The following is a 144,179-nucleotide window of genomic DNA, read 5'->3' as shown; positions in this document are numbered from 1 at the left end:
GAGGGACTGGCTAAAAGACCAGAGTGAGGGAAGACCTAGCAGACAGGCAAGTGTGCTGGAGACTGCTGAGATGGAGCCAGTGAGGAAACAATGGAATTTTCTTTTCTTTTCAGACATTGAGATAGAGGAGGATGGATCAGTGTTTGATGCTTCCCAGTGTCTCCCGTCCTGGTGCCATAGGGTTCTGAATTTTTCTCATAGGATCCTGCTGGTGGGTGACCTGGAAGGGGGGAGTTGGAGCTTTGGGGAGATGAGGAAAGGAACAATTTGCTCCATTCTTCTCCACAAAGTGTCCCCTGAAACAAAAAAAAATAAAAATAAAAATAGGGAGGCTCCTCCTCCCCAATGGGAACATTTTCAAAATGTCTGTAGTTTAATTTGCGTGTTCCAACCCTGGCAGGACGGAAGTGGAGAGAAGTGTAACTTAGGTATTTGGAAAAAGTCAGACTTTTCCTGGTAACATTTGCAATAAAATTTTGTTACAGGAAAACTGACACACAGTGCAGCCTTGAGAGCTTGTGAGAGTGTCCCCCAGTGACCTCACAGCTTTGTGTATTGGGGTCACAACTGGCCCAGCTGAGGAAGCAGCCTCGTGAGAGACAGAACCTCACTCCCCAAAGCGCTGTGAGGCCTGCTCAGCCCTCTGGGCTTCGGCTAGCTTGTCTTTTGTGGTTGAGTTTCCTTCTAAAATTATCACTCTGCTCACTCACTAAAGGTTTCAAAAGCAGTGCTCCTGTGAGAAGCCAGGAAGACTGAGTTTTGTTGTTGTTGTCTACTTTTTCCCACATGACAGCTCACATAAAGGATGATCTTTGTACTGAATTCTGGGCCTCATGCATGAAACTACCTGGGGCAAGTGCACCAAGGAGCTTAAAGACCAATAAGTAATCTGTTTTAATTCCCTTCCCCAAGTAATTTATTTCCTCATTCATTCAGTGCATATCTCTGGAGAATTTCTTCGTGTGTGTGTGTGTGTGTGTGTGTGTGTGTGTGTGTGTGTGTGTGTGTTGTGCATGTGTATTGATACCAGGGCTTTGTGCTTTTTTTTTTTTTTTTGGCCAGTACCGAAACCTGAACTCAGGGTCATGGTACAGTCTCTTACTTTTGCTGCTCAAGGCTGGTGCTCTAGTACTTGAGCCACAGATCCATTTCCAGCTTTTGGTGGTCAATTGGAAATAGGAGTTTCATAGACTTTTCTATGGAACTGTGAACCTCCTGAATAGCTAGGATTACAGGAGTGAGCCACCAGCACCCAACTTGAACATTTCTTCATTTATCTATTAGTTATTTGTATTTTCTCTCCTAAGAGCAGTCTGTTCAATTCATTTGAGTATATTCTGGATATTAACCCTTTTTCCCACTGAATAACTGGCAAAGATTTTTTTTTCCCCTTTTGTGGGTTATTCTTGATTCTTTTAGGCATGTAGTACATTGGAATAAATAAATAAATGTAATCACCTCATAACTACCTGAGATTTTTTTTCTCAGTAAAAATGTTGCTTATCCCCAAAATGAAAAATAGACATTGGCTTGAAACAGAGCTCATGTAAATTACAAGCCAAACTTTAGACACAAGTTTTCTTTTTTTTCTTCAAAGTGGTTATTATTTATTTAAGTAAAAATTGAAGAGGTTTCCAATTTTCTACCCTAGAGCACCCAGATAGCCAGCTACCTTATAAAATCTTGCTGACTTTTTCTTACTGCTAATTGCAGGGTATTTTTAATAAACCAAAACAAGGAACTTGGCATTAGAAGTCTTAAAATATCTTTATTCCCCCATTTCTGACTCATAGGACTTTCTGGTCTTACCCTTAGTCAACAGAAGATTTCTCAAATTCAAAAGAGCTTTCATCAATCATACACAGCCAAGGTGAATATTAAATACCTGCACAAGGTGTTAAAACAGCAGACTGTATTCTTCAGAGCTCACTGTACAACAGGCTTCTTAGCCACAGAAGAATCAAGTCACCTCCCTTGTTCTTAACATTTTTATGTGTTTGTTATTTTTATGTGTTCAGGGGAGAGTACTAGGACTTGAACTCAGGGCCTGGGCTCTGTCTCTTAGCTTTTTTGCTCAAAGTTGGCACTCTACTACTTGAGTCACAGCTCTGTTACCAGTTTTTTGCTGGTGAATTGTAGATAAGAGTCTTGAGGACTATTTTCCCCCTGGGCTGGCTTTGAACCATGTTCCCCAAATCTTAGCCTCTGTGTTTACAGGCATGAGCCATGAGTGAGGGCATGTTTTGTGACTTTAAATGGCAGCAATGCTTCAAGTATTTTTTTTTGCCAGTCCTGGGGCTTGAACTCATGGCTTCAGGGCTGGGCACTGTCCCTGAGCTTCTTTTGCTCAACGCTAGCACTCTACCACTAAGCCACAGTGTCACTTCTAGCCTTTTCTGTTTATGTGGTGCTGAGGAATCGAACCTAGGGCTTCATGCATGCCAGGCAACCACTCTACCACTAAGCCACCTTCCCAGCCTAATGCTTCAAGTATTTAAGTGTCAGATATCCTGGGCTAGGCTGGAGAATGAGGAAAGTTTCTTTCCTGAAAACCAATTCTTTTTTTTTTTTTTTTGGTTGGTCGTGGGACTTGAACTCAGGGCCTGGGCACTGCTGTCCCTGAGTTTCTTTGGCTAGTGCTCCACCACTTGAGCCATAGAACCACTTCTGATTTTCTGGTGGTTAATTGGAGATAAAAGTCTCACAGACTTTCATGCCTGGGCTGGCTTGGAATGGCAATTTCAGATCTCAGCCTCCAAAGTACCTAGGATTATAGGCGCAAGCTTTTTTCTGTTTCTTAAAAACATAAAAATGTTTTAGGCTTTTTTCTATACATGAAAATGGGGTTAGGCAGCTGGAGCTAGCCTAGATGTTCATGTTGTATCTCCATGATATGCCCTACCCTGGAATGGAGGCTTGGCAGGAAATTGTGTTTCATTTGGCTTTGGTGTTTTACCTATTATCATACCTTCTTAAAGGTGTGAGGAGTTGGTATTTGTCCAGACATGATTCTGGTAGTCAAGATGCTACAAGTCATTTTGCTAAGCTCAGCTCCCTTAAATAAAAAAAAGATGAATTTGGTGAAATTTAGTGCTGGTAGTAAAATATACAAGGTTATGCTAGGCACCAGTGGCTCATGCCTATAATTTTAGTTACTCAGAAGACTTGGAGGATTGTGCTTCAAAGTCAAGTGAGGTAAGAAAGTCCATGAGACTTCATCTCCAATTACTAGCAAAATCCAGACTAGAGGTATGGTTCAAAAGGTAGAGTGTCATCTGTGAGTAAGAAAACCAAGGGAAAGCCCAATGAATGAATGAACCTGATATTCAGAATGAAATCTTTAGAAAGCAAAAGATGAGAAAGAGAAATTGTAACAGGATCATGGAAATTACTTGCCTAAGATGATGGTTAGTAAGTGACTATGATGTCACCGTCAGGTTAATGTAAAATGCCAGCTGTGTTTTTATAAAGGAAAAATGAGAATCATCTATTCTGATCCAAATGAGTGACCGTTGTTCCTGAACACTGATTTAAGTTACTCTGAGTGGCTTGCTCCATGTTGGAGAGGTTACTTGGGCTTTTATAACCACAGCACAAATGAAGGTTGTAAAGCACTGCATTTATTACTAAGCACTCTGATGAAGCCTAGGTGAGTTACAGCAGAGCAATGTGGGAAATCTCTCTTTTTTTTTGTCAGTCCTGGGTATTGAACTCTGGGCCTGGACATTGTCCCTGAGCTCTTCAGCTTAAGGCTAGCACTCTACCACTTGAGCAAGAGCTCCACTTCCAGTTTTCTGAGTGTTTTCCTGGAGATAAAAGTTTCTTGGACGTTCCTGCCCGGGCTGGCTTTGAACCATGATCCTCAGATCTCAACCTCTTGAGTAGCTAGGATTACAGGCTTGAGCCACCAGCACCCGGCTGGGGAATCTCTTTTTTTAGGATTAGTTGTTAATTGAATTCTTAGCTTCAGGGTGAATGGTGGTTAGCAAAGATCTGTCCAGCTTAGCAATATAGTATTTTCAAGTTCTGTCTAGTGGTCAAAAGGATGTTAGGTAGATACTCTGGTAGAGAGTAAACGCTAGTAAGAAAGCCTATAATAACTTTGGCTCTGTGTGTGTGTGTGTGTGTGTGTGTGTGTGTGTGTGTGTGTGTGTGTGTGTGTGTGCCCAGGTCCTAGGACCTCAGCACTATTCCTGAGCTTTTTTTGCTCAAGGTTAGTGTTCTACCACTTGAGTCACAGTTCCACTTCCAACTTTTGTTTTGTCTTTTTTTTTTTTTTTTTTGATGGTTAATTGGAGATAAGAGTGTTTGGACTTTCCAGCCCCTTGGCTTCAACTCCCAGATCTCAGCCTCCTGAATAGCTAGGATTACAGACAGGAGCCCCCTGCATCTCTGCGGTAACATTACATCTTTCCCCATTCATAATGCTCTGTTCAACCAAGGTCAAATAATTTGAACACAGGCTCTTCAGTCTTCAAAGAACTTGAGCTCACAGATAAGAACGTGCAGAGAGAACCAAAAGAGGCAGAATAAGAGGATAATCAAAGCCAAATTTGGTAGATCATTCCTGTAATCCCCCCAGGTTTGGAGACTGAGGCAGGAGGATTACAAATTTCAGACCATTCTGGGCTACATAGCAAAACCTTATCTCAAAACAGCAATAATAACATCTAGTCAGTCCTATCTAGTCACTAGTATTTAATAATAATAGTATTAAATTTAATAGTAAGAGCTAATAGTATTTACATGGTATTAGGTAATGTATAATCAAGAAATGATTTAAAGTTTGTGCAATATGTGGATAGTGTGTTTCAAAAACTGTGCCATTTTATGTAAATGTGCTCTTCTTTTGGGGATACTGGGTATAAAGTATTCTTAGATGAGAGACTTTGGTTGCCCTAGGGATCCTGGACCTCTGTGTTAATGGAGGCATGGCTGTCCCCTCCATTAATTGCTTGTATCTTTATTGCTCCATGTCCTTCTTTTTGCATGCAGAAATTTTAAATGCCGACCTGCTTTAGTTACCACTTCTCTTGTATCATGCACGGCCCTTTTCTGAGGAGATTGTAGCTTAGAATCATGCCCTAGGTTTGCTGTTCCTAAGTGGATAGAGTAGCCAGCCCTGCCTCGAGCCTCAACCAGCAGGGGCAAGTGTCAGAACAAGACACCCCCCCCCCCAGGAATGTGATGCCAGATCTCAGATAGCCTCTTTGCTCAGGGTGTTGGAGTCTATCCTAAAAGCAGCCTCTCTGTGGGATCTTAAGGTGTAGAGCATCAAGGTCAGATTTGCATTTTAGAAGAGTTATGCTGGCAGCTGTGTAAAGATGGCTTAGAGAAGGGAACAGTGATTTCTCAAAGCCCAATTTGGAAGCCAGCGTGATGGTCCAGGAGAGAAGGGTAAGGACTGCTGTAAGGCTGTAGTGATGGGATGGGTGGACGCGGGGCACTTCTTGGGGCAGGGAAAGTCATGCTGGGGGAAGAACATAAAGGGGTCAGCCACTCCATGGCTTTGGGCTGAAGACATGGTGGCACCTTGGGTCCAAATAGCAAGTCTTGGAGAAAGGAGCTTTTAACATGGAAAGCTTGAATATTGTCGAGACATGGGGGAAAAATAGCCACCAAGCAATTTACAACTTTGAGGTATGGAGAAAGTGGAGCTGGGGATTGGAGGTTTCGAGCAGGTGGTGTGAGTGTGAATGAGATGATTTAATCTGTCCACAGCACTGAGCTCCATGGATCTGGGCTCACCCCTCCATAGGGATAAGAGAGCTGCAGAGATACTCTAAGTGATCACTGTCAGGGAAATAGAGGCATTGAACAAGTAACAAACAAGAACTGTAACTTTGGCGGGAGGTCAAGAGGGGAAGGAGGGCAGAAAGATGGAGCAGGGGAAGAGGGGTGAATGCAGTTGTTACGTTCAAGGTAGATATGTGAATATGGAACCAAGTCACTTGAGGGGATGGGTGGAGTTGGAAAAAATGGAGTGATGTTGGTCAAGATGCATCATACTCATAAACTGACATGGTGAATTGAAACCCCTTTGTACAAGACCATTGTTGTTGGTCTTTTTTTTTTAATTTTAATTGTATCTTCAGTTGTTACCAAATGCTGTCACTGATAGGATGGGTAATCTTTTTGTGGAGAACACAGTGACATACAACTATCATCTTAGAACTCTGAGACAAAAAGATGGTCATGAGTTTGAGACCAGCTGGGGAACATAGTGAGATTTTGTCTCAAAAACCAAAAGAATGATAGAACCAGTCACCAAAAACAAAGCAACTTTACACTTACACATAATTGTTATGTGACACGTGTCTTTCACCATAGGAAGAAACCTAACAGTTCTAAAAATAAAAGAAAACCAATATTAGGAGAGCCTTTAAGATTAGATCAGCTCTTAGGAGGGACTAAATAAGTAGAAGAGGTAAAAGGAATAGATGGTGGTTTATGCCTGTAATCCCAACTGCTCAGAGGGCTGAGATCTGAAGATCAAAGTTCAAAGCCAGCCCAGGCAGAAAAGTCCCTGGGACTCTTATCTCCAATTGGACCAGCCAAAAAGCTGGAAATGGAGCTATGACTCAAGTGGTGGAGCATCAGCCTTGAACAACAAAGCTAAGGGAAAGCACCCAAGCCCTGAGTTCAAGCCACGGTACTGGCACAAGCCCAACAACAAAGGTAGAACATTAGAGATGTGGGGAAAGGCAAGTTGAGAAGTTCTTAATTTGATAGGGAAGACAGATGTGGGAACATGAGGACACTGTGCTGCTTTCTCTATGTAAATGTGTCCTTTAGGTTGTACATACAACTATTTGAGTGCCTGTGTGCCAGGCAAGGGAATCATGGCACTGTGCAGGACAGAGGTGGCTCCAGAGACAACATAAATGAATGATCCACAGAGTGCAGGAGATGTTGAAGATAGGTAGGGGTGACCCTCCTCACTTAAGGGGTCACCAGCCAGGGCTTCTAGGCCTATTTCCAGGTGATTCACGAAGTCAAGTGAAGCCAGAGGTGATCTTCAGAAAGCTGAGTTCACTGGTTAAAGTATTAAGTGAGTAGTCTTACAGCAAGCAGTTGTAAGTTCCCAGAGAAGGGTGCCAAAGAAGAGAGGAAGTTTGCTGGGGATGGCATAGTTATTATGTCATTTCATAACTACAGTCCTTGCAAGGGGAATGGGATCGCACATCAATGCCTGAAGCCACCCCTGCTCCCCACAAAGCCCCACACACAGAAAGGACCCAGGACCTGCTGAAGGTCACATGCTCATTTCGCCATGAGGTCCTTCCTCAGAGCAAACTGCTAAAATAGAATGAAGGAAGGGTGACCCACAGAAACTGCATCACACAGCAGCAAGCATGGTAAAATGGAGAGATGCTAGCTCCTGCTCGTTCCTCCTTACTTCCCCAGAATTAGAGGACCAGAGCAATCCATGGGAACAGACAATTGCAGGAACACCAGGGAATCATGGCCCAGGAAATGCAGGGAGGAGGAAAACCTCTGGTCTCTGCCCACAACAAGTACAAGTTCTGGGGCTGGGAAGATGGCTCAGTGGTAGAGCACTTGCCTTGCATGCATGAGGCCCTGGGTTTGATTCCCCAGCACCACATAAGCAAAAAGAAAAAAAACCAGAAGTGGCACTGTGGCTCAAGTGGTAGAGCGCTAGCCTTGAGCTGAAGAGCTGAGGGACAGCGCCCAGGCCCAGAGTTCAGGCCCCACAACCGGACCCCCCCCAAAAAAGTGCAAGTTCTCTTTTTCTAAAGCCCTGGTTTATTTTGTTCATTTGGTTTTTGTTTTGTGCTGGTACTTGGGCATGAACTCAAAGCCATGTACTCTCTTGGCTTTTTCACTCAAGGATGGCATTCTACTATTTGTGCCACACCTCTACTTCTGGCTTTTTGCTGGTTAATTGGAGATAAGAGTCTCATGGACTTTCCTGCCCAGGTGGGCCTCAACCTATGATCCTCAGATCTCAGCTTCCTGAGTAGCTAGGATTACAGGTATGAGCCACCAATCTCTGGTCAAAGTCCTGTTGATGGATGGTTATGTTCTGACAACCAGTTGGTGGTTTAGATGATTAGCTCTGGAATGTGAGTTTATAAGAGAAAACAGAATTTGAAAGGCTGGGCAGAGCTGATTAAAGGCAGATTGAAGCTTGCTTGGATCTGAGGATGATGAGATAGTACCTGTGCACTCTGTGGACCTCTTCACTAGGTGGGCAGCCTGTGATCTGACTGGCCCTGGGTCCAACCCCCAGTGTTTCATGATCAAAACTCTGGAGATTTGGACACCAGGCCTTAGGGTCTGTCTCATAGAGCCCAGCCAGTTTCAGGAGTTACTGAGTTACTGAAATATCTTTAAAGTATGCTTTTACTGGCAATTCCAGGGTGCCTAATTCTTTTTTTTTTTTCTCTTTTTCCTTTTATCTAGGCACTGGGAAACCATGAATTTGATAATGGTGTAGAAGGGCTGATCGATCCACTCCTCAAAAAGGCCAACTTCCCGATTCTGAGTGCAAATATTAAGGCAAAGGGGTCACTAGCATCTCAAATATCTGGACTATATTTGCCATACAAGATTCTTTATCTTGGTGGAGAAGCTGTGGGAATTGTAGGATATACCTCAAATGAAACCCCTTCTCTCTCTAATCCAGGTATATTTTGTTTTTTATAGCATTCATGACTTGAAAATAAATTCATTAGGTCAGGGTTTGGCATTATTTTTATGGTCTTAGGTAAAAGAGACAGCTAGGGAAATGGTGCACGTAGCACGACACTGATAAAAAACCAATCTGATAGATTCTGTGCTGTTCTAACTTACTGCTTAAAGACTTTACCTCTCTGCTCAGTGAATTTCTTTGTTGACATAAACAGTATGTTTTAATTCAGTGCATTCAAACTAGAGGTGTAGCCCATCTCAGTCTGTTCCTGTACATCTCAGCCCCTAACTTAGTCCAATTGTTCCAGTCTTTATGGTCTGTATAACATGTACTTCCAGCATTTAATTCATTACAGCTAGGTAATAAAATTCTTAAATATAGCACACTTGTTTGTTTGTTTCCACTCAAGGCTGGTGTTCTACCAGTTGAGCCATACGTGCATCTTCACCACTTCCTGTTGGTTAATTGAAGATGCTTTTCAGATTTGTCTGCCCAGGCTGGCTTTGAACTAGGATCCCCAGACCTCAGCCTTTTGAGTAGCTAGAATTAGACGTGTGATCTGGGTGTGAGTCCCAGGCTCATCTCATCTTTCCAACCCGTGGGTTTTTCTGATATATTAGGAGAATACACTCCTTTGTCCTCAATTTCTCTGAAGTTTTGTCCTCCTTCTCACCTGACTAAGAGGATAGTCTCCTTCTCTTCACTCATTTGTTCCCCTGAAGGCCTGTCTATAGGCTAGGCACTGTGTGTTTTTAATAGCCTTGCTGCTTTTTGGTCCAATTTCTTTTTTTTTTTTTTTTCCGGTCGTGGGCCTGAACTCTGGGCCTGGGTGCTGTCCCTCAGCTCTTCAGCTCAAGGCTAGTGCTCTACCACTTGAGCCACAGCGCCACTTCCAGCTTTTTTCTTTTTGCTTATGTGGTGCTGGGGAATCGAACCCAGGGCCTCATGCATTGCAAGGCAAGCGCTCTACCACTGAGCCACCTTCCCAGCCCCCTTGCTGCTTTTTGGAAAGAGAATTTTCAGACCGGAATTTGTAGGCTCTTGCATTTTAAAAGTGATTTATAAGGGTTTTGTATGTTTGGGTGGTTGGTTGGTTTGCTTGCTTGTTTTTGGCGTTTTCATCTTTTGTGTGGGTTCTCAGAAATTAGCCCAAGGGAGTTAAGGTGAAAGAGGACTGTTTGCTCTGTGACAGAGGCTGTGTGGCTTCCAAGTGGCGTTTCTATCACTTTCCTGACAGTTGAAGCTATAATATTTGTTAAGCCCATCATCCAAGGTCTGCTTGCTGACAGTTTTATTTTTGTTCTTGTTTTGTGTGCTGGTACTAGGGCTTCAACTCAAGACCTCATACTCTTGCTGGGCTTTTTTCACTCGAGGCTGATTACCACTTAAGCCACAGTTCCGCTCCCTGCTTGCTGGAAATTTTAGGTTGGAAGAATGATTGTCCCATGTGTCCAAACAAAGCCTTGAAGTTGGTAGTGCTGTTTGCACATCATGCATATAAACTGAGGCTTTTTCTGCAAGGGTATTATGGAAATCTAAATATAAAAAGAGACAAAAACAAGCCATATCTGAAGTCTTATAGTTTGGAATTGAGTCCAAGCAAAATGTTAACTGCAATCTAACCAGGCACTGGTGCCTGTAATCTTAGCTACTGAGGAGGCTAAGAGTTGCAGATCATGATTGAAGCCAGCCCAGGCAGACAAACACAAGAGACTTTTTTTTTTGCCAATCCTGGGGCTTGAACTCAGGGCCTGGGCATTATCCCTGAGCTTCTTTTGTTCAAGGCTAGAACTCTACCACTTGAGCCACAGTGCCACTTCCAGCTTTTTCTGATTATGTGATACTGAAGAATCAAACCCAGGGTTTCATGCATGCTAGGGAAGCATTGTACCACTAAGCTACATTCCCAGCCCTTCCAAGAGACTCTTATCTCCAGCTAACCTGCACAAAGCAGGAAGTTGAGTGTGACTCAAGTGGTAGAGCACCAGCATTGAATGAAAAAAGCAAAGCAAGAGTGAGAAGTCCTGAGTTCTAGCCAGGAAAGAAGGAAGGAAGGAAGGAAGGAAGGAAGGAAGGAAGGAAGGAAGGAAGGAAGGAAGGAAGGAAGGAAGGAAGGAAGGAAGGAAGGGAGAGAGGAAGGGAGGGAGGGAGGAGGGAGGGAGGGAAGGAAGGAAGGAAGGAAGGAAGGAAGGAAGGAAGTTACCTACAGTCTTCAACTAATTCAATATTAAGTAAATGTTTAAATTCTTTTTTACTTTGTAAGGATTTTGTATTGTGATGTATTTTTGATGTATTTGAAGAGCTCTAATAAGGTGTTTATTATGCTGATAAGTGATATAAAAAAATTAATGTTCCTGTCATTTTACTTATTTTGTACCTTAGGCCCAAGCTTGGTGTTTGAAGATGAAATCACTGCATTGCAACCTGAAGTAGATAAGCTAAAAACTCTAAATGTGAATAAAATTATCGCACTGGGACATTCTGGTTTTGAAATGGATAAACTCATCGCGCAGAAAGTGAAGGGTGTGGACATCGTGGTGGGAGGACATTCCAATACATTTCTTTACACAGGTAATTGCTTCGAGACAATGACACCAGCCAGGATGTGCACAGAGGTTACATTGTCTCTCCTGCTGTAATTTCCAGTGCTACCAAATGTTACAGTTTGTATCTATGTCATTCATATTGAATGGGAATGACTGTAATCTTACTTAGAGACATTACTAAGAACTTATTGATTTTAATCTTATAAGACGGTTCCACTTATATATGGAATACATATACAAAATGAAAAAGATTACTACGCCGTAATCAAGTTTGTTTATGACAGGTTCATATTGAAAAGCAGCATGTCATATTAAAAAAGAACTTTAAACATAAAATAATGTGAATAGGGTTATCAAAGTTCAAGATAATAGGACCTTTTGTTTGTATTTTCTGCCAGTACTGGGGCTGGTACTCAGGGCCTTTTCTAGCCTTTTCCATTCATGGTACTACGGTGCTCTACCACTGGAGTCACAACTCTGCTTCCTGGCTTTTGATAGTTGGAAATAAAAGTGTCCCCAACTTTCTTGCCTAGGCTGGCTTTAAACTTGGATCCTCATATCTCAGCCTCCTGAGGAGTTGGGATTACAGACATGAGCCTCTGTCACCGGACTTAAGGTGACAGGATTTGATCTGTAGCTTACACACATAGTAGAAGCTGGAATTTCTTAGATGGACTTAGAAGACTATTTGTGGGGGTTTTGTTTGTTTGTTGTTATTGTCATTGTTGTTTTGCCAGTTATGGGGCTTGAACTCAGGGTCTGGGCAGTGTCCCTGAGCTTCTTTTGCTCAAGGCTAGAGCCACATCACCAATTCTGGCTTCTTCTGAGTATTTATTAGAAATAAGAGTCTCAGGGACTTTTCTGCCCAGGCTGGCGTCAAACCACATTCCTCAGATCTCAGCCTCCTGAGTAGCTAGAATTACAAGCATGAGCCACCAGATGGCACGAGCCATCTGTTTTTATAAAACAAAGTTACGCTAAGTAATAGGGAATATCCAGAAATGTTAAAAAGCAATCTTCACTAAGAAAGTGATTTTTTTTTTTTTTTTTGTCCCAGGGCTTGAACTCTGGGCCTGGGTGCTATCCCTCAGCTCAAGGCGAGCATTCTACCACTTGAGCCACAGTGCCATTTCCAGTTTTCTGAGTGGTTTATTGGAGATAAGAGTCTCAGGGAGTTTCCTTCCTGGGCTGGCTTTGAACCGCGATCCTCAGATCTCAGCCTCCTGAGTAACTAGGATTACAGGCATGAGCCACCAAAGTCAGCTCAGAAAATATTTTTTTTTATTTTCTTCATAGCACTTTTTTTTTTTTTTTTGCCAGTCCTGGGACTTGAACTCAGGGCCTGGGCACTGTCCCTGAACTTCTTTTTTGTTCAAGGCTAGTACTCTACCACTTGAGCCACAGTGCCACCTCTGGCTTTTTTATGTAGTACTGAGGAATTGAACCCACTGCTTCATGCATGCTAGCAAGCACTCTACCGCTAAGCCACATTCTCAGCCCTCATAGTACTTTTTTAAAAATTAATTTACTTTCTTGTTATTATAGCTGTGATATACAGGGGATTATAATTACATGGTCAGGTAAAGAGTGCATTTCCTTTCATAGTGTCTTCTGTTCCCTCATGCTCTCCAGTCCTTCCATCCTATCTCCACACATAAGTGACATAGTTCACTTTCATCAGTGTCCAATGAGCTCCACTGCTACACTTTTGCACCCTTTTCCCCTTGAGTTCTGTGCTCCCCGCCCCCCGACCCTCCTGAAGATATACACATGTGAATACACCATACCTAAGGTAAAGAAGATAGAATCATCAAAAACTAAAAAAGAAAGAAAGAGGTCTCTTGTTTCCATATTTTGGAGTTTGCTTCAGTATGTATATTATTTTATATAAATATGAAGAAGCACCTTCGTGTTTCTCTCATGATTATCCTCTTTTGGTCTTACTGTGTTTGAGTATCTAAAATCCTGTATAATTTATCATATTCCAAGTGTATTTTAGATCTAATTTCCCCATACCAGAGAGAACACTCACCATTTGTCTCTCTGAGCTTGGCTTACCTCACTTTACATGATTTGTTCTAGGTCCATCCATTTCCTTGCAAATGACATTATTTTATTCCTTCTAATGACTGTGTGAAATTCCACTGTGTATAGGTAGCACATTTTTTGGATCCACTCATCTATTGTGGGGCATCTGGGTTGTTTCCTTATCCTATTGTGAATAGTGCAGCAGTGAATGTGGATGTTAAGGTGTCTTTATCATATCCTGGTTCATGAAGTTCAGGGTAGATGCCCAGGAGTGATATGTCTGGGTATACGGGAAGGTTTATGTTTCCTGTCGTCCAGATAGCTATCCCGAGTGGTTGTACTAGTTTACATTTCCTCTCACAGTGCAGTAAGGTTCCTTTTCCCCACACCCCACCTCCAGCTTTTGTTGTTGTTTGAATTAGCAATGTTGACAATCTGACTGGGGTGAGAAGAATGTTGTTTAGATTTGAATTTACTTTATGGCCAGGGATGATGAGCATTTTCTCACGCGTTTCTTTGTCATTCTCACCTCTTCATCTGAGAAGTTTCTCCTTAGCTCCCTTGTCCATTTAGTGATTGGTTTATTAGGTTTGGGAGGGGTTAGTTTTCTGAGTTCCTTGTATATATTGCCTATTAGGCCTTTGTCTGATATATTGCTGGTAAAGATCTTCTTCCAGTCTATTAGCTGTCTTTCTAGTTTAGTAACTATGTCCTTAGCTATGTAGAAACTGTTTATTTTGATGTAGTCATACTTCTCAAGTCACTTTCCTATCTGTTGTTCATCTGGGACTCTTTACAACAAGTTTCTACCTATAAGTGTATGTTCTTATGTTTCTCCTACTCTCTCTTGCAGTAGTTTTGGATCTGACTTTGATCCACTTTGAATTAATATTAGTGCATAGTGACAAACAGAGATCCACTTTTAGTTTTCTGCATCTTCATAGCACTTTTGAGCTTTTATCTTTACAATTAGAAGATGGGATACAACTTATAAAAAGAAAAGAAAATGCCCCTCAGTAGATGAATGGATCAAGAAAATGTGAAATATTTATACAATGGAACTCTATGCCTCCAGAAAGAATGGCATCGCCCCATTTGTTAGGAAATGGAAAGAATTGGAAAAATTATATTAAGTGAAGTAAGCCAAGCCCAAAAAAACATAGGTCCCATGGTTTCCCTTATTTGCAATAACTAGTATATGTCTAGGACAAGCAGACAAGGTCAAAAGCTATGTACATATGACCAGATAAGATGATATTTAGTGAAGTGAATCCCAAGATAGGGACACAAGTGGTATTTTCTTTCTTGCTATTGCTATGTGATTTTTTTTGTTTCTCTTGTATGTTCTTCCCCCATGGTATAACTCCTGTTTTCACTGTATTTTATGTCAGTGCCCTGCATCTTGTATATATATTTTTCTAATTTGGGGAGGGGAAGGGAAATAACAAAATGCTGAAATAAGGATACAGATTGACCCATTGTAACAATGAGATGTACATGACACTATGTTGAAAACGAACTTTACAACTTGCGGGGGCATGGGGGAAGGAGAGGGAAGAATTGAGGAGGTGGGGAGGGAAGGGATGGTAGGGTAAAAGCAAAGGAGGAGGCAGCAATGCTGGATAGGAAATGTACTCATTACCTTACTCATGTAACTGTAACCCCTCTGTATAGTATTTTTACAATTAAAAAACATGCAAAAAAAAGAGGAAAAAGAAAAAAAAAAAAAGAGGCTGGAAGTAGGCTTCAAATGCTAGAGTGCTGACCTACCAAGCACAAAGCCCTGAGTTCAAAACTCCATTGTCCTCCCGAAAGAAAGAAAGAGGAAATGGAAAAAAAAAAGGGAAAGGCAACATTGAGTCAGAAGTTGTCATTCTCAATTCACTTGAATGATCTTGAGTGGGTCACTTAACCTCTCTAAACCTGTTAGCTTAGCTCCAAAACAGGGATGCTCTCTTTCAAAGTATGGCATTGTATGGTGGCTGTGAGAACCCTATGTAAACCGCAAATAGCTATATCCTGCTCTATGTACATTGCTCAGTGGTAAAAATATGTTGCTCAACGTTGTGACTCACAAAGCTGTTCTTTCACCCAAGAAAATAATGCCAGTACTAATGTGTACTAATCAAATTCTCTCACAGGTATTTTAGCCATGGGTGGTTACAAGTTAAAGAATGATTCCAAACTTAGTTTAAACTCATTAGTGATTGTAAAATGAATCTGGTAGGCACTAACCAGTAGACCTTTTAAATTTTTTACAGAGTAGACTCGCTTCATCTTGCTTCATCTTGAGAATAAATATCGGTTCATGGGGGGAGGGGGGGGGAAGATGTATGTAAGCTGGTGAGAATGGTCCTGGCACATACAACCAACAAATGAATGTAATGAGGAGGAGGAGGATACATGATGAGTTGAATTGATTATTGTTGGTCATGGTGTAATCCAACATCTGAGAGCCTTATAGCAACTCTGGGAGCATTAAATTCACAGAGAGAGCCAAAATCAGGACGATCAGCAGTCAGCACCAGCACAAGTAAAGCTATGTGGTCCTTCTGACCCTACCACGAGCCAATAGTGGAATCATTTGCGTGCTTGAGTCCCCTTTCTGTAGAATAAGGGCAATAACACGAATATTTATTCTCTCCTGAGCCGCTCCTACCAACAAACAGCACATGCACACTGTCATGCCTCAACCTGAGGGGTAGAGCCGAGGTGATATGGAGGTTTCATGACACCAAATAACCTGCTCACAGTCCATAGGTGCAGTGTGGTAGGGAGGAGACTGTATCCAGACTGTCTGACCCCATAGGTCACCCTCTTGACTAAGTGCTGTACCGCTGGCCTATCAAATCTGGTTCTCAGAGGATCCAGTCATTTTTTTTGACACACCTGACACCTAGATGACTGTCTTCTCTGCCATCTTCTCTCTCCCTTCCATTTCTGCCCATCTTCCAAAATTGGTTTTCCAGACTTCGGTAGCTCATACCTATAATCCAGCTACTCAGGAGGCTGAAATCCGAGGCTCACAATTTGAAGGCAGCCCACTCAGGAAAGATCATGAGAGTCTTATTTCTAATTAACCACCAGAAAGCTAGAGGAGCACCTGTGGCTCAAGTGGCAGAATTCCAGCCTTGATCAAAAAAGCTAAATTCAGTGCCCAGGCTCTGCATTCAAGCGCCAAGTACCAGCACAAAAATAAGTAAATAAATAAATTTATAACTTAATATAGGTAATGGATGATGTATATAAATGTCCTTTGTCTTAGTCTTTTTTTTTGGTGTTGCCATTGCCATCACAAAGTAGTTAAAGCTGAGTAGTTTACGAATAAAAGAGGTTTATTTAGCTCACAGTTTGGCCTGCAAAAAAAGTGTCAGTGCTGGCTTCCTATTAACTGTAATGACTCTTGGTCCCATTATTGTCCCAACCAAAGAAGTTTTACAACACAGGATGAAAGAAATCGTTGAGGATATGGTCACAGTTTGGTTATCTGTAAATCTGGCAAGAGATAATTACACTCTCTTTAGAAAAGCATACTAAGTCTCACTCATTTACTTCACATTTCATAATGGCTTACCAAGGCTAAACTTGCACAGGAAAAGCTATTTTGGCAGTTGTTTTGAGAAATGAACTTAATAATTAAAGGTAATTATAGAACACTCTAAGGGCTGAGAGCCTACTTATCTATGTAAATTTTTTCAGCCTTTAAAATAAACACCAAATCATTTTATGGTGTTAGCATGAAATTAAAAATATAAATCTGCTCCACATGATTAGTTAATAATAAATTCCTGTATGTGTGTGTGCTTTTCTAAAGGAAATGCTTTTTAATAATGCTTTTTTATAATGCTTTCTCTAAATGAGTTAAAGCCTAGAATCACAAAGGAAAAATCACATTATTGCCCTTACAGAAAAGAGAATAAAGTGATGGCAGGTTGGGATCTGCAGCGAACATGTCAGGGGGCTCTGCACTCTTTCTAACTTTTCTTCTTCTTCTTCTTCTTCTTCTTCTTCTTCTTCTTCTTCTTCTTCTTCTTCTTCTTCTTCTTCTTCTTCTTCTTCTTCTCCTCCTCCTCCCTCCTCCCTCCTCCTCCTCCTCCTCCTCCTCCTCCTCCTCCTCCTCCTCCTCCTCCTCCTCCTCCTCCTCCTCCTCCTCTTCTTCTTCTTCTCTTCCTCTTCTTCTTCCTCCTCCTCCTCCTCCTCCTCCTCCTCCTCCTCCTCCTCCTCCTCCTCCTCCTCCTCTCCTCCTCCTCCTCCTCTTCTTCTTCTTCTTCTTCTTCTTCTTCTTCTTCTTCTTCTTCTTCTTCTTCTTCTTCTTCTTCTTCTTCCTCCTCCTCCTCCTCTTCTTCCTCCTCCTCACTCTTCTTCTTCCTCCTCCTCCTCCTCCTTCTCTTCCTCTTTTTCTCCTCCTCCTCCTCCTTCTTTCTTCTGCCATTTCTAAGGTTTTAGCTCAGGACTTGGGCACTGCTCAAGGCTAGCACACTGAAGCCACTGCTCAACTTCCAGCTTTTTTTGGTAGTTACTAGAGCTAAAAACTCAATGGACTTTTCTGCCCCAGATGGCATCAAACCACAATCCTCAGATCTCTCCTGGGTAGCTAGAATTACAAGCATGAGCCACCGGTACCTGGCTGTCTCTCTAATTCTTTTTTTTGGTGGGGGGGTCCGGGTCATGGGGCCTGAACTCTGGGTCTGGGTGCTGTCCCTCAGCTCTTCCGCTCAAGGCTAGCGCTCTACCACTTGAGCCACAGCACCACTTCTGGCTTTTTTCTTTTTGCTTATGTGGTGCTGAGGAATCGAACCCAGGGCCTCAGGCATGCAAGGCAAGCGCTCTACCACTGAGCCACCTTCCCAGGCCCCTCTCTCTCTAATTCTTGAAAGGACTCCAAGGATGCCTCCTGTTTTCCTTGCAGGATTTTTAACTGAAGTTTTGGTTTGGCACATCAGTCTGGTGAGCCTGTGGCCTTGGGTAGGATGAGACATCCATTTCTGTATCTGCATTTAAGGGTTACTATTATAAATTCTGTGGCTCTTCCATAGGTAGAGCCTGATTTATGAATTTGAGGAAATACATTTTTCTGGTAGAACAACCTACAATTTCCCTAGGCTCCTGAAGAGGCTTTAATGACCCCCTTCATCCTCAGAGGCTCCCCTTTACCACTTCCATGATGCCCCCCCCCCCCCAGGCGCCATTCCACATAGACTATGTTCAGCATCCAACTTCTTGTCTTCTTTGCTCCAGCTCTGGTCTGCATCCAGCAGGGTGTCTGTGGGAATGATTGATCCAGTGCTCAGCGTTCATTGTGCCTTCATCACCTCTCCCCATTGACTGTCACCTCCACTCCAGTTCAGCAATGTCACTTCTAGCCAAGAGCTGAGTCTCGGTCATCCTCAGATCAGATCACCCTAAGTCCCTGTTCCCCAGCTCTCAGCACAGACTTTGTGATATTCCTAGAGCTTTCCCAATCTGTATGTTTATCAGAGCTGGCCTTCAGCATGAGTGAAACCTCAGGTTAAAACCAGGATCTTAGACCCCCAGATCCAAAGTCCAGGAAGACCCAAGTTAGGTCCAGACACTTGCCTCCATATGCCAAATAAAAAGATATGGTGAAGGGCAGAAAGAGACCTATTGCATCGAGCCATGGGCAGGAAGCACTTCACTACATCTTCAGCTGTCTTCTAAGGTACAGAGGCTTCAGGTTAAATAGGGAGAATTGGGACCAGGGCAGGTATAGTTTTTTTAAAAAGTCCTAAATCTTGGCCTGGTTGACCATTAGCTTAGACCTTAGAGGGTTTCTGGAAAAGTTTCTTACTTAACAGAACAGGAACAAGATGGTCTCTTGATTGTGGATGATTGTTTTAAGATGGTAAGAGATGATAGGCCCTTGTTTGAGGGGCAGGGTGCCATCCACACAAGATGGTTATCTATCTGAATCTTCTTTCTTTTTCTGCAAACAAGATGATCACAAATGGAGGGCAGCAGATAATGGCTCAGATGAATGTACACCAATAGTTCTGGAAGTTTTAGTTAATTCATAGTACCCAGTCAAAGCATCTTTTTTGGGGGGGGGGGGGGAGGTCCGGTCATGGGGCTTGAACTCTGGGCCTGGGCGCTGTCCCTCAGCGCTTCAGCTCAAGGCTAGCGCTCTACCACTTGAGCCACAGCGCCACTTCCGGCTTTTTTCTTTTTGCTTATGTGGTGCTGAGGAATCGAACCCAGGGCCTCAGGCATGCAAGGCAAGCGCTCTACCACTGAGCCATCTTCCCAGCCCCTCAAAGCATTTTTAAGTTGCCTCTTACAAGATGATAGCCCAATAGCCTCCTCTCTCATAGCTTAGCATGCTCTTTCCCTAGGCAACACTAGGCCCATTTTGTGGAGGTAGTAAATAATTAGCCTCCACTTTAACCTTGAGAGAGCTCTTCTTTGGAGTACCTATAGCTATATAAGACAGCAAGATCCCCTGAACTCACAGGTCATATAGGTCACCTGGGATGGTACTCCTTTGGGGCAACTATAACCATATAAGGCACCAAGAATCTCCCAAGCCTTCAGGTTATAAAATGGTCATCCGAGACAATAGCCAGCCCTTCTCTCTTGTGAGAAGGGGTCTTGCCAGACGCTTTGCTGGCAATAAACCTTTTCTTTGTTCTTTGTACCTGTATATCTGTGTGGTTTTCTGGCAAGTCTAATATACTCTCACACAAGGTCTCTTGAGCCCTCTACTTCAGCAGCTTTGGCTGGATAAAATGCTACTCCATGTTGCTCCTTTAAAACAGTTTTTGTTGTTCATGGGGCTTGAACTCATGGCCTGAGTGCTGCCCCTGAGCTCTACAAGGCTAGTGCTCTACCACTTTGAGCTACAGCACCATTTCTGGGTTTTGAGTGGTTAATAGGAGATTAGAGTCTTACAGGACCTTATTCTGCCCCACTGGCTTTGAATTGCAATCCTTAGGTCTCAGCCTCCTGAGTGGCTAGGATTACAGGTATAAGCCACTCGCCTGGCTAAAACATTCTTTGACTTATCAGCGTTCTTTTTAATTAATTACCTCATTTTTATTAAGATTGCTTCTGAATTTAGGCACACATTTGGTTGGTTGGTTGGTTTTGTACCAGTACTGGGGCTTGAACTAGACACTAGCTTTTTTACTCCAGGCTGGCACTCTGCCACTTGAGCCACAGATCCATTTTTTTTTGGCTTTTTGCTGCTGAATTGGAGGTAAGAGTTTTACAGACATTTCTACCTTGGGCTGGCTTTGAACCATGATCATGAGATCATCAGATCTCAGCCTCCTAAGTAGCTGGGATTTCAGGCATGAGCCACTGGCATCTGGCTAGGCATACATTTGTTGAATATGGAATTTAAATGTTCAGTTATTTAAAGAGCAGTATTTTGTTTGGAAAGTTGCAGTGTAATTATCAATTCGACATTCTTTGACTGTGTCCCAGTTGCACTGGGATAAGTGAAGGAAGAAGGAAAAGGACTCAATTGTTGTTTGAAAATATTGTTCCACTCTCCTTTAATTCATAGCCTGGTAGCTTAGATAATGGGGACTAGGCAAGCAAGAAAACAATCTGTTTTTCCACATTCTCAGCACAGGGAAACATTCTCCAACAAAGAATGTGCCCTTGGCCATCAGGGTGGTTGATAAGGACTGATGACATCCTGGTTTACTGAGTAAATGGGAGAATCAGCCAAGGGGCAGAGGTGTGGCCCCAAAGATGATTTCCCTGTGAGTTTTTGAGTGGGGTAAGCATGGGGCTAACTTGTCCCCCCCCCCCACACACACACACTCACTTACCTTCTCAAGTCATTTATAAATGCCCAGTCCTGACCCAGACCCAGACCCAGCCTCTAATGGGAAAAAGCTTAAACGTGCAGACTTGTGTGTGACTTAGTGGCTAAATCATGCACATCAGTGTGGGCTACATTGTTTTCCAAGATAAACTGAGACTAACCAAAACCAAGATTGCAAAGGAAAATCCTTTGCAAGGAAGGCTGATAACCAACTTCTGGGAAATCCTGAGCCCTCTCTCTCTCTCTCTCTCTCTCTCTCTCTCTCTCTCTCTCTCTCTCTCTCTCTCTCTCTCTCTTCACCAGACACTATTACTCCACCAGGAGGAAGTTTGTGCTTCCTGGGACATGTCTTGTGATTGTTCTGGTTAACTTGGTTTGTTCCTTGGCTCAGTCACTGCTGGCTGGTTGACCTTAGACAAGTTATTAAACCACTCTGAACTTCAGCTTTTTGCATTTTATGTTTTCTTTTATAAATGGTGATCTCAGAGGAGCTACCTCCAAAATGCGCTGTAGGGATTAAGCATGGTAATATATGAGGGAATTGTGGCCTTAGGATATAATAAGGAAAAGACAAATAGGCCAATTCTCTACCCACTTTGGAGAACTCCAACTAATATTGGATTCACTAAACAAGTGTTTTTTTCCCTAAAATATATTTTGCCCCCAACTCCCTCCTCAAACGACTCATACATATATATTTTTAATATATATGATTTCAAAGAGGACAGGTCTTATGAATAATTGTTTCTTCTTTGCCAACTATTTTGCAAGGCCAATTTCATTTTTACAATAAAGCTCTCTAAATCCCATAAACTTAACCATCAATCTTAAATTTTAACCTAAGCCAGGCACCAGTGGCTCACACTTCTAATCCTAGCCCCTCAGGTGGTGTTGTGGCCTAGCTCCCTGGTTGTTGAGTGCACAGGTCTGGGATTACACTTAGGCAAGACTCAACTATGTGGACGAAGTGAAGACCTGTAAGAACAAGGCCTACTCTGAGTCATCTGACTCAGAGTCAAACAGGAAGTGCCTACAGCAAAGAGTTTATATCACTTAGTCCTAAATAGGTACAAAAATCAATCCTTGTCAGGCACCCGTGGCTCACACCTAGTTGCTTGGGAGTCTGAGATCTTAGGATTACACACAAAAGTCCATGAGACTTTCATCTCCAATTAACTAGCAAAAAAAAAAACTAAAAAAAACAAAAACAGAAATACAGGTGTGGCTCAAGTAAAGGCTAGCCTGGAGTGAAAAAGAGAGAGTTAAACCACTATTGATTTAAACCACTAATAAAAACTTAAATTTAGGAAACAAAATTAGGCCACAGAGGCTAAATGCTTCTCTACAAATCAAAAGACCAGATTGAAGTGGAGCTAGCCAGACTCGGCCCAAGAAGGAGAGTTTGATACAGAGTCTAGCAATGTAGCCTAATGTGGTCTTGTGTGTGTGTGTGTGTGTGTGTGTGTGTGTGTGTGTGTGTGTGTGTGTGTGTGTATTTTTTTTTTTTTTGCCAGTCCTGGGGCTTGAACACAGAGCCTCAGCACTGTCCCTGAGCTTCTTTTGCTCAAGGCTAGCACTCTACCACTTGAGCCACAGCGCCACTTCCAACCTTTTCTGTTTATGTGGTACTGAGACATCATACCCAGGGCTTCATGCATCCATCCTAGGCAAGCCACATTCCCAGCCCTATATATTTTTTATTGTTATTATAGAGGTGATGTACAGAGGAGTTAAAGTTACATAGTTAGGTAATGAGTACATTTCTTTTTGAACAATGTCACCCCTTCCCTTGCTCTCTCTCCATTTTCCCCTCACATCCTCACCCACAAGTGGTATTCTTCATTTTCAACTTCATATCTAATGAGTACCACTGCTGCATTTGTTCACCTTTTGTCCCTTCATTTCTGTGCCTCCATACCCTCCCAAAGACAAACAAGCAAGACAAAAGGAAAATAAAAACACCAGTGAGGAAAAAAAATCTTCTTTCTATTTCTTGGAGTTCATTTTGATAAATGTTATTTGAGATGATCAAATGCACATAGCTATCAAACCTTTGTGATCCTCTCTTCAGAATATCTTCCTTTGGACTCACAGTGTGAACACCAAGAGACCTGTATAATTTATCATCTCCCAGTGCATTTCTTTTCTTTCTATGATCCATTGCATTTCTAAGGTGGTCTTCATCATGCTACAGCAGCCTCTCAAATGCTGACATTATAAACAGGTGCCACCAGGCCCAGAATAATTACCAGTTTTTAAGGATCCCACATTGACGTTCTCAGACTTAATGCCATCTAGCAGTACAGATTGCCTCTGGCCACTAGAGAATGGAAGGCCAGAAGTGTTTAAGGTAAACAGAGGAAACTTATTTGAAAGTGAAAGGAAAACCATGAATGTAGAGACTATTTGGAGAGGGACTCCACCATGAAGCCTAATGAATCCTAGCATGGGGTTCCTCTGATACTGCCTTCCCTAGGCTTTGCGCTGAGTTCTTGATGCCTGCACATTCCCAGTTCTTTTCATTGGCTGACCAGGCACCTAGGGCATTGTGGGAAGAAGAAACATTTGAGCAGGAGCCCAAGGCATCATGGTCGGCCACATGGTATCTGACCCATGTGATGTCTGCCACTTTTTTTCCCCCTATCTGTCTAACAATTCTCAGGCCAGCACCAGTGGGTCATGCCTGCTATTCAGGAGGCTGAGATATGAAAGCAAAGCCAGCCATGGCAGGGAAGTCCGAGACTCATATCCAGTTAGCTATCAAAAAGGCTAGAAGTGAGGCTGGGAAGGTGGCTCAGTGGTAGAGTGCTTGCCTTGCATGCATGAGGCCCTGGGTTCAATTCCTCAGTACCACATAAGCAGAAAAAAACAGAAGTGGCACTGTGGCTCAAGTGGTAGAGTGCTAGCCCAGAGCTGAAGAGCTCAGGGACAGCACCCAGGTCCAGAGTTCTGGCCCCATGACTGACAAAAAAAAAAAAAGGCTGGAAGTGGAGCTCTTGCTCAACTTGTAGACTGCTAGCCTTGAAGGGGAAAAAATAAAAAGGCTTAGGACCAAGACCCAGACCCTAAGTTCAAGTTCCAGGACCAGCAGGAAAAAAAAAAAATCTTCAGATAGGCTACCTTAACACACTCAGCCAGTGGAAAGCCACCAAGGCCTACTCATTGGCACGCGTGTTACCATGTGACCCAGGAGGACAGCTGTCCAGACATGTACTTGGAATCACCGAATTCCTTGGCTCTGAGAAGAGTGCTTTAGAAGAATTCCTCAGGTACCTCCTGGCACTAAGAATCCTGGTTTCCCAACACCATATCAACCCACAGCACCATGCTCAGCCATGGTTCCTGGCTAGGTGACTGGAACAGAAAGACGGACAGTTTCTATCCTGCCCAGACGATGAATCTGGTTTCTAAAGACAAAGATGTGGCTAATGTGGAGAGAATATTTTGAGCATAAGAACCTTCGGCTGAGTAGCAAAGAGTGGTGTGGAAAATGTGAAATCTGGGTTGCCCTCCCTCCCAGTGGTTTTCTGGAATTGCCAAACGGAAGGGGAGGGCCGAGAGCAGAGAGGGCTCAGTCACCTGAGAGGCAGGAATTAGCTGAACAAGACCAGCTATTGCCCGAGCCATATCAGAAACCACCGCCTGCTCCTGATTCAGTTCATTTAAGATGCAAATGAGATATTTTTTATTATAGTAAAGGAGCAACAGGCTTTTCATCTTTCCTTCTTTCTTTCTTTCTCTTTCTTCCCTTCCTTCCTTCCATCTTTTTTTGTGTTGGTTCTGGGGCTTGAACTCAGGACCTCAGCACTGTCCCTGACCTTTTGTGCTCAAGGGTAGCTAGTAGCTCCACTTCTGGTTTGTTGGTGGTTGGAGATAAGAGTCTCACAAACTTTCCTGTCCAGGCTAGCTTTGAACCATGATCCTCATATCTTAGCCTCTGAGTACCTAGGATTATAGGCATGAGCCACTGATGCCCAGCTTAAGGCCTTTCTGATCTGGGAATTGTTCTGTCTGAACAAATTCTGTCTGAATTTGTTAAGTGCTCTTGTTTGCTGTGTACTGCTATTTTCAGAGTATATGCTGATTGACAATTGACTCAATTAATTGTCAGTGTCCTTTTTTTTTTTTTTTTGGTTTTGGTCTTGGGCTTGAACTCTGGGCCTGGGCACTGTCCCTGAGCTCTTCATCTCAAGGCAAGCTCTACCTCTTGAACCACAGTGCCACTTCCCTAACTTTATTTTCTATTCAAGCTCAGCTATTTCTATGATAGGCATAATAATTATAATAATAATAACGTAATAATAATAATAATGGGGTTGGTAGCTTATGCCTGTAATCCTAGCTACTCAGGAAGCAGAGATCTGAGGAAAGCAGTTTGAAGCCTGCACTGGCAGGAAAATCTGTGAGACTCTTATCTACAATTAACCACCAAAAAGCTAGAAGTGGAGTTCTGCTTCAAGTTGTAGCATGCTAGCCTTGAGCGAAAAAGGCTCAGGTACAGAACCCATGTCCTGAGTTCAAACCCAGGACTGGCACAAAAAAAGAAAAAAAGAAAAAAAAAAAGTACGGCTTGCCATTCTCTGGAAGTTTACAGGAAACTGCTAGACTACTTACTGACTTAGGCAAACTATTAGTGCTTTTTCCTCCTGCATAGGATGTTCGCCACCTAGTGGACATTTGTGGAACTGCCTCTGCCCAAACCTCTGCACTCAGAAGAGGAAATTAGAAGCTGGGGTAGGGGCTGCCCTAACTACCTGGTCAGCTGAAGTGAAGAGCAGGCTCTAGCATGGCCCAAAGGAGAAACACCAACCAGAATAGGGACAGTGAATTCATCTTTCCTGCTACTGTGCAGCACATCTGTCTTCCCGCTGCCTTGGATTGTCTGCTTGTCAATCTGTATTACTGCATGTGGAGATGGAACAAGGCTCTCACTGGATTTCAAATCTGCTGCTTTTGTAAAAATAAAAGGCCTCAGACTTTTGCTTTTCCTCCAGAAGAAGCATGAAAATGGGACTTTAAAGTTGGAAGCAGCTGTCTCCTACTTATGAAGTGCTGATGTTTGCAATTACCCTGTGGTTATTGTGCTCAAAGGAGCCGCCCTTAGCACAGGAGCATGGCAAGGCTGGTGAAGAGACAGGACCAGAAACAGCTTAGCACAATAACTTTGTGAGGGGCTTTGACAACCAGCTTATGGACTTTATGAGAATCGCACATGGTAAGGAGTCACTGGGTGGTAGGCAGAAAATAAGACTCAGTGTCTCACAGCTCTGGTTTTCAACCAGTTCCCCAACGCATGTCATTGTGAGACCTTGAGTATTTTGCATTTTACAAGTAGTCTTTTCATTTTTCTTGTCTGCTTGGTGTTGTGTGTGTGTGTGTGTGTGGTGTGTGTGTGTGTGTGTGTGTGTGTGTGCGCACCAGCACTGGGACCTGAACTCAGAGCCTCACATACTAGCTTGGCATTTTTTCTTTTCTTTTCTTTTCTCTTTTTGCCAGTTCTGACGCATGAACTCAGGGCCTGGGCACTGTCCTGAGCTTCTTTTGCTCAAGGCTAGCTCTCTACCACTTGAGCCACAGCTCTGCTTCCCACAGCTTGCTGCCCAGGCTGGCTTTGAACCATGATTCTCAGCCTCCTGGGTAGCTAGGATTTCAGATGTGTGCCACCAGTACCCTGCCCAGTCTTCTTATTTAAAGTATAGTTAAGGCCAGGTACCAGTGGTTCACACCTATAATCCTAGGTACTGAGGAGGCTGGGATCTGAGGATCACAGTTTGAAGCCAGCCCAGGCAGCAAAGTCCATGAGTCCAATTAATCACAGAATAAACTGGAAATGGTGCTGTGGCTCAGGTGATAGAGAGCTAGCCTTGAGCAAAAAAGGAACCAAGGGACAGCACCTAGGTTGAGTTCAAGCTCAAGACCAGCAATAAATAAATAAACAATAAACAAAGTGTGGTTAATAATAGGGCCTGCCACTTGGGAAGTTTAGAGAACTAAATGCAATACGGCACAGAGTCTGACTCAAGGTCAGCTCTTAGGATTGGTACCTGTGTGTAACCAGCATGTGCTGAAGTCTTCTGGACCTCTGTAAACATCTAACAGGAGTTCATACCTAATCATAAACAAGCATAGACGAGATGACAGAAAAACAGTGGTGAGTCTATGGGGATCGATTTCACAGTCTCTGGTTCCAAAGAGCCCAAACTATGTCATTATTCTCTACGGAGATAAGACATGGCTGGACAGGAGAGACTGCACAGGAGGACAGCTAGTTTGAGGATAGCCTGGGCTACATATTGAGACGCTGTCTCGAACAAAATGACAGCCACAGTGAACAGGGAGGAAGTGCAGCGAAAGGATGTGTACAGCCCAGCTGATGCATGCCGAGCCCAGGCTGTGGCCACACTTACTTCCCCCGCAGGTGGGGGCATGTGAAAGCCTGTGGGAGATGCGGCTCTCCCTAGAGCCCCCTTGAGACAGGGCTTGCAGAATCTGACAGGGGTGAGGGCTGGCTGGGGAGGGAGTCTGTGTGCTGGGCAGTCTCCTTAGTGAACATGGTTCTTCCAAAAGGAACCCCAGTAGACAGCTTGTGTCACCACAAAATCTAAGGAGAGCTCTTAGTTATTTCTGCTTGCTTTCCATTCGTGATTCTAAGCCCGTGAGTGTGTGGCCAGGGTTCCCAGAGGTTGCCTCCACCTTGTAAGAAATGATTGCCTTATGTGCCTGCCAGACACCATGCTAGGAATCGTAAGCATTTCACTGTCTCAACAGGCCTGCAAATCCAGCCTAGTTATTTCACCCATTTCCCAGGCAGAGACACTGAAGTATGGTAAAGTTAAATGCCCACCTCAGAAGAATAAGGCTGAGCCAGGATGGAAATAGGGTAAGCTAGGCACCAGGCACAATGCCCTGGACTTAGGAAGGGCTTAGAAAATGCCTACTGAGTTGAGAATGGAAGGGTTTATGTGCCAAAAGGGCATTTAGAAATGGGCAGATGCCTGGGCAGACTCTGAAAGACCAGCTCTGTAGAGCGGCAGCTGGCAAGTTTTAAAGCTCACTGTCATCCAGCCAGAGGTCCACGGGCCCGCAGCCAGCCCTGTACAAGGACTGACTTGATCAGCTCTGGCATTTTTATTTCAGGCAATCCACCTTCCAAAGAGGTGCCTGCTGGGAAGTACCCATTCATAGTCACTGCCGATGATGGGCGCAAGGTTCCCGTGGTCCAGGCCTATGCTTTTGGCAAATACTTAGGATATCTGAAAGTCGAGTTTGATGAAAAAGGAAATGTCATCACTTCACATGGAAATCCCATTCTTCTAAACAGCAGCATTCCGGAAGGTAAGTGAAATTCAGAAGGTCATACTAGTTTTAAAAAACAAACAAAAAAAAACAGGTGGTTAGATTTGCCCTTCTCTCCTCCTTTTTTTTAAAAAAAAGATTTCAGAAAGACTCTGATACTTTTGAAGAAGTTAGCTTCACAGAGGAAGTGATTTGATTTTTTTTAACTCCCAATGCCCCAATTGCCATTGACTTCTCCAAGTTCTCTTACTTTGTTTTCTGCTTTTAAAAAGCTTTGCCCTAGCCAAGTGCTAGTGGCTCATGCCTGTAATCTTTTTTTTGGGGGGGGGGGGGGTGGGGGGAGGTCCTGTCATGGGGCCTGAACTCTGGGCCTGGGCGCTGTCCCTCAGCTCTTCAGCTCAAGGCTAGCACTCTACCGCTTGAGCCACAGCGCCACTTCCGGCTTTTTTCTTTTTGCTTATACGGTGCTGAGAAATCGAACCCAGGGCCTCATGCATGTAAGGCAAATGCTCTACCACTAAGCCACCTTCCCAGCCCTCATGCCTGTAGGCTTTACTAGTCAGAAGCTGAGATCTGAGGATCACCATTTGAAGCTAGCCTGGATAGGAAACCTCATGAGAGACTCTTATCTCCAATTAACTACCAGAAAACTGGAAGTGGAGGTGTGGCTCAAATAGTAGAGTGCTAGCCTTGGGCCAAAAAGCTTAGGAGAGCAAAAACAGCACCTACGCCCTAAATTCAAGCCCCAGGACTGACCAAAAACAAAACAAAATTGGGGGCTAGGAAGGTGGCTCAGCGGTAAAGTGCTTGCCTTGCATGCATGAGGCCCTGGGTTCGATTCCTCAGCACCACATAAGCAGAAAAAGCCGGCAGTGGCACTGTGGCTTTTTCTAGCCTTGAGCTGAAGAGCTGAGGAACAGCACCCAGGCCCAGAGTTCAGCCCCCCCCCCCCCCAAAAAAAAAAACAGGCCAAGCAGAATGCAAATCCCGGCCTCCACTCACTAAGGACCCGTACTGTGGTCAAGTGGCTCAGTAGGATGGACCCAAGTTGTTGTTTTTTGTTTTTTATAGGGGGGTAGATTAAAAATATCTTTTTTTACTTTTACTTGTCTGGGATTTAGAGTCAAAATCTATTTTATTTTCCTATCGCTTGTGTTCACACAGGATGCATACGCACAGCCGGTGCTTCTCTTACCAGCCCTGTGCTGTTTCTCATGATCAGATGAGGATGGATGGGCCATGAGACCCTACAGCATCCAGGAGAGCTTGTGATCACAACACAGATCTCTCACTAGCTGGTGGGGGGCAGCGAGGGGACATCTAAGACCATGTCCATAGTTCAGCAAGTTCTCAGTACTTGTCCTGAAACTTTCAGAATCCCTGACACTACCACCAAATCTGTCCCAGGTAGGCAGACAGGCAGTCAGCCTGATGTAGTGAGCTCAAGTTCAATTAATGAACTTAAATGTTCAACAGGTCCTTGCATTAAGATCCATTCCAAATCTAATTGCCAAGAAACAGAACAGCTATTCCTAAGGAAATGTCATAGTTAAAGCTAAAATGTACCTAGAGACGGGAACTAATTAGCGAGTGGGTTTGACTCCTTCTCCAGGATTTACATTGTCAGATCTGCTGTAACCACAGGATTCCTCTCTTCCTCCTACCTTTATTCCATCTTTTCCCCCCATTTCCTTCTAGATCCAACCATAAAGGCAGATATTAACCGCTGGAGGCTAAAATTAGATAATTACTCTACCCAGGCACTGGGGAAAACCATTGTCTACCTGGATGGCACCACCCAGTCATGTCGCTTCAGAGAATGCAACATGGGCAACCTGATCTGTGATGCTATGGTAAGTGGCATGGAGGTGCAGAGCGCTGTGACTAGGGAAAGAAGAAAGGAAGACGAGAGAGGAAGAAAGGTACCACAGGTACCTGTGGCACAATTGGGAATTTTTACACAGTTAGTGCCCAGACAAAAGCTTGACTGATTTCACACCAAGTACCTTGGCAAAGTAGCTGACCTAGATTGAGTAGCCATCATTTTATAGCTAAGAACTACAGTATTTTTAGCCAGGCACTGGTATACTATGCCTATACTCCTAGCTATGCAGTAGGCTGATATCTCAGGGTCAAGGTTAGAAGCCAGCCTGAGCAGACAAATCCAAGAAACTCTTATCTTTAACTAGCAAGCAAAAAGCTGGACCTGGAAGTTTGATTCAAGTGACAGTGTCAGCCTTCAGTAGAAAAAGCCAAGTAAGAGTGCAAGCCCCTAGAGTTCAAGCCTTAGTGCTGGCACAGAAAAGAATTAAAACTAAAGATGTTGCCAGGTAAACAGATAGACAGTGGATAGATCTGCTTAGATCTAACTTGTCTACCCTCTTCCTCCACTTGACTCAAGAGAACCTGGAACCTTTTCCCCAAGCATAGAGTGACAGCATGTAGCAATCAGAAAACATGATCGCCTGTGAAGAGCTCTTGTCTGGAGCATTCTGACTGGTGCACACAGTCTGGTATTCTGACAGGGCTTGAGGTCACTGCCTGACCCAGAGGATCCTGGGAGGAGAAGCCCTGCAGGCTGGTCCATACCAGACTTAGCTTGTATCCAGACTGCACGCATGGCAAGGGATTGTTCTACCATAGTTCTCTAGCCTGGGGGATGTGGGTTTTAGACGGGCTAAGAGCTTTCTTGTTTTCAAAGGATTTTAGAGAATTCTAGTCACAACATCGTAGTTCACTTATAATAAATTATATGAAAACCAAGAAGACAAGTAGACCAATAATGTTTTATGACTACTGGCACATAAAACTAGTTCTAATTCCAGATGAGAATTCTCTGGGAACGCAGGTGAGGGGAGGAGCAATTTCATTTCCTTAGCAGAGCTAACCAGATTCCTGGAATTGATCCTAAGGAAGAAGATTCAGGAAAAAAAAAACTAATGCAAATATATGTTACAGATTAACAACAACCTTAGACACCCAGATGAAATGTTCTGGAACCATGTGTCCATGTGTATTTTAAATGGAGGTGGTATCCGATCACCAATTGATGAGCAAAATAATGGTATGCTGCCCAGGCCTAGCTCCCTTGTCCTCTACCCTGCTTTCCCCTGGTGCTTCAGCCCTGCCCATAGTCCTGACTAGCCCCAGTATCCCTCCCCTCTGCTGCCACTCATGTACCAACACGCCAGACCTTTAAGGTTGAGTTAGCTGTTCCTCAAGTGTGGTGCCTAGCCCAAAGGATACACACATGGTTCTTCCATGTAGTCAGACAGACAGACAAGCAGCAGCCATGCCCAGCAGAATCCAAGATGGCCTGTATTTCTGATTTGCAAAGCCAAATTGCTAATTGAAGCAAAACACAATGGCATATCTGCTTGAAAAAAGAAAGTCAAAATCACCAGTCTTCTGAGCAGGCCAAGGACATGTTATTGGATTAAATTGGTATTTTAGTATATTTGTCTATAGATGACTGAGATTCTGAGAAATGGGAAACAAAGCAATTAGATTTCCAAAACACTCTCTGATATGCTGTCAAACATAACTGATGTCAGTATGAAGCCTCAACTGATTTTCTAGCCAGACAAGAACAAGTGGTAGGGATACACCTCTCTGAAGGAAGGAATCATGCTTAACCACCTACTGGAGATTGTGTCCAAACCAGGCTCAGAGTGGTGGACTTTTGAACCCCAGAGAGCTCCTGCCTCCTTGCCTCCTGATCTTGGATAAGACTCAACTCCTCCCAGCCCCACCGTCCATCTCCTCCCTAAGCAACCTGCAGCCTCCTCAGCTTCTAGGTCTGCCACCCAACCCCTCCCTAAGCTCCCTGCCACTCCCTGGCTTCCTCCCTTGTTCCAAGGGATCTGGTCTCAGGTAAGTATGTTCTCAAGCTGTGTTTTCCTTTTTGCCACCTCTGCGGCTACTATCAGGAACCATCACCTGGGAGAACCTTGCTGCTGTGTTGCCCTTCGGAGGCACATTTGACTTGGTCCAATTAAAAGGCTCCACCCTGAAGAAGGCTTTTGAGCACAGCGTGCATCGTTATGGCCAGTCCACGGGAGAGTTCCTGCAGGTGGGCGGTAAGTCACTGGTCTAAGGACAGCTGATCAAGATGATGTGAGCTTTCCTGCTGGTTGGCTCACCCACCCACTAAGGTGACCTATGTGGTCAAGCTTGTCTGAGTTCCCCCCCACACACACACTCAACACCAATACATCATATTTCAATTGCTATGGAGATTAGGGTAGAGGTCACGGTTCCAAAGCTCTGGCACCCTGGCAGTGAGCAATATTTGCCAACTGTGATTTGGACATCAGATAGGTCCTCCGTGGGAGCTCACCCTACCAACACTAGGCTTATCAGCTGCTGGAGGTCTTCCTAGATCTGAGGCTGAGATCTGAGGATTGTAATGTGATGCCATCATGGGCAGAGCAATCTGTGAGACTCTTATCTCCAATAAACTAGCAAAAAGCTGCAAGGGCTTCTGAGATGTTCCCATACGGAAGTGGCGCTGTGGCTCAAGTGGTAGAGTGCTAGCCTTGAGCTGAAAAGCTGAGGGACAGCGCCTATGCCCAAAGTTCAAGCCCCATAACCGAGACACACACACACACACACACACACACACACACACACACACACACACACGTTCCCATCCCCCAGTAATTTTAACACTCCAGAGAATTAATCCTTAATCATCTTCTTTCCTCAGAAACCATCTTCTGGCTGCACTTTCTTTCCATCATAGCCCTACTTGAAGAGTGGTACTGAGCTGGCGAGTCTTCTTGGGCAGAACTCACTGTTGTTAGGGTTAAACAGCTAGCCCTGGCCTGCTCCTACGGCATGGTCCTAACAGTCCTAACACCCAGCATTTTCCTATCAGGAAGCAGAAGAAACAGCAATGCTGTGATACTCTAGGTGCTAGTTCTCTACCCCTTGAGCCACATTGCCACTTGCAGCTTTTTGCTGTTTTATTGGAGATAAAGAATCTGTGGGACTTTTCTGCCCAGCATAGCTTCACAACATAAGGTGCTAGGAAACTAGTCCAATCCCAAGTAACCATAGTTTAGTCTTCAGAGTTGTTTACACATGCCTTCTGCCTCTTTTTCTCATTGCTAAAGCCTTTGAATTAAGTTACTAGAGCAATTAAGGATTTTAGGGTAGGCAATGTGGAGGGTTTTTTTCCCCACAAAATTCTGATTCAATGCCCATCTTTCTTCCAGTGGGTCCCACAACTCCTGGGGGAACTCAAGATGGCCCCAAGCTGGGTGCCAATGGTCCTGCCTCTAACCCTAAGTATTTAGGAGGATGAGATGTGAGGATCAAGAGGTTCATAGCTAGCCTGAGTAAGAAAGTCTGTGAGACTTTTATCTCCAATTATCCAGCAAAAAGCCAGAAGTGGAGCTGTGGCTCAAGTGATAGAGTGCTAGCCTTGAGCAAAAAAGCTAAGGACAACAGCCTTGAGTTCAAGTCTGGGTACTGGCATACCACCCACTCCCTGCTCCCCACACACACCACGACCCTAATGGAGAAAGGGTCACTAAGCATCCCTTTGATTTCCATGATGAAATTCCACTTAGGCTCAACCTGAAGGAGAAGCAATTCTAGCACCTCAGTTCCAGATATTGGCAAGACTCCCTTCCTTGCTGGACAGAAGTCTGTCTTGGGTCTAGTTTTAGGAGTTTTGTTTGTGTTTAAATTCTGGAAATTTTTACAAATTCTTTTCTAGGAATCCACGTGGTGTACGATCTTTCCCGGAAACCTGGGGACAGAGTGGTCAGATTGGATGTGCTCTGCACCCGGTGCCGCGTACCACAGTACGAGCCTCTCAACTTGGACGAAACGTACAAAGTGATCCTCCCCAGCTACTTGGCCAGCGGGGGCGATGGATTCCAGATGATTAAAAAGGAATTGTTAAAACACGACTCCGGTATGCACACAGGGCTCTTCCTCTGTCAGTCCCAAAAGTACTCAGGACTAAAAGAACTGGGTTGTAAAGGATGCTATTATAGTACCAGGAGAGCAGAGCTAGAAAACAGATCCTGTCCCTGTGCTGCTGACTCCCGTCTGCTTTGCCTGTTGGAAGACAGCAGCACAACGCTGGGGAATATCATCACTCTGACCTTCCCTCGCACACACATATATACCCAACTATCGCTAGGGTAAATCTTTTTGTGTGTATGTGCCAGTCCTAGGCTTGAACTCCAGGCCTGGGCACTGTCAATGAACTTTTACACTCAAGGATAGCCCTCTACCACTTGAGCCACAGCTCTACTTGTGACTTTTTTTGGTAGTTAATTGGAGATAAGAGTCTCACAGACTTTCCTATCTGGGCTGGCTTTGAAACATGATCCTCATCAGATCTCAGCCTCCAGAATAGCTAGAGTTACAGGTGCAAGCTACTGGTTCCTGGCTAGTAAATCTGTTTTTATATATATATATATATATATATATATATATATATATAATTTACATATATATGAATATATCATATATATACATATATTTATATATTATTTGTTTTGTACTGGGGCTGGGGCTTGAACTCCAGGGTCTGGATGTAGTTCCTTAGCTTTATCGCTCAAGGCTGGGTCTCTACCACTTGAGCCACAACTCTACTTCCAGCTTTGTGGTGTTTAATTGTAGATGAGTCTCACAAGCTTTCCTACCCTGTCCGACTTTGAATAGCTATCTTCAGCTCTCAGGCTCCTGAGTACCTGGGATTATAGGCATGAGCCACCAGTGCCTGACTCTCAACTAATTACTCTTGACCCAAGTTCCCAATGGCCTTAGTTTTGGAGTGGTGCAAAAACTATAATATCAATGACTTCTCTGAAAGGCTTCACTCAGACACATGGTCACATACAAAGAAAGGAATTTAGTGCAGTAACCTGACAGGCTACTTTCTGGGCTGAGATTAGTAGTCAGGGGGGCACTATGAGCACAGTTACATAGAGTCTGGTTCGTGTGAGCCCTGAAGGGTGTGAGAGCGAAGGGCTCCATTATGGCGGGGCTAAGATTTATGGTTGCAGCTGCATGAGCAGAAAATTACTTCGGGGGGGTCTCTTGTTGCCACTTATGGTTGTAGCTGCACAAACGGGATACTGCTTCCAGTGGGGAGCAGCCATTATCGGTTGCAGCTGCCTGCTTTGAAAGGCCCTGTGTCCTCTAATTTCAGGGAAGGGCCATGCTTTACTGCAAGGCCTAAGACAGCAGTGTGTCTCCTGAGATGAGGAAATCCGGCTACCATGCCTCCCTTTTTTGTTTATGTTTGGTGGGAATATCACATTAGGGTGCATGGGTGACGGTCCATCTTCTGTAATTGCTTCCTGTTGGATAATAGCCAGTTATGTGGCAGTATCCTGAGGGGTAATGTGGTATTGCGTCAGGAGCATCTGATTGACCGTCTGGTTGGTGAAGTCTTGCTCTTTCTGTGAGGATATTTTGCAGGCATCTAAAAATGCAAGGAATAATTAAAAGGAAAGCAAAAATGGCCCTAAGAGGACCCAGCAGGGGCAACATCCATGTGGCTAGGGAACTCCATGGGGACGAATACAGAAACGAGGAAGCATCGCTAGCGTGTAAGTCAGTGGCAAGCTTGTCTAATGCCTGTATATTTTCTTCCACTTCTCCTGACATGGTTATACAGTAGCAATACTTTTACCTTAACAAGATGTATGTCCCACCTTTTTCTTCAGTGAGAAGGTCTAAAGCTCTCCTATTTTGGAGTGTGCCATCAGCCATAGAATTAAGTTGAGTTTGTAGAAGGTGTAGGGCCTTGGAGGAACCCTCAGTAGAGGAAAGCAGATGTTCACTGAATTCCTTAGGTGTTATGGAATGGTAGAGACTCGTACCAGATAGCCCTATGGAAATGACAGCGGACATCAAGCTCACTCCCACCAGAACTGGGGGAAAGTGGCCTATCTCTGTCAGCCTGGATGTGGGTTTGAGGTGAGGGTGCTTAAGGTTTTGAACTCTGTGTGGGCATACAAAGTGTACTGTGGAACTGAAGAAACCAGTATGCAGGGGGAGGGAGAGCCCGGACTGATACACCTGGTCAAAGAGGACCTGCACCAAAAGGCGGTTCCATTGGTGCTAAGGATTTGGTCATGAGATGTTTACTTGACGTATTCCTCAGGTTTGGCAGGACACACAAGGAATTATGAGTCCTACAGCAAGACACAGAGGCATTTTATAATGCAAGAGGAGGTTTGAGGGCCACCGTGTAATGGGTGCAGAGCAGGTTTTATCTTTAGCAGAAACATTAAGAGGAACCATAATTACAGGGGATTGCTGTAACAGCACAAAGGAAACAATTTGTTGCAGTGTAATTGAGGGCTTGAAGAAAAGACTGGTTTAGTAGACTTTTCCAGGTGAGGGGCTTGTAGGAGGATAGAGAATTTTTTAAGGCTGTAGAGGAATTTTTTATGATAGGGAAAGCCACCTCAAGGTTGATGGGCACATGCACCCAGTAAATCTTAATTATTCTGGTAGTTAGTTGGGAATTCGTTGAACACATTACTCCTATTTCCCACTTTTTGTCCCATGGGTTGTTTATTGTAAAGGTAATATTATGGGTGCAGTTGATAAAAAAATTTTGTTTCCCAGGCCAAATTTTTGGTCAAGGTCCAGAGAATGGCAGTAATGAAATTTGTAGCTCCAGGAGAGGCAGCTATGGGAAGTAGTGTCCTGTTTGCAATAGTCATTGCTCTGATCTAAGATGAGACAGAGGGTCTTAGGGTCATAGTGGTAATGTTGCACATAATCACATTCTGAAGTACAGGCCTGTCTTAGTTGAAGGAGAGGGCTATGAGTCTGGTGCATCCTGTGGAGGGGCACCAAGCCGAGGAAAGCACCCATTGGAAAGAGGGAGTAATCACATAAAAATGCCAGGCATATGGGTTATATACCTGGGGCTCTGCTCAAGTATGGGCCACACGCTGCAAGGTTTCCAGAATATCAAGGGCAAGGAAAAATATTACGTAGAATAGAAGAAGGTAAGAGAATAAAAAAGAAAGTGGGGAAAGGTATATATCTCTTCTGGGGTTAAGTCAGATACTGTGACTTGCAAGTGTAGATCCTGCACCAAACAGAGGAGAATAGGAAGGGCAGGGAGGTCTAGGGTGAAAATGACGTTCAGCCCACAAAATATGGAGAAATTGATAATAGCGAGATATAGAGAAAAGGGGGGGGGGGAGATTACTCATCTGTGGAGAACAAGTCCTCAGGATGTTTCACTGTTGTGGAGTCTTCCAGAATGCTGGGCAGGCTCAGCTCCACTTTCTTCGTAATCCAGATGCAGAGGTCTTGAGGGGAGTTTGGGGAGTGTGCTGTAAGAGGGTGCTGTAGGCTGATGAAGCTTTCTATTACAGTTGTGAATCCAATGCAGCGGCTCTGGACCTTAGAGGCTGTTGGGTGGAAAGTATAATGGAGTAGGGACCATCCCATTTAGGAAGGAGGCTAAAGGAGTGGGTGGAGGGTTGAGATTGATGAGTATTGGAGACATAAACTAAATCTCCAGCCTGTAAGGGTGATGGGGAAAGGTGTGGGGAGGCATGGGGACTTGTTGGTTTTTATACATGCTCAGGTGAGACTCTTCTTTGGATTTTTTTTTTTTGTCCTGTCCTGTTGGGGATTTATTGTCTAAACTGTCCTGTTTGGCAGGTTCTATGGTAGGGGTATCCTTCTGACACTGGCAGCCTGCACTTTCAGATAAAGGCCGAGGGTGAAGTTTTTCTGAGACCCTGGAGGGGTGCTTTAGGGGAAGGTGGTCAATAGACCATGGGAGCAGCATGGAGTTATGAGAGCAAAGCAGATTCCCATCATGTGAAACCCTGAAGGGGTATAGAAAGTTGAGGGGCATCGTGGTCTTTTCTGGCTACTTCCTGCTGACATGGGGGCCTCAAGGAGTCACTGGGTCTGGGGTCTTCAGGATCCAGATCTGTACAGGGCAGGGCAGAGCAGGGCAGTGTAATTGATGCCTCTGGTTGCCGGCAGTAAGAGGATGGCTTTGAGTTGCTCCCAGGTGGTGTCCTGAGTGAGGGCTATTATTCTGTTAAAGAGAAACGTTTGAAAAAGGTGAGATCAGGCAAAAGGCTGACAAGGTAGCAGGACCAGTTGATAGGAATGAGACATGAAAGCACACCCTGGGCACAAGCCAGAAAAGTTTCATTCGGAGCACAAGCCCAGTGTGGCCTATTACAGGGAAGGAGGAATTCCCTTGTAACTAATCTAGGGGAAGAAAGGGAGTGCCTAGGGTGTCTGGCAACTGGGTGGGGGAAAGCATGGTGGACTGGTTGAGAATAACCAGTCAGAGAGTAGGGCTGGATTGGAGTGGTTAAGAGACCAGTGAGAGGCCTTGGTAGATGTCTGGATTATAGAGTATGTATGGGAGACCTACGAAGCTGCCTAGGTTAACTGCACTAAGACTCACGTTAAGTTCCTGTCCAGTGAGAATACAGGTATGACCATTAGGCATGTTCATTAACTATTTTCTTTTGATCTCCCTGCTCTGGTTAATTTGAAAGGGTGAGCTCACAGTGACTCCATTTAGGATGTGATGCCATCCCTTCTTACTCCCCTCCCTGATCCCTTGTTGTCAAGAGTGGCTTTGTCCCAGGGGTCTAGGTGCTCACTCCTGGGATGTCTTGTCTCAGTAGACATTTCTGCTCATTGGCCTGGGTGCTGTCCCTGAGCTCTTTTGCTCAAGGTTAGCACTCTGCCACTTTGAGTTGTAGTACTACTTTTGTTTTTTGTTTTTGGGTTGTTTTTTTTTTAATAGTTTATTGGAGATAAAAGTCTCAGAAGAATTTTTCTGGCTGGGCGTCTTTGAACTGCAATCCTCAGATAAAGTGAGCCTTTGCCACAAAACCCTTTTATTCCCAATTGAAGCAACAAAGAGAGCAATAGAAATAATAAGCAGAACCTACCTGTAATTCATTAAGAATTGACCAACAAATGCTTGCCAGTTATTTCTCTGTGGGTCTGACTAAAAGCTGTAAGGATAAAAATCTGTAACGACTAAAACTCAGTAGACTTGATGAAGAAGTTTTAAATAGCAACTGCTTAGCTGAGTATAGCACTTTAGGATACTACTGAAACTATTGTCAGTTCTGTATCTAAGGTGGCTTACTTTTTTCTTATGTTTTCTTTATATTTAACTCTTAGACACATTTGTTCATACCCAAATCTGATGAGGTTTGAATTTAAAACTGCCTCCTTTTTTTCCTTTGGCCTGTGGGCCAGGTTATCTGAGAACTGTCTCAGGGCAATGCAGTGTGACTCTCTCCACAGTGAGGTTGCAGGGCCAGAACAGTTTGTTAGATTTTAGGCTCACATCACAGCTTCTATTGATAAAGATTTTTCCTTTTAATGAGCAGCACACTTGATAATTAACACCTTTAATACAAGGTTTACATTAGCTACTATTGCAGTCCAAAAGCAAAGAATTTTTATACCATGATGACAGTTTGCATGTATTACAATGAAATTTCTTTAATGTGTTCATACACACACTTGTGCACAAAAGTTTTAAGGCACACTTAGGTTTTTTTCCTTAAAAAAAAAAAAATCAGCCAGGCACCTGTGGCTCATGCCTGTAAACCTACCTACTCAGGAGGCTGAGATCTGAAGATCACAGTTCAAAGCTAGCCCAGGCAGGAAAGTCCAGGAGACTCTTATCTCTAGTAGACCACCAGAAAACTGGAAGTGGAGCTGTGGCTCAAGTGGTAGAGCACTCACTTTGAGCTGAAACTCAGGGATAGCACCCAGGCCCAGAGCTCAAGCCCCACAATTGACAAGAAAGAAGAAAGAAAGGAAAGAAAGAAAGAAAGAAATGAAGGAAGGAGAGAGAAAGAAACAAAGAGAGAGAGAGGAAGGAAGGAAGGAAGGAAGGAAAGAAAGGAGGGAAAGAAAGAATCGATGGTAAGTTTAGAACCACATGGCCAACACTAGAAAAACAGGCAACACCAAGACAATTAGTGTACAAAATGACCTCTAAGCAAGCAGACAGACAAACAAAGGCAGAAAGACAGTGTCACACAGTAACAGAGTGTGGGTGCATTTGAGGAGACACAGAAAGACAGTTTTAACTAAGAATTTAAGCCAGGGAGGCTAGCCTTGAGAGGAGACCTGGGGGAGGGGACCCCATCTGCATCTCAACTCAAGAGCATAAACAAGAAAAGCAGAGAGACAGACAGACAGACAGACATATAAACTCAGACAATGCCTTTGGTGCTGGCCACTTCCCCAAGGGGAAGGAGAGGAGCAGGTGCCCTGGGCTGCTGAGCTGCAGGAGGCTAGACTGAGGGAGAGTGCATGGGTGGTGTGGGGGAGGACTCCAGCTGTGGCAGGAGGCAGAGGGGAGTGGGATCCGAGAGAGGTGGCAAATCGAGGCATGAGGTGCAGTGACTGGGCTTAGAGGGGAGAAAGGAAAAGCCTGTGTGTAGGAAAGCTCTTCCCATTTTCTCCCCAGCGCTCCCAGAAGTTACATCTCAAAGGGGAGTGGGAAGGGATATGTGAAGAGGACTCTCCTCTGGTGAAGAGCACATGGTACTAGTTACAAGGGACAGTGGGCATCCCCAAAAGTTCCTCCAGTGGCAAAAGTGTGGAGGAGACGGGGAAGGGATGGTCACCCATGATCCACCATGTCCAGGGCAAAAAGCCTGGAAGGCAAAGGCCTGGAGGGAGCCCCAGAGCTCGGCACCAAGACTTCAGCCATCAGCAATGGAATCTCAGTTCTGGGAAAAGAGCTCACTCACCAAGGAGGATCAGTGGATGTAGATGGCCGCTGGTGGATGTGAAGTCTGAGAGCTCAGTGATGGGAGAGAGAGAGAGAGAGAGAGTACCTCCGGTGATTTTCAGTGGGAGCCAGAGGGGTTGAGATTCGCTGAGAGGGGAAGAGCAAAGTCAATGGGATGGCCCTGAACAGAGTCACAGCACCTACGAAAGGCTTCCCCAAGAGAATCACTGGGCCACATGGTCACATACAAAGAAAGAAATTTAGTGTCAGTAACCTGACAGGCTACCTTCGGGGCTGAGAGTAGCAGCCAGGGGGGCACTATGAGCCCAGTTACATAGAGTCGAGCTCCTGTGAGCCCTGAAGGGTGTGAGAGTGAAGGGCTCCATTATGGCGGGGCTAAGATTTATGGTTGCAGCTGCCTGAGCAGAAAATTACTTCAGGGGGGTCTCTTGTTACCATTTATGGTTGTAGCTGCACAAACGGGATACTGCTTCCAGTGAGGGAAGGGCCATGCTTTACTGCAAGGCCTAGGACAGTGGCATGTCTCCTGAGATGGAGAAGATCCTGATAACATTCTCTATTCCTCTAGTCATCCAATTCCAAGCAACCAGCGTATGTCATGCAATATGAAAGGTCAACCAACTCCTTTGTCCTTATGATCACCAGTATTCTTGTCTCTGTGAACTGGACCCCTGGAATTGTAAAGTGAATGCCATCCCTTTTTTAAAAAAAATCCAAAGTGGTTATTATAAACATTATGGACAAAAGGGTTACAAGTTGCATAAGTCCAGGTCAAAAGTGCATTTCTTTTTGGACAATGTCACCCTTCTGAGTGCCTTCCCTTTTATAATTACCAAAGGCTTTAGAGAAAGACACTGTTTGTTCCATGCTTCTTAGTATGAACTGGTAATTACTTTTTCTGTAATTCCATTAATGTATGTCTTTTTCTAGGTGACCAAGATATCAGCGTGGTTTCTCAATACATCTTAAAAATGAAAATAATTTATCCAGCAGTTGAAGGTCGAATCAAATTTTCAGCAGGAAGTCATTACCATGGAAGGTTTCCCTTAATATTTCTTTCATTTTGGTCAGTGATCCTTTTTATATACCAATAGCCAAAAGTTTCCCTTGCCATTAATGTGAAACTGCATTTCCCCCCCAAGTGAGACTCAAATGTTCCCTGTAAGGTCCTAACTTTGGGAGTTTACACATCATCCTCAGGCTCCTAAGATGCATCTTAGAGCATTGTATAAGGAAGAGATTGACCTCACCTCTCCAGCAACCTAGTTAGAAGAAAGAGAAAGCAATCAAGTAGGGAGAACACAAATCAGACTGCGCAGTACATCAAAATGTTAACAAAATCGTATTAACTTTAAGCCACATAATTTTTCTCCTGCATATCCATTTTTACCCCATCAAAGAGCTGTTTACATGTTGTATCTTGTACAACAGGATTTTAAGCACACTGTCTCATTTAATGCCCACAAGTTCCTTCCCCTACTTTGACAGATGAGGAAACTGACCTCACAAGGTTCACTTGCTCAAGGCCGTTTATTCATGACTGAGAAATCCATGACCTATTCCCAAAGTCTTTGACCTCAAGTTCAACCAGCTTTCGACTACATCAAGTTGCTGTTAAATTGATAGTGAAAATCTCTTCATAGCCATCAGTGGCTCCAAGCTCACGGATGACAAGCCTCTGCTTTTATTCCTGTTCTCTACCACTTCCTTTTTGACTTCTGTTGAAATGGCAGACTTAATGGGCTAAACACAGGACAGTATTCTCTTGCATCACCTTGTGCCTTTAATGAGTCAGGTTGCAAACTTGTGGAACAGATCACGGGAAAGGCCAAGGGCTGTCAAAGACAGTCTTGGTGCAAGGGAGAAAGGAAAGATGACAGAACTGATTTGCATTATAGAAGAGCCAGAGCAACTGGGTATTTAGGTCTGTTAAGTAAATATTTGCGAAAGAGTAACAGCCTGACTTGTAACTTTGGCTGCTGTTAATTTTATGAAATTGTCTGGCCCTGCTTCTATGCTTACTGTACCACAAGAAGGGAACCTTCAAAAATGAGCTGTAATTCTAACACCGTACCTCTCCCTCCCCCAAGACACCAACATTGCACATATTCTAGACACATCAAACATACTATGGGAGATCCAGAGTTCCAGAGGATGAGTTGCTTTTAAGAAGTGATATATATAAGATGTCTGAAGTCCATCTGCCTTAAAATAATCGTTGTAAGTCATTCTCAAGTCCAGATATAAGAACACATGCCCAGAAAATACTTAGACTGATGAAATAATTTATGCCCCAAAGCAAATACATGTTCAACATGGAGTGGGACCAGGTAGCCTCTTCAACATTGCTTCAGTAAGTCAACAAAAATCATGGGCAAACAACAGCTAGAGGTTTTGAGAGGGAACATGTTTGTTTCCTAGTGTTTACAAATAAGTACTCTTCATAGAATTGGAACGTGGTTGAAGTAAAATAATTCCCTCAATTCTGTGCATCTACAAGTTATCCATAAACAAACATCAATAAGATTGTACAAAACAGTAAAGAAAGGTACATTTGGAGTAGATATTTTTATGCTTGGCCAGTAAACTATGTCCTAGAGTATGATTTTTAAGGAATAATTTTGTAATTTTTCTAAATATGTGTTCGTGTATTGTGCAGTGGTGTTAAGAAATTACCTTAGACCACTTGGCAATTGTAGATTCCAAATAATAAAACTGAAGATATGCTTCTTTGTCTTTGATAATTCTTTCAATTCACTCCAATGTGTGTGACTTAAGACATGTCTGAAACCTTCTTTTTTTCTTATGCCAGGACTGGGGCTTGAACTCAGGGGCTGCGCTGTTCCTTAGCTTCTTCACATAAGGCTTGCACTGTACCACTTCAGCCACTCAATGATTTCTAGCTTTTTGGCAGTTAATTAGAGATAAGAGTCTCAGGGATTTTGCTACCCAAATTGGCTTTAAGCCATAATCCTTAGATTTCAGCTAGTATTACAGGTGTGAACCACCCATACCTGGCTTGAAGAACCTTTGACAACTTTTCACTACTATCACTTCTCTTAATTATAAACCCTAGGCCATCTGGCAACTCTCCTATTCCCTTCCTATTCTAAAAATAAAAATAAAAATTGTGTGAAGTTTTTAAGTAGGAGAGAAAGATAATTTTTAAGGAAGACTGCTGAATGTTCTGGGTTTGATACATAGAATCTAATGTAGACATGATTTTGAGGCCTAATTTCCTAAAAGTAAAACACCCAAGGTAATACAGTAGTTTTCACTAGTTTTATCTGAATCTTTTCAAACATGCTGATAAGAAGCTAGTTTTACATCAATCGGCCACATTAAAGTCATTTGCAGTTAGTACTTCTTGTGTGTGTGCTAGTCTTAGAGTCTGCACTCAGCACCTGGGTACTGTCCCTGAGCTTCTTTGCTCAAGGCTAATGCTCTACCACTTGAGCCACAGCTCTACCTCTTGCTTTTCTTGGTGGTTAACTGGAGATAATTGTCTCACAGACTTTCTTGCCAGGGCTGGCTTCAAACTGCAGGTCTCAGCCTCCTGAGTTGCTAGGAACAGACATTAGCCATCATCACCCAGCTAATATTCTTTTAATTAAAGAAAATTGGTAGCTGTCTTAGTCTGTTGGGTCAGTGTAACAAAAACCACAGAATGGGTGGCTTATCCACAGAAATTTACTTCTCATAATTCTAGAGGCTAGGCCAAGTCAAAGATCAAGGTGCTGGTAGAGGTAGTACCTAGTGAGGACCTGTTTCTTGCTTCCTGAATGGTTCTTGCTTTGTGTCCTCACTGGTAGAAGAGGTCGGGCAACTTGGAGTCTCTTTTATAAAGATACTAAATATGAGGCCCCTGTCCTCATCACTCAGTGACCTCCCAAAGGTGCACCCTCCTACCACCACCATGGGAGGTATTCCTAGCAGAAGGATTGTGGTGGGGGGACAATGGGTGCAGACATTCTGACCTTGGCACTAGTTGCTTTCAGCACTTTGCCATAAAAAAAGGTGGCTAAATCTCCTAGAAGGAAGTCTAGTCTGCTAACAGTTGACCATTAGGAAAAGAATCAGTTCTTCAGAGACTATAGTCTCATGGATATATGGATTGGTGAGCAGTGTAACTGCTAATCACAATTAGGAAAAGGTCCCTGCATTCGTTTTCGTTTCCTGGGCTGCCATAATGAACCACAAACAAGATGGCTAAAATGACCGAAATACATTGTTTCACAGTGCTGGAGCTACAAATCTGAGGTCAAGTGGCAGGTAGTTCTTCGTGCTGGGGTGGGTGAGGGGAGGGAGAGAGAGGGAAAGGAAGGCTGTATGGGAGAATCTGCTCCATGTCTCTCCCCCAGCAGCTGCATCCTCAGACATCCGTGCCTTGCATCTTCTTCCTTCTGCATTTTTCTGTCCCATCCAATTTCTCCTTTCGTAAGGTCAGCAGTCATACTGGATAAAGCCCACTGCAATTACTTCACTTTTGTGATCAGCACAACCTATTTCCAATTACAGTTACTGAGTTTAGGATTAAGTCCAGCCATGGTACTTTATCATTTTTTTTGGAGAACACAGATTCCCACCTGACCTACAGAACCAGCTGCAGTAGGTCAGTGAACAGCTCTCTGTCCTACATGTTTTGAAAATGAGTTATATTGAATGATGTGTGTTGACAAAACAATACTTTTTAAGTTCTTTTGGCACCATTATCACTAACAAAAGGAAACAATTTTCCTATCCTATAAAAACCTGAAGAAATCTTAAATCCCAGGCCTCTAAGAACTTTAATTAAATACTTCACAAAATCCATTATTGATACACGAGCTAGGGAACAATAACAACATCCTGGGCTCGATCTACAATATAAGGATGCCTGGAATATTAAAAATAGCAAAGGACTGGTGGCTGAAAAACAACTCTCTCAGCAGAGACAACTCCAGAAGGACATGAGCTAGTGCCCCACATCGTGAAGAAGCATGGAAAACCAGTTCAAAAAATGGACAGTAAGCCAAACCAGTGAAATATGGTGCAAATCCACCACAGCAGCAGTCTTGGAACACAGCTCTGGTGATGAACATTCTGAACCAAGACCAGAGTGGAACATTCTGAACCAAGACCAGAGTGCTGCGATGCTGGCCTCTACTGATGCTACTAGTCACAGCAGCCTTTGATTACTCATGGTCCTTGGATTCTTGCCTCTTTATAGATGGGAACATATAATTAGCGGAGACTGGCTAGCCTATAATGTCTTTCATAAAGATAAAAGCCTAAATGACAAATGAGCTCTAGTCTTTTGTCTTTCATCCTGAAAATGTGCCTCTTTCCAAAGACTTTGAGATTTCTCTAAATAAGGTTTTCTTTTACAGGTCTTTCTCCAGGATCCAGACCTTAAATTATGTTTTCTTTCCTGTTTACTCCTAATCTATTGGTAATCTCATCTGGTTTCCTGACTTCCAACGATATGCTTGTGATTCCCACATTTTGATCCCATACTCTATGTCACTCTCCCCGCAATTCCAGAGTTAGCAACATCTGTTTACTTGACATTTCTAGTCCAGATATTTAATAGGCATCTCAAATGTCAGATGTCCTAAAATGAATTTATAATTTTACCTTTTTTTTTTTGGCAAGTCCTGAGGCTTGAACTCAGGACCTGAGCACTGTCCCTAAGCTTGTTTGGCTCAAGACTGGCACTCTACCACTTGAGCCACAGCTCCACTTTCAGCCTTTTCTGCTAGGCAAGCACTCTACCACTAAGCTATAAACATGTGCCAGTCTCTGGCTGGGATGTAGCTCAGTGGCAAAGCACTTGTCTAGAAGTGCAACATCCTGGGCTCGATCCACAGTACCAAGAAATAAAAAATAAAAATATAGACAAAAAAAAATCTATAGACAAAAAAAATTAGACAAAAAAAATCTATAGACAAAAAAAATCTATGTACACACACACACACACACACACACACACACACACACACACACACACACACATACATCACATGCCAGTCTCAATCCTCCTTGTTTCATTTACTAAATCTTTCATGGATGCTCAGGGCACACCATGGGCAACATCCCTGCCTGTTTCCTTTTTCTCAAATTCATATCCATCACTAAACTCTGTTGCCTATGTTTAGAAAATTCAGGGGCTGGGGAGGTGGCTCAGTGGTAGAGTGTTTGCCTTGCATGCATGAGTCCCTGGGTTCGATTCCTCAGCACCACATAAGCAAAAAAGAAAAAAAAGCTGGAAGTGGTGCTGTGGCTCAAGTGGTAGAGCGCTAGCCTTGAGCTGAAGAGCTGAGGGACAGCACCCAGGCCCAGACTTCAGGCCCCAGGACTGGACCCCCCCCCAAAAAAAAAAGAAAAGAAAGACTTCAAATCCCAACAACTCCACAAATACTACCCTGACACTCATCCCACCCGAGAGATATCTTTATTCTTGTTCCACTTTAGCCTTAATAGAGAAGCCAATGTAATTCTCTTAACACAGGTGGCCCTTGGTTTATGATGGGATAATGTCCTGATAACCCACTTTAAGTTGAAATTTTGTAAGTTTCAAAATGATTTCAGAACACTTAACCTAACAAACATCATAGTTTTATGACTCAGTACACACTGTAAAGTACTGGTGGTTTATTCTGATCTCCTGCTTGAGAGCGGAGACTTACAGATGTTGGGAAACATCTGGAAATGCTACTAAGCCCAGGAGATCATCAAAATTCAATAGTCAAAGTATGGTTTCTGTTAGATATGTATCACTTTCAGATCAACATAAAGTTGAAAAATTGTAAGATGCAGAACATCTATATAAGATCACGTTCATCTGCTCAAACCCTTTCCGTCCCACTTCAAAGTAAATGTGATGTGGTTTCCTCTGACTCTGACTTAACTTGGAACATTGCCTGGTATCTCTACATCTGCCCCTGACACACATAGTATATGTAAAATCTGTGTATGCTTATCTTTTGGGTCTAGCATCCACATACAAGAAAAAAAATAGACATGCATTTATTTATGCAGGACTAGGGTTTGAACTGAAGCCATTCACTCTCATTCCTCCTTTCACAATGTGAATGCTTAATGTTGCATGAATAGACTTCTGTGCATTACATTTTCTTTAGAGCTCACCCACTGTTATGGTCTGAGTTGTCTTGTCTGAATCCATATGTTGAAACCATAAATCCCAATCGGATTGGGGACATTTTTGCAGAAAAGTGATTCAGCCTCAATAGCTACTGATCATAATCCTTGCAACTTACGAGGATGAAACTAGGAGAATCATAATTCAAAGCCAACCCGAGCAAAAACTGCGAGCTAAATGTATGGTAAGTGTCTGTTATTCTAGCTAAGAAGCCTAAAGTAAGCATATTGCAGCACAGACAGGTAGTTAAGATCCTACTTCAAAAATAACTAGCACAAAAAAGAACTTCAGAAGTTGGAGGTAGAGCACTAGCATCAGAAACCAAGTTTGAATCCTGGTTTGAACCAAAAAAAAAGAAAAAATAATGACAAAAAAGGAAAAAAAGGACTATAGGTATGGCTCAGTGGTAGAATGCCTGTCTAATATGTCCAAGGCCCTGAGTTCAGTACTGCACCCCTCCAAAAATAAAAACCGAAAGAGAAATAGAGAGAGAGAGAGAGAGAGAGAGAGAGAGAGAGAGATCATAAAGGTCCAACAGAATTACTTTATGAAGAGGAAAGATTTCTCTCTATGTATGAAGAGTTCAGGTCAGCTGTCAAGAAAGTGGCCACTTACAAGCCAAAAGAATAGGCCTCACGTGGGCTGCTCATGACTCATGCTTCTATTCCTAGCTACTCAGGAGGTTAAGAGGATCAAAGTTTGGAGTTGACCCTGACAGACAAATCTAAGAGACATTTATCTTCAATTAACCAGCAAAAAAAGCCAAAAGTAAACACATGGCTCAAGTGTTAGAATGCCAGCCATGAGCTAAGAGAGAGTAAGAGAGAAATAGGCAGGCCCTAAGTTCAAGTGCTGGTACTGACAAAAGAAAAAGAGAAGAAAAAAAAGAACAGGCTTCCAAAGGTAACCTTGACTCGGAGCCTGTAAGAACTGTGCATCTGTTATGTGAGCTAGCTTCTTTAAAGTTTTGTTATGCAACCCAAACTCAATAATAACATTTTTCTCCTTCAAATAAACAAAGTATCACAATTAAAGGCAAACTGGTAATGTGAGTATTGAAAAAGCTATAAAAATATCTTAGTTTTCCACTTACATATTAAGTCATGTTTAAATATGGCCATTTACCCTGATTAATTTTTCCTATGTCCCTGAGAAATTAAATATTTAAGCTTAGTAGTAAACCCCACTGATACAAAGAAATTAAAATATATTCTAGAACTTTCAGATATTAAAAAAATATAATAAAACTACTAACTGAACCATTTCTAAAACATGCTAAGAAGCATGTTTTTAAACTTAAATGAATGGTATAATTAAATGTGTTAGTTTTCCAAATCACAATAATTTCCCACATGACACAGTGTAGTATCTGGTGCATGACAACAGCTTGGTCATACATTCTCCATGAACCATTAAACCATTAATCAAACAAATACAAGATGCTCAATCCAAGGAATTTCAAGTAAAAGTATTTTGTTTGTTTTCTTGAGAAAGTTTTGCTAGGTAGGCTGGGCTAGCCTGGAACTTGCTCTGTAGCTAACAATGGCCTTGAACTTACACTCTTCCTCTCCGATTACTAAGTACTAGGATTCATCATGTCCAACACTCAAATAGATTTGTAAATAATGAATTTTTGTGTATTGTTTCTGGGACTTAAACTCAGGGCCTGGGCACTGTCCCTGACCTTCTTTGTCCAATGCTAGTGCTCTACCACTGCTTCCAGCTATTTGGTAGTTTATTAGAGAGAAGAGTCTCAGGGGCTTTCCTGCCTGGGCTGCCTTTGAACCATGATCTCCAGATCTCAGCTTGAACTCAGGACCTGGCACTGTCCCTGACATTTTTTTTGCTCAAGGCTAGCATTCTACTACTTGAGCCACAGCTCCACTGCTGGCTTTTTAGTAGTTAATTGGAGATAAGTCTCATGGACATTCCTGCTAGATCTGGCTTCTGAGATATAATACTTATATCTCAGCCTCTTGAATAGCTAGGATTACAGGTATGAACCATGAGTGCCTGACAATAGTGAAACTTTTAAAATAATCTTTTAAAATTACTATCCTCAGGAAATACAGTTCATTTTATATTTTCTTTTGAAGAAATAATAGACAACATACACCCAAGATGTACTTGTGAGTTTTTGGAATATAGTAACACACAATGTAGTGGAACTTAATTATAATCTGACAATCCCTAAGTATTCAGTTTTCTCATAGAAGATGCTATTATCTAACAGTCACACATAAAAATTAAGGAAAAATTCTGTGCACTGTAAAAAAAAGGTATAGATGCTTTATTTATAGACAAACAGTTTACTATGTACGATTATGAAGGAAAAAAGAACAAATCTTTAGAAAGGTAGTAACACTAAATTAGAAAGCAAGTGTCTAATGTTACTCCTATTTTCCTACACTAAAGAAAATTGCTTCTTTGATACAAGACAAAGATTATTGCCCTCAAGAGATTAGAAATTGTCTATTTTACAAATTGCAGTAATTGATATAAATTCTAGTTAACAGCTGGTGTAAAATGAAAAGCTATAAAACCCAATCACTTTTAATTATTATTGTATTTCAATTAGGTCTTTATTAAAACAAAAAACAATAGTTCAGACACTGAAGTACATGATATATACAAAAATATACAAAAGTGAAAGAAAAAAGTATAGTTTGATTACATCAGTATAGCAGTAACATTGATTCTACACGAAATCCAAATGTTTACATCCAGGATGTCACAGAGGCAACTTCCTTCTGTACCTAAAATAAAAGTAAATCCGTTTAATAACAGGACAATTGGATAGGAGTTCATTTGTGAATTACCTAACAGTGCCAGTATATTAAAATTCTAACCTAAAATTCTAACCTACTAAGGCTGAATTTGCTGGCATCTGCATGTATAATAGCTATGCTTTAGAAAAAAATAGCACTGTACAATGACAGACCTGATAGTATAGAGTAGGTAGTTTCTTGGTATTCACTGCACATAACTGGATACAAAACGTCTACAATGACCTTTTTAAAAAATGCATTTAGTATTACTAGAATGGGAAAGCTTTTAATAGGTAAACAGTCCAAATCTGGTTTCTCCTGCTGTACATAAGTCTAGTCTTGAACAAGTCCTTTCATTTAGCCAAATAAATCGGTAAAAAATAAGAGAAAAGGACATAAATCTTTGTTCAAAACTCAAAATCCTCAAGATTAATTGTAATATTGCTGTGTTCTTTTTTTTTTTTGGGGGAGGTCCGGTCGTGGGGCCTGAACTCTGGGCCTGGGCGCTGTCCCTCAGCTCTTCAGCTCAAGGCTAGCGCTCTAACACTTGAGCCCCAGCACCACTTCCGGCTTTTTTCTTTTTGCTTATGTGGTGCTGAGGAATCGAACCCAGGGCCTCAGGCATGCAAGGCAAGCGCTCTACCACTGAGCCACCTTCCCAGCCCGATATTGCTATGTTCTAACTACAATTAATTTTGTGCTCTTTCAATTACTTAAGTCTCTGACTTACACAGCATACAATGTTCTAGATAACAATCTAGACAGCTTGGTTCATTCTAATGGTTAAGATTTAACACTTCCTGTGAGGCACTGAATTAAAAAAAAAAAAAATTAACATTCCCATCTTCCTCTGCAAAGGGTCCCTATCTGTTTGTAATTAGGGAAAGATGGGTCAAAACAGTCCTGCCCCGTTTCTGTAGTGCTGGTGATTGAAGCCAGACCTCACCCATGCTAAGCAAGTACTCAGCACTGAACTACATCCTCAGCCCAGACTTTATTCCATTGTTAAAGGATCATAGATGCCAAGGGCAGCTATGGGAGGGAGAGAGGGAGAGAGAAAAAGGGAACAGATTATACTAAAGAAAAGGAAAAAGATGTACTTATCATGTGAGTTGGAAAAAATAGCTGTAGTGTCAAAGTTTGTAGAATCCATAAGCTTTATAGACTTCACAGACTTTATAGCTTTACAGCCTCATGAAGGTTAAAATGTGTTTGTAACTCTAAGTATTACTAACCCACAATAATGTGAAATTTATGTAATAAATCTCAAAAAAATTTAAAAAAGGATTGTAGTTGCAAGTGTTTCATTAACTTCTGTCCCCAGAGAATAACAAGAACAAAAAAAAATTTACCAATTTTGGTGGGAAGGGCTATATACAGGGTCTCACCATGACCCGTAAGATGGCTTCAAACTCTTTGATTTCTCTGCCTCAGATTCAAAATTGTTGCTTTTCACTTACCTTATTGAGCTCTGGAAAAAGTTCTTGTATCACAATGTCCAACAAAACATAGGTCAGCTATAAAATAAATTAATCAATTAAGGAATTAAACAATAAAAAATAAACACAAAACTCAAGATGGTGGTTATTTCTAATGGGAAGGCAGGGAATGGGGTTGACAATGTAAAATAATCTCAATAATGTCTGTTTCTTAAAATCCATGGTAGGTATATGTGTTTACATGTGGACATTTTATTGTTTTTATCATGTGCCTAACTTTCCTTGTGTTAAATATTTCATATGTAACAATCTTTTTTTGCAATAAAAAGCTTAAAGAAACAAAATATAAAATTGAAACAGTACTAAGATTCTAATAAAGTATACATGAAATATAAACATAAAAATGTTATTCTAGATAACTTTGAGTTGATTTTTAATCTTTATTTCATGAATTTCCTACATAACCCAAATTTTCTACAATTCAGTATATATTAATTTTAACTTAAAAATTTATGTCACCAAGAAAAAAGGGAACCATCAAAAACAAAGAAACACAAATAAAACTTTTTCTCTGAATGTTCAAATTGCACTACCTAGAAACATGCACACTAATAATAATATACTGTATCATGCAGCAAACCTAGGCAGCATTAGTCTACTGTTCTTTTTTTTTTTATTTTACCTGTTTATTAAGTACTGGCTGCTGTAGGCCATCAAAGAGAAGTCTGATGCTTTCATACTTGGTTTCTTCACCAATGCACTTGACTATCAGATCTAAACAAGAAAGCCGTATGTGAAACAATTTGTAAGTGACTCATCATCAACTGGATAAAAGACCAAAATTTCTCCTCTGTTTCCAGCTACCACATAAATCACTATTTTCCAAATCAGTACTTCTGCAAGAGAGTCCTGGAATAAAAAGGTTCTTAAGGTTTATTTACTTATTTTTTGATGGGTGTGCCAGTCCTGAGGCTTGGACTCAGGGTTTGGGCACTGTCCCTGAGCTTTTCTCCTCAAGGCTAATGTTCTACCACTTGAGCCACAGCTCTTCTAGTTTTTTGGGGTTTCATTGGAGATAATAGTCTCATGGACTTTCCTGCCTGGGCTAGCTTCAAACCTCCATCCTCAGATCTCAGTCACCTGAGTAGCTAGGATTACAGGTGTGAGCCACTGGTGGCTAGGTGGATAAAAAGTTTTATAGTCAAGCTGAGAAACAGCAGTGTCCTTTTTCCCCAATGTACAGACACTACTGCACACTCTGAGGATGCTTTTGCATATAAACCCACAACTACAAAATAATTCTTTTAAAAAAACAGTATAAAATCACACATACTGTATTATACCATTAGGGTAAAACAAAAAAGATGTCTGCACATTTGTGCATACACATAAAGAAATACATAGAAAAAGATCTGGGAAGATTAAGGCCACACTGGAGCACAAGCTATCTTCTACATAGCTCAGAGGACACCTTCCACTTTTTTTGTGTGGTGGTCCTGGGCTTGAACTCAGGGCCTGGGTGCTGTCCCTGAGCTTCTTTTGTTCAAGGCTAACACTTTACTCCTTGAGCCGTAACTCCACTTCAAGGTTTTGTTTTTTGTTTTTTTGGGTCCAGTCGTGTAGTTTGAACTCTGGGCCTGGGCGCTGTCCCTCAGCTCTTCAGCTCAAGGCAAGCGCTCTACCACTGAACCACCTTCCCAGCCCCCACTTCTAGGTTTTTTTGGGTTTTGTTTGGTAGTTAATTGGAGATAAGAGTCTCATGGACTTTCCTGTCAAGACTGGCTTCAAACCACGATCCTCAGATCTCAGCCTCCTGAGTAGCTAGGATTAGAAGCATGAGCCACAGATACTTGGCCATCCTTCCACTTTTTATTCTACATGTTTTCAGTGTTGCTTTTTTTTTTTTAATTAAATGATATTTACAGAAAACAGGACTTCTGTTGAAAGGGGACCAGCTGAGAGGAGAGTCAGAGCCCCAGGTAGAATAAGCTATACCAGCTTGTTGGGAGAGCAAGAGGACAAAACTGAGATTGAGGGAAGGGGTGACACTGTCCAAAAAGAAATCCACTCCATTATCCAAGTTATTTTCTGTGTTCTTGATATCAAATAAAAGTTTATTTAAATGTTAAGGTAGACTTATCTCAATGAATATGGCTATATTTCTGTACTTTTTGCATACATTACTACTAGTCACCAATCAGATCAATCACTTTGGGAAATGCTATAAATGTTTAAGCACTGTTTACACACATTCAACAAGCTGTTAGTTCTCCTGTTATTCTCTATGAAGAGCTTTTTTAATGTCAGGTACATAATATATTCTGAGTTAATTTTAGTGAATGTTATTTATTTATTTGGTTTGTGGATGTCAGTTGTTTGAGCATCATTTCTCCATTGCATTACTCTTGCTTCAATTGACAATATTTCTGTGAGACTACCTCTGGTCTCTATTTAGTTTCCTCAGTCTGTTTGCCTATATCACAGTTCCTTGACTACCCCAGATTTATAGACTGTCTTGTAGTAAAGAAGTGTCAACCCTCTTTATTTGTTGTTTTCTTTCAGTACTAAGGTGGCTATTCTGGGTCTTTTCCTCCCCATTATAAACTTTGTTTGTCAATATCTATAAAGGAACCTTCTAAGATTTGTACTGGGATTATATTCAATCTGTAACTCAAGAAGAACTGACATCTTGACAGTTCTGAAGTCTTCCTACCTATGAACATGTAATCTCTCAATTTATTTAGCTCTCTGATTGTTTTCATCAGAGTTCTGTGGTTTTCCTCATATATGTTTTGTACATATTTTGTTAGAGTTATACCTAAGTCATTTATTTTGGAAGGCATTAATGTAAATAATACCTTTTTTTAATGTTAAATCTCAATGAGTAAGGAAAATAAAACTGTCAAGTAAAGATTATAGTTTTATTTGCAAAATATTCTACTAATATGTCCCCCTCCTTTAACACTATTAACATATTTTTGTTGTACAAAGAGGTGTTATTGTGACATTTCCATATATTCATACCTATCAAACTTCCTCCATCACTCTCCCTTCCTAAAACAATTTTCAACAGGTTTGTTTTCTTTTCTTTTTGGCCAGTCTTAGGGCTTGAACTCAGAACTTGGGCACTGTCCCTGAGCTGGCTTTTTCTGTTTATGTGGTACTGAGGAATCAAACGCAGGGCTTCATGCAGGCTAGGCAAGTACTCCAACACTAAGCCACATTCCCAGCACCATTGTTTTATTTTCAGACATGCATATAAGATATCCACCCTCATTTATCCTCTCCATTTTCCCAACCCCCTCCTACTTGTACCTGTCCCCCAATAGACCCTATTTTACTTGGATGGATAATTTTTTAGTTACAGTTCAGGCTAAGCCCTGGTTCCAACAGAGATAGACTTCCTGTTTTGCAAAAACAGCTATGGTTCTCTAAATTTACCCATTGGTCTCTCCTTGGAGGGCAGTGATTTGTGCTGTCACCCTATCTCGCTAATGGATCTAAGAACTGCTGATTTTTCAGTTTTTTCAGCTTCTTTACTTACAACTAGTGCAGAGGAGCAACTTCAGCTTACATGAAGATATTCCAGCCAAAGTCATCCTCTTCTCCTTTTACTCTGTATTTTCTCCCTGTTCATTAAGAGTCTCATACTGCTACCCATCTACCTTGTACTATCACCTATACTTCCACTTTTTATTTTCTGGTCGATCATGGGGCTTGAATTCTGGGCCTGGGTGCTGTCCCTCAGCTCTTCAGCTCAAGGCAAGCATTCTACTGCTTGAGCACAGTGCCACTTCTGGTTTTCTAGTGGTTTATTGGAGGTAAGAGTCTCACGGAGTTTCCTGCCTTGGCTGGCTTTGAATCATGATCCTCAGATCTCAGCCTACTGAGTAGCTAGAATTACAGGCATGAGCCACCTGCACCCAGCCTATACTTCCACTTCTAAAATAAGATATTTAATTGCTTTACTGGACACGTGCACTTGGATAATTACAGACACTTCACATTTGAAATGTTCTAAACTTCAAAGTTCTGGGGGTCGGGATGTTTTAAACTAGTAAGTGCTCTGCTTGATCACCTGACATTTTTCCCTTTATTTCCCATCACAGTAAGAGCTTACTGTCATTCATTTACTTAATGGCAAAAACTTACCAATTTTACAAGAGAGATGACCTTCTTTCCTTAATCCTTCTATAACTTAAACATTACTGCAACAATACAAGTATGTTTTATCTAAATGTCTGTCTTCCTACCAGATTGAGTTATTAAAGTCTACTTTTTACATCCTTTGCAATCTGCACAGAATCTGGAACATGAATGGCACTCCATAAATTTGAAAAGGATGAATGAGCTCTGATTTCTTTTTTTTTTTTTTTGGGGGGGGGGGGGGGCGGGTTCAGTCATGGAACATGAACTCAGGGCCTAGACATTAACTCTTTTGCCAAGGCTAGCACTGTACCACTCTGAGCCACAACACCACTGCCAGTATTCTGGTGGTTACTGGAGATAAGAATCTCACAAACTTTCATGCTGGGGCTGGCTTTGAAATACGATCCTCAGATCTCAGCCCCCTGAGTAGCTAGGATTACAGGCATGAGTCACCAGTGCCTGGGCCTGATTACTTAATCATATACACTAGCATACCTAGCATACTCATGTTGTAGTGAGCAGCAGGCATTGTCCCACAATACATCACTTTAATCAGCTCAATTATATAAGTTAAATTTGAAAGAATCTGGTTAGAAATGTAGCTCAGTGGTAGTGACATGTACAAGACCTTGGAATAAATCCTAACACCATTAAAAAGAAAAGAGGCCAGACATTGGTCACAACTGTAATTCTAGCTACTCAGAGGAGGCTGAGGTGTAAGAATCATAGTTCAAAGCTAGCCTGGGCAGTAAAGTCCATGAGACTCTTAACTCCAATCAAGCCCCAAAAAAGCCAAAAGTAGAGCTGTGGCTCAAGTAGTAGAGTGCTAGCCTTGACCAAATAAGCTCAAGTTCAAGCTCCAGAATTGGCACACTGACACACATACACATACACACATACAGAAGAGAAAAAGGGAAAGAGAAAGTAAGAATATGGCTTGCTAATATTTGAGAACCAGTTTAGTCTTAAATTTTTAGTGATGACATTAGAAAAACAAACTAACTTGTGAGTTAATTTTAATTTGTCTTTATAACTATTTCTAAAATGAGAGCCCAGAGTAAACATTAGCTTTAATAATTACTGTACAATGTAACCTCAAATGAGTGCTAATCTATATAAAATTAGGCTACAATACCTGGAATGTAATTCATCATTTCTTCAAAAGTCTGTTTTGCACCTTTTTGCTTATCTTGGGGAGAGCGAGGTTCAGTATTTTCACAGAATATAGCATCTAGAATAAGAGTAGAAAAAATATTTCTGTAAGGATATAGGTTGACCCATTGTTACATTGAGACATACAAGGCACTATGTTGAAAACAAACTTTACAACTTGGTGGGGGTGGGGGGAGGGAGAAGATGGGGAGGTGGGGAGGGAAAGGATGGTAGGGGAAAAACAAAGGAGGATGTAACAATGCTCCATATAACTGTAACCCCTCTGTAACTCATGTAACTGTAACCCCTCTGTACAATATTTTCAAAATAAAAAATATACCAAAAAAAGAAAAATATTTCTGAAATCTTCATCTATTCATACAAAATATTTCTTCAACAGTAGAAATACTAATAAACAAAAGGCAAACAAGACTCCATGTTCTTTTAGATTCAACTGAAATCATTGAGTATATACAATATGAAACAAAGACATGATAAAATACAAACCTCTGAGAAGTGTTATGAGTGAAACTAAACGGTGCTCTTGAAATAGCTGCTCTAGTTTACACTGAAGATAGTAGTCAGTGTACATTTCCAGGGTGTTTTTAAAGAGGATTCGAGTTCCCATTAGAAGATGATGAAGCCAGTCAGGAACTTGGAAAACTACCCGTCCTGAGAAGAATCAATTGTAATACCTTTTATTTATGAGACAGATACTCTGAACATTTTTTTCTTTCTCTCTCTCTCTTTCTTTTTTGTTGCCAGGCCTGAGGCTTGAACTCTGGATCTGGGTGCTGTCCTTGAGTTCCTTTTGGTCAAGGTTAGCACTCTACCACTTCAGCCACAGTGCCACTTCCCGCTTTGTCTGTAATTTAATTGGAGGTAAGAGTCACAGACTTTCCTGGCCAGGCTGGCTTTGAACTGCAATCCTCAGATCTCAGCCTCTAGAGCAGCTAAGATTAAAATGATTATAGTCACCAGCTACATTATGGCTTGATTTCATTTTTTGGGGGTCAGTCATGGGTCTTGAACTCAAGGCCTGGGCACTACCCTTCAGCTTTTATGCTCACATCTAGCATTCTATTATTTAAGTCATAGCTCCACTTCCAGCTTTTTGGCAGTTATTGGGGATAAAGAGTCTCATGGACTTCCCTGCCCAAACTGGATTGGAACCGTGATCCTCAGATCTCAATCTCTTGAGCAGCTAGGATTATAGGCATTAGCCACCAGCACCTAGCTGAACATTTTTCAGTATAGAAAACACAAGTAACAATGGCCAGTCTTATTTGTAAACAATAACTTTAGTATATTCAAAATTGATATTAAATTTTTTGTTAAAGAAATATCTTTAGGGCTGGGAAGGTGGCTCAGTGGTAGAGCGCTTGGCTTGTAATGCATGAGGCCCTGGGTTCGATTCCTCAGCACCACATAAGAAAAAAGCCGGAAGTGGCGCTGTGGCTCAAGTGGTAGAGCACTAGCCTTGAGCTGAAGAGCTGAGGGACAGCGCCCAGGCCCAGAGTTCAGGCCCCACGACCGGACCCCCCCCAAAAAAAAAAAAGAAGTATCTTTAGTAAAAATTCAATAAGGAGGGCTGGGAAGGTGGCTCAGTGGTAGAGCGCTTGCCTTGCATGCATGAGGCCCTGGGTTCGATTCCTCAGCACCACATAAGAAAAAAGCCGGAAGTGGCGCTGTGGCTCAAGTGGTAGAGCACTAGCCTTGAGCTGAAGAGCTGAGGGACAGCGCCCAGGCCCAGGCCCAGAGTTCAGGCCCCACGAGTGGACCCCAAAAAAAAAAAAAAAAAAGAAATATCTTTAGTAAAAATTCAATAAGGAGGGCTGGGAAGGTGGCTCAGTGGTAGAGCGCTTGCGTTGCATGCCTGAGGCCCTGGGTTCGATTCCTTAGCACCACATAAGCAAAAAGAAAAAAGCCGGAAGTGGCGCTGTGGCTCAAGTGGTAGAGTGCTAGCCTTGAGCTGAAGAGCTGAGGGACAGTACCCAGGCCCACAGTTCAGGCCCCAGGACCGGACCTCCAAAAAAAAAAAAAAAAAAATTAGGGGAATGACAAATTTTAACATAAAATACTTATATCTTACCTACATACATCAGATAATCATAGACTCCTTCTATAGTCATCACCTCCATAAAATAGTTCTGATTTTGCTTCCTCTCTGTATTCTCAGCGCGGTTTGCATTATTCTTAAACAGGTCATTGAAAAGCTGAAGTTGAAATAGTAAGAGATATATTGCTTAGCATACTTTCTGATGATCATCACTAAGGCTCTAGTAACATACAGCAAAAGAAGTTCAAACTTTTTCCAATTAAAACAGAGAATTAGAATATGTTAAGATCTACTTTGAAGATCCACTTTTTTATGAAAAAATTAATTTTTTTCCACAGTATACAAAATGAAAAAAAAATTCTTTAATTTCATTAAATATTCATCTTCCTCTCTAAAACATTTATATTCCTCTCTAAACACAAGAATAAATCCTATATAGAAACTATGGTTCTACTTAGAATTTACATCATGTATTATTTTTTTTATTGTGAAAATACTGTACAGAGGGGTTACAATTACATGGGTGAAGATCCACTTATATGTTCAAAATTACGTAACATGTATATTCCTCTCAAATGATCACATAAAAGTTTACATTTAACTTTAGATACAACAGCTAATGCATTAACCATTTAAAAAATTCCTCTCTTTTTTTTTTTTTGGTGGTGCTAGGGACTGAACCAAGGCAAGTATTCGACAACTGAACTATACCCTTAATCTCCTTCTTTTTTGTTGATTTTTTCAAAGAAATTGAGATAAAAGTTTCACAGTCCAACTAATATTTAAAACTAGAAAAACTATTCCTAATCAAATAAAAAAGTTTCATTATGTGTCTAAGATGTCCTCAAATTCTTAATCTTTCTGCCTCAGACTCCTCACTACTGGAGTTACAAGCATGCCACCATGACCAGCTTCCTTCGTTTTTATATGCCCAAAGAAGCCAATTAACTTATAACAACATGTAAATTCAAATAATTCAAACACCTAATAGATATAGGTCAAGAAATAAAGATGTAAAGTAGGCACTAAAAAAAGAAATAAAGTGTTACAAAGTCTATGATAGCACTGCTGGTGGCTCATGCCTATAATCTCAGGAAGCTGAGATCTGAGGTTCTTGGTTTGAAGCCAGCCCAGGCGGGAAAGTCTGTGAGACTCCTATCTCCAATTAATCACCAGAGTGGAGCTGCAGCTCAAAGTGGTAGAGCACTAGCCTTGAGCACAAAGAGGCTGGGGACAGCACCTAAGCCCAGAGTTCAAGCCTTATAACTGACAAAAAACAAACAAACAAGCCTTAGTATAGAAGTTTCATGACAACAGAGACAATACCTACTACAGGCTCTCCTTTAAATTATTATCTATTCAAGTAGCTGTAAAAGAGGGTTCAATTTTACATGTCCATTTATGTGTACAATGTATGTTGATCACTGTTGCTCCTTTCATCATTCTCCACTGCTTACCCAACTCTTCCCCCACCAGCCTCATCAAATTTCCTAGTTCTATTTTCATGTATATACATTGAACATTATGCTTGTATTCATTTCACTTTCCCTCTCTCCATTCATTTTTCCCCTCCCATAACCCTTATCCTCTCAAGACATGCTTCAGCTACCTAATATTCTTTTTGTTAAGCAGCCTGTTAATTGTTCAAAGGATTTATACAATGGGAACTCACTCCTACATATACTTAGGTAAGTGCTCTATTACTGGAGCCATGTCCTCAGTCCTCTATTGGCTCTTGTGTTGGGTAATCTTTTTTTTTTTTTTTTTTTTGCCGGTTGTGGGGCTTGAACTCTGGGCCTGGACACTATCCCTCAGCTCTTCAGCTCAAGGCAAGCACTCAACCACTTGAGCCATAGTGCCACTTCCAGTTTTCTGGTAGTTTACTGGAGATAAGAATTTCACAGCTTTTCCTGCCGGGGCTGGCTTTGAACCGTGATCCTTAGATCTCAGCCTCCTGCGTAGCTAGGATTACAGGTATGAGCCACCAGCGCCCAGCTGGTATTCTTATTCTTAGAAGCGTAAGGTCAAAACATTTTCCCCAATCCAAGAAATATGAAAAGGGCTCTTCCTCCTAATCTACTCTCTCTCCTCTTCCATGTTTTTAAGTTCAATTTTTCATTAAAAAATGCTAATAATGGGCTGGGAAGGTGGCTCAGTGGTAGAGCACTTGCCTTGCATGCAAGAGGCCCTGGGTTCAATTCCTCAGCACCACATAAGCAAAATAAAAAAAGCCAGAAGTGGTGCTATGGCTCAAGTGGCAGAGTGCTAGCCTTGAGCTGAAGAGCTGAGGGACAGCGCCCAGGCCCAGAGTTCAGGCCCCACGACCGGACCCAAAAAAAAAAAAAAAAGAAAAAGAAAAGAAAAGAAAATGCTAATAGTACAGTAAATCTGAAAAGACAGGGAGACCTAACTATCTAAAACCATAACTATTACACTTATGGGCACTCCCTTATAGTTCTATGTACACTACCCATATATATGTGTGCTATGTGGTGTGTGTGTATGTGTGTGCTGCTTCAATCAACAAGGTTTAAAAAATAGCATTTACTATTTTTTTTACTTAGTAGCATATTAAGGATTTTATGTTGCTTTATAGTTCATGTGAGTATAATTTATCTGCTGCAAAATATTCTTGAATAGATATTACTTGTTTTTTCTCTCTCTCTCTCTCTCTTTTTTTTTTTGTTGGTTGTGGGCTTGAATTCAGGGCCTGGGAGCTGTCCATGGGCCTCTTTATACTCAGGTAACTAGCGCTCTACCACTTGAGCCACAGCCAGACTTGCAGTTTTTGAGTGATTTATTGGTGATCAGAGTCTTACAGGGACTTTTATGCTTGAGCTAGCTTCGAACAGCAATCCTCAGATCTTAGCCTCCTGAGTAGCTAAGATTTCAGGCATGAGCCACCGGCACCCATCTATAGATATTCCTTAACATAAGCATTCCTGCAAAGTTAAGGGTTAATGCTGTTTCCTTTTTTTATTCCAAAAGCAATACTTCATTACATGTAATACATGTCTTCACATATTATCATTACCACTTCTTCTACTATATTATTTTCTTCCCATAAACTGCTAGCATTTGGACAAGGTCAAAGACCATAAACATCTGGAGAGTTTTTTGTTTCATTTCTTTTTCTGCCAGTCCTGGGATTTGAACACTGGGCTTGGGTGCTCTCCCTGAGCCTCTTTGTGCTCAAGGCTAGCACGTTAGCACTTGAACCACAGTGCCACTCTGTCTCTTCCTCTCTTTTTTTTTTGAGAGTTTATTGGAGATAATAGTCTTTCAGGGACTTTTCTGTCAGGGCCGGCTCCAAACCAAGATCCTCAGATATCAGCCTCCTAAGAAGCTAGGATTACAGGCATGAGCCACTGGTACTCAGCTTGATAGTACCAAATTCTTTTCCCCAAAGTTTGGGCTCATTTTTAAGCCACTAGCAAAGTACATTTCTAACTTAAGCAAACTTCCATCAACTTCTTTGCAGATAAATCCTTTATATATTAAAAGTCACATTCCTGTATAATTACTCTTTCCGTCTGTAATCCTATACATTAGATCTCTAATATTCCATCACTCACAAAAGTATGTGTATATACTAAAGACCACTCCAAAATAACTAAAATTCTCACGTCTTTTCAATCATTCTCCCCCGACTCCCCAAGTGCTGGAGTTGAACCCAGGCTCTCAAACATCCTAGGCAAATATTCTACCACTGAGCTATATCACCAGCTCTTCAAGCAGTTTTGAGTATAAACATCAAGATATATTCATACCCATCCTGAAAGAAAGGACAAGTATAACTAAGACATGTGAGTGTACTTGTGTCTATTTCTGCTCAGAGAGAGCTATTAATGAGGAGGTGTGAAGACTTACTCTAAGAATCACTTAGGGTGATGCTTGAACAGAGAGGACGATAAAACTATGCCCATATTTCAATGTCTTCTCTTGATCATTTTTTACTCTATGAGCTTTAATGATGGAATTTTTGTGCTAAGGAAATGTAAAAGAATTACTAAAGAAAACAAAATGGTATATTAAGATAGACAAAGAATAATCCACAAACTGGGCTGGGAAGGTGGCTCAGTGGTAAAGCACTTGCCTTGCATGCCTGAGGCCCTGGGTTTGATTCCTCAGCATCACATAAGCAAAAAGAAAAAAGCCGGAAGTGGCGCTGTGGCTCAAGTGGTAGAGCACTAGCCTTGAGCTGAAGAGCTGAGGGACAGCGCCCAGGCTCAGAGTTCAGGCCCCACAACCGGACTCAAAAAAAAAAAAGAAGAATCCACAAACTTGCCATGGTCCAAAAACCTCTTACAATATATATTCTTCAATGTATTCACTGTGTTCATTCAGTACCTGTTAAACATGAACTTTTATTACCAAGCAGGGTTTCATAATACAACAGATCAGACCCAATTACTGTTTTGCATGAAAGTGTTTTCAGATAATAGTAAACCATTACTAAAAAAAAAAAAAATAGACTCAGGGGAAAAATTTTAATTCTAAAAATAAGCAATAAAATTTCTGCAGAAGTCTAGATAGGTTTAAACAGCTAATCAGTTACTATTAAACAGAACTAGAGAGAGATCAGGGGGAAAAAAAGATGTATCAAGTAAGTATCAAAAAAAGATGTATCAAAAAAGATGTATCAAGAACAAAAGAGACAGGAAAAGTTGGGGAAAAGGATGAAAGATATGGGAAACAGAATAAGAATCAGTGTTCTAGAACAAGATGAGAGAGAACAAGATCTACATAGATAAAAGGAAAATTTTATACAAAATTGATAAGAGAACTAGGAAGGCAGATTGGTAAAGGGACAGCCCAATGACTGTCCCTCTTAGCCATGTTTTCTAAAACTTCCACTCATATCAATTCTGGACTTGGCTACATGATTTAATAACTCTTTAGCACTGCATGCAGTACCTTTTTGTTGTTTTCTGAAGTAGGACTGAGAATGGTCAGTTCTGGTCTACTTGGTTTAGGCTTTGGAGATTCACAGGAATTAATGAAATTCATGATGAATGGTTCCAAATGTTGACCTTTCTGTAGTGACAGATGATTGTAAAAAAAAAAAATCAATATTATGACTTCCAGTATCATATAAATTTATCATTTAAATTTATCAATATTTACATATGCTATTACTATCATGCTATAAATATACACAAATTATTCACCTCTTTCATTAGTTTTCCGGGAACAGACTTTATAATTTTCCCTGCAATCAAAAGTAAAGTATTAATTTTAAGAAGGTGTAATATACTTAAGAGTTGCTTATGTAAGTATTTCACTAGGTATTTCCAAATAGTAAATAGCCAAGTAAAAAGTGAAATAATCTAAAAGTTTTTATAGTTGACCATTTCATACTCAATAGAAATTACAATCAATGGGGTACTACTCTGAACTATTTATAGGGACACTTGGGATTTACTTAATCTGATGAGGTTAAAGGTTGACAGGAGGGAAATAACAAAAACAATGTTAAAACTGTGGAAATACAGTTGCCTCTATTTTTGTGAATACTTCAAATTTCCATAAAAGTGTTTTCAAATATTTTAAATTGATGAATACACAATAATAATGAAAAGGTATTACTAAAATATTAAGACAAAAATTTTTCAAGTCATAAGAAACATTTAAACTACGTGAATGATTTATATTCATGAATTTGAGATTAAGATTCCTATTGTAGCCATGCATGTGCCACTCTTGTAATCTCAGCATTTGGGAGGCTGAGACTATAAAGCCTGGACTATAAAGTGAAACCCAGTTTTGAAAAAAATAATTATTTTAGTCTAATCAAATTTGGTCAAATAAATTACTTCTTGATCTTAGGTTCCATATCATAAAGTATTAAGCATTTTAAGATTTTCTGAAACACTTAGAAATGGCACAAAAAGTTAATCAAAATGGACAGATCCAACTTGAATTTCTTTCTGCTTAATTTATACAAGAGTAGATGTGGCAACAATATGCTATATTAATAATAATAGGATTTTTTAGACATATAAACTACCTAGTCCTCTCACCTATTCCTGATTCTCATTCCGAATAATACATCCATCCCCTCAAAAATCTTTCCAACTTTCTTAAGTTATAGACTCTATTTCTATGTTTTCTGCATGTTATTACTTACTATGACATTAAAATCTCTAGGAAGCTTGTGTGCTATCTTTTCTTGCCCTATAAAACTTATTTAATTGTTTAACAGAAACTCAGTTCAAAATTTCTCTAAATTTACCCTCTATCCCAGCAAGTAGCAGCAGTAATTACGGTGCATACATAAATTTTTTCACTTTCAGTTAAACCTAATCAGTAACCAGGTCTACACAATTCCATTTCCTAAATGCTATATATAACTAAACATAAAATATTGTCACAAGTTTCCCTAAAAAGACTATATACAGCAAATACTTTGGATCAATAAATGTTGATCCAGTGTTGGGAGATTAAATGAAAACTAAACACCCACTTACATTATATTACTTAATCCATTGGTTTAGTTCCACATAAACACTTAAGAGTGCATCAACTAAGTATGTGGAGAAATACTGCTTTTACCTTAATTTTAACAATTTTATTCCAGCTTCTCCATTTGGTACCTTAATTCTTTCATTCATTTTATGTTTTCTTTTGTGTGTGCACGCACACATGAGCATGCCTGTCCTGGGGCTTGAACTCAGAGCCTGGGCACTGTTCCTGAGCTTTTATGCTCGTATCTAGAGCTTTATCACTCGAGTCACAGTTCCACTTTTGGCTTTTTGGAGAATAGGAGATAAGAGTCTTACAGACTGTCCTGCACAGTTTGGTTTTGAACCATCATCTTCAGATCTCAGCCTACAGAGTAGCTAGGATTACAGGAGTGAAGCAGTGGTGCCTACTTTCTCCTTTTTTGCATGCAGCTTTGTTTATATGACTGATATTTAAGTTCATAAAGGCTAAAAACTATTGGTTAATTTAACTTTGTGTGATAGAATATTTATTTAGAAGTTATTAGAAGCACAAAATAAGACATCTTAAAGTAAAGATAAAGTCCTTGCAATTCATCAAATAGCCATACCACATAAAATATTTTTCTAAACTACTCTGAAAATGATGACTATTTTTAGATTATTCTCTTACATATGTTTTTTCACTTGACTTACCAAGATTTACATCTGGTAGTATCTTATCAAGAAACTGTGTTTCTCCACCATTGGGAGAGAGAAAGTCTGCTAGAAGCTGACTATTACTCAGTTCTGGATGCTGTAGAAGTTTCTTTAAAAAAAAAAAAAAAAGTTTGCAAATTCAGACAGGTAAGCAAAACTGTTTAGAAGTAACTTTTTGTTTTGTTTTTGTGGGGGTCTTAGGGCTTGAACTCTAGGGCTTGTGCTCTACCACTTGAGCCACAGTTCCACTTTCCAACTTTTGGTAGTTTTATGAGAGACAGGAGTCTCAGAAACTTTCCTGCTCAGGCTGGCTTCTAACTGTCATCCTGAATAACAAGCATGAGTCCTCAGTGCCCAGCTGTATTGAAGTAACTTTAGTAACTTTAAATAACTCAAGTTTTAAATCACCCAAAGTAATCAACCTATTTTATGCTTCACATCATGGGATGACAGACACACAAATCATCATGCCTAGCTTCTTTCATTGAGAGAGAATCTCATGGATTTCTGCCTAGAATGGCACAGAATCTTGATCCTACCAATCTCAGTCTCTCATGTAGATGGATGATAGGCTTATGTAACTGCCCAGCTATTGGCTGAAAGGGGTCTTGTGTATATGCTCAGGCCAGTCAGTCTCAAACCACAATTCCCTAATCTCAGCCTCACAAAAGCTAGTACTATAGCATGAGCCTGGCACCCAGCTATTATTGAAAATTTTTCCATTTTAAAAAGTAATTGTTATGGGCTGGGAATGGGGCTTAGTGGTAGAGTGCTTGCCTAACATTCATGAAGCTTGGGTTCAATTCCTCAGTACCACATAAACAGAAAAAGCCGGAAGTGGCTCTGTGACTCAAGTGGTAGAGGGCTAGCCTTGAGCAAAAATAAGCTTAGAGACAGTGCCCTGAGTTCAAGCCCCAGAACTGGCCAAAAAAAAAAAAAAATAATTGTTCCGAGTGTGCTGTGGCTCAAAGTTATAGAGCATTAGCCTTAAGCACAAAAGCTCAGGGACAGTGCCCAGGCCCTGAGTTCTAGCCTCAGAACCATTCTAAAATCTACAAAATTGAAAGTGTAACAAAAATTAAACTTTACAAGAACAGGTACTTAGAGAGCAAAGCATGTATGTAAAAAGGACAAATCATAGAATACAGTTAGCAATGTTTGGAGAGGGCTAGGCTAAAAAGGAGGATGAAAGATTAATATGAAGTAAACGATTTGCATGTAGAAAAACAGAACAATGAAACTTGCTGTAATGTTTCAGGAAGTGGGGAAGGGAAAATGATCAGAGGGGACAAGACTGATTGGAATACATTGTACACATTAGTGGAAATATCACAAAGAAATGTCCCCTGTATAACTATGTATGCTAATAAAAAAAGGAGACTAATTATACACTTGGTGCCATACCTGTAGATATTCCTGAAACTCTTCTCTCTTTGACTTTAAGAATTCATAATTTTTAGGTCCAATAATCCTCTTGGAGGGAAGCTGGGCATCAGGAAATGTGCCTGTAATTTATACATATTAAAAATCTTACTATGCTCTGAAACTATTTTAAAAACTAAGCTTATTTAGTTTTTTAAAATTAGAATTTAATATGGCAAATTCTGATTTAGACCCCTGCCTTGTAGAGGTATGTTGGAAATGAATTGAAAATATAAGGAAAATTAAGCTTTACAAGAACAGGTACTTATACTTTTCGGGGAGGGGAGTAGGAAGAGATAAGTGGGAGAAAATGGGGACGGAGTAACTGTGTTTAAAAAGAAATGAACTCATTACCTTATTTATGTAATTGTAACCCCCTGTTCATCACCTTTACAATAAAGATATTAAAGTATGTAAGTGTCACAAAAATCCAGAACAAAAACTTTGGGAAATAAGTGAGATTCTATTAAACACAACTTCATAAAAGAAATACTTATTCTATTATGGGGAAAACTGTATTTTGTCAATGCTACATAAGTTTAAAATCCACAAGAGTACTTTCTCTAAGAGGGTCGACTGGAAATTTTAGTAACAGAGCCAATACTGTTGGAAATACAACACTGTAAGTGGCTTTTGTAAGTCCACAAGTTAAAAAAAATATGAAGGTAACTTATCTTTCTCAATTTTAAGAAAGAGGAAGTGGCGCTGTGGCTCAAGCAGTAGAGCACTCTCCTTGAGCTGAAGAGCGCAGGGACAGCGCCCATGCCCAGAGTTCAAGCCCCATGACTGACAAAAGAAAGAGAAGTCCTCAGTGAGGAAACAAACAAAACAAGAATGGTATTTCCCCAGCTAGGAAAGCAGAAAATGAAAACTGTTTGGAGACAAACTCCAGATCAAAATCTTTAGAGTGGAACTAGGTAATCTTTATCTTCCTATAATAATAACCTAACCATGTACTTTGCTCATACAGTAGGTATAGAAAGTTCTTGTACTTCATTGAGAATCAATTTGAATTTGGATCAAGAGACACTCTACAGGGCTTTTCTAAAACAAAAAGATTGAGAAAACAATACTCACCAACTCATGCAGAAAATGTCTAGAAATACTCATAATTATTCCTCTTATATTAGTTAAAATAAATACTAACAGGAAGAACTGAAAAAAAAACAAACCTCTCTTTTTCCAAAGAAAATCTATCCTCAAAAGAAACATTCAACAGCAAGCTTTGTTTCCTCATCTTGAGAGATAAATCAGAACACATGCCATAACACATAGCAAATACATGTTTACCAACAAAGATGGCGGCAGAACAAGATAATTCTTAAATGCCTAGTTTAAATTCTTTGCCACCTCAAGATAAACAAGAAATAAAACTGAATAGAGATAAATGTAGTTGTTCATAAGTTCGGAAAGTTTTAACTTACTAAAAACTGCATGGCACCTGTAAAGTTTACTTGTTGAGCTGAGCACTGATGGCTCACACCTGTAATCCTAGCTACTCAGGAGGCTGAGATCTGAGCATCACAGTTCAAAGCCAGCCAATTAACCACCAGAAAACCAGAAGTAGAACTGTGGCTCAAAGTGGTAGAATACCACCCTTGAGCAAAAGAGATCAGGGACAGTGCCCAAGCCTTGAGTTCAAGCCACACAACCAACCAAAAAAAAAAAAAATTGAATAGCGTATGTCTTCAGAAATATAAAGAACAGTTGCCTCTTACATTTTAATTTTATTAAAAGAGTAATGTGTTGCACAGGTGGGGAACCCTTTTTCTGTCAAGGGCCATTTAGATATGTATAATATCACTTAAAGGCCATAAAAAAATCACTATAGGTAGAGGAGCCAAGGGACTCAGTGGCAGCTGACAAGAAGTATATGTGTCTATCCTGCCTGTACTAAATGATTTCACTGGCCTTATACGGCCTTTGGGCCAGATGCTCTCCACTCCTGGATTGCACTTTAAATATACAGATACGCAAAGGTTAAAAGCTAAAACTAGCGTATCCCTAGTATAAAAAGAATGTATGTAATTTCTGTTACATATCTTTACAATTACTTAAAGATTAACCTAGTACAACAGCTTTCAAGAATGCTAATGCTGAACGGTAATTTTTTTTTTTTTTGTCCGGTCCTGGGGCCTAAACTCTGGGCCTGGGCGCTGTCCATCAGCTCTTCAGCTCAAGGCTAGCGCTCTACCACTTGAGCTACAGCGCCACTTCCAGCTTTTTTCTTTTTGCTTATGTGGTGCTGAGGAATCGAACCCAGGGCCTCAGGCATGCAAGGCAAGCGCTCTACCACTGAGCCACCTTCCCAGCCCCATGTAATGTTTTATATAAAAGGTACAACATACCATGAAATTCTGTTAGTTTTGATTCAAGAACATAGAATTCAAGGTATCTTCTATAGACAGACCAATGTTCAGGCTCATGCCCAACTGTAAAATGAAAACACACTGAATTACAAATAATTTTAAAAACTATTATTAAATGAACTATTCAACAATAATATAAAGGATATTTGTAGCCTTAATAACGTACTATTTTGAATATTACATTATCATATTTTGCCCTAAACTTTAATTACCTATAAGAGACAGAAATTTCAACTTTTTACGGTTATCTGAAGCAAATATACTTTTTCTACAATAGAATCATAAAGTTAAAGGATTTTTGAAAATTTATACAATTATTAAAATCATCAAAATGACGTATTTCATTTAAAAAGTATGACTATAGCCAGTAACTCAGACTTGTAATTAGGAAGCTGAGATCTAACTGAGGTTTGAAACTGGCCAGGGCAGAGGAGTCCAGAAGACTCTATCTTCAATCAACCGGCACAGAAAGCGGACTACAGGCCTAGCTCCAGTGGTAGCATGCCAGCCAGCAGTGAGAAGGCTGAGGAAGACCGTGGGAGACCTCGAGTTCAAGCCCCAGTACCACAACTCCCCAAAACAAAAATGTAACTAATTGAGTCCTTCAAATATTGATTAAGTTGTCCTGATGGAACAACATAGTATAGAAGCACACTTCAAAATGACAATCTGCAATTCTGTAAATATTCTATATATCTAATAAAGAGTTGCTACTAAGTACTATTAAGAACCTGAAATATGGCTAGTGTAACCAATTAAGTTTTAATTGGCTACCAAATTGTAAAACACAGGTAAGGGCTAAAACAATCAGGTCAGACTGCCTGTCCAATCCCCGGGCCCCATTTACTATGTAGCCTCAAACACATAATCTCATTGCATCTTACTTGGCTTATAGAATAGAAATAATTGTGTTTAATACATAAAAAAAAATATCTACCTAAGCTGGGTGCTGGTGGCTCACCCCTGTAATCCTAGCTACTCAGGAGGCTGAGACCTGAGGATTGCAATTCAAAGCCATTCCGGGCAGAAAAGTCCCCAGGAGACTCTTATCTCTAATTAACCACTCAAAACCAGAAGTGGTGCTATGGCTCAAGTGGTAAAGCCTTGAGCAAAAAGAGGCTCAGGGACAGTGCCCAGGCCCTGAGTTCAAGAGCCATAACTGACAAATAGTAGTAGTAGTAGTAGTAGTAGTAGTAGTAGTAGTAGTAGTAGTAATCCACCTAAAGCACTTCCATATAGTATTGAGCCTAGAATCAGCACTGATCTTCACTACCACTTAGTTACTAGCCTCATTTCTCTTAGAGACAGTTTCTTCTTCTGAGCTTAACTTTAATTTTCTGTTTATCATTCTTAAAATATGCAGGACTACTCAGAGATGACTGTTTATTCCAGTATGTTGTTTACTTCCTATCTCTACTGTAATAGAAAAAGCCAGGAAGAGACAAAAGAAGGAAGTCTGCAAAGCAGGGAGGCAATCTGTAAAGCTATGTCTAATTATATTTTATTCAATTTTAATAGCCCATAAAAATGGGGAAAGGGAAAATACTGTCTTATTAAAATTGGAAGCTGGGTGCTGAGGCTCACAGCTTTAATCCCTGCTGAGAAGGCTGAGATTTGAAGGAATGGCTCAAGAGGTAGATCACCAGCTAAATGAGAAACCTGAGCTAGTGAGAAGCCTTGAGTTCAAATACCATTACTGGTGAAATAAATATAAATTAAAATTAAAATAAGAGATACAATACCTAAAATAGTGCTAATCGCATAAAAGTTAAGCATAATGGCCTCTGATGACAACAAAAATAATGAAAGAGACATAATGAAAGAGACAAAATGTGTCACTGGAATGTTTACTATTGTTTACTCAATAGTGTTGACTGAATGAATTAACTTACCACAAACACAACTTATAAAAACTAAGTTTTCATCTAACTTTCTGTTCTAGATACTTTGTTTTTAGCTAGGCAATCATATTTAATAATTATACACCGCAAATATCTCAAACATAATAAAGATGGGTTTATGGGCATTTTTTAAGAAGGTACTTCTTACCTACTCGTCTGTCATTTCTTTCAACATCAATACAAAACACAGGAATTCTCTCCTTCTTCTCCTTCCTTTCGGAGGAGGGATCCTCAAAAAAGTCTACATAAGGAATGCTGATTTTCCAGGCAGCAAGGTTTCGGGGAGTATTAGGCGTACTAACAGCTTCTACTGGAGAATCGTCTTCCATTACAACAATACCTTCTTCAATCTGGAAAAAAAAAAATAGCAGTACCTTTAGAAATACAGAGGAACAGATACACCCATATTATTTTGATAATTTTTAAAATGTAGTTAGATGATGATTTTCTATCAAAAGTATAAAAATAAAAAGTTAAAACAGGTTACTAGCATCAACTTTAGATCTGGCTATATACATATACATTGAAGTATAATGGAAACTAACCAGACATTTCAGAGATTATGAAAAAAAATACTAAAAGCATGCAAATATAAAAAGCTTTCAACCTTGGTGGTAATACTGTCACTTAGGAATGTGAATACTGAAAGTAGTCAATGATGGCTACATTTGTAATACACTATAAGTATGAAGAATACCAGCATAACCTTTCTGGAAAGTGTTCTGACCCAGAGTTAAACTCTGGATTAAGACCGGCACTGGTGGCTCTTGCCTATAATCCTAGCTAGTCAGGAGGCTGAGATCTGAGGATCTTGGTTCAAAGCCAGCCCAGGCAGTTAAGTCCCTAAGATTTTTATCTCCAATTAACTACCAGAAAAGCAGAAATGGCGATATGGCTCTAGTGTTAAGAGTAGTCACTTTGAGCAGACAGAGCTCAGGGACAGCGCCCAGGCCCATTGTCTTTTATATGGATATAAAAGTTGGAAAGAAGATTTGAAAGGCACTAACTTCTATAGAATACTGCTTTTTCGTATCTTAACTTTCAAATTTTACATAAAATACCTTTTTGTTGGTGGTGGTGGTTGTGGGGGCTGAATTCTGGGCCTGGTGCTGTCCCTCAGCACTTCAGCTCAAGGCTAGCGCCCTACCACTTGAGCCACAGAGCCACTTCTGGCTTTTTCTGCTTATGTGGTGCTGAGGAATCAAACCCAGGGCCTCATACATGCAAGGCAAGCACTCTACCACTAAGCCAGCTTCCCAGCCCTTAAATTCTAAAACATTTTAAATATCTAAAAATAAGTATTTTAAAATAGAAATCCACATCTAGAAATAAATGAAGGAAAAAAATGATTGATACTTTCAAATTTTATTGAACCTATTAAGCTCTATATCTTTGCTCAATTAAGACATCTCTTAATCATGTTAAAGAAATAAAATATTAGGAATAATCAACACATTCATTTTGTTTTCTTGAGACAAGATCTTAATATGTAGTCAAGGTGAGCCTAAAACTCTCTTGGTAGCCTAGGCTGGCTTCAAATTCATGACTCTCCTGTGTGAGCCTTCTGAGTACTGAGACACACTCATCTCAAAGATTACACTTCTTTTAAGGCAGTAATCAAAGCCTGTATTTGCACTTGAAAAGTAGAGGCAAGAGGATATTGAGTTTGAAGCCAGCAAGTGCTATATTGTCTAATTTTAACACTAAAGTTACAGCACTTAAGAGAACTGTGAATAGTTTAATCAGAGAAAACCAGTGGTGGAAAGATATTTTCTCCCACTATTCTAGCACTTCATTATATAGTCTTGTTCATGGATCTGGGGATGGAGTAGGTCATAAAACAACAGAGAGGCCGGGCGCTGGTGGCTCACGCCTGTAATCCTAGCTACTCAGGAGGCTGAGATCTGAGGATCGCGATTCAAAGCCAGCCCGGGCAGGAGAGACTGTGAGACTCCTATCTCCAATAAACCACCAGAAAACCGGAAGTGGCGCTGTAGCTCAAGTGGTAGAGCGCTCGCCTTGAGCTGAAGAGCTGAGGGACAGCACCCAGGCCCAGAGTTCAAGCCCCACGACCATCAACAACAACAAAAAAAAACAGAGAGGGCTGGGAATATGGCTTAGTGGTAGAGTGCTTGCATGATGCACTGGGTTCAATTCCTCAGTATCATATCAGAAAAAGCTGGAAGTGGCATTGTGGCTGAAGTTGTAAAGTGCTAGCCTTGACCATAATAAAAAAAAAAAAAGAGGCAGCTCAGGGACGGACAGTGCCCAGGCCCTGAGTTTAAGCTCTAGGACTGGCAAAAGAAAACAAACAAAAACAAACCAAAGTAAAACAATTTGTTTAGTAAATACTACTAATAATAGGATATTCTTTTTATTTTGAGGCCCTGGGTTCAATTAGTACCACATAAATAAAAGTTTAAAAACATAGTTAAAATTTTAAAAAAATCTCTAAAAAATGGGAAAGCAAAATTCTTAGCAACATACAAGTATAAATGAGTAGCAAGGAACAAAGTTTTTCAACTTAAATGGTGTTTGTACCAACAGACTTAATGAGAAATCTCTGACAATAGTTCCCTGAAATTTTCAGTGCTTCCCTTACTATTAACTAAAATTAAGTAAAATTTCTGAACAAAATGATTGAATTGTTATTGCTATTAAGACAAGATTTCACAACATAGCCCAGACTAGCCTCTAACTTATTCTTGCCTTAAAAACTGAGTGATAACTTACTTCTCAGAAATTTAAGATAGCTCTTGCCCATGTAATTGTAACCCCTCTGTATCGTATTTTCACAATAAAAAAATAAAAATAAATAAATAAAAGAAATTTAAGATAGCATACACAATGTTTAATGCTATCTTAAGTTTGCAGTTATACAAACATCAAATTAAAGAACTTAAGCTTATAAAGCTTTCTTTACTTAAAGATTTTTTACTTACGAAGTCATCTTCACCTTCAGCCAAACCATAATTAGGCAACATAGCTCCCTCCATTGTGGTACTCTTGAATACTCCTTTAATTTTGCTACCTATTCTGCTAATTCCAAATGATTCTCCTCTCTTCTGTGTGCTTCTAAATATTGAACAAAAACTTATCAGGCACAAAGCAAATTATCACAACAGTCTAGTATACTATAAACAATACTAAAGAAAAAGAAACCAAGCATATTAGCTCATTCCTATAATTTGAGCTACCTGGGAGGAAGATGTAGAACTGTGGTCTAATGAACAATGCAAAACCTCAAGACCCTATCTGAACAACAAACAGAAAGCACAAGAACTGGAGCATGGATCAAGTGGTAGAGTGCTTATGTAGCAAGCATGAGGCAACTAAAATCAACTCCTAGTACCACCTGGAAAAAAGGGAAAGAGGAAAAAAATAATTTTGACACTATTAAACAAATGTAATTTTCAGTTTTCAGTCACTAATTAAATCTCAATATTTCAGAAGCTAAAAAGGACAGACTATTTAAAGGTTAAATTTGTAGTATGAATGAATGAAACAAATTTTACAAGCAAACCATCTGAAAGTTAGCTGATGTTAAATTCCAAAGACATTTTTGAAAGAGGAGAGCCCTCTGGTGGCACAGAGTTCTCACTGCCACACATATTTTTGAAATAATAAAAAAAAATACAAAAGAAATATATAAACCTTATCATTCTTCATTTTCTGATGAAAGTTAAATTTTGTCATCTATGACTGACAAATATTCAAGGAAAATCCAACGCTATAATCATATACTCAAGAGAGGAAGATGAATAAAGTATAAAACATCTTATTTAACTTCAAAGTAGTAAAAAGAAAATTACCAAAGGAAAGGGCTAGTCATGATAATAAAGATAAAAGCAAATGTAGCCCAGGAAGCAGCCTTCTCTCATAAATATTAAAGGTTGGTTTTACAATTTTTTTTCAAAAGTAAATTTCTAGGTGGGTGCCAAAGGCTCATGCCTAGCTATTCAGGAGGCTAGGATCTAAAGGCTCCAAGTTCAAAGCCAGCCTAGACAGAAAAGGGGAGGTGTGACTCAAGTGATACTCAGCTTTGAGAGAAAAAGCTCAGCAAGAGTACAAGACAGGGCTAGGAATGTAGCTTAGTGATAAGAGTGCATGCCTAGCATGTATGAAGCCCCAGATTCCATTCCTCAGTATCACATAAGCAGAAAAGGCCAGAAGTGGTACTGTGGCTCAAATGGTAGAGTGCTAGCCTTGAGCAGAAAGCAGCTCAGGGACAGGGCTCAGGCCCTGAGTTCAAGCTCCAGGACTGGCAAAACAAAAAAAAAACCGTGAAAAGCACTCAGTTCAAACCCTGGTACCAGCAGAACAAATAAATTCCTAAAATCAGAAACAGCTCAAAAGAAAAACAGCCATTTTTTCCCATTATAACAAAATGCCCCAGGCTTCAAAAAGACTATAATTTTTTGAAAGACTTGGAAAAAATTATATAGTGAAGTAAGCCAGGCCCAAAGAAACATAGGTCCCATCGTTACCCTTATTTGCAATAACTCGTATAAGTCTAGGACAAGCAGAAAAGGTCAAAACTATGTATATATGACCATCTAAGATGATGTTAAGCGAAATGAATCACAAGTGGTTTTTTACTTTCTTGCTATTGTTTTTTAACATATTGAAAATATACTATATGATTTTTTTGTTTCTCTTATTGTTCTTCCTCCACACTATAACCCCTGTTTTTCACTGTATTTGATGTTGGTGCCCTGCATCTTATATATACATTTTTCTAATTTGGGGAGGGAAAGGGAAAAAACAAAATGCTTAAATAGGGATACAGGATGACCCATTGTTAACAATCAGATGTATAAACACTATGCTGAAAATGAACTTTACAACTTGGGGGTGGGGGAGGGAGGAACTGGGGAGGTAGGGAGGGAAGGGATAGTAGGGGAAAAACAAAGGAGGAAGTAACAATGCTGTATAGGAAATGTACTGTACTCATTACCTTACTCATGTAACTGTAACCCGTCTGTACAGTATTTTTAAAATAAAAAATTTTAAAGACTATAATTTTTATTTAATATAAAACTCATTATTATCATAACATGGCCTTTACAATGAATACCCAAGTAAAAATGGCTATTCTTTTATTTTTAAATTGTTATTATAAAGGTTATGTACAAAGGGTTCCAGTTATGTAAGTCAGGTAATGAGTACATTTCTTTTTGGACAGTGTCACCTCTTCCTTAGAAAAATGACTATTTTAAAATCTGACAAAGGTTGTTAAGAACGCTTAACTTACTGGATACCTATTTGCCTAAGAGAAACATTCATCTAGTGAAATAATGCAACAGTTATAGAAATAAGAAAAAAAACTGATGAAATTGCAACTATACCAGGTACATGGTAACATCTGTATTATATGCATGCTCTGAGGAACAAATCAAACTTATTGTAAAACCAGAAATGTACTAATAATAGCAACAGTGAAAAGGGTAAGCCAGATTATCTAAATAAGCATTTGGTGTTTTTATAAAACAGAGTTAGTAGGAGATGTGGCTCAAGTGGTAGAGTGCCTTCCCTGCAAACTTGAGTTCCTGAGTTCCAACTTAGTATGACCAAACAAAAAAGGGAAAAGTTACTCTTAATAAAACTATTTCCAAAAATAAACATAAAATGTTGACAAAATGTTGTTAAAATATCTAGAACCTAGATTTTTCTCATCTCTAGAATCTGGAGACCATAAAACAAGATCTAGAAGGATGACATATTTTTAAAATGCCCCACTTATAATTATACCCAGGATCATAGAAACATTATCTGTTACTTTGTAAATAAATCTTTAAAAAAACAAATCATTATGCAAAATAACTGAGCAAAATCCTCTCTAAAAAAGTTACTCTCTTAAAAAAAGCCCCTCTCTATAAAAAGTTAGCAACCTTGAAAAGTGAAAAGATCTTAGTACCAGAACATTTTAATTTTATTATAACATATGTCATTTCAAAGTCGAGCTATCTGTGGGTCACCAGTGGCTCAGGCCTATAATCCTAACTACTTAGACTTAGATGCTAACATCTAGTGGTTGGAAGTCAGCAGGACTGAAAAAAGTCTATGAAATTCTTATCTCCAAATGACCAAAATGGCAGAAGTAGAACTATAGCTCAAGTGGTAGAACATTAGCCTTGAGCAAAAGAGCTCAGAGGAAGTACCAGTCCCTGAGTTCAAGCCTTATTACTGGCACTAAAAATTAAAAAAGGAAATACCTAGAATTAAAGAAGATACTCATTTAAAAGTTTTCTAACAGAGCTGGTAAGTTGGCTTAGGGGTAGAGTGCTTGCCTCGCATGCATGAGGCCCTGGGTTTGATTCCTCAGCACTACATAAGCAGAAAAAGCCGGAAGTGGCGCTGTTGGCTCAAGTGGTAGGATGCTAGCCTTGAGCTGAAGAGCTGAGGGACAGCGCCCAGGCCCAGAGTTCAAGCCCCATGACCGACCAAAAAAAAAAGTTATCTAACAGCATAGTGTTTTGTATTTTTTCCTTTTTAGTTATATTTAGGTTGTTTGGAATGTACATTATGGACTTAAACAGACAAATTTATACTAAAAAGAATCACATGCTAAAGACTTACCGAAAATCATCCAAACTTAGGCTACCTCTGCAATATCAGATATGTGAAATTATATTAGGAGAAGAGAGAAAGCCCAGACATTAAACAAATTTCACTTCAGAATACCAAGTAAAATTTTAACACTTTAAACAAGTAGATAAAATTTCCTTGTAAAAGGAAGAAATGCATACATAAAAACCATGATAAGTGTAATAGAAACAAAGCCTCTGGTTATGTATTTGGTATAGGGGTGAGAAATCTTATAACTAAATAATAGAACTTAAAAGTTCCATTAAGTTCATGGTTCAAAGCACACCCAGGCAGGAAGGTCCATGAGACTCTTGTCTCCAATTAACCACAAAAAGCCAGAGTAGAGCTGTGGCTCAAGTAGTAGTGTATGAACTTTGAGCACAAACAAAAGCTCAAGGACACACTCAAGTCCTCAGTTCAAGCCCCAGGACTGGTACCAAAAGAAAAAAAAAACAAAACACCACATGAATATCTAAAAGCATTTAACAAAAATTAACAAAGCTACTCTAAATTTCCAGTAAAATTAAAAACTTAAAAACTCTTTTACCTTCTCTGTGTAGGTAAGACAACCATTAATTACCAGAGAACACTAACAATATTTAAGTCAGTTCAATAAAAAGTTTAAAAAAAGGGCTGGGAAGGTGGCTTAGTGGTAGAGCGCTTGCCTTGCATGCCTGAGGCCCTGGGTTCGATTCCTCAGCACCACATAAGAAAAAAGAAAAAAGCCGGAAATGGCGCTGTGGCTCAAGTGGTAGAGCGCTAGCCTTGAGCTGAAGAGCTGAGGGACAGCGCTAGGCCCAGAGTTCAGGCTCCACAACCAGATGCCCCCCCCCCCAAAAAAAAGTTAAAAAAAATCTGTATTTACTGTCATTTACATATATTTTTTAATTAACTAATTTTTCCCAGTCCTGGGACTTGAACTCAGGGCCTGGCACTGTCCCTGAGCTTCTTCTGCTCCAGGCTAGCACTCTACCATTTGAGCCACAGTGCAACTTCTGGCTTTTTCTGTTTATGTGGTATTGAGTAATCAAACTCAGTGCTTCATGCATGCTAGGCAAGCACTCTACCACTAAGACACATTCCCAGCCCTCACTTTTATATTTTAAAGCAAGAAAAATGAGTACTTAAGTATACTGAAGATAGTGAAGTGCTCTCAAAGTGGCAAAGAAAGTTTTCCATGTTAATGGTGAAATTGTTATGACTTGTTAGACTTAACTATTAAGATCAGACTTATTCTAAATCTATAAGCAAGAAAAAAAATCCCACCTATTTTTCAAGAAGAATATGAAATCTGGGGCTGGGAAGGTAGCTCAGTGGTAGAGTGCTTGCCTTGCATGCATGAAGCCCTGGGTTCGATTCCCCAGCACCACATAAGCAAAAAGAAAAAAAGCCAGAAGTGGTGCTGTGGCTCAAGTGGTAGAGCGCTAGCCTTGAGCTGAAGAGCTGAGGGATAGTGCCAGGCCCAGAGTTCAGGCCCTATGACCGGACCCAGAAAAAAAAGAATATGAAATTTGATAGAAGGCCATGAAAATGCACTGACTAAAACAAGAAGTATATGGACTGAAAAATATTTTAAGTAGCATGGATATTATTTTTATTAAGTGAAATTTATGTTTCATGGCTATAATTATTAATTTACTTTAATATTATTATAAAGGTAATGTGCAGGGAGATTACAATTACATGATTCAGGTAAATGAATAACAATTTTTTTAAGTGACTCAGGCTAAGATTTGGATCACACCCAGGCAGCAAAGAAAAGTCCATGCGAATCTTATCTCTAATTACCACCAAAAAGCCAGAAGTGGAACTGTGACTCAAGTGATACAGTGTTAACCTTGAGCAAAAAAGCTCAGGTACAACACCTAGGCCCTGACAAATCCCAGGACTAGTACCAAAAAAAGAAAAGAGTAATAGCATAAAGGTATTTATCTATCTTTCAAAAAAGTAACTCTAGGGGCTGGGAAGGTGGCTCAGTGGTAGAATGCTTGCCTTGCATACATGAGTCCCTCAGTTCGATTCCTCAGCACCACATAAGCAGAAAAAGCCGGAAGTGGCACTGTGGCTCAAGTGGTAGAGCACTAGCCTTGAGCTGAAGAGCTTAGGGATAGCGCCCAGGCCAAGTTCAGGCCCCAGGACTGGCAAAAAAAACAAAAAGTTACTCTACTACATACATATTATCTCTACTGAAGCCTTATATAATATTTAGTATTCAAAAAATGTTGAAGCTACTCATAAAATACCTGATCAAGACAAAAAAAAAAAAAACCAATATACCCTTCTCTATGATTTTTCACACCTTTCCATACTAACCATACATAAAATGTTCCATTTTCCAACTTTCCTACATCTTACTATTCCATCTTTAATTGACTTCAAAATGTATTGCTCAAACTAGAAAGTTCTGAGAATGTAAATAATTATTCTGTATACTTTTTAATGTCTGTACCAATCTTGTAGACATAACATTCTATATATAACATTGTAAAGACAACTGAGGACATTAATCAGCTTTACAAAGTGATAAAATTCTCTCTTTTGTTACTTTTTAAAAGTTAAGTATGCATTTCAACTTCAAGAGTCAGAAAGGAAAAGGAGAAACCTCCCTCTCATTTTTATCCAGTAAGTATCTAACAAAAAACTTACTATGAAAAACAACAACAACAACAACACTTAAGCTGGGCACTGGTGGCTCACTCCTGTAATCTTAACTACTTAGGTGGCTGAGATCTAAGGATAATGGTTAGAAGCTGACCCAGACAGGAAAGTCCATGAGAGGGGCTGGGAAGGTAGCTCGTGGTAGAGTGCTTGCCTTGCATGCACGAGGCCCTGGGTTCGATTCCTCAGCACCACATAAACAAAAAGAAAAAAAAACGGAAGTGGTGCTGTGGCTCAAGTGGTAGAGCGCTAGCCTTGAGCTGAAGAGCTGAGGGACAGCACGCAGGCCCAGAGTTCAGGCCCCACGACCGGACCCCCCCCCCCCATCCCCTGCAAAAAAAAAAAAAAAAAGTCCATGAGACTCTTATCCCCAATAAACTACTCAGAAAAAGCCAGAATGTCATTGTGGCTCAAGTGGTAAAATGCTAGCCTTGAACACACAGAGGCTCAGAGACGGCAGTGTCCAGGCCCTGAGTTCAAGCCACAGGACAAAAAAAAAAAGAACACACTTAAAAACTCTTGAGTTATCTTTGCATTTCAGTTTTATATGTCCCTACCCTCAAACAAAATAGATTATCAAACACTAATATGTATTAACTATGAGATTTATAAGCATATTACTTTTATAAAAGAATTCAAGCATCTGTACTATACATGGAGTAGTTCAACAATTCACTGACAAGCAGCAATGAAACCATATGTTCATTTGAAAAATAGCTAATAAGTACAATGATGCTATATTACAATTAGTATCATCAGCAAGTTCAACATGATATATATATAATGAATATGCCTACCTGTTGAATTTTGAATTGCGTGTTGGTGATTCTGCACCTCTTAGGAGTTGTCTGAAATACTTCAAAATAAAAAAATCAATGTCACTTACTAAACTAAAATCTGACACTGAAACATGCTACTTTGCCTTTGTATTCTTCAGTTTAAAGGAAAGGCTATTAAAGGGCTGAAGGCATAACTGAATGGTAGAGCATTTGCCTATTATATACAAGGCCTTGGTTTCTATCCTCAATACTGCAAAAAATAAATGAATAAATAAAAAGAAAAAGCTATTGAAATCAAGTGAACACAGCCACAGTCAAACAGGGTAAGGATTAAAATAATTGCAAATGGAGATATTCAGGCCACTTGATTTCCTCAGGTATATAAATAATTGTATATAACTATACAAGAATGGGGTTTCTGTATCGCCAAGTAATAGAAAGCTAGTTAGGCATATGGCAAATCAAGTCAATCTGGACCCAATCAACCTTGTCACATAAACACAAACATGGATTTAGAATTGAAAATGTTTTATTTTCCTGTTTATTATTGAATCACTTATCTAGCAATGTCAAAACCCTATTAAATTTTGTATAAAAATCCTTAAACAAGGTTAATACTTTGGCTTACCTCATCACTGTGGCAGAACATAGGAGTAAACACATTCTCCAAGAGAGAAAGAACATGTTCATATGCTTCAAAAAGACACCTCATAGTCTGAAGTTTCACAACATCTATGTATGGGCCTTCCGCAACTATTAAAAAAAAAAATCTATTGCAGAAATTATTTACAAGCAGCATAAAAACATTATTAGTTGAAATTCATTCAACTAAAAAGACAATCCACTACAACTATGTTTTATAAAAATCCACCTTAAGAAATTATACTAGGCTAGGAAATGAGAACAACTAACAACTAAAATCTATTATATGAATTGTGAATAATAAGCCTTTCCTCAAAGATTCATCTCATTAGCAAAATGAATATGTAAAGAAGTATTTTAAGCAAGAAATAAGGTTGACAAAGATTAATATTAAATACTAAATATTAAAAATGATTAACTGTTCATGTTCCTCGCACATCTACTGCAATAATAGAGAATACATGAAAAAAATTTATACTTGTAAAGGAGCTACAAAATTCATTATCTTCACCATGTTTCACTTACTTCTTTGAATTTCTTCTACGATAAAAGGATCAAATCTAATTTTATCAATACTTTCATCCAAACAATATGTTTTATAAATCTTCTGCAACTCTTCATGAAGAGAGAGCATTTCATCATTTGATAACTCTGGTCGCAAAATTCTATCATTAAATTCCTCTAACAAATACAAGAAAGAATAAGAAAAACACATTACTTTAATTCAGAAGTATTCATGAAAACTTCCTACTCCTGTTCTAACTGTAGCCAGTACTAAAAGCAACAAACAGAGTCCAATGCATCATTTTAAGCTTTTAAAATAGATTTGAGAGCAAAATACTCATATTATATTAATGTAAAATACATAAACAGTGTGCTAATTTTCTTGAATTTAGAACAGCAATTAACACGTGTAAAATTTTCTTTCCTTCCTTCCTATCCTCCTTCCCGCTTTCTTTTTCTCCCTCCTTCCTTTTCCTCCCCCTCCTCCCCTTACTCTCTCTTTCTTTCTTGCCAGTACTGAGGTTTGAACTCAGGGACTGAGCACTGTACCTTAATTTTTTTGCTCAAGGTTGGCACTCTACCATTGAACCCCAGCTCCACTTCTGTGTAAAATTTTCTTTAGGCTTGCACCTATACTCCTACCTATTAAGGCGGTTGAGATCTGAGGATAACAGTTTGAAGACTTATCTTCAATTAATCACGTACACACACAAACCCCAGGAAATGGCACTGTGGTTCAAGTGTTAAAGTGCTAGCCATAGGGGTTGGGAAGGTGGCTCAGTGGTAGAGTACTTGCCTTGCATGCAGAGGCCCTGGGCTCCATTCCTCAGCACCACATAAGCAAAAGAAAAAAGCCAGAAGTGGAGCTGTGGCTCAAGTGGTAGAGCACTAGCCTCGAGCTGAAGAGCTGAGGGACAGCGCCCAGGCCCAGAGTTCAGGCCCTACAACCGGACCCAAAAAGAAAAAAAGTGCTAGCCATTAGCACAAACACTCAGGCACAGAAAGGACCAGAGTTTGAGCCCCAGGACCAGCAAAAATAAAAATTAAAAATTAAAATTTTAAAGGCAGCAGTAATATGCTCACAAAGTGAATAACTCAGCAATAAGACAACTAACTATTCATCCACATAATAAGAATGGATCTTAGAAAGCATTATACTGAATAGATACCAGGCAAAAGCAATCTTTGGTGGAGAAATGAGACCAGTAATACTCTAGCAAGAGTAGAAGCAGGTATAAATCTTTAGGGAAGAATTTTAATAGAATTTTACTGGGATGATGTTCTCTATCCTGATAAAGACACAGAATTACATGTGTAAACCTGATCAAACTGTACATTTAAATTCTGTGCTTCACTGTTAGACCTCAATTCTTTAAAACTTGTGTTTAAGGCCAGGCACGAGTTCGAAGACAACTATGGCAGGAAAGCCCACCAAATCTATGAGACTCTTACCTCCAATTAACCACCAGAAAACCAGAAGTGAAGCTATGGCTCAAGTGGTTCAACACTAGCCTTGAGTGTAAAAGCTCAAGGACAGAGCACCCAGGCTCTGAATTCAACAAACACAAGCACACGCGCGCGCACACACACACACACACACACACACACACACACACACACACACACACTTGTAATTTAAAAAGAACTAAATGTGTTACTAAAAAATTTAAGCTTCTCCGTGGTAAATATATACAATGGAATTCTATGCCTCCATCAGAAAGAATGACATCGCCCCATTTGTTAGGAAATGGAAAGACTTGGAAAAAATCATATTAAGTGAAGTAAGCCAGGCCCAAAGAAACATAGGTCCCATGGCTTCCCTTATTTGCAAAACTTAGTGTAAGTTTAGGACAAGTAGAAAAGGTCAAAAGCTATGTATGTATGACCATATAAGATGATGTTAATCGAAATGAACCCCAAGATGGGGACACAAATATCTTTTTTCTTTCTTGCTATTGTTTTTAACATATTTAAAATGTACTACATGATTTTTTTGCTTCTCTCGTATGTTCTTCCTCCACGTTATAACCCATTTTCACTGTACTTGATGTCAGTGCCCTGCATCTTGTATATACATTTTTCTAATTTGGGGAAGGGAAGGGAAAAAACAAAATGCGTAAATAGGGATACAGGTTGACCCATTGTAACAATGAGATGTACAAGACACTATGTTGAAAACGAACTTTACAACTTTGGGGTGGGGGGGAAGTAGGGAAGGAAGGGATGGTAAAGGAAAAACAAAGAAGGAGGCAACAATGCTCAATAAAAAATGTACTCATGGGGCTGGGAAGGTGGCTCACTGGTAGAGTGCTTACCTCGCATGCATGCAGCCCTGGGTTCGATTCCTCAGCACCACATAAGCAGAAAAAGTCAGAAATGGCGCTGTGGCTCAAGTGGTAGAGCGCTAGCCTTGGGCTGAAGAGCTGAGGGACAGTGCCCAGGCCCAGAGTTCAGGCCCCCCCCAAAAAAATGTACTCATTACCTTATTCATGTAACTGTAACCCCTCTGTACCTTATTTTTACAATGAAAAATGTATAACAAAAAAAATTAAGTTTCTGGGAAGTGGCGCTGTAGCTCAAGTGGTAGAGCGCCAGCCTTGAGCTGAAGAGCTGAGGGACAGTGCTCAGGCCCAGAGTTCAAGCCCCACGACCAACAACAACAAAAAAAAAGATATTTTAAAAAATTAAGTTTCTGATAGACATATGAAGAAATGTTCAGAAAGCAACACTGTGGCTCAAGTGGTAGAATGCTAGCCTTGAGCTGAAGAGCTCAGGGACAACGCCCAGGCTCAGAGTTCAAGACCCATGACCACCAAAAAAGAAAAAAAAAAAGAAATGTTCAACATCTCTGGCCATAAAAGAAATGCAAATCAGAGCTGGATGCAGGTGGCTCATGCCTGTAATCCTAGCTACTCAGGAGGCTGAGATCTGAGAACTGAGGTTCAAAGCCAGCCTAGGCAGGGAAGTCCATGATTCTTATCTCCAATTAATCATCAGAAAATCAGAAGTGGTGCTGTGGCTCAAGTGGAAGAGCACTTGCCTTGAACTGATGAGCTCAAAGAAAGCACTCGAGCCCAGAGTTCAAGCCTCATAACCAAAAAAAGAAAAGAAGAAATGCAAATCAAAACAACATTGAGATTCTACCTTACCCCAGTTAGAATGGACATTATCAAGAAAACTAAAACAAAAACAAAAACAAAATGCTAGTGGGGATTTGGCCAAAAAGGAACTCTACTACCCTGTTGGTGGGAAGATAAACTTGTTCAACCATTCTGGAAAGCAGTATGAAGGTTTCTCAAAAAGACTAAATAGAGCTTCCCTATGACCCAGCAACATTACTCCTGGGCATTACCCAACAGAACACAAACAATCAGGCGGCTGAGATCTGAAGATTGCAGTTCAAAGCCAGCCCCAGCAGTAAAGTCCATGAGACTTTTATCTACAATTAATCACCAGAAAACTGGAAGTGGCGTAGTGGCTCAAATGGTAGAGTACTTGCCTTGAGCTGAAGAGCTCAGGGAGAGCACCCAGGCCTAGAGTTCAAGCCCTATGACCTACACAAACACACACACACAGGGGGCTGGGAAGGTGGCTCAGTGGTAGAGTGCTTGCCTTGCATGCCTGAGACCCTGGGCTCGATTCCTTAGCACCACATAAGCAAAAAGAAAAAAGCCGGAAGTGGCGCTATGGCTCAAGTGGTAGAGCGCTAGCCTTGAGCTGAAGAGCTGAGGGACAGTGCCCAGGCCCAGAGTTCAGGCCCCACAACCGGACCTAAAAAAAAAAAACCACACACAGACACACACACATATACACAAAACACAAACACAAAGGCCACCCTAAAGCAACTAGCTCAACCATGTTCATTGCAGGATTGTTTACCATTGCTAAGACTTGAAACAGATGGCCTTCAGTGGATGAATGGATAAAGGAAATGTGATATAGATACACAATAGGGCTCTGTTCTTAAATCAGAAATAATCTTGTACCATTTGTAATGAAATGGAAAGACGTGAAAAAAAATTAAGTAAGCCTTACCCAAAGAAAAAGAGGTTGCATGGTTTCCCTCATTTGTGGTAACAAGAATGTGCCTATAAATCTACAAGTAAACACACTGCAAAGTTAAAAAAAAAAAATATATATATATAGATAGATAGATAGATACTGGGGTAAGTCTCTAAATAGTCACACAGTGAAACCAAAGGAGGATATTTATAGGAGCGAGTCACAAAGGCTCAACAGTTATGCACATATGATCATATAAAATAATATTTTACAAAATGAGCTCCAAGAAATGGAAATGAGATTTTAATTGTCGTTGTTGCTTTTTTTGTTGTCTTTTCCTTTTGCCTTGCTTATCTGTCCTTAGGAAGTTAAGGGGGAGGCTCAGAAAAGGTGGGACAAAGGATGAACAAATGCAGCAGTGGCACTCACTAGACACTGTCAAAAACCAAACGACACAACTTGTGAGTGGGTCAGGAAAGAAAAACTGAGAGAGAGAAAGGGAAGGGGTGACATGGTTCAAAAAGAAATGTACTCATTAGCTGACTTATATAACTGTAACCCCTCTGTACATCACCTTTACAATAATAAAATATATTTAAAAAATAATAAATAAGGGCTGGGAATGTAGCTTAGTGATAGAGTGCTTGCCTAGCATATATGAAGCCCTGGGTTCAATTCCTCAGTACCACATGAACAGAAAAAGCCAGAAGTGGTGCTGTGGCTCAAGTGGTAGAGTGTTAGCCTTGAGCAAAAGCAGCTCAGGAATAGTGCCCAGGCCCTTAGTTCAAGCCCCAAGACTGGCAAATAAACAAACAAATAAAGTTTAATCCATAAAAAATGCTAATGAATAAATAAATAAAAAGTTTACATAGTCCATTAAAAAATGCTTTCCGTAGACAATTGGCCCTTGACGATTGTTTCCCTATATTTCCTCATCTGGTTTTCTTTGCCCATATATAACACTTGTTGGGTTTGATTCCACACACCTTGTGTGGTTTTGGCCTACCTAAGCTTTGTGCTAACTGCATTCAGGGCTGCTGGTCTTTTGAGACATGAGTCTACCAGTGGTCTTCCAGCTATCTCTTATCATTTGACCGTTTAAGTGGTGGCTTCTCTGTTTCTCATGACTGAGTTTCGTTACAACATTTGGTTGTAAGAAATAAGGTTGTAATCATGCCATGATATTATAGTTTGTAATCAAAATTACAAGTAAAATTAAAAACTAAAACCAAAATTAAACATTTCCTCCTGGGCATGGTGACTCATGCCTATAATCACAGCTACAGGCGTTTGGAGAGATCATGATGATTATATTTCAAAAAGTCCATAAGACTCCCATCTCAATCAAAATTTTGGTTACAGTGGGATGTGACAATCATCCTAGCTATATAGCAGGTGTAAATAGGACTAAGTCTGTCAGGGAAAAAACACTAAACTATCAAAGTAGCTAAAGGAAAGAGGGTTAAAGGAAGTGCCTCAAATAGAAGAGCACCTGCCTAACAAGCCCAAGACCCTAGATTTAAATACAAATACCCAATCCCCCACATACATATATATTGATTATTAATTTTAAAAAATCCCTAACAGAAGCAATGACAACATAGTACTGGTTTGTACTATTAAAGGGATCTTTCATAATACTTTCACCATACTGAATTTTCAATATTACTCTCTGCTACTAGTATTTGATTACAATCAGTGAAAGATTATGTCCCAACATGGAAAAGAATGGATTCTTGCAATAAATCCATAATTGCTCTTAGAATGTTGAGTAAATGATAAATGGTAATAAATGGTTTCTACATCAGATATGACCTAAATATTTAAATAAATCAAAAGTTGTATAAAAAGCTGGGCATTAGTAGCTCATACCTATAGTCCTAGCTACTCAGGAGGCTGAAATCTGAGGATCACAGTTCAAAGGCAGCCTGGGCAGGAAAAGTCCTTGAGATTCTTATCTCCAATTAATCACAGAAAAGGCCAGAGGTGGCACTGTGGCTCATGGGACAGAGTGCTAGCCCTGAGCAAAAAGAGGCTCAGGGACAGCACATAGGCCCTAAGAATAAGATCCAGTATGGGGGTGGAAAAAAAAAGTGTAAAAAGATTATAGAAGGGCTGGGAATATGGCTTAGTGGTAGAATCTTGCCTAACATGCATGAAGCCCTGGGTTTGATTCCTCAGTACCACATAAACAGAAAAGGCCAGAAGTGGTGCTGTGGCTCAAGTAGCTCAGGGACAGTGCTCAGGTTCTGAGTTCAAGCCCCAGGACTGGCAGAGAAAAACAGATTATAGGTAAACACAGGTGATCCTCACCAACAGTCAGACAAAACTGCAACACATGCACTGCTCCTTCTTGCTTCAGGAAGTTCATAAAACGAAATAAAAGATCTTGTTGTTCTCTGATTTGCTTCAATTCTAACTTCAGTACCTTGATACAAAGATATGGAAGAAGGTAAGGCTACACAAATACATTCTAAAATTATTTTTTATCAAAAATAATGTTACTGCTGAAAATACTCACAGATGGTTTTTTATTTCTGGGTTCTGCAAATTTCTGCAAGAATGGAACCAAAGGTGAAGCTGGTTCAGTTGCTTTTTCAGGCTTTGAAAAAACAGAATTATTTGGTCAATATACCTAGAATGAACACAATCTAAATTCAATGCTTTCTAAAGTGTTTTCTAATATATACTCACTGGACTGTCATCTATGAAGATGATAAGCAAATGATTCACAGTATCCTAAAGGAAAATAATAAATACAGTCAAGGTCATTCCATTATTGTATTTTGTCCAGAATTCTCAGATTATTCATCAAATTTACTAGAAAAATGAAGCAAATGGCATAGCAGCTGAGCATCTGCACAAAGGGACTTTTTAAAAAAAAAACCTATAAAGCTAGTTCTTTGCCAATGTTTGTGAACATAAGCAAAGAAAAGCTATTCTGGTTTTACTATTTAAAATTTTTATAAATTAGGGCTGGAAATGTGGCTTAGTGGTAGAGTACATGCCTAGCACGCATGAAGCCCTGGGTTCGATTCCTCAGTACCACATAAACAGAAAAAGCCAGAAGAGGTGCTATGGCTCTAGTGTTAGAGTGTAAGCCTTGAGCAAAAAAAGAAGCTCATGAACAATGCCTAGACCCTGGGTTTAAGCCTCAGGACTTGCAAAATAATTAAATATTCATAAAGTATATGTGATTCTTAAAATCCAACTGGATTAAAGATAAAATATCCCAAGAGGCCATCTGAGGATGAATAAATAAGCAAAAAGTAATATTAACGGACTATTATACTTAGCTTCAAAAAGAAAGGGGCTGGGTGCCAATGGTTCACCCCTGTAATCCTACACAGGAGGCTGAGATATGAGGACTGCAGTTTGAAGCCATCCTCAGCAGAAAAATCCCTGTGAGACTCTTATCTCCAGTTAACTACTCAAAAGCCACAAGCAGTGCTATGGTTCAAGTGGTAGAGCCCTAGCTTTGAGCACAGAGGTTCAGGGACAATACTCAGGCCCTAAGTTCAAGCCCTACAACCAACCAAAAAAAAAAAAAAAAAAAAAAGAAGAAAGAAAGAAAAGAAAAGGAAGGGAATTCACCAGGTGCCAGTGGCTCATGCCTATAATCCAAAGCTATTCAAGAGGCTGAGATCTGAGAACTTGGTTCAACACCAGCACAGGCAGGAAAGTCTGTCAGACTCTTCTTTCCAATAAACTATCCCCAAAAAAGCTGGAAGTAGAGCTCTGGCTCAAGTGGTAGAACTCTATTATTGAACAAAAGCTCAGCTCCCAGGAGGAAGGGAGGGAGGGAAGGGGTGGGGGGGAGAAGGAAGGAAGGAAGGAAGGAAGGAAGGAAGGAAGGAAGGAAGGAAGGAAGGAAGGAAGGAAGGAAGGAAAGTTCTAACGTTCTAATAATGTTATGTGAAATAAGTTAAACACAAAGAGACTATATAACTCCTTTACTTATATGAGGTGCCTACAGTAGTCAAATTCAAAGTAGTATGGCAGTTGGCAGGGGCTGGAGGAAGGATGCAGTAATCATTGTTTAAAATTTGCACTTATGGTCAAACATACTTGTATAGTTTGTTCATAGTTTTGTTAAATAAAAAGTTCTACAGATTTGTGGTATTGTACTGGATTGCTGCACAACATCATCAATATATTTAATAACACTATACATGTAACAATGTACTACATACTAAGTTTTATGTTAAGTAGATTTTACAATGAAAACAATGTTTAAAATAAAAAACTTACTGGATCTGCTAAAAAATCCAAAGAAGGAAGGAACACAGAACCAGAGAGAATCTCTCTTATAAGTAAGGTCAGGGACCTGGAAAAAAAATTAACAATTACATATTAATGATTTATAATCATTCTTAAGGGTTTTGTTGTTGTTGTTTGGGGTTTTTTGTACTAGTCCTGCCTGGGACTTGAACTTGGGGCCTGAGTGCTGTCCCTGAGCTTTTTTGTTTAAGGCTAGCTCTCTACCACTTAAACCAGAGCTCTGAAACTTCTGGCTTTTTTGGTGGCTAATTGGTGATGTAAGTCTCGTGGACCTGGTTGTTTTCACACTCCAATCCTTAGATCTCAGCCTCCTGAGTAACTAGTATTACAGATGTGAACTGCCAGTACCCAGCTCAAGGTTCTTTTTTAATTGGTTTTGGGGAGTGTGTGTGTGTGTGTGTGTGTGTGTGTGTGTGTGTGTGCTCGCGTGTGCACACGCACACACAGCAGTATCAGAGCTTGACTCAGGGCCTGGGTTCTGTCCCTTCACTTTTTCACTCATGACTAGCATCCCACAATTTGAGCTACAACTCCATTTATAGCTTTTTGGTGGTTAATTGGATGTAAGACACTTATGGATTTCCTACCTGGGCTGGCTTCAAACTACAATTCCCAGATCTCAGCCTCCTGAATAGCTACATTAATAGGCATGAGCCAGAGTTTTAAGTGCATATAAACTACCTAAAGATCTTGCAGAAGGGCTGGGAAGGAGGCTCAGTGGTAGAGCGCTTGCCTTGCAGGCATGAGGCCCTGGGTTCGATTCCTCAGCACCACATAAGCAAAAAGAAAAAAAGCCGGAAGTGGCGCTGTGGCTCAAGTGGTAGAGTGCTAGCCTTGAGCTGAAGAGCTGAAGGACAGCGCCCAGGCCCAGAGTTCAGGCCCCACGACCAGACTCAAAAACAAACAAAAAAAAAAAAAAAAAAAAGATCTTGCAGAAGTATAGATTATAATTTAATAGATTTGGGATGGACCCCATGGTTCTGCATTTCTAGCAAACTTCCAGGTAATGCTTATGTTTTATAGGCTCACAAACTTGAATTTGTAGTCTATTATTTCAGAAGAAAAAGTATTCCCTTACAGGAAACTTAGAAGACATCAGAAAATAATTCCTGCCTAGAATATTTACATGATTAATATATTGTTAAATTAATTTTTTGTTGTTTTTTTTTCTGGCCCTGGGGCTTGAACTCAGAGCCTGGGCAATGACCCTGAGCTTTTTTGCTCAAGGCTAGCACTCTACCACTTAAGCTACTACCACTTAAGCTCCACTGGTGGCTTTTTTGGTATAGTTAATTGGAGATGATTCCCATGGACTTTCCTTGTGTTTCCACCTCAATCCTCAAATCTCAGCCTCCTGAGTAGCTAGGAATACAGGTGTGAAGCCACCAGTGTCCATGTTAGATATGTAAAGGATGGGAATGCCTAGAATGTACAAGATCTTAGGTCTAGTCCTCAGTTGCACTAACAAAGGTGTTAAGATTAGTATCTAATATATTTAATAATATAATGTAACTTTTTTTACTTATAGTATCTAAAGTAACATTACAAATTAGTCTAGAAGAGAGTCTATGTTCCCCAAACTCGTCTCAAACTTTCAATCCTAGTGCCTCAGCCTCCCAAGTAATTGGGATTACAAGTGTGTATCACTATTCCTAATTAAAGAAGTGTTAAGAAAACATTAATACAAAATACTTTCAAAAAACGAAAGTACTTAAAGTATCATTGTGCCAGGTATGGTGATGCACATCTGTAATCCTAGCACACAAGGTGCAGAGACAAGAGTTTCATCAGTTTAACGTCTACCTGGCTACATGGTAAGTTTGGGGCAATACAACAAGACTTTGTCCCAAAAAACAAAACAAAATCAACGAAGTATACAACTGACAATAAGCCAGGATCTCTTCTGTAGTGACTATTACAGCTAAGAGTAATGAGGTAATTCATAGAAATCTCTAAACATGCTTCTGCCAGAGCAAGGAAGAATGGACTTCATAATCTTTTAAGTATTCCCATCTGGAGAGAGAGAGAGAGAGAGTGTGTGTGTGTAGGTGCGCGCGCACACACATGCACTGGTCCTGGGGTCTTGGGGCTTGAACTCAGTGCCTGGGCACTGTTCCTGAGCTTTCTTGCTCAAGGCTAGCGCTATATTACTTGAGCCACATTCTACTTCTGTATTTTTGTGTAATTAGTTTGAGGTAAGTCTGGTGTACTTTCCTGCTCAGGATGGCTTTGAACCTTGATCTTCAGATCTCAGCCTCCTGAGTAGCTAGAATTAGTCAGGAGCTACCAGCGCCTGTTCCATCTGACTATTTTGAAACCCATACTTACTTGTAGTTTATTCAGTGTTTATGTCTGTAAGAGTCCTAATGTGATATTTCTTCAAAAGAATATCAAGGAAATAAAAGGATCTCAGATAAGAAAATTAATTTTGTTATATCTATCTTTTTGTCTTGTTCTGTTTTGTTTTGTTTTTTGTTGGTCATGGGGCTTGAAGTCTGGGCCTGGGCACTATCCCTGTACTCTTCAACTCAAGGCTATCGTTCTACCACTTAAGCCAGAGTGCCATTTCCGGTTTTCCAGTGGTTAATTGGAGATAAGAGCCTTATGGACTTTCCTGCCTGTGATGGCTTTGAACTGCAATCCTCAGATCTCAGCTTCCTACTAAGTAGCTAGGATTACAGGCATGAGCCACCAATGCCCAACCCATCTTTGATTTCTAGGATCAGTTCCCAAGAAAAAATTCTTTTTTTTTTAAGGGACTTTTTTTATGGACTTTCTATATCCTTAATAATTTAAGAGAAATAACATCTTCAGGGACAAATGTGAGCATTTATAAAAGAACTACTAGAGATTAGGATTATAGTCTTCATTATCTTCATTGAAACAAAACCAAAGGAACAGGACATCTGAATACATCACACTCCTTCTCTTCAGCATAAGTGAGTTGTTAAACCCACACAGCAATTGGTTACAGCTTGTCCCATCTTTATCGATTTTCATCAGTTATCAACTAGGTGCATAAATTTTCCTGTCCACTAAGTGCATAAATTTTCGGTGCATAAATTTTCCTGTCCTAGAAACAAGAAGAAAATATTTGTTGTCTTCTTTTCCTTCATGAATAAAGATTTCAAAAATTCCAAGTATCCTAGTTAAGAGTAATAATATAAATCTCTTTTCTAATTTTTATTAAAACTAAACACTTTGATGAATCACTTCTAGGAATATAACAAGACTTTCCTTGGGTGAATATGAATCTCAGAAGTAATTTTTTACTTTCCATAAAGAGATATTTAAGGGCTGGGAAGGTGGCTCAGTGGTAGAGCGCTTGCCTTGCATGCCTGAGGCCCTGGGTTCGATCCCCCAGCACCACATAAGCAAAAAGAAAAAAAGGCGGAAGTGGCACTGTGGCTCAAGTGGTAGAGTTCTAGCCTTGAGCTGAAGAGCTGAGGGACAGCGCCCAGGCCCAGAGTTCAGGCCTCACGACTGGACCCTAAAAAAAAAGAGAGAGAGATTTTTAAAAACTACTGGACAGGTGTTGGACTGTCCTACTACTTTTGTTCCATACATTGTGGATTCTGATAATCTACACGTCAGAAAGCCAATGACTTCCAGATAATCATGTAACTGCTCTCTTGACTTTATAGGGCCAGTCTCTCCCTATGATGGAGAAAGAGATCACCCTAGAATATATACTACCAATGTCAAATTGCTTAGGAAGTAATAACTTCCAGCCAGGAAACAAAAGACTTAATAGAGCAGATCCTGAGCAGTCCAGGATCTAGCAAGACCAGAACTGCATACTCTGAAAACAGCTGAAGCATTTGGAGGAGGTATGAGAATAATGGCTTGCCATCATCCATGTGATGCCAAGCTGGGACAAGGCAGAGGACAAGTCCAACTGGACCTGTCTGCATGTGTCCTGGCCTGTGCAGTTTATCTCTGTGTTATATTCTGTGTTATATTTTCTCTATATATAGTTTTAGTACCTGCTAAATAAGTTCATTTTGTGGAAGTATTACTTCCATCTTGTTTTCTTTCCATGACATTTATTATCATGAGAGGAGAAAATAGCATATCCAAGAAAAAAATTCTAAGGAACACAGACCACCAAGAATATTTAGTACCTAAATCGTCATTTGAAGATGTAATAATTATTTTTTTCAAATGAAATACTGTTCAGCATAAGGGTATTGCTCAAGTGGTAGAGTACTTGACTATCACATGTGAGGGCCTTCACTGAAGGCCCAGAAACATATTTTTAAAAAACAAAATCTTTGGTTAAAGATGTGTGTAGCTCAGTGATAAAGTACTTGCCTAACAAGTACAAAACCCTCGGTTCTATCCTTAGCACCAGAGAAAACAACAAAAAAAGTAAAATTTTTACACTATAGAGTTCAAGTTTTAATGAATTTCTATTATGATAACAAATAGCAATATATATATATATATATATATATATATATATATATATATATATATATATATAGCATCTGGATATATACGGCAAATGTATGACATGCCATACAGATGCAAATGTACACTTCAAACATATACAGATGCTAGTGTGGTATTTTCTAGTCTATACCTGCAGTCTGTTGCTTTTGGAGGCAAGATATAAGGAAAAAGTAACTCAGTAAGCTTCCTTAAGTATTGTAATTCATCTCTTCGACTTCTTAAAGCCACATGAAGCTCTGGACCGTATTCTTCTAAAGCTGCTTGCTGTAAAAACTCCGTATTTTTTACTGGAAAGATAAAATTTAAGTATTAATAACAGAAGTGAAAATCCAGTAAAAAAAATATATCTATGTAGAGAAATATCACAATGAAACTCTATTGTTCAATAGATGCTCAATAAAATAAAATGACTATTAAAATAAGTAACATTAAGTAACTTCAGCCATTTCTGTTAACATAGAAAAACATCCAACCTAATTACTCCTTTCCTAGCTCTTTTTATTTTCCAATGTGTATTTTAACAGGGAAATTGTTCAAGCAGTATATAAAAGAGAGAAACTCTTCTCCTGTGATAAATTTATTGCAATATATTTGTAATAGGCCATTTTACAAGGCAAACAAGAATTTAACTTCCTGGACTCTACAAATTATTTAAAGAAACACGTAAAAATGCTGGATATATGGTTAAAGTGATAGAGTAACTGCTTAATAAGCACAAGGTCCTAAGTTCAATTCCCAGTACTGTCAAAAAAATACTAATAGTAGCAAATAATTTTTAATTTAAAGAAAATCTATAGAAAATATCTTCTAGTATACACAAAACTTTTGCTAAAACAATATTTGCACTCTACAAAAACAAAAATTACCCTATTCAAAATTCTTTAATTGTACTGGGAAAGTGGCTCAGGTGATAAAGTATCTGCCTAGAAAATGTGAGGTCCTCAGTTCAAACATCAGTATGATCAAAACAAAAAATTAAAAAAGCAACAAACAAAGCATTCTAAGGTGACAGTGGCTAACATGTAATCTTAGCTACTCAGGATGTCAAGATCCAGAGGATGGAGGTTCAAAGCAAGCCCAGGTAGAAAAGTCCAGGAGACTCCATCTCCAAAATGAATAGCAAAAGCTGGGCTGAAGAGATAGCTAAAAGTCAGAGTATTAGCTGCATAAGTGAGCCAAGCAAGAACAAGCCCACAAATTCAAACCCTAAATCAGGCAAAATAATAGTGATGATGATGATGATGATGCTTAATTATACCTATTTTGTGTCAATATCATTTTTAAAAAAACCTTTCAGAATCTTATAATCTTCCTTGGATAAGTTTTGTATGTTCAGCCAGAGCATAGGACACAGTGGTATAACTGAGGGCTAACACCCAGCCCTCAAGTACTAGAGCACTTGTCTAGTAAGCTTGAGGCCCTATATCCAATCCAGTACAACAACCACAATGAAACACAGCAACAAACAAGTATCAAGAAGAGACATGGAGAACCCTTAGCTACCTATTGCTAACATTATGGAAAAGTCAAACACCAGATACCAGTGGTTCACGCCTATAATCCTAATTACTCAGGAGGCTGGGATTTAAGGATGGCTGTTCAAACCCAGATCAAGCAGGAATGTCCAAGAGACTCTTATCTACAATTAACTACCAAAAAGCCAGAAATGGGGCTGTGGCTCAAATGGTAAAGTGCTAGCCTTGAGCATAAAAAGTCAGTGACAGTTGCCAGACCCTGAGTTCAAGCCCTAGGAGATCCAGCAAATAATAAATAAATAAATCATAACTATAGACATATTTTTCTGTGGGTTTTTTTTTTTCTTAGTTGTAGGGCTTGAACTCTGGGCCTGGGAACTGTCCCTGAGTTCTTCAGCTCAAGGCTAGTGTTCCACCACTTGAGCCACAGTGTCACTTGTGGTTTTCTGATGGTTAATTGGAGCTAAGAGTTTCACAGACTTTCCTGCCTGAGCTGGCTTTGAACCTTGACCCTCAGATCTCAGCCTCCAGAGAAGCTAGGATTACAGGTGTGAGCACTGGTGCCCAGCCATATTTTTCCTATTTTTCTGATGGCAAAGTAGCCTTTACAGGATGGACAACAAATATATTACTTCTCCAGTATTTTTGCCAGTGACAAGACAATGCTTTTGTTGTTGTTTTCTTTTTGTTTTTGTTTTTGTCAGTTGTGGGGCTTGAACTCAGGGCCTGGACACTGTCCCTGATCTCTTCTGCTCAAGGCTAGCTAGCACTCTACCACTTTGAGCCCCAGCTCCACTTCTGGTTTTTGAGTAGTTAGAATCTCACAGACTTTCCTGCCTGGGCTGGCTTTGAACTGCAATATTCAGCTATCAGCCTCTTGAGTAGCTAGGATTATAGGTATGAGCCACTGGAACCTGGCATACATAAAATAAAGTGTAACTTGAAATGTTTCTTATAACCGAGGAATTACTATTACCAAAGGACAAATAAACCAGTAATTTGAGATAATTTAACATGAACTCTACCTATAGCATAATTTCCCAAAATTTGCTCTGATTAATTGAGATTATGAAGGAAAGAAACATGGCTCCATGGTCAAGGAATTTGGGACATGCTAGACTGAATTTAAAGCTATTTGTTTGCTATAGAACTACTCACAGATTTTGGAACCTACTAAAAATTTCTTGGACAGGAAGCCAACAGACATTAATAATCATCTCTGTACAATAGTATTTATTCTACAGAACACATTTCACAAAGCACTGACAAAGCATATCAAATGAAAAACCTCAGTTTAACAGAAGTATAGAACACAAAAGTAATTCCGTTAAAAAGGAACAGTTTAGCTTGAATTTACAACAAAAAATCCTGTGAAGATTTCATTTAATCAGAAAACTCTTTCACTAAGCACGTTTTGTGTAAATATTGTCAGTCCTAAGGTCTATAACTGCAATAACAATTATAACTCTTACTAGAGAATTAACATGAGAATTTTGGTATGTAGAAATTAACATGGACTAAAACAGTTCAAAAATGTTAAAATCACCAAAGAGAAAGGAGAAAGAAATGCAAGAGATGCCTCAGAGGAACAAACTATCATTCAGATAAAGACATTCACCAATAATATATCGAAAAGTTTAAGTAACTGTATTTTAATTTTCGGAGAACCTGGAGTTTTCACATCTCCATAGTTACAGATGACTGAAAAGAATTTCATTTTAAAGCATATTCTCAAAGCATTTATGCATTTAGCAGTTGATGTGTCAACATCAGATACTTCAAGTGAAAGCTGAATATAAAAACAACATCACTCATACTATGATGGAAAACTGTATTACCTTTCTGTCTGGCTTTAACTATCACTTCTATATGCTTCATTGCTGCTTTTAATAATTTCTTGGTTATAATAGATGGAATATCCACCTAGAAAATTCAACATGAAAATGAAACTATAGAAATAATTATCATGAAGTTGCAATGGCAAGAACACTATACTTAAGATACTGGAACACATCTTTAAAATTAAGAGTTATGAAGAATATAGTAGGGGCATTTTTGAGACCATTTCACAGTATGATGAATATACTCAATAGTAGATGAGTTAAAATTGCTAAGAGTAAATTTCAAATATTCTCATCACAAAAAATGTTAAGAATCTGAGACGATGTATATGCCAACTAGTTTCATTTAACTATCTAACATTGCATTAATCTATTATAACATTTTATATCCTATAAATATACATGATTATAAATTGTCAACTTGTAATGAAACTTTTTTAACTACAGGTATTCTGAATATTTCCTACGTGCAACTTAAGTCATACTAACTACAATATTATACAGTTTCTTTGCCACATCATGAAAATATGCTAAAAATAAAAATTAACGTGTTCCAAATGGGTGAATTATATAACATGTAAACATGTAAATTGTAACTCAAACCTGTCATTGGGGCTGGGAATGTGGCTTAATGGTAGAGTGCTTGCCTAGCATGCATGAAGACCTAAGTTCAATTCCTTAGTATCACATAATAGAAAAAGCCAGAAGTGGCACTGTTGCTCAAGTTATAGAAGGCTAGCTTCAAGCAAAAGAAGCTCAGGGACAGTGCCCAGGCAGAGGTCAAGCCCCAGGACTGGCAAAAAACAAACAGGAAAAAAAAACTCATTAAAAAAAGAGGGAGACCAGGGGCTGGTGGTTCACAACTATAATCCTAGCTACTCAAGAGGCTGAGATTGAGGATCACAATTCAAAGCCAGTGTAGGCAGGAAATTCCATGAGACTCCCAATTAAGTACAAAAAAAAAAAAAATTGGAAGTGCAGATGTGACTGAAGTGGTAGAGCATTAGCCTCGAGAGAAAAAGCTCAGGGACAGTGCTCAGACCCTGAGGTTCAAGCCTCAGGACAGGCACAAAAAGGAACATGTATGTATAGTCATTTACACAGACATGTATAAGTATGTGTGTATATGTCATACTCCAAGTAAGAGGTGCTATTATTTTGAATCCACTAGGCTATCTCAAACTCAATACTCAATGTTAATTTTATAATACTCATTGTTAATTCATTGGAAAGAGAATAACATTTCAAGTTGTAATTTAAATGTATCATTAACCATCTCATATTTCTTTACAATTGTTTATTACATTCAATTTATTTTAAAACAATTGTTTCCAGAGCCTTTGTTTTTTTGTTTGAGCTGGTCCTGCTAGACCTCCTGGCAGAGGCACTGTCCCTGAGCTTTGGTGCTAAGGACAGAACTCTACTACTTAAACCAGAGCTCTATTTCTGGCTTTTTGGTGCTTAAATGGAGATAAGAGCCTCACAGACTATCCTACCAGTCTGGCTTTGATCTTTGATTCTTTGATCTCAGCCTCCTGAGTACTTAGGATTATAGACATGAATCATAGGTGCCCCTCGAGAACCATTTATTAAAACATGATTGGTCTCTCTCCCTTTGAGAGCACCCATACTCTGTTATAGAGCCCCTGTCTTTCTTTCTGGCTTGTCAGTTTGTTTGTCTTATTCACTCAATAAAGCTCTGCAAAGTTTTCTTACCATTTAAACAAAAGATTAATATTTACCATTTAGAAAAAAATGTGGCCAGGCCTTGGTGGCTCACACCTATAATCTAGCTACTCAGGAGGCTGAGATCTGAGGATCACAGTTCAAAGCCAGCCCAGGAGGGAAACTTCGTGAGACTCATCTCCAATTAACCGGAAGTGGTGCTATGGCTCAAGTGGTAGAGCACTGGCTTTGGCCTCAAGAGCTGAGGGACAGTGACCAGGCCCAGAAATCAAGCCCCATGACCAACCAAAAAAGAAAAAAATCAAAAAATGTATACCTACACTTATCATCTCAGCACTCAGGCTGAGAACACCTGCCTAGCAAGTATATAGCCCAGGGGTCACTCCCCAGGTACATCCAAAATAAAGGTTAAATTCAGCCCTGAGAAGGATTGAGGCAAGAGAACTGTAAGCATCAGACCAGCCTGGACTACATCGTAAATGATTGTGTTGCAAAAGCAAAAACAAAAAAACTGAAATCAAATGCAAAGAAAAAAAAAAAATAACATGGTAAACAAAGACATGCACAAAAAGAACGGAAATTCAATACCAGTCCATCACTATAATAACCATTAAGAGTGATAAGGTAGCTGTGGGGCAGTGGCTCATACTTATAATCCTATCTACTTAGATGGCTGAGATCTAAGGATCTCAGTTCCAAGCCAGTAGGGTCATGAAAGGCCATGAGAGTCCTATCTTCAATTTTTTGAAGCCTAAATGTTTATTGAGCAAATAGTAATATACATGCTTGCTAACACTTTTTAAATTTTATTGTCAAGGTGATGTACAAATGGGTTACAGTTACGTAAGTAGGGTAATGAGTAGGCTTCTTGTCAAACATTGTTAACCCCTCCCTCGTTTTTCTTCCACTTTCCCTCCTCCACCACCACCACCACCCCAAAAAAAAGCCACAAGTGGTGCTGTGGCTCAAGTGGTAGAGTGCTAGCTTTGAGCACAAAAGCTAAGACAGCACCCAGGCTCTGACTTCAAACCCCAGAACTGGCACTCAAAAAAAGTGATAAGGATATATATCCTTACACATTAGCAAGCATAAAAGCTATTCTATTTGTTATTTAAGATATTTTCCTATAACCTGAGGTGAGGGATGAGAGGGTGAAAATGGGAGAGAAGAAGAGAAGGGGTGACACTGATCACAAAGTTTTGTACTTATAACATATAACTACTTAATTAAAAAAAAAAAAAAAAGATTTTTCAGCCTGGAGCTGGTAGTTCATGCCTTATAATGCTGGCTACTCAGGAGGCTTAAATCTGAGGATCATGGTTTGAAGCCAGCCCAGGCAGGAAAGTCTGTGAGACTCTTATCTCCAATTAACTACTAGAAAATCAGAAGAAAGAGCACTAGCCTTGAGCAAAAAGAGCTTAGAGACAGCACGTAGACCCTGTATTCAAGTCCCATTACTGACAAAAAAAAAGTATTTTCTCCTGTAAATAAACATTACTACACAAAATGATTTTTCCTGGCTGTGTAGTTTAGATGTGTTTTATTTATCCAACAATAATTCAATCAGTGGAAATTAATTTTTCTTCTCCCTACTACAAAGTAAGCTGCAGTAAATCTTTATACATTTTTATGTACATCTACTTCCTTAATTACAAATATACTTTTTAGGGACTGGGAAGGTGGCTCAGTGGCTTGCCTTGCATGCATGAGGCCCTGGGTTCAATTCCTCAGCACCACATAAGCAAAAAGAAAAAAGCTGGAAGTGGCACTGTGGCTCAAGTGGTAGAGCGCTAGCCTTGAGCTGAAGAGCTGAGGGACAGCGCCCAGGCCCAGAGTTCAGGCCCCACGACCGGACCCCAAAAATAAATAAGTAAATAAAACAAATACACTTTTTATGTACATCTATTTCCTTAAAATATATTGTAAAATGGAGTTAAATTTGGAAGTACAGATGTCTGTAACTCTTAATAAAGATTACTAAATTTAGTTGGGCATGGTGGTGCATATATGCAATCCCAATATGAGAGATATAAAGGATCTCAAGCACTAGGGATCTCAAACTCAGGACAGACTAGACTGCAAGAATAGACTGGGACTGGGAAGGTGGCTCAGTGGTAGAGCGTTTGCCTTGCATGCATGAGGCCCTGGGTTCAATTCCTCAGCATCACATAAGCAGGAAAAAAAAAAGCCGGAAGTGGCGCTGTGGTCAAGTGGTAGAGTGCTAGCCTTGAGCTAAAGAGCTGAGGGACAGTGCCTACGCCCAGAGTTCAGGCCCCACAACCGGACTCAAAAAAAAAAAGAAAAAAAGAATAGACTGAAAGACACTGTTTTAGCACATGCATGGTCTTGGGTTCAGTTCCCAGGACCTCAAATTTTGAGAAAAGGAAGAAACTACCCTTAGTGTAAGGAACACAAATTTGGATTTGCATTTGTTTTGCAAACTTCTCACCATTATTAGTATATATTAATGTTCTTTCTTATCTTTCCCAATTAGATAAGATAAAATATTATAGCAACATATATTAAAAACAATTTGCTGATTGTATTATTTTTCAAGTGGCTATGGAATCATGTAGCCAAAATTAATCTTTATTAATGGCTGACACATATTGTCAAAACATTTATCTTACTGAGCTAAAAAAGTGGCAGACATAGTGTGTCTATATAGCAAACAAAGTACAAATATATATCAGCCAAAACACAAACACAAAATATGGCCCCCTAAAAAAAGCTTTAAAAAATGATCATAACCACTGCCTATTTACTCTATAAATTCATCTAATTTAAACAGGAATTTCCTCTACAGTTGTCTTTTCATTTCTGATTTCCAGAAACCAATGTAACCCAGTATTAAAGAAAACATAAATGACCAATGGATCAGAAATAATTCATTAATCTTTTAATCTAAAAACAAAGAAAAATAATATTTAGAATAATCAATCCATAATGCCCTAAGTCCCAAATTTCTCATTACAAATGTATACCTTGTGAATCCTTCGTATTAAAACAGATGCAAAAAATCGTAATGTTATTCTCAGTTCATCAACAAAGGACTCATCATCTGTCACATCCCTTCAATGGAGAAAAGCAAACATTCAGAAGTTTGAAAAGATACTGTTTTATCGTCTTGAAACCCAAAGAAAGAATAAACTTTCCTTTTTCTTAATTACTTAATTGTTCATTTTATTCACAAATAATACATTTTATTGTAGAATAGAAAAAATGTAATTCTAGCAGCAAGTTGTGATCACCATTAACTAAGTTATAGCACATCTTTCCTTGCTAACATATACATGTACAGGTTTAACATCTAAGACCATTTTCTAAGCATCAAAGAAAAAAAAAATGAATATTGAAGAAACAAAAGAATATAAGATTGCCCATGTCATTGTAACCCTCTGTACAGTATTTTCACAATAAAAAAAAGAACATAAGATGGTAAGGTAGCTTTAAACTAAAATTCTAACGAACTTTGTCTGAGGAAGTACTTTTCATTTTCCTGAAATGTTTGATGTCTCTAGCAAAATTAAGACATTTTCCTAACACACTCTAGATTTAACTCAAATACTAACATGCTTTTAATTAGAAATTATACTGAATTATTATACTGAATTAATATAAAATTGGGGCAGATGTTATAGAGATTTACGGGCTGGCTTTGAACCATGACCCTCAGATCTCAGCCTCCTGAGTAGCTAGGATTACAGGCACAAACCGCTGACAGACACCCAGCTTCTTGAGCATTTTTTATGTCCTGAAAGGTACATGCCCATTGTGTTCTGTGTACACCAAAACCAGTTACATGGGAGGAAAAATACTAAATTTCCACAGAATGTACTGCAATTATCTTTCAATTGAACAAAACACTTGATTTAGATTACCCCCCCCAAAATACAATTGTTTCAAATGTGAAAACTATACCAAAATAAAACTATTTTTTTGTGTGTCTCAAGTTCTCATTATATAGGTCAGATTGACTTTCAACTCTCTGTATCTTCCTGACTCAGCATTCTAACTGCTAGGGTTGCAGGCATGTGCCACTATGACCAGCTCATCAATAGTTTTTTTTATTAGGATTTTGGGGCTTCATCTCCAGGTCTTATGTTCTTACTAAGCTTTTTCTCTCACGGATGGTACTGTGCCACTTGAGCCTTGACTCTAATTCCAAATCATCAATGATTTTTTTTTCTTTTTCCTAAAGTTTAAATTCATCAATAATTCTTTTTTGTTTGTTTTTTTTGTCAGCCATGGGGCTTGAACTCAGGGCCTGGGAGCTGTCCCTGAGCTCTTTCACTCAAGGCTAGTCCTCTACCACTTTAAGCCACTGTGCCACTTCCGGTTTTCTAGTGGTTAATTGGATAAGAGTTTCATAGACTTTCCTACCCAGGCTGGCTTTGAACCATGATCCTCAGATCTCAGCCTCCAGAGCAGCTAGGATTACAGACATGAGCCACCAGCGCCCAGCTTATCAATGATTCTTAACAGCAGTCAATTATGTCTTCCAGGTAATATTTGGTAATCTCTGAAAATATTCTTTGTAGTTAGAATGAAGGTAAGAAGAGGAGGAGGATTATACAGCTGACATCTAAGATCTGGCCTAAGCTGTCACAATTGAGAAATTCTGACTTAAATTGAAAACACATTATTAGCATACTTAGTATTAATCACTACATTAAAGAAAAAAGACTTCATTCAAAGAACATACCTGTACCATGGATAAACGAAGTTTTCCAACACTAATTCAAGAACCTGCATAAAAATAATTTTTAAGGAAAAACAAAATCAGTTCTGGGAAAATTAGTAACATATAATAAATACTAAATGTAATACTAAAATTGGTCTTTGTTAACAGACAAATATACATATACATACAGAGAGACATGCTATTATATTTTGTCATAATATATATTTCAACATTTGAGAAAATACTTGGAAAGTCATAAAACTAAATATTCCTATAATTAAACAAAATGTTTACAGTGTTTTTTTGTTGTTGTTGTTGGTCGTGGGGCCTGAACTCTGGGTCTGGGCACTGCCTCTCAGCTCTTCAGCTCAGGGCTGGCTAGCACTCTATCACTTGAGCCACAGCACCACTTCTACCTTTTTCTGTTTATGTGGTGCTAAGGAATCAAACCCAGGGCCTCATGCATGCAAGGCAAGCACTCTACCACTGAGCCACCTTCCCAGCCCTTAAAGTATTTTTTTTTACTTTATTACTTCATTTTTTTTTAATTTTAAAAATATGCACAGATGGATTACAATTACATGAGCAAGGTAATGAGTATATTTCTTATCAAGCATTGTTGCCTCCTCCTTTGTTTCCCCTTCCCATCCCTTCCCATCTCCTCTTCCCCCCTGACCCCCCTATAGTATTCTTGATACTAAAACTTCCCTGTACCAAAAACAGTTCTTTGGAAAGGTAAATAACAGGTCAAGAGCTTTTTGTTTTGGTTTGGTTTTTTTACATCCCTTTCTCTGTGTCTGTATTCTTAAATAAGATACAGAAGCAGGCCAGGAGTGGTAGCTCATGTTTACAATCCAAGCTACTCAGGAGAAGGGCTACATTGGGCAAAAATTTAATGAGAACTCAAGCAATGGGTAAGCATACATGTACAGCTACAATGGGAGGCCACAGATTAGAGAACTGAGGTCCAAGGTTGGCATAGGCGCAAAACACAAGATCCTACCCAAAAACTAAAGCAAAAAAGTCAAGTGACCTGAGTCTGCCTAGCAAGCATGATACCCTAAGTTCAAACCCAAGTATTGCCAGGGGGAAAAAAGAAAGTAGAAACAACTAAGAGTTACATAAGAGATCAAAATTATTTGTCAGAAGCTAGGCTCCAGTGGCTCACACCTGTAATCCTAGCTATTAAGGAGGCTGAGATCTGAGGATCACGGTTCAAAGCCATCCCTTGCAGGAAAATCCATGAGACTTTTATCTCCAATTAATCACAGAAAAAGCCAGAAGTAGTGCTGTGGCTCAAGTGGTAGAGTGACAGCCTTGAGCAAAAGCTTAGGGACAGCGCCCCAGGCCCACCAAAAAGAAATTGTCAGTGATTGGTGAATTTTAATAGGATAGTAACTAGAAGACAAATTGTAACAATATATATCACCAGTACATTTACCAAAGTAGACTAGGTGCGTTCTTTGGCCACAGTGACAAAGTATGTGAATTCATTAATTTCAATATAAAAGCAACAGTCATTTGGATTTTTTTAACTATAAGAGTTAAGCATTAATTATATTAATTGGAAAAAGCAATACTTATAGACAAAGATAATAAGATTTAGAATGGGGACATTAAGAAGTTATCTTTAAATATTTTTTCCAACATGCAATCAATCATCAAATTCTACCAAATTTCCTTTTGTTGTTATTGTTTATTTTTGGTGCAGCTCCTCGGACTGGAACTCAGGGCCTGGGTACTGAGCTTTTTCTTGTTGTTCAAGGCTAGCACTCTACACTATAGGCACAGCTCCACTTCCAGCATTTTGGGAGTTTAATTGGAGACAAGAGGGTCACAGACTTTCCCAACAGAGCTGGCTTCTGTAAGGTCTGCACAGGGACATCTCCTTCTGCCCAGTATCTGTTACCTAGGTAACTGGCAGACTGCCCCACTCCGTGCACGGTGGAGAGGCATGGCCCGAAGGGGAGACCCACCCCTAGGCCAGTATTTACCTAGGTCAGGGACAAGAAGAGGTGTGGCCAGGTGGGGGAAAGGTGTGGCCACACTGGATGCGGATGTGACCTCAGGGCCTGGAACCCTCCAATGGTCAGATGGGAGGCATGTGACCAGAGATGGCCCAGGATGTGAACTAGCAGGAGGGGGTGACTATTTCCAGGTCTGGCAGTTACCTAGGTAACACAGATACTGGGTGGAAACTTAGCCAAGAGGTAGAGAGGTATCCTTGTACAGACCTTACAGCTTCCACAATACTCAAATCCCAGCCTTCTAAATCACTAGGATTACAGGCATGAGCCACTGGCACCTGGTCTGAATTCACTTTCTGAGCAGCTCTTCCTGTCCTCATCTTGTGTCCCTTCATATTGAAGCAAAAGCCTCTGAATTAGTCTAACTGCTTCCAGTTTGCTCTCCTCCAAAAGGCACTAGAGTAATCTAAAATGTGTACTTGAGCATATTACTCCCTCATACAAAACCCTCAACATATCAAAGCACAACACATGAAAGAAAAGGAGTTGCACTGATTTTGAAGAGCTCTGCAACTGTGACCACTTACTTCCTTTTCCATCTCCCACAGCATCCTGTGAGCCACATCTAAAGCACTAATTATACCATTTGAAAACCATTCGCTTCTAGATCAATCAATTAAATCTAAACTCTATCAGCATAACCTTCAAAGTCTTTTGATTTCTAAAGCGCTACATAAAACCATAGGGTTGGGAGAGAATGTTTTGTTTGTTGCAGAACTAGGATTTTAACTAAGGGCCTAGCACTTGCTAGGTAAGTGCTCTACATCTTTTTTTTTTTTTGCCAGTCATGGGGCCTGAACTCTGGGCCTGGGCACTGTCCCCCGGCTCTTCAGCTCAAGGCTAGCGCTCTACTTGAGCCAAAGCGCCACTTCTGGCTATTTCTGCTTATGGGTTGCTGAGGAATCAAACCCAGGGCCTCATGCATGCAAGGCAAGCACTCTACCACTGAGCCACCTTCCCAGCCCCTGTGCTCTACATCTTAAATCACAACCTTGACCTTTCTGTATTTTATTAATTTTCAAAAAAGGTCTTGAATTTATGCCTTGGCCAGCATACTTCTATTTATACTTCTTGTGTAGCTAGGATGACAGATACTTGCTGCTGTGCCCAGCATTTTAATGACTGAGATGGGGGTCTTACAGCCTTTGCCCAGGCTGGCCTCAAACTGCAAACCTCTCAAATCTCAACCTCAAAGGTACCTAGGAGTACATTTATGAGCCACTACAACCAGCTATACTAAGTTTTTGAGTGCTGCTATCAAATGCAAAAAGAGATTAAAACACTCCAAATTCCTGCTTACTTTTGATAATATCAATAATAGCACTCATTTTATACACTGGGTATAGATTACATGAAATAATGTATATATGCTCAGTACAGAGCTAAAAATGCAATAAGGATATCAATAAATGATTACCATAAAATACCATTTCTTGGATTTAGGTATGGCTCAAATGATAAAAGTGCTTGCCTAAAAAGCACAAGGCTCTCAATTCAAATTCTAGCAAAGTGAGTGTGAGTGTGTGTGTGTGTGTGTGAGTGTGAATAAAGGATATCAGAAAAAATTTCAAATGCATAATGCTGTTCTTGAGCTTAGTATTCTGTTTTTTTCAAAATATAGTTATCACCTACCAACAAGGTATGTTACCCAAGCTTGTTAATGGGAACAAATGAGACTCCCCCACACAGTCAAGAACTCGATTGCTTTCTCAGATGCATAGAAAAGACAAGTCTTGCCAGGTGCCCGTGCTCATGCCTGTAATCCTAGATACTAAGGAGGATCTGAGGATCACGGTTCAAAGCCAGCCCGGGCAGGAAAGTCTATGAGACTCTTCTCTCCAAAAAACCACCAGAAAACTGGAAATAGTGCTGTGGCTCAAGTGGTAGAGTGCTAGCTTTGAGCTGAGGAGCTGACAGCACCCAGGCCCAGCACTCAAGCCCTACAACTGACCAAAAAAAAAAAAAAAAAAAAAGACAAGTCTCTGCAACAATGAGTTTGGTGTGTGGCTTTAAGGAGTGAACCTGTTCAATAAGTGTGAAACCCTCAATTCAAACTCTAATAATCTCCCTCAAAAAGTGAAAAGGGTTGGGAAGGTGGCTCAGTGGTAGAGCGCTTGCCTTCCATACATGAGGCCCTGGGTTCGATTCCTTAGCACCACATAAGCAGAAAAAGCTGGAAGTGGCGCTGTGGCTCAAGTGGTAGAGCGCTAGCCTTGAGCTGAAGAGCTGAAGGACAGTGCCCAGGTCCACAGTTCAAGCCCCACGACCAACAAAAAAAAAAAAAGTGAAATAAAACTACAAAAGCATGTATACTAATAATCCAAGCACATAAAATCCAAGTAGAAAAAAAAAAAAGAAACATGCTTTCTAGTTAAAATTATCCCTGTTCTACCCTTAAGTTAGTGTTCAAACTGGGATAATTCTGTAGGATATACATTTGTTCTTGGCAGTTCAATGCTCCTTCGAGAATTATAAAATGGCCATTTCTAATTTCTAATATCTATTTTTATGAGGCAAGTAATAACCAGGTAAAGCTCTAATTTCCTTTACTAAAATGTTTGTTTAAACCTGAGATCTAAGGTTAATTAGTAATAGCTTAGTATTCAAGTTGTTTATTTGTGATAATCAACAGCTTAGCCCAGAACATATTAAATGACCTATAATGAGAAGTGTTTTGTTGTTGTTGTTTTGGAGACAGACTGAAGTTAGGCTTCTCCTGTATCAGCAGCTTGAATTTTAAGATTACAGGTGCGTGCCGTTATGAGTAGTCTATAAAGGTCTTTTATAATTAAATGGCTACTGTTGTTATTGCTTTTTGCCAGTCCTGGGGCTTGAACTCAGGCCTTGACCTTCTCTTGCTCAAGGCTAACACTCTACCACTTGAGCCACAGAGCTACTTCCAGCTTTTTCTGTTTTTATGTGTTATTGAAAAATTGAACCCAGGGATTCACGCCATGCTAGGCAAGTACTCTACCACTAAGCCACATTCCCAGCCCCTAAATGGCTTGTTTTTTTTTGTTTTGTTTTGTTTTGTGCTGTTCCTGGAACTTGAACTCAGGGCCTGGGCACTATCCCTGAACTTTTTTTGCTCAAAGCTAGCACTCTACCACTTGAGACACAGTTCCACTTCCAGCTTTTTTGATGGTTAATTGGAGATCAAGAGTCCCATGGGATTTCCTGTCTGGTCTGGCTTTAAACAGTGATCCTCAGATCTGTCTTCTGAGTAGGTCAGATTGTAAGTGTAAGCCACTGGTATCCAGCTTATAATTAAATGTTTTTACAAAAATATCTGAAAATTTTTTTATACATACTAAACATTTTCTATTTGTGTATACCGTTATGTACCAAGTGACATTTCAGCCAACAACAAACCATATATACAACTGTTGATCCCATTAGACAACAAAGGACAAGAAAAATTCCTGTCACCCAGTGAGGTCATAGCTAGTGAAGCACAATGCACTACTTATATAATGTAGTGTGATGACATTGTTATCAAATCTACAGCCAAACAAGTTATACAAAGCAGAGCATGTATATTACAATTATATATAATACTCGGTAATGAGACATTTTACTGGTTTATATATTTACTATAAAATATTTTTATCTAGTGGTACTATTATGCCTCAAGTGGTATAGTGCTTGCCTTGAGCTGAAGAGATCAGAGACAGTGCCCAGGCCCAGAGTTTAAGCCTCACGACTGACAAAAATAAAATAAAATAAAAATAATAAATAAAAATAATTTTTATCTATACCATAAAGTACTTACTTTTATATATTTATACTTTCTATTTTAGAGTATATGCCTTCTACTTTCTAAAAACAAAAACATTTTTGCAAAACAGTACAGCAGTTACTTCAGCAGCGGCCTCCCTCACGCAGCTTGTATTAATTGCATTCCTTGACTGCATCAATGTCAGTGTCCAGTGACTTAACTCTGGCGTCTACATCTAAGCAGTATACTCTGTGGTGTTATTAAAATGACAGAATTGCTTAACAATAAATATCTCCAAATATATACCCATCATTAAGCAGCATATACTGTACTGCAAATGTTAATTAAATCCATTACCTCTGAGAGAGATGCATCAACCTTGGAAGAAATTTTCAGGTCTAACCATGGCTGGTAGTTTTCAAGTAGTAAGGAAGGCCTAAAGAAAATCAAATAATTAAATCACTTATAATCTAAAATGAAATTAGAAAGATCAATAAATAAAAAAATGTTTAACTTACCTATGGCGTTTACATTTCACTTTACCACAAACAGCACAGCTATGGCCTTGAGGAAATAATTCCTGGAGTCCTAATTGCTAAAAAGAGGAAAATTGAAGAACTGATGTACTTTGTGTCCTCTAAAACACTTTCAGTAAGAAACAGCACAGTATCATATAAACTAACTTTTAAAAATAAAAACATAATTTTACCTTGGGTTTGTATTTTATTGTGAAGAATATATTTGGTAAGAGAGAATCAGGACCTAGTGAGCAGTAGAACGTGACAACTCCAGCAACAAATGACCAAAAGATCATTAAGACATGAAGATACCTTAAAAAAATCAGTTAAAAAAAAAAAAGGTCAGAACCAAAGAAAATGTGTGACTCTGAGTCATCCTTTCATTGCTTTAACAGATATTTATTAGGTACACCAGTCAGAAGCAGTGTTTCCTAATCATGATTATATCTCTATAATGTACTTATTAAATACATGAACCATAAAATAGATGCTATCAAATTATAATTCATCCAAAGTAAAAGAATTTTCAACATTCCTTAATTCCTATAATTCCTATCTTGTAGCCCATACTACATTCTTCCAGAATGTCATTAAACACCATTATGTTCACATTCAAAAAATTATCATTTCTCATTTAATTAAAAGGAAATTAACTAAATACCTACTTTGTTCTAGTCAGTGTTAGGCTCTCTCTGCAGTTATAGTTAGGGCACACCACTGTTTTGTGCTCTATTTGAATGGAAAACACATCTAATAGTATAAATAAGTACAGTGTAATGTGATCATGTGTTCCATATTACGACAAAGTATATAATATACAGGAATTTGAAAGGACAGAAATATCCTTTTCAGAAACAGCAAAATATATAGGAAAATAGCAAGCTAATATGAGTAAACCAACAGAACAGAGTATAGAACAGGAATAGGAGACTGGGAAAAGGCAGGAAATTCAAATTTGAGAGAACCATATGGCTAAGGTTTGGGGACACTTCTATAAAATTAACCTTGAGAAGACTCAAAAAAAAAAAAAAAAGGAATCAAAAGCCAGATAATACAGTATCATCATGCCAAGATATCTCAATACTACAAGCAGTCCTCATGCTGTACAATTTTGACATGCATGAATTTCAGCTACCACAACTTTGTTAATATCATATATGCAAATGAATATAACTCAACAGTCAAGATACCTGTACAGCCATAAGCCAAAATATGGAAAAAGCCTATGTGCCCATCAACCATGGAGTGGAGAAAGTGTGTGGGTGTATATATACATGCATGCACGCACATGCACGCATGTGCGCGCATGCATGCGCGTGTGCACGCACACACACGCGCACACACACACACACACACACACCTCATATTATTTAGAAAGCAAAAAGTGAAATTATGGCCGGGCACCAGTGGCTCATACCTGTGATCCTAGCAACTCAGGGGGCTGAGATCTGAGGATCATGGTTCAAAGCTAGCACGGGCAGGAAAGTCCAAGAGACCTAAAGCTTGAACCCAGGGCCTGTCCCCTAGCTTCTTTTGCTCAAGGTTAGCACTATACCACTAAGCTTTTTCTGTTTATGTGGTACTGAGGAATCAAACCCAGGGCTTCATGCATGCTAGGCAAGCACTCTACCACTAAGCCATATTCCCAGCCCTTCATAGGACTTTTTTTTTTTTTTTTGGTGGGTTGTGGGGCCTGAACTCTGGGCCTGGGCGCTATCCCTCAGCTCTTCAGCTCAAGGCTAGAGCTCTACCACTTGAGCCACAGCGCCACTTCCGGCTTTTTGCTTATGTGGTACTGAGGAATCCAACCCAGGGCCTCAGGCATGCAAGGCAAGTACTTTACCACTGAGCCACCTTTCCCAGCCCCATAAAGTCTGAGATTCTTATCTCCAATAAGCCACCAGAAAACTGGAAGTGGTGCTGTGGCTCAAGTGGTAGAGTACTATCTACGACCGGACACACACACAAAAAAGAATCTCAGATTTTCCTGACAGTGCTGGCTTTGAACCGGGAGATCCTCAGATCTCAGAGTCCTGAGTAGCTAGGTTCGCAGGCGTGAGCCACCAGTGCCCGGTCCTCCAGACTCTTATCTCCACTAAACTACAGGAAAAAAGCTGAAGCTCAGGGACAGTGCCCAGGCCTTGAGTTCAAGCCCCAGAAAAGAGAGAGTGAAAGAGAAAGAGTAAAAGAGGAGGAGGGGAGGGAGGGAGGAAGGGAGGGACCAAGGGAAGGAAGAAAAGAAGGGAGGGGGGAAGGAGGAAGGAAGAAGGGAAAGGGGGAGGGAGGGAGGAGTGGGTGCCAGTGACTCACACCTTTAATCCTAGCTACTTAGAAGGCTGAGATCTGAGGATCAATGGTTGAAGCCGAAAGTCTGTGAGACTCTATTCTCCAACCCTACCACCAAAAAGCTGAAAGTGGAGCTGCTGCTTAAGTGGTAGAGTGCTAGCCTTGAAAAAAAAGCTCAGAGATAGCACCAAAAAAATAAACAAAAAGTTATACCATAGTTCCCAGGCCTTGAATTCAAGCCCAACAATCGACAAAAAGAACAAAGAAAAGAGAGAAAGGGGAGGGGAGGAATAGGGGGAAAGAGAAGGGGAGGGAGTGGGGGTGGAAGAAAAGGAAGGAATGAAGTGAGGGAGAGAGGAGTTACGTTGTTTGCAGGAAAATGAGTAAATCTAGAAGTAATCTTGTTAAGTACAATCAGCCAGAATAAAAAATTCAATATCACATATTCTCTCATATGTGGAATCAAATCCTTAAAAATGAATGACAGGAATGTAAAATGGGCTCTACCTGAAGGTACTAGTGGGAGGAGAAAGACAAAGGGGAGGAATAGAGTGTAAGTGCTTTATACATGTGTCTGAAAAATACGACAATAAAATCTGCTGAAAAAAAATTTTAAGGGAAAAGGGAGCCAAGGTGCCAGTGGCTTACACCTGTAATCCTAGCTCCTCAGTAGGCCAAATTCTGAGGACCGCAATTTGAAGACAACCCAAGTAGGAAAGTCCAAAAGACTCATCTCCAGTTAGCTGCCCAAAGAAAAAAGCCAGAGGTGGAGGTGTGGCTCAACTGGTAGAGTCTTAGCCTTGAGCGAAAAGCTCAGAGACAGCACCCAAGCCCTGAGTTCAAGCCCCAAGACCCATACAAAAAATAAAAGGGGGGCTGGGAAGGTGGCTCAGCGGTAGAGTGCTTGCCTTGCATGCGTGAGCCCCTGGGTTCGATTCCTCAGCACCACGTAAGCAGAAAAAGCCAGAAGTGGCGCTGTGGCTCAAGTGGTAGAGCGCTAAGCCTTGAGCTGAAGAGCTGAGGGACAACGCCCAGGCCCAGATTTCAGGCCTCACAAGCCACAAAACAAAGAAAAATAAATAATAAATAAATAAATAAAAGGGATGAAGGGAAGTGACAGAGAGGGTGAATTTGAATCAAAGAACACTGCATTATGGAAGTATTATTAAACCCTTTGTACAGCAAATATATGCTAATAAAAATGTAAATTGAAAATAACATTGTAGTTGCAATTTGGATAATGGTCTAGCCAAGGAACAAGAAGCAAAATCAAACACTGAATTGAAGAATTTAGGAGACTCAGTGATGCACAAGAGAAGTAAAAAGATGCTGATCTTTTTTGAGGACATCTGGAAAGAAAAATTGAGAGGATTAAAAAAATAAGCAGTTGATTAGACCTGAGAAGAAAGGAGATTTTAAAAGTCAGACTTTGAAGAAAATATAAAGAGGGCTTGGAAGGTGGCTCAGTGGTAGAGCGCTTGCCTTGCAAGCCTGAGGCCCTGGGTTCGATTCCTCAGCACCACACAAGCAAAGAGAAAAAAAAAGCCGGAAGTGGTGCTATGGCTCAAGTGGTAGAGCGCTAGCCTTGAGCTGAAGAGCTGAGGGACAGCACCCAGGCCCAGAGTTCAGGCCCCACGACTAGACCCAAAAAAAAAAAAAAAAAAGAAAATATGAAGAAAAGATTTTTTTAAAAAATGGGAACTAGCACAAAAATAACTGAAGTATGGGAATAAAGTATGATCCAGGGAAAAATACATAATTAAAAAGGAAGAGACCATCTGAGTGAGTACAAGAGGGGAAAACTGGGAGAGAACGAGGGAAGGGGTGACAATGTCCAAAAAGAAATGTACTCTTTATCTGACTTCTACAATTCTAACCCCTCTCTATATTATCTTATAATAATAATTTTTTAAAAAAAATTTAAAGAAACAGGTCCAAATGGCTTCATGCTTATAATCCTAGTTACTCAGGAGGTTAAGTTCTAAGAATCAAGGTTTAAAGCCAGGCTAGACAGTAAAGTCTGTGAGACTCTAAGCTCCAATTAAACAGCAGAGTGGGAAGTTGAGATGTAGCTCAAGTGTAAAGTGCCAACCTTGAGCAGAAAAAGCAAAAGAACAGTGACCAGGTCCTAAGTTCAAGACCAATACTAGCACATACACACACACACACACACACATACACACACATACACACAACACACACACACAAAAGAGATGAGAGGCTGGGAATGTGGCTTAGTGGTAGAATGCTTGCCTAGCATGCATGAAACCCTGGATTCCATTCCTCAGCACCACATAAACAGAAAAAAACTGGATATGGTGCTGTGGCTCAAGTGGTAGAGTGCTGCTAGCCTTGAGCAAAAGAAGCTCAGTGACAGTGCCCAGGCCGATTCAAGCCCCGGGACTGGAAAAAATAAAAAGAGAGAGATGGATGGAGTTGTGAAGCCAAATCAATTATTTATTAGACAATTAGAATTAGACAATTCTCTCCCTTTCTAAAGGAAAGAAAGGCTAAGGTGATAGGTGGAGGAAAAAAAGAAAGCTTTTAGTAAAAAATAAATCACAAGCTGGACATCAATGGCTCATATCCATAATCCTAGCTATTTAAGAGGCTAAGATCTGCTGGGTGCCAGTGGCTAATGCCTGTAATCCTAGCTACTCAGATCTGAACATCACAGTTCAAAGCCAGTTAGGTCAGGAAAGTCTGTAAGACTCTTATCTCCAATTAACCACCAGAAAACCAGAAGTGGCACTGTGGCTCAAGTGGTAGAGCACTTGCCTTGAGCTGAAGAGCACAGGGACAGCACATAGGCCCAAAGTTCAAGCCCCAGGACCAAAAAAAAAAAAAGAAAGAAAAAAAAGCTAAGATCTAGAGGATTAAGGTTCAAAGCAAGCCCAGTAGAAAAATCTTCAAAAGTCTTTCTCCAAAATATCCACTACTTTGTAGTAAAAGGGGGTATGGCTCAAATGGGAAAGTACCAGATATGAAGAAGAAAGCAAGAGAATGATTCCAAGTTCTGGTACCACCAAAAACAACCTAATCACACTTGAAGTTGCTAAGTGAAAAGACAGGAGAAAAAAGGTAAATGAAAATGTAACAGAGAAGACAGATAAAGCTGAGATTCAGAATCTTAGAAGAAATGGTAAGTAAAGGGAAAGAGATCTTTTCCTCAGAGTAAAAGGTACAGGGGTCCTAATCAGAGATTATAGAAGCTGAAAAATTCTAAAGGTGTTGCAGGGTAGAAGGATAAGATATTCTCACTAACTGCAGCACAGTACTGAAGTTGAAGAATAAATTTTCAGTAATGGGATTTTCTCTAGTAATAAAGTTCAATTTTCAAGATATGAACACTGAAAAAAGCAAAAAGCAGTTGCCAGTGGCTAGGATACTGGAATCCTAGTTACTCCAGAGATTGAGATCCAGAGAATTGAAATTTAAAGCCAAGTTAGGCAGAAAAATCAGTGAAACACCATCTCCAAAGTAACTAGCAAAATACAAGCTGCCAGCAGGGCTCAAGTCTTACAGCACACCAGCCAAGCAAGCAAACTAAGCAAGTATGAGGCCCTGAATTCAAAAAAAAAAAAAAAAGCAAAAAAATCACTGCTTTTGGTGCTGCTGCAAGCTTCCTGCAATCATGGTTAACATTCCTTAAACAAGCTGTACTTTCTGTAAATGTGGCACACACTAACCTCACAAAGTAATACAGAGCAAAAAGTGCAAGGATTCTCTGTAGGCCCAAGGAAAGTGTCATTATAACAGGAAGCAGTGTGGCTATGGAAGTCAGACTAAGCCAATTTTCTGGAAAACAGATTTTGTCAGATGAGCAGAACAAAAGAATAAAAGAAAGGAATATACCATACTGGCAATGAAGTACATGAATCGGAGAGTCATGACTCTAAACTTTGTAGGAAACAATGGGACAAAAGAAGAAGGGCAATGCATTGACAAGGAGGGAAAAAGAATAGTCACCAAATAGAATATTTTATTTTCCTTTATTTTCATTTTTAAGAGACAAGAGGCTTACTAGAGAGCACAGACTTCCCTTGAACCTAATTCTCCTATTTCAGCTTCCCAAGTGCTGAAATTACAAAAGGTTGGGCTGAAACATGGTTGAAGTGGTAGAGTGCCTGCTCAGCAAGTACAAGCCCCAAATATATATATACATACATACATACATATACATATATCTATGAGAGATACTGTATCTCTGTCACTGCAAAATAGTGAGCCAGATGCCAGTGTTCTATATGGACACAACTGATCTCCATATAACAGATAACATATGGTTCAAAAGAGTAAGAAGCTTCTTTGACAACAGCAATTAGTACCGGATTTGCCTTTCTCCCACAGAAAACTGGATACCTGGATCCTAGAATCTTCCCATCCCAGATATCCTGCCAGATGCAGAAGAAATTATGAGGTTCTGGGGGTTCACAATTGGGGGATGCAACAGCAGGCAGTAAGAAAACAAATGAGGAGTGCTTACATTTTACAGATTAAGTACAAAGGTTATAAAGCAAAGGCCAAGCCGCCCGACTACATAAAACTGCCTGGTCACCAGGCTCTCAGAGCAATTCTATACTTGATAAACACCCACTGCATGCCTATGACTAAAAATGCTCTCACTCAGTACTTAAACCTGAACACTATCACCAGCGTAAATCCCTGCTTTGACTTCATACCACCTATAGAAGGTTCTGTTCAGCCTTTATGGTCTATTTCAATCAGACCTTGATTTACCTTTCCACTTGTTTCCTTCTATACTTCTATTCAAATTTTCACTTGAACCAAATAAGCACACTTAACATCTAAACATAAAAAAAAAAAGTAAACCTTATTTTAAGGTCTGCCCTGACAGACCCTGGCAGGCCCTGGCATCCCTACCTCCTGCATAAGTTTTCACCTATTTACCTGCATCACCTACGTAACTGGCACACCTGGAAGCAGTCACCTCCCCTCCTCAGAGGTCACATCCAAGGCTGCCCCCAGTCTCACCTTCCATCAGAAGGGGGGAGGGTCCCAGGCCCTGAGGTCACATCCGCATCCAGTGTGGCCACACTTTCCCTCACCTGGCACCTTCTCTCCGCCCCTTCCCTACTTAAACCCAGGTGCAACTGATGTGCGCCTCCACCTTGCATGGCAGGGCAGCAGTTTGGTAATAAAACTTCTCTTCCTGCCTGAATACCAAGTGGTGTTCTCTTCATCGGCTCCCAATTAAACCTACCTATTTAATTTACCTTAAATTTATGTCTGTAAACCAAATCAGATGTGTATTCACACAGGAAATTATGAAATGTTAGGGAATTCATTTCATGGTATGCACTGGACACTATTGAACATGCATTACACAACATGTAGCTAAGGATGGGAGGGAAAACATGCTAGAGAGCAGGGGAAGGGGTGACATTGTCCAAAAAGATATGTACTCTTTTCCTGACTTATGTAACTGTAACCCCTCTGTACATCCTTTACATAACAATTTTTTACTAATTTTTTTTTCAAAAAGAAATTCAGCCAAGTGCTAGTGGCTCAGCCTATAATCCTACTCAGGAGGCTGAGGTCGTTGAAGCCTGAGCAGAGAAGTCCACCAGAATTCTTAGCTCCAATTAACAACCAGAAAACCAGAAGTGGTGCTGTGGCGCAAGTGGTAGGGCACCTGCCCAGGCCCCAGAGTTAAGCCCCATGACCGTCAAAAAAATAAGTAAATAAGAAATTCATTTTAAACCAGGCACCAGTGGCTTATGCCAATAATCTAACTACTCAGGAGGCTAAGAGTTGAAGATCGCAATTCAAAGCTGGCACAGGCAGGAAAGCCTGTGAGACTCTTACCTCCACACTACCACCAAAAAAGCCACAAGTGGAGCTGTGGCCCAAGTAATAGAGTGCTAGCCTTGAACACAAAAACTTAGGGACAGTGCACAACCCCAGAGTTCAAGCCCCAGTACTGGCACACAATCACATACACACAAATAAAATTCATTTCACACCACAAATTTCACACTACAACAATACATTTGGCACATATTCTTACCATACACCAAAAAGTGAGGTAATGTACATGTTAATTTTAAATTCCCATGTGTATATTACATGCTGAATTGATTTGGCCAAACTCAGTCAGTCCTGTATTGCTGTCATTTGGGTTTAAATACTTGTATGACTTAATCCCTTCCTGAATCAAGTCTGGTTTTGTTTGGGGAATGCAGGAGAGAGAGTTTCTGCCAATTCCGGCCCTTGAACTCAGGGTACTAAGCTCATTTGGCTTGCTTGTTCAGGTGGTGTTTTACTATGTAAGCCATGCTTCCAACTCAGCTTTTTGCTGGTTATTATGGACACAGAGTCTACAGGACTTTCCTGCCTAGTCTGTCTTAGAAAGATGATCCTCTGGCTCTCAGTCTCCTGAGTAGCTAGGATTACAAATGTGAGTCACCAGTGCCCAACAGTTTAGTAACTATGTGCATTCTCAATTCCCAAAGAAATCAATACATCACTGATTTAAAATTCTACAAACTTAGCCGGGCACTAGTGACTCATTCCTGTAATCCTAATACTCAGGAGGCTGAGATCTGAGGATCGTGGTTCAAAGCCAGCCCAGGCAGGAAAGTCCATGAGACTTTAGCTCCAATAAACCATTAGAAAACCGGAAGTGGTGCTGTGGCTCAAGCAGTAGAGCACTCACATTGAGCTGAAGAGTGCAGGTACAGCGCCCAGGCCCAGAGTTCAAGGCCCATGAATGACAAATATAAAAAATAAAATAAAATCTACAAACTTTAAGTAAGTTTTGGGTCTTTCAAAGGACTTTCTTCTCCAATGAGAAAATAGAACAGATAGCCTTTTAAAATGACTAAGTCATGTTTCCTGGACTAAGTACATCTAACACTTTGAAAAGATAATATCCAAAGAAAGATCAAAATGGTGTCATGAAAACTGAGGTGGAGGGGGAACATGTTAATTGCAAAATTTTAAATTGTGATTGCTATTTCCTGCCCTCAATTTTGTGGAAATATGCCTCCTTAAAAGCAAATGGTGAGTGCAGAGTGGTTTGGTCGTTCATTGGGATAGTATCATCCCTTAATTCACCAACTTCAGCTCTGCACAGGGGAATAAGGGTGGCACAGTGGTCTGAAAAACGGCCTGAAACTTCAGCTTTGGGTGAGAGAAAATGGCCCAAATCAAACAGACTGCTTGTAAATCAACTGGTGGGAAAGGCACCCCATAGGCAGCTGGCCACCCTGGCACTGTGGCTCTTCAAGAGATTCATCATTATCAGAAATCCACTGAGCTTCTCATCCAGAAGATGCCTTTCCAGAGATTGGTGCGAGACATTGCCCAGGATTTGAAAATGGACCTGAGGTTTCAGAGTGCTGCCATCTGTGCGCTTCAGGAGGCTAGTGAAGCATAGCTGGTGGGTTTGTATGAAGATACCAATCTGTGTGCCACCCACGCCAAGAGTCACCATCATGCCCAAAGACATCTAGTTGGCTTGCCGGATCCAGGGAAAGAGTTTAAGTAAAAGGCAGTTATTATTGGTATTTTGCAGTAAATTCTGTAAAATACTTAAGTATAATTTGTAACTTTTTTTATAAGAAATTGTTTATAGTATGTTGCATCTGTACTTAAGTCATTCCATCTTTCACTCAGGATAAATGGGAAAGTGACTGTTCATAGATCTCAGTGGTGCACACTGGACTCAGGAGTGGCAAGTTGCTAATATGCAGAAAGGATGGGGGATATTTCTTGCTTCTCATGATGCATGTTTCTGTATGTTAATGACTTATTGGGTACTAGAATTAAGGTACTAGAATTGATAAATATATACAGGGTCCTTTTGCAATGAAACTGGTTATGACTTCGTTCAAGTGTTTAACAACTGGGGCTATTAAGTCTGCCCATACATCAGTGATAGAATGTGGGCTTTTTCAAGGGTGAAGATACAGGTCTTTTTTTTTTTCCCCTGTTGTGGGGCTTGAACTCCAGAAGTGGCGCTGTGGCTCAGGTGGTAGAGCCCTCACCTTGACAGCACCCAAACCCCGAGTTCAAGACCCACAACTGACCAAAAAAATAAAATAAAATAAAGTAGAGGCAATAATGCCTATCATTACAGTGTTAAGCACATAAACGAGACAAAAAATTGCTATGTGCTAAGCACTTTCCCATGAAGTAACCCACTTAATCATCAAAAACAGCAGTTTACTGTAGGAACTAATATTAGCCTCACTTTACAGATGAAGGGATTGTGACAGATTAAAGTTAGATAAAAACCCAAATTAAACTGGTAAATAGATAAGCTATAATCAAATTCTTGCAGTCAAGCTCCAGATTCAAAACTTTCAGCCACAAAACAATAAATTGTCTTAATAATTAATGAAAAAGCCCTTAACACAGTAACTGGGAGAAATAAAAGTTTACATTGCTGTTTGGTACAGGTGGCTCATGCCTGTAATCCTAGCTACTCAGGAAGCTAGGATATAAGGATTGAAGTTTGAAGCCAGCTCCAACAGGAAAGTCCATCAGACTCTCACCTCCAAATAGCCAACAAAAAGCCAGAAGTGGAGTTATGGCTCAAGAGGTAGAGCACTAGTCTTGAGAAAAAGCCAAGCAAGAGTACAAGGACTTGAGTTCAAGCCCCAGTAACTGGCACACACACAAAAAAAAAATATTCATAGTTGATCATCATCATTGTTAAGATTAACTTTAAATATCTTTTTTTTTTTTTTTTGGTCATGGAGCTTGAACTCAAGGCCTGGGCACTGTCCCTGAGCTTTTTCACTCAAGGCTAACATTATAACACTTTGAGCCACAGCACCACTTCTGATTTTCTGGTGGTTAATTGGCTTTAAATATTCCTTCTTATAACATTCAAATATTCAAACCTAGCCAAGTGCTGGTGTCTCACACCTGTAATCCTTCCTTCTCAGGAGGCTGAGATTTGAAAATTGCAGTTCGAAGCCAGCCCAGACAAAAAAGTCCCCTTAAGACGCTTATCTCCAACAAAGCACTCAAAAACTGTAAGTGGAACTGGGGTAGAGCGCTAACCTTGAGCACGAAGAGGCTCAGGGACAGCACACAGGCCCTGAGTTCAAGCCCCACAACCAACAACAACAACAAAATGGACTTATTCTATTTATTAGTTTATAAAGGGAAGTACATAATTGTTGTAATTATTTTACTCTACTCTTCCTACAAATTACAACCTTCAAAGGTTATATTCGTTTACCTTTACATAAGGGCTATAACTTAATTCACATAAAAATATTTTTGGTTTTTTTTTTTTTTTTTTTGCCAGTCCTGGGGCTTGAGCTCAGGGCCTGGGCACTGTTCCTGCTTCTTTGCTGGAGGCTAACTCTCTATTACTTGAGCCATAGCGTCACTTCCAGCTTTTTCTGTTTATGTGATACCAGGGAATCGAACCTAGGGTTTCATGCATGCACTCTACCACTAAGCCACATTCCTACCCCATGAAAAGAAAATTTTATATACTAAATACTACGTGAAGACATTTAGGAGTGGGCTGGGAAGGTGGCTCAGTGGTAGAGTGCTTGCCTCTCATTCATGAGGCCCTGGGTTCAATTCCTCAGCATCAATTAGCAGAAAAATCTGGAAGTGGCACTGTGGTTCAAGTCATAGTGCGCTAGTCTTGAGCTGAAGAGCTGAGGGGAGGCACCCAGGCCAGAGTTCAAGCCCCATGACTGACCAAAAAAAAAAAAAAAAATTTAGAAGTATGTTTAAGAATATATGAAAAACAATAATTTCAAAATGAGTACTAAATTTAACCAGTTAGAGTGAAGGTTTTGAACTTCTATATTAGTGAAGATTTTAGACTGAAAATTTCTTTCAGAGTTAATTCTAAAAATAACTTGGGGAACTGCCTTGCACAAACACAAGTATTTATCAAGTATGTTTCGACATGTTGAGTTAAAACTCCTTTGTATAACTAAAGATAATTTAAGAATTAAATAATAGGGCTGGAAAGGTGGTTCAGTGGTAGAGTGCTTGCCTCACATGAATGAGGCCCAGGGTTTGAGTCCTCAGTACCACATAAGCAGAAAAAGCCAGAAGTGGCGCTGTGGCTCAGCCTTGAGCTGAAGAGCTGAGGGACAGTGCCCAGGCCCAGAGTTCAGGCCCCACGACCGACCAAAAAAAAAAAAAGAAAAAAGAATTAGCTAATAAAAATAAAACAAATATGTTTCTAATACCATCCTTATTATCCCAAGGATTTTTATCTCTATTATAAACATATATCATTTTTTTAAAATTTCAGAATAGATGTAACTTGTACTCTCTATTTCCAAAAGACGAGACTGTCTAGGAGTGTGGCTCAGTGGGAGAGCACTTGCCTGACATGCACAAAGCCCTGGGTTCCATTCCTCAGTACACATACACAGAAAAAGCCAGAAGTGGCACTGTGGCTCAAGTGGTAGAGTGCCAGCCTTGAGCAAAAGCAGCTCAGGGACAGTCCCAGGCCCTGAGTTCAAGCCCCAAGACTGGCAAAAAAATAAAATAAAGACAAGATTTTCTTGTATAACCTTCCAAAGATAATTTAAGAATGTACAAGCATATGTTTGTAAATATGTATATATGAGCACATACGTAAATTTGATTTTAATTAATTTATTGGTGATACTGGGGTTGAACTCAGGACTTTATAAAGGATGACAAACATCCAGTCTATTTTAGTTACTTTTGGGATAAATTTTCCAATTTACATACAGATAAGCCTAAATCACTATCCTATTTTATGCTTACTACATAGCGTGGATTACAGGAATGTACCACCACACCTAGCCATTGACTGAGATAGATCTCTCCCTTCTCCTTATCCCTTGAACCATGATATTCCTGATCTCTGCTTTCCCAGTAGCTAAGACTACAGGGGAGCCTTGCCATAAACACAGACTGTAAGGAAAATATATATCCGTGTGTGTGTGTGTGTGTGTGTGTGTGCGCGCGTGCGCGCGTGTACTAAAAACCACATTATATATACTGTTTTACACCTTCCCACACATTTTTCCTGAAAGGGGGGTAGTTAACTATTCTTTTATTTTGTTGGGTTTTCTATTGTAGTTGCTGTTTGCTAGTACTAGGGTTTGAATTCAGGGCTTTGTACTTAGCTAGGTTTGCTTACTTCTGGGCCAGTATACAAACACTTGAGACAGACAGATGAGTTTTGCAAACGACAATCCTCTGGATCTCTGACTCTTAAGTAGCTAGAGTGACAGGCATAATAATTGGGCACTTAGCCCTAACTATTCTTTCATTCAGTTTACAACAATTAAAATCATTTTTTGCTACCAGGAGCCAGTGGTTCACACCTGCAATCCTAGCTACACAGCAGGCTGAGATCCGAGGATTGAAGTTGAAAGCCATCTCTGACAGGAAAGTCTGTGAGGTTATTTTTTACCATCAAAAAAAGCTAGACTTGAGCAAAAAGCTCAGGGCAGCACTCAAGTCCTGAGTTCAAGCCCCAGAACCAGTGTCAAAAAAAAAATTGTGGTTTTTTTTTTGGTCAGTCGTGGGGCTTGAACTCTGGGCCTGGGCACCATCCCTCAGCTCTTCAGCTCAAGGCAAGCACTCTTACCACTTGAGCCACAGTGCCACTTTGGGTTTTCTGGTGGTTTATTGCAGATAAAGAATCTCACAGACTTCCTGCCCAGGCTGGCTTTGAACTATGATCCTCAGATCTCAGCCTCCTGAGTAGCTAGGATTACAGGCATGAGCCATTAGCACCCGGCGTGTCAGAAAATTTTAAGTCCTTTTTGCTAATCACAGCTGCAACTAATGGACTGAACCAAAAAAGTATGCAAAAACAATTTCACTCATAAAATCTAACCACTCAGATAAAATGTGTATTTCCTTTCCTAAGAGCATAATACAAAGTCATGTTACAGACTACATGGAATGCAGATCAGAAGGCATTCTATGACTTAATAATATGTGACATTAGATACTATGGCTACATAAGGTGGCAACCTGAGAATTCTAACTACATGTTTATCTCAGCCTGGAGGCCTAAACCGACCCAGTTACCAAAGAAGATAGTTAAGAATGCCTACACAAAACTTAATCACTTGTAGCTTTCCTTTTGATCAAGCTAAACCTGTTAGTCTAGCTTGGTATATCCTATATTACAGAAGAGTAGTAATTAACAGTTTGTACTTGGCTAAGGGTCCTAGTTCTGTCCTCCCATCACCTCACCATCATCAAGAAACACGTCTCTATAAAATACCCATTGTTACTGAAGTGTAATTATTATTTAAACCCAGAAACAAACAGCAAAGTAATCGAAAAGGTAGAAAATTAGGTTAAATTTCTGCTATGCTTTGGGAATCAATTACTTCAAAAGATATTAGACAAAAAAGCATGGAGATAGCTATGTTTAAAGAAAGTTCTCTCTGGGTGCTGATGGTTCATGCCTGTAATCCTAGCTAGTTGAGACGCTGAACTCTGAGGACTGCAGAAAGGATCAGACAGGAAAAGACCCAAGTTCGAAACCAGCTCAGCAGGAAAAATCTTGTGACTCATCTCCAATTAACCACCAAAAGAGCTGGAAGTGGAGATGTGGCTCAAGTGGTAGAGCCCTAGCTGTGAACACAAAAGATAAGGGACAGTGCCCAGGCCCTGAGTTCAAGCCCCAGGACTGGCATACTGGCATGCATACATACATGCACGCGCGCGCACACACACACACACACACACACACACACACAGCACAGTTCTCTACTACGGATTGTATGAATACCATTTCTTGAAATGGCAAAACGAAGATCTGCTTCTGCAGAAAACAAAACAAAACAAAACAAAAAAAAAAACCACACTTTTTTTTCTTGGTGGGTCGTGGGGCCTGAACTCGGCCTGGGCGCTGTCCCTCAGCTCTTCAGCTCAAGGCTAGCATTCTACCACTTGAGCCACAGTGCCACTTCCGGTTTTCTAGTGGTTTGTTGGAGAAAGTCTCACGGACTTTTCTCCCCGGGTTGGCTTTGAACCGTGATCCTCATATCTGAGTAGCTAGGATTACAGATGAGAGCCACCAGCGCCCAGCTCAAAAACCACATTTTTATCTCAAAATGTCCACCAACTTTTAACTTTTCCTATTTCAGCTTTACAACAAATCTCTTTAGAATACTTTGAGAATGCTGTATGTGCAATTCTGCTTTCTGACTTTATGTTAACAAATGTCTATCATCTTCGCTTCTTGGACATTTAAATAGGTTACGTCGTGACATGTGGATCTGTATAAAATGTATATGTAGTTTCATCTTATTCACCTGCACACCCTATAACCCTCTGACCTTTGTAAACCAACCTTTTTTTTGGTCCGGTCGCGGGGCCTGAACTCTGGGCGCTGTCCCTCAGCTCTTCAGCTCAAGGCTAGCGCTCTACCACTTGAGCCACAGCGCACTTCCGGCTTTTTCTGCTTATGTGGTGCTGTGGAATCGAACCCAGGGCCTCATGCACGCGAGGCAAGCACTCCACGCCACCTTCCCAGCCGGTAGGTTGCTTACACGCGTGCCGTCAGGGAGTCTTGCACTCGCCCCTCGCCCCCCCCAGTCAGCTGACTGGACAGCACCCCGAGTTTCACACTGTGCTAGCAAGACTTCACTAGTTGAGAAACACTGACGACGAAGTCCAAGTGGGGAAATGGCTGCAAAGATGAGTTCGCTTCGGAGAGGAAGCTGCCCCGAAGGAGCCACTCGAGCCCGGCCTCCGCCCGCACTTCCGGGCCGCGAGGCGCCGCGGGACTCTCGCGGCGGCACGGCCCGGAGCTCGCCCTCGAGCCGCGGCCTGGCCGCCGGCCGATCCCGGCCCCCGGCGCTGCCGGCGGCCCAGCGTCCCGCGGACCCCCGGCCGACCCCGGCCGACGCCCGGGCCTCGGTACCTGTTGAGGAGCAGCGAGGCGGCGCTGAGGCACAGCAGCAGGAAGCAGAACAGCGGGTACTGGCGGCAGATCTCGCGCCCCACGTCCAGCCGCAGCCGCTGCTTCAGCTTCTCCGCCGTCGTCCGCACCCAAGGCACCATCTCGGTCCGTGCAGCTGTGCCCGCGCCGCCCGCGGACACCTGGGGGGAGGCCACCTCCTCCGTGCGGCCGCGCTCCGGCCCCGCCGCCCGGCGGCGGAACCACATAGCCGCCGCCCCCCGCCACGGCGGACCGTCGCCGCCGGTCGCCGCCGCCCTACGCCCCGCCCCCGCGGACCCCGCCGCGCCTGCGCGCTGCGCCCCCGCCGGCCGAGGGACGGCCTCTAGGCGAGCTTGAGGTCTCCGCCCAGCCCCGCCGGCCGGGTCCGCGCCGAGGACGCGGTCTCCGCCGCCGCTCCCTTAGAGGAAATCAACAGGGAGAGGATTGGAGCCGTCCGCCGCGGGCCCTGCGGCTTCTGGCGGCCGCTGTCCGCGGGCGCCCGGGACGCGCGGAGGCCGCTGGGAACTGTAGGCCCGGTGAAGAGCCCAGGACAGCAGCGGGGCGCGCGGCCGGCGGCCGCTCCCCTGAGCCTCGGCGGGCGCCACAGGCCCGGGCGCGGAGCCCTGGCACCGAGCGTCCTTTGTGCCTCGGTTCACTTCATCGGGGAGACCAAGCAGGTTGACAGTCTAGGTCTTTGTTTTTGTGGGTCATGGGGCTTGAACTCTGGGCCTGGGTGCTGTCCCTCAGCTCTTCAGCTCAAGGCCAGCGCTCTACCACTTGAGCCACAGCGCCACTTCCGGCTTTCTGGTGGTTTATTGGAGGTAATAGTCTCGAGGACTTTCCTGCCCGGGCTCGCTTTGAACCGCAGTCCTCAGATCTCAGCCTCCTGAGTGGCTAAGCGTGACCCACCGACGTCGGGCTAGATTAAGGTCTTAAAGGATCTCATCGACGCCATCCATTTCTAAAAATGTTTGCCCTACGCGACTCTCAAAAGATGTAGGAAGACATAGGCATTGCAAAAACGTGGTCTTAAGTAGCCCGTTAAAGCACTTCCGTTTAGCCCTCCCGCGGTCAGCTCCTGTTGTAGGTGCTCTACCGTGAAACCATTTTACAGCCACAGTCGTTAGGCACTCAGGACTTTACAACTAGCAAAACCAAGGTTTGAGGCAGGCCTACCAGACTGGCACTATCATGCTGCTGGTCATCTTTCTCCAAAGAATATTGCTAGAATGCTGCTCTGGAATGCTAGTCTCCAAAGTAGAAAAATTACAAGGGCTTTTGTGTGTGTGTTTGGGCGTGTGTGTGTGTGTGTGTGTGTGTGTGTGTGTCTGTCGTGGGACTTGAACTCAGCACCTGGGCGCTGTCCCTGAACTCTTTTGCTCAAGGCAAGGCTAGTGCTATGTATCATTTTGAGTCACAGCACCACTTCCAGTTTTCTGGTGGTTATTTGGAGATCAGCCGCCCAGGCTGGCTTCTTAGCCTCCAGAATGACTAGGATTACAGGCCTGAGCAGCTGGCTAAAATACTATTGTGTATGTGCCATTTCATAAATATTTTCTCATATTATTCTGAAAGCATGGGTCATCAATATTTTTTTCCTTTTCTGAATGTACCATATTTTATTCTGTTGCTAATCAAACAACCTGACAGTCAATTTGGTAATCATAAGTTGAAACACATTTCTAACTCCCTCAGGATCAACTAGAATTCTGGATCAAGGAGTAATAACACTAACATTCTCGACATACAATGTCAAATTTCTTTGTAGAATAGTTGATACCCATTCCTCCATGGTGTGTATTAAAGATCTTCACCATTATTGTTATCTAAATTAACACCATCAATATACTCATGCTCACAACTTCTGCAATTTTAATACTTTTGGGATTTACAGGGTGGTGCACACCAGTAATCTCAGCAACCTGGAAGCTTAGGCAAGAAGATAGAATTTGAGGCCAGCTTGGGCTCCATAGCAAAAACCTATCTCAAACAATAAACAGAAGGGAAAAAAAATAGACTGGGGCCGTAGTTAGTAAAGCACTTGCCTGGCCCTGGGTTCCATCACCTGACAGACACATACACCTTCAAGTATAACTCCTCTTGTTTAAATGAATAGTGCTACTGGGCATCTATGGTTCATACTTGTAATCCTAGCTACTCAAAAGGCTGAGATCTGAGGATCACGTTTCAAAGCCAGCCCAAGGCAGGAAAGACCATGAGACTCTTATCTCCAACTGATGACCAGAAAGCCAGAAGTGGAGCTGTGGCTCCCTTAAAGACTTATTCTGAAATTACTGTCAACATCTTTACTAAGCCGGTATACCTTAAAAATGTTTTCAGTTCTGTCCAAATTAGACATTTTTACATCTGACTTTTTTCCTTCATGATTTCTTAGCAGATACAATCAGAAAAAGGTGATTACAAAAGACAAAATAGTGGACTAGGGGAATAGCTTAAGTGATACAGTGCTTCCTAGTATGTGCAATGGCCAGACCTGAAGAAAAAAAAAAAGTTACTATAGACATCTAAAAACATCTTTATTAAATCAATCTCCTTTACTCTAGCAATAAATTGTCATAGTCTAGTATCTACTGTCACGTTTGAATAGCTTGAAATTTTCTCCCAACTTTGCATTAAGTTTTGAACTTCCTGGAAGTGATATGGAATAGCAACGACACTATAAAAAAATCACCTCTACTTCCTATTAGCAACATACCACTGAACAAGGTTAACAACTTCAATCTATCCCAGCCCCTGAACTCTTACCTCCAAAATAGGTATCTTCCTCATAAAGTTTGAAGATTATGTTGTATTAATTAAAATAAGTGGCAAGTATCCAGTGGTCATCTTTGTACAATTCTTTACGAACTTTGAACATAACAAAAAGCTAATTTTTGTTTTTCTTTTTTTTTTTTTTTTGGGTCCGGTTGTGGGGCCTGAACTCTGGGCCTGGGTGTTGTCCCTCAGCTCTTCAGCTCAAGGCTAGCGCTCTACCACTTGAGCCACAGCGCTACTTCTGGCTTTCTTCTTTTTACTTATGTGGTGCTAGGGAATCGAACCCAGGGCCTCATGCATTGCAAGGCAAGGGCTCTACCACTGAGCCACCTTCCCAGCCCTGTTTTTCTTTTTTTTATTGCCAGTCCTGGGGCTTGAACTCAGGCCCAAAGGCACTGTCCCCGAGCTTCTATTGCTCAAGGATTCTTCTACTTAAGCCACAGCTTCTGGCTTTTTCTGTTTATGTGGTACTGAGGAATCGAACCCAGGGCTTCATGCATGCTAGGCCAGCACTCTACCACTAAGCCCCATTCCCACCCCAGCTAAGCTTTTTATCTACACTGTGAAAATAACAGTGAAAAAACATGAAACCAAAATTGCTAAAAATCTTTTTCATGTGTTCTGGTCCTGGGCCTGTGCCACTTCCAGGCTTTTGGTGGTTAATAGGAGATGAGTCTCACTGACTTTCCTGTCCTAGTTGGCTTCAAATCTTGATCCTCAGATACTTGCCTTCTGAGTAGCTAGGAGTACAGGCATGAGCCACCAATGTTTGGCCACTGAAATCTTTTATAATTTAAAAACAAAAAAACAAGTTCTGCCAGGCAGCAGTGGCTCATGCCTGTACTCCTAGCTACTCAGGTAACTGAGATCAGAGGGTCACAGTTCAAAGCTACCCTGGGCAGGAAAGTCTGTGAGAGACTCTTATTTCCAATTAACCACGAGAAAACCAGTTCTGTGGCTCTGTGGCTTAAGTGGTAGAGCACTTGCCTAGAACTGAAGAGCTCAGGGACAGCACCAGGCCCAGAGATAAAGCCGATGACTGACAAAAAAAAAAAAAGAAAAGAAAAAAAGAGAAAGTTCTGGAGGTTTATTGCCTGCCCTGATGTTCTAGACCTAGAGTCTAATGTAGTAGATACTAATCAAATGTGGCTGCTAGCTTTTGAAATGATTCACTACAATAAATATGCTGCACCAAAGGGTATGAAAATAGGAAGTTACCACAATTTTTTAAAAAAAAAATTGATTATTAAGTATTTAGGAAATTTTTAATTTTAATAAGGCTAGAAACTAGAAAGTCACATGTGGCTTGCATTATATTTCTATTAAATGCTACTCTGTACAGTTAGCTGTGCAGAGGCAGTATAACTAAAAGTGCTAAAGTTTTGATTAGTGATGCAATTATCACATGTCCTAGAGGTATATTTACAAAGTAAAAAAATGGTAATGACTCATTTGAAGGGCTCATAGACATCAAACTTCAATAATGTCCATCATTTTTATATTTATTGAAAATCAAGTAAGTGTAAGGCACTGTGCTGGATGTGGTGGAAGATACAATGAGTTTAGATGCACTTTTCTGACCTCCAAAGGCTTACAATCTAAAAAGAGACGTCACACAGAGAAATAATGTATAATACAGGGCAAATTTACATGGAAGGCTGTAATAATTTTTTATGACAAGTAGTGGGGAAATTTTCAACTGATTATCTTGGAAAGGCCTGTAGGAAGATAATGATTTGAACAAACAGGACTTATCTCTTTTCATTTAATTTTCAGAACTCATGAAGGACTAGGCAAAGATCAGTCATCAGCAAAACTGTTGCCACTTAATTTAACCTGATTTTTCCCCACCCTAGCAAAATGCACAATTGCTTTATAAATTCGGAAAAGAGTTTGAGAGGTAGTGTTGAGCAGTTGAATCCCAGTAATTAGACCCTAAGTCTGAAGGTGCTGAATGTAAGTTACATTTTTACCTGTTGAGGACCATTATTCATGTCACTGGTATATGAGGAAGAAGACAGGTGAGGGCATACTCTACCCCTAGGAGCCATTTCACAGATGCCTCCTTTAGACTATGGTGTTATCAAGGAGAGACATTCACAAACTCCTGATCCTATTTCCATCGCAAATAATACAGGCTAGAATTTTACCTTTTGTGGTATTTTAAATTTTATTACAGCCTTAATTTTATGCTATGCTTAATAATCTCCTCATTTCCTTGGAATCTATTCCTATACACCAAACTGTGGATGTAAGACCTATATATTAAAAAAGGGGTCACAAATGATTTTACTTCATGAAGTTTCTTTCCTTAGTTTTCAAAAAGAACTCATTATAATGGAGAGTACTAACTCTGTGAAGAGAAATATGAGATCTATTATAATAAAGATCTGATACTTAAAATGTACCCATTTTCATTTTTAACCTTTGATATAAAACCTCATTAGGAAGATATGAAGAACTGTAATTTTATAATACCATTGGCTCACATACAGCTACTTCTTGGTAATAGCTGTTAATACCATGGAATTCTGAGTGATCTCATTATCTTAGCACCAAAAAATTTAGGTATTATGTCATAAATTATATGATGGACTAGCTGTCCAGTCTTTTCTCAAATCTTTTTTTTTGGTGGGCTGTGGGGCCTGAACCCTGGGCCTGGGCACTGTCCCTCAGCTCTTCAGCTTAAAGCTAGCACTCTACTGGCTTTTTCTGCTTATGTGGTGTTAAGGAATTGAACCCAGGGCCTCATGCATGCAAGGCAAGCACTCTACCACTGAGCCACCTTCACAGCCCTTCTCAAATCTTTCATGGAAAAAAAAGAAAATTTTAAATTACTAAAAAGTGCATGGCACTTGAAAAGTTCACTTGTTGAGCCAAACGCTGGTGGCTCACTCCTGTAATCCTGGCTACTCAGGTCACTGAGATCTAAGGATTTCAGTTCAAAGCCAGCCGGGACAGGAAAATCTGTGAGACTCTTATCTCCAGTTAACCACCAGAAAACCAGAAGTGGTGCTGTGGCTCAAGTGGTAGAGCAGTCACCTTGAGCTGAAGAGCTGAGGGACAGCGCCCAGCCGAGTTCAGGCCCCTCGACCGGACCCAAAAAAAAAAAAAAAAACTTCATTTTTGTCCTTAACCCATTTAGTCCTAGGAATGTTTATAGAAGGGCAGTTCTATTAGCAGTACGACCTACTGACACCTCACAGTTCAGACCTGTAACAAATATCTCTAACAGTACCTATAACAGTACCTTAATTCTGAGGCTTCAGAAATTCCACAAAATCAGCTTGTTTGTCCCCAGAAGCCAAGGCCAGAAGTTTTACACTCATGTTCTTCAAATGGCACATTTCTCTGACCTATGTTGTTGATAGTTTTGATGTTTCTACCATAAGATTTTACTTATTGTTGAAGACAATTTTGTCTTCACAGGTTCATCTGAGGTGTAGAATTCCAAGCCATCAAAATGTGAGGTGAATCTGGGTGCCAGTGGCTCATGCCTGTGATATTAGCTACTCGGGAGGCTGAGATCTGAGAATTGTGGTTTGAAGCCAGCCTGGCAGGAGAGTCCATGAGACTTTCTCTCCAATTAACTACCAAAAAAGCTGGAAATGGAGCTGTGGCTCAAGTGGTAGAGTGCTAGCCCTGAGCAAAAATGCTCACAGACAAAGCCTAAACCCTGAGTTCAAGCCCCAGAACCAGCACAAAAAAATAAAAGTTGAGCCAGACAGGCAGGCAAATCTTTTGCCAGATAATATTATAAATAGAAGAAGGATGAGATTGGCCAATTTAGAAAATTTTACCTTATATAACCTGCTTTGTATTTTCATTAGACAGTGATGTTGTAAACTATTAGCCAGTATAATGTGCCTTTTTCTGTATTTGCTGGTACTGGGACTTGAATTCAGGCCCTGTCCCTTAGCAGCTCTGCCATTTGAGCCACACATACCTCCAATCCCAGCTTTTTGGTGATTTGGGGATAGTCTCAAATGACATTCATGCCCAGACTGGCATCAAATTGTGCTCCTCAGATCTCAGCCTGAGTTAGGATTACAAGTATGAGCCATGAATGCCCATAGAACATGTACCATTTAAATATTGGGGCCAGGTGCTGGTGGTTCACACCTGTAATCCTAGCTACTCAGGAGGCTGAGATCTTAGGGTCGTGGTTTAAAGCCAGCCCGAGGAGGAAAGTCTGTGAGACTCTTCTCTCCAATAAACCACTCAGAAAACTGGAAGTGGTGCTGTGGTTCAAGTGGTAGGAGCGCTAGCCTTGAGCTCAAGAGCTGAGGGACAGTGCCTAGGCTCAGAGCTCAAGCTTCATGACCAACCAAAAACATACAAAAAAAAAAAAAAAAAAAGATTGGGCATCCATGGTGCTCAACTGTAATCCTAGTTACTCATGGAGGCTGAGATCTGACGATCGCGGTTCAAAAGCCAAACTGGGCAGTTAACTCCCTGATACTTTCCAATAAACTACCAAAAAAAGCTGGACCAAAAAAGTCAAAGTAGAGCTATGACTTAAGTGGTAGAACACTACCCTTGAGCACAAAAAGTTCAGATATAGCATCAAGCCTTGAATTCAAGCCCTAGGACCAGCCCAAAAATAAAAATAAAGATCAGGCGTTTATCCTTTTGTTTTTGGATAGTGTCAAGCTAATTCTATCCAGCATGTTCTGGGCCTGCAATTCTCCTATCTCCACTTTTATTTTTTATTAAAAAAAAAAAAATTGGTTGTGGGGCTTGAACTAAAGGCCTGGGTTTTGTCCCTGAGTCTTTTTTTGTTTGTTTGTTGGTCATGGGGCTTGAACTCTGAGCCTGGGTGTGATCCCTCAGGCTCTTCAGCTCAAGGCGAGTGCTCTAGCACTTGAGCCACAGCACCACTTCCGGTTTTCTGCGGGGTTTATTAGAGTCTTAAGGAGTTTCCTGCCTGGGCTGGCTTTGAACTGCAATCCTCAGATCTCAGCCTCCTGAGTAGCTAGGATTACAGGAGTGAGCCACTGGTACCCGGCTTACCCGAGTCTTTTTTGCTCAAGGCTATCGCTCTACCAAGTTGAGCTACAGCTCCACTTTTCATTTGTTGATGGTTAATTGGAGATAAAAGTTACATGGACTTTCCTGCCTGACTTTCGGGCTGGTTGTGAATCATTACTCTCCATTCTTACTGGTTATATGTAATACAAATAAAAACTATTGACTGAGTTTTCATTTATCTTGTATTATGCCACTTAATAATTTGTTCTGACTTAAAAAGATTGTGTTTAAATTCTAATGGATCGGCACTTCCTAAAGGACAAGTAGGAATCAGAGGGAGGATATTTTAGGGCTGTGAGAGAATATGATAAATGGTATAAAACTGACAAAGGTATTCTAATATGTACATGAGAGCTGAAAAGTAAGCCTTTATTATTAAGATGACAAATGCATGAATATTATAGGAAACCTGTAACATAGATAGGATCAAAAGTATAAAGGGTCACTTAATCACAAGATAGAATTTGCAAAAAAAAAAAAGTATAAAAAAATTTAAAAATCAAAGTATAAAGGGAAGGGAGAAAAAAGGTAAGAGTGGCATGGTCAGAGATTAGATACCCAAGTAAAGTGCCAAGACAATGTCCTAAGAAAGGACAATATAAGAAATGCCATAGATAGAAATTAAAGTTTTCAAAATTAGGTAGTTTTATATCAGGATACTGATAATCCTATTGACAGCTGTTAAAAGAGGTGACCATCATTCTAAAGCCCCAGCAAGGTCACTAGAAAAAAAGTAAGAGTGGATGAATGCTAATTCTCAAGTATGTAGACCTTCGACCTAAACTGTTCATTGGGGATTGAGGAATCACTGGTACTTAGGAAAAAATCTTTGTTGTATTATATACCTAACCTGTAATTACTTGAAATATTTGAATCATCAATAAAATAATGAAGGCTAGTTCAGCAGTTAAGACACTTTGTAACCCAATGAGGTTAATATATTAGCATTATATGATATGAGGAACATTTTTGCCTAGAATTTCAAGATTAAATACTCAATAAAGATCTAAAAATAAAGATACAACAAAAGTATACCCACATTAATTGACACCTAAATAAATCGGGCTTTCAAATAGTGAATTAACAGTAATTTAAGGAACTCTGAAATAGCTTGCAATAGTGGTTTGTGGAGTATCTAATGAAGGTTTAATAGCCTTCTTTATAAGACTCCAATATCTATCTCAACCTTTCCCTTAAAGAGTAACTAAAATAACTATTTTGGCTAATAACACCCAAATAATGCACCAGCAAGGTGCATAAAAGCTTTCACATGGTGAATAAGAAGTCCCTTAATGTAATGTATCTTGTGAAAATAAGCCCTCATAAGAAAAGCATGTATAAAACAAAAGAAAATTCTGTATTTTTTTTTTTTTTTGTCTGACGTGGGGCTTGAACTCTGGGCCTGGGCACTGTCCCTCAGCTCTTCAGCTCAAGGCAAGCGCTCTACCGCTTGAGCCACAGCGCCACTTCCTGTTTATTGGCGGTAAGGCTCACTGATGTACCTGCCTGCGCTGGCTTTGAACCGCGATCCTCAGATCTCAGCCTCCTGAATAGCTAAGATTACAGGCACAAGCCACAAGCGCCCAGAACTGTAGCTATTCTTTGGGGGGGAGGGGGTCCGGTCGTGGGGCCTGAACTCTGGGCCTGGGCGCTGTCCCTCAGCTCTTCAGCTCAAGGCTAGGGCTCTACCACTGAGCCACCTTCCCAGCCCCTGTAGCTATTTAAAAATACGAAGCTAGGTCTGGGAATGGTGGCTCAGTGGTAGAGTGCTTGCCTTGCATGTATGAGGCCCTGGGTTCAGTTCCTCAGCACCACATAAGCAGAAAAGAACCAGAAGAGGTGCTGTGGCTCAAGTGGTAGAGAGTTAGCCTTCATCTGAAGAGCTGAGGGACAGCACCCAGGCCCAGAGTTTAGGCCCCTCACCGGCCAAAAAACAGAAACAACAACAAAAAAACTAAGCTATAAAAATAGCAGAGTACAATCATTTCTTTTATCAGTTAAGAAAACTCAAGACCAGGGGGCTGGGAAGGTGGCTCAGTGGTGGAGCTCTTGCCTTGCATGCCTGAGGCCCTGGGTTCAATTTCTCAGCAACACATAAGCAAAAAGAAAAGAGCCGGAAGTGGCACTGTGGCTCAAGCGGTAGAGCGCTAGCTTTGAGCTGAAGAGTTGAGGGACAGCACCCAGGCCCAGAGTTCAGGTCCCAAGACCAGACCCCCCCCCCCCAAAAAAAAGGTTTTTCCACATGGAAATATTGAAAAATGTGGGGAAGGAATGAATTATGTAAGTCACTAATGAGACTATATAAAGACAGTACTCTACAAAGGGTGAACAAGTGTGACAATGATACTCACTAGTTTAAAAGGAGCTATAAAGCTTGTGAGGACAGTAGGGAAAAATCAGGAGTGAGGAAAGGGGTGCCATCATCCAAAAACAAATGTACTCTTGGGGCTGGGAAGGTGGCTCAGTGGTAGAGCGCTTGCCTTGCATGCCTGAGGCCCTGGGTTCAGTTCCCCAGCACCACATAAGCAAAAAGAAAAAAGCTGGAAGTGGCTCTGTGGCTCAAGTGGTAGAGCGCTAGCCTGGAGCTGAAGAGCTGAGGGACAGCACCCAGGCTGAGTTCAGGCCTCACGACTGGACCAAAAAAAAAAAAAAAAAGACACAAAAATGTACTCTTTACGTGACTTATGTAAATTTTTTAAAGTGAAAAAATTAGATGAGATTTTTGACACTCAAAACCATGTCAGCTGGGGCTGGTGGCTCACACCTGTAATCCTAGCTACTTAGGAGGCTGAGATCTGAGGGTCGTGGTTAAAAGCCAGCTTGGGCAGGAGTCTGAGACTCTTATCTCCAATTAACTGCCAGAAAACCAGAAGTGGCTCTGTGGCTCAAGTGGTAGAGTGCTCACCATGAGCTAAACAGCTGAGCGACAGTGCTCAGGCCCTGAGTTCAAGCCCATGACCAACCAAAAAAAAAAAAATTCAGCTTGTCTTTGACAGCCATTTCATATTTAATGTCATTAAACTACTCAAGAATTAATATTTCAAGGACTTGAAATAGTCAAAATGCTCTAAGATGTGAGTTCTCGATATAGAAAATTTTCACAGGATTTAGACTCCCTACTTATGAGTATACAACAGCTGTATAAAAATATACACTAGAGGATCTAGAGGATGGACATAGATTCTAATTCCCACATTTTATCTGGAAAGCAAGTTATCAAGATTCCTGCCACAGTAAGGAGTGAAGTCTCATTACTCAGTAGTGTCAATACATGAAGAAAAGTTGTTAAACGTAAATAGGAAAAGGAAGTAAACTCCAATGGTTCTTTTTAAATGTTCTAAAACTACAATATCTTCTGAATCCCATCATCCTCCTGCTAAAGACATCTTAGCTTGGGCTGGGAAGGTGGCTCAGTGGTAGAGTGCTTGCCTTGCATGCATGAGGCCCTGGGTTCGATTCCTCAGCACCACATAAGCAAAAAGAAAAAAGCCAGAAGTGGCACTGTGGCTCAAGTGGTATAGTGCTAGCCTTGAGCTGAAGAGCTGAGGGACAGCACCCAGGCCCAGAGTTCAGGCCCCACGACCGGACCCCAAAAAAAAAAAGAATGTCACTTTAAGCCAGACACCAGTGGCTCAATCCTATCATCCGATTCAGGAGGCTGAGATCTAGGGAGAGGGTGGAAGTAAGCCCAGGAAGACAGAGTCAAGAGATTCTTCTTTAGTCAGCAAAAAGCCAAAGTGTAGGTGTGGTGCAAGAAGTAGAATGTCAGCCATGAGAAAAATACCTGAGCAAGCCCATAAGGCCCCAGTACAATCACTTTATTTGCAGCCTTTGTCACAAAAATGTCCTTTATGTACTCCCTAGGAATAGTATGTGCTATTTTCAAGTTAAGACTTATTCAAGACATTTCACTTGGGAAGCTAATAAGAACAGCAATTAGAGGTCAGCACCAGCAGAAAGTTCACAAGTACTCAACCACAGTACAAAGTGGCATACACCTGTTATCCTAAACTATGTGAGAAGCAGACATTGGAAGGCTTGAGATCTCAGATCAGGTGGAAGGATCTACAAAGCTCCCATTTCAGAGAAAAGATGCTAGGCATGGTTTCATATGGTTGTCATGCCAGCTACAATGAAAACCCTAAAATAGGTGGATAGTGATCCAAGCCCAGACAAGATGGGAGATCCTATCTCAAACAATAAAAGGGGCTGTTGATGTGGCTCAGCAGTACAGTACTCAGCAGTACCAGAGTGCCTGAGTTTAAATCCCCAGTACTACTAAAAGAATCTATTTAAGGGCTGGGAATGCAGCTTAGTGGTAGAGTACTTGCCTAGCATGCATAAAGCCCTGGGTTCAACTCCTCAGTACCACATAAACAGAAAAAGCCAGAAATGGCACTGGGCTCAAGTGATAGAGGGCTAGCCTTGAGCAAAAGAAGCTCGAGGCAGTGCTCAGGTCCTGAGTTCAAGCCCCAGGACTGGCAGAAAAAAAAAAAAAAAAAAAAAAAAAAACCACTCTCAGTAGACTAAGCAGTGATATGAAAGTGATAGTGCAGGTTAAGATAGCGTCTATTAAATCTAGAGAATTATACATTCTCTAGATTTTATTTATTTTTTACCAGTCCTTGTGCTTGAACTCAGGGCCTGGGCACTGTCCTCAAGCTGCTTTTGCTCAAGAAAAATGCTCTATTACTTCAGCCACAGCACCACTTCCAGCTTTTTCTGATTATGTGCTACTGAGAAATCGAACCCAGGGCTTCATGCATGTTAGGCAAGCACTCTACCACTGAACTACATTCCCAGCCCTTGTATTTTACTGTCACTTTTTCTTTTTTTTTTCCTATTTGGTCAGCTGTGGGGCTTGAACTCTGGGTCTGGGCACTGTCCCTCAGCTCTTTCAAGCCCAAGGTGAGCACTCTACCACTTGAGCCACAGCACCTACCACTTCTGGCTTTCTTGTGGTTTTTATTGGGAGATAAGTCTCATGGAAGCCGGGCGCTGGTGGCTCACGCCTGTAATCCTAGCTACTCAGGAGGCTGAGATCTGAGGATAGCAGTTCAAAGCCAGCCCGGGCAGGAGAGACCGTGAGACTCCTTTCTCCAATAAACCACCAGAAAACCGGAAGTGGCGCTGTAGCTCAAGTGGTAGAGTGCTTGCCTTGAGCTGAAGAGCTGAGGGACAGCGCCCAGGCCCAGAGTTCAAGACCCACGACCAACAAAAACAAACAAACAAAAGTCTCACGGACTGTCCTGCCCAGGCTTGTTTGAACTGTGATCCTCAGATCTCAGCCTCCTGAGAAGCTAGGATTACAGGCATGAGCCACTGGCACCTGGCTACTTTATTTTTAAACTAGTCCTGTTTTACAATAACCTACATAGTTTAGGTACAAACTGTGTTTGTGTTTAGGTACATACAAGTGTTTCTTTGCACAAAAGCTGAAATAAGGCTCACATAACTTTTGCCCTTACAGGTCTACAAAAACAAGAGCCATGTTGCATTGCAATACTTTAAGCAGAAAGTGACAGCTCCTGGTTTGCAGAGGACTTGGCTATCTAGGTGATCACCTGTTTCAAAACTGCTTTTACATCTAAGTCCTCAAGTGAATAATGTGAGAGTTGGGCCTTCTGTTGGAGGCTACTGAATGCTTTTCAGTTTAGAAGGTACTCAGCATGCCTCTGCTTCTAAAAGTTAAGCCTGTTACTCTCCATTTTCTGCCAGGAAATAGATCAGTAACATCACACTTTTAATATCCTTCTCACAAACATGAATCTAAAACCACCAAACCACTAAATAACCAATGTGAACTATATTTTAGCCAACTGAATAAGATAATGCCAACTTAAGAAAAAAAAAATACTAGCATCCAAGAATGATCAATACCAAAGCCAAGGAGATCTTGAGGGTAAATGCACATTGTTGATTGTACATCCAATACTAAATTCAACACGGTGACTTCCTAGAAATGTGTAATCAGACTTCAGGTACTGATCACTAATGGATCATGAACAGCCACTGGGTAAATGAAACCTAAACTTTCTTTTTCGGGGAGGAGAGGGGGTGCGGCCATAAGGCTTTAGCTCTGGGCTTCATCTCAAGGGTAGCTCTTCCACTAGAGCCATAGCGCCACGTCCGGTTTTCTGGTGGTTGATTGGAAAACCATGATCCTCAGATCTCGGCCTCCAGAGTTGCTAGGATTATAGGTGTGAGCCACTGGTGCTCAGCTATTTAAAAATCTTTATGCTACCTAAAAACAAATCCAAGAACAAGGCATAGAATGTAAGAAATAGTGGAACTCAGAGATGTAATGAGGAAAACAGAACTTTCAGGATGGATTAAAAAACTTGCAACTCTTTTCAGAATAAGGGTAATTAGAAAGTTAATAAAAGAAAGCCGAGCACCAATGGCTCAGAAATCCTAGCTACTCATGAGGCTGAGATCTAAGGATCCCAGTTTGCAGAAGCCAGTCCAAGCAATACAGTACACGAGACTCATATCCAATTAAGTCTCCCCATAACCCCCCCCCCCACACACACACACATAGAAAGCCGGAAGTGGAGCTGTGGCAGCAAATGAGTAAACATTCAGTATTATCTCTAGTTTAATATTCTGTCCTGCAAAGACTATCTTCAGTCTATAGGCATGGGATGAGACAGGATTATAAATTTTACCAGCAAAAGACACAGCAATTGGGAGACAAAGAAACAGGACTGTGTGTGTGTGTGCCATGTCCTTAACTATAGTAGCAATGTCATTGTCCTTTTCTTTGAGATAGTCACTATATATTTGAGGCTAGCCTCTAACTCCAGGTTCTCCTATCAGTCTCACCTGTGCTGGAGTTACAAACATGCACTTCAACACTCCTTAAGTAATTTTAACAACTACACAAATTTAAAATATTCAACCAAGACTGGTCAAAGCTGAATTTTTCAAATCGAAAGAGGAAATGCAGTTTAGACCTAGAAATTTAAAAAATCTAAGATGTAATCACCAGAACTACAGGTTTATCTCTGGGAGTTGGCTGGTATGTGTGGACTTTCACAGACTGTGGCTTTAAAAAAAAAAAAAACAAACTACCAATGGGGCTGAGTAGCTCCATAGTAGAATATGAACTTAATAATTGGAACAAGGTAAACTGAGTTCATTCCCTCATCCACATTCTACATCAAAAGAAAAAAAATGACATCAATGCAAAACAATTAAAATCACATAAGTAGATTGTGTTTAACCATCACCACTAACCAAACTGGTCCTTTATCATGTGATCTAGCTTGAGGACCCAACCACCAATTGGATAGGTAATATAAGGTTAGTAGAAACTGCTTTCCAGATTTATGTTGTTAAAATATATGCATAATTTTCTGACATACTTACCTTCTAAGGCAAATGAACCATATAGAAGATTTAGGGAGTTAAGCCAACAGCTCATAATGAATTAAGAATTTAACCTTGAGGTGGGGGGGAGTAGTTGTGGAGGTGGGAGGGAAGGGATGGAAGGGGAAAAACAGGAGGCAACAATGCTCAATAGGAAATGTACTCATTACCTTGTTCATGTAACTATAATCCCTCTCTACAGTATTTTTACAATTAAAAAAACATACAAAAAAATTTAATCTTGAGAGCCAGGCACCAGTGTGGCTCACTTCTCTAATCCTAGCTAATCAGGAGGCTGAAATTTGAGGATTGTCAGCCAAGACAGCAAAGTCTGAGACTTTTTTGTC

The 144,179-nt window shown here is 40.5% G+C and overlaps 2 protein-coding genes across 3 annotated transcripts in view; one reads left to right on the top strand and one right to left on the bottom strand.

The window, feature by feature from the left end:
- The window catches only part of Nt5e (5'-nucleotidase ecto), a 58,289-nt gene extending 14,486 nt beyond the window's left edge, over nucleotides 1-43,803 (top strand). Inside the window, exons 2-9 of the mRNA XM_042679601.1 lie at nucleotides 8,428-8,650; nucleotides 11,039-11,227; nucleotides 28,160-28,357; nucleotides 30,017-30,171; nucleotides 31,277-31,382; nucleotides 32,248-32,397; nucleotides 34,044-34,244; nucleotides 42,006-43,803. Coding sequence (XP_042535535.1) covers nucleotides 8,428-8,650; nucleotides 11,039-11,227; nucleotides 28,160-28,357; nucleotides 30,017-30,171; nucleotides 31,277-31,382; nucleotides 32,248-32,397; nucleotides 34,044-34,244; nucleotides 42,006-42,169 — 1,386 coding nt within the window. The 3' untranslated portion in view covers nucleotides 42,170-43,803. The remainder of the gene's footprint in view (nucleotides 1-8,427; nucleotides 8,651-11,038; nucleotides 11,228-28,159; nucleotides 28,358-30,016; nucleotides 30,172-31,276; nucleotides 31,383-32,247; nucleotides 32,398-34,043; nucleotides 34,245-42,005) is intronic.
- A 6,687-nt stretch (nucleotides 43,804-50,490) lies between these two features.
- On the bottom strand, nucleotides 50,491-128,905 carry Snx14 (sorting nexin 14). Of its 2 annotated transcripts, XM_042679528.1 has the most exons (29): nucleotides 128,638-128,905; nucleotides 112,667-112,787; nucleotides 112,476-112,552; nucleotides 112,315-112,393; nucleotides 106,234-106,277; nucleotides 104,513-104,600; nucleotides 99,840-99,924; nucleotides 96,657-96,813; nucleotides 92,042-92,117; nucleotides 90,485-90,529; nucleotides 90,312-90,392; nucleotides 90,104-90,218; nucleotides 83,810-83,965; nucleotides 83,271-83,395; nucleotides 82,661-82,719; nucleotides 79,197-79,223; nucleotides 75,560-75,692; nucleotides 72,766-72,967; nucleotides 70,696-70,779; nucleotides 68,330-68,430; nucleotides 66,923-67,034; nucleotides 64,955-64,995; nucleotides 64,701-64,820; nucleotides 59,817-59,940; nucleotides 58,232-58,396; nucleotides 57,708-57,803; nucleotides 53,106-53,197; nucleotides 52,445-52,501; nucleotides 50,491-50,972 (listed from the first exon to the last, which is right to left on the bottom strand). In XM_042679528.1, the coding sequence occupies exons 1-29, from the start codon at nucleotides 128,880-128,882 to the stop codon at nucleotides 50,934-50,936; spliced, it is 2,946 nt and encodes a 981-aa protein (XP_042535462.1). In that variant the 5' UTR covers nucleotides 128,883-128,905; the 3' UTR covers nucleotides 50,491-50,933. The 2 variants fall into 2 exon arrangements, with proteins under 2 accessions (XP_042535462.1, XP_042535463.1); XM_042679529.1 differs by lacking the exon at nucleotides 79,197-79,223.
- Between the last annotated feature and the right edge of the window lie 15,274 nt (nucleotides 128,906-144,179).

The sequence above is a fragment of the Dipodomys spectabilis genome, unplaced genomic scaffold, assembly GCF_019054845.1.
Source record: "Dipodomys spectabilis isolate Male_0828 unplaced genomic scaffold, ASM1905484v1 ptg000053l, whole genome shotgun sequence".
NCBI classification, from domain to species: Eukaryota; Metazoa; Chordata; class Mammalia; order Rodentia; family Heteromyidae; genus Dipodomys; species Dipodomys spectabilis.
Note: the sequence above shows the minus strand (reverse complement) of the source record. Positions and strands in the feature narration are given on the sequence as shown.

Excerpts from the sequence above, each read along its gene's own strand:
- Snx14 (XM_042679528.1), bottom strand. The coding sequence starts at position 128,882 with ATGTGGTTCCGCCGCCGGGCGGCGGGGCCGGAGCGCGGCCGCACGGAG. Across the intron at positions 92,118-96,656 it reads CCAAAAGCAACAGACTGCAG|GTCCCTGACCTTACTTATAA; the intron begins GTATAGACTAGA and ends TTTTTTTTCCAG. Across the intron at positions 70,780-72,765 it reads AAGAAATGACAGACGAGTAG|TTGGGCATGAGCCTGAACAT; the intron begins GTAAGAAGTACC and ends TTCATTTTACAG.